Genomic DNA, 132,270 nt, shown 5'->3' on the forward strand with positions numbered 1-132,270 from the left:
TTTTGCAAAGTAAAACTTGAGTCTATCCATTGTACAGTCAGACTTGACAATGCAGAGTCAGGCCATGAAAACGAACAGACGTCGGCGCTCCACATATCGGTTGTTAAGCTTAACATAGGAATGCTTTACAAACATTCAGAGATGAACTTAAACACTTAATTTACTTAATTTTTAACCCTTTAAGACCTACCATAGAACCACGTCCGCCAGGGCTTATAGCATATTTTTATGTTGTAGAGCCATTTTTTGGAGCATTTCAAGTTGCTATACATCAATACAAGCATTATAGCCCAAATTTTAATAATATGTCTGCATTAAGTGCATAGTAATTACATAAATTGCAAAAAAGTGCAATAAACTACAAAATAATTGAAAATCGTTTTTGATTTTTTAACGAAATTTAAGAGGCTTATCCCTCAAAACTGTAAATACAAAAAAGTTGCACAAACTAGTTTCCCACCAAAGGAAAATTATTTTAAGTGTCTTCATAGTTTTATTTTTGAGATACACCAATTTTCATATACTGCAGGAAAAACGAAAAAATATATTATAGTGCAAATTTTCAAAATAACAGCATATGCATCAAAATAAAATATTTCCAGCAGTGCAATATGAGTCCTAAGCATCCCAGAAACGACGCAGAAAGTCATAAAGTCAAACATAACTTTTAAAAACACAAGTATAGGCTCATAAGGCCACGATGGTAAAAAACTACATTTCCGCAAAATGACGTCACTTCCGGTTTCGGGCAGGTCATGCGGTCATGTGATAGTTCACGCTGATCGACGTAGGAAGTGTTACGAACAGCTGATTGGATCGGCAAAGCGTGTTTCTGGAATATTATGTTTTTGTTCCTGCAAGTGCTTTTTATGCAGTTTTTGCAAAGCTTTATGTGGAAGGAAGCTGATGGCATCAGATGTAAGTACAACTCCTCCGGTTTCATATGCAAAAAAAATTATTGCGCTAGCTTATGTGGTTGCAGTGCTACCGGGATTTAAAAATAGTTATGCAAAATGGAGCGTGTCCGCTCCGACCAGCTTTAAAGGGTTAAACAATGGATAATTCGTATATAAACAAATTTATGCTTTTCTCCTCAACAGAGGGCGTTCCCTGATTGAACAACAGCGCCGTAAAATAAGAAGAATGGCGCCTAATTACAGAGTTAGTAATACAGACTTTGTAACATGTCACGTGAAGATTCATCAGCCAGATGAAGTGTTTACTGACAATTGACAGTGATAGCAGACATCATCATCACTATTCCAATCAATCCTCTCCACACAGACAGGCATTAAACACACTCGACTATCACTAAATCAAATTTAACACACATTTGTAATGACGCTAATTCTGTTTACAATAGGGTTCATTCACTCGGTCAGCAGGTGGCAGTATCCTCGTACACTGGGGAGTACTTTGCACATGCGCAGTAAGGATCGGTGAGTCCTGATCCATAACTATCTTTTTATTTTTCATTTTTGTCTACATTATATTGAAATGATTGATTATTGCAAACATTTTAAGAGATACTTATTATTCTTAACATCTTAACAGATACTCTGACCTGTAACTATCGTAAAACGCTTCGACCGGAAGTAGACACCTTTCGCGCATGCCGGGTACCAATCGGGTTTCTGGTACGGATCGGGTAGTGACAGCCACATCCTTAAAATTCAGGGAAATGAAGGACGCATTTGAGGGCTGCATTTCGAGCAGCTTTTGAATTGGGACAGCCTTTGTTGCGTCGCTGTGACGTAATTAGCCTTAAAATGCAGCTTTTGAGGCTGCAGACCCTGAATTGGGATACAGCCTCTGTCTCATCATTTCCCTGTTTTGCGGTAAAACTATATTAAAACATTGTAAAATATTGATAAGAAACACAGCTAAATGTGGGGGTATAAATCAGTGGGTAAACCCTGTTATTTGTTACGTTTTATGAAGTAGAAGGACTGGAAAAATGTCGAAGCCTAGCCAGCCGCGGGCGCCATTTTGGTTTTATTTTGCACTTGTTTCAGGACGTTTAGCTGAATAAGCTCCCTGTTGTATCCTGATATTGTGAATATGAATGTTAATATGCTGTTGGCAGTGAAGAATGACTGTTTACTGGTTCTAAAAAGTGATTTTGAGAATGTTAAAGCTAAAGCTAAGCCTGCCCTGCCAGCATACACATGCCTCTTTCATGTATTTGTGAGCTACTAAGCTAAACTGGTTTAAGACCAAGCACTGGTATGGTGGTTAAAACAATCAGAATACATAGGTATTTGGGTTAAAAGTTAAATACAGGTAAAAATGTATTTGAACATGCATTTGTTGCAAAATGGTGCCAGAGATGTGATGATGCTTTCTGACCTTTAATTTACACTTTCATTCTTTAATCACACAGAACTGCAAATTTAAGAGGCTCGCTATTTTATTCAGACACCACAACAGAAACACAACATAACTAAAACCAGTCGTGATTCTGCTCATCAGCTCCACAAAACTTTGAAACTTTAACAATGATGTCACACATTTTACTGCACATGTAATCTGATTACTAATGATTCAGTGTGTGTAGAGTTCACATTTGTACATGAGGCTGATTCAGGATTCACATTATTGTAGTCAGAGCTCTCCTCTGTGCCATCATGTCTGCCTGTTGTGATGATGGATTATTGTAGTTAATAACATGGAGACTGTCTTCCTCTAAAATTACACAAGTTACAAAAACATTCGACCAATTATTACATTTCATGTTTCTTGTACTCACTCCTCTTATCAAGACCTTCAAGCTGAAATCCAGATGTGACGTTGTTGTATTCATCTGCTGAAATAATGAAGTTTGATCAGTCAGAATAAATATTTACATTTCTTACAGCTCTGCTATTATCAAAGTTTATACTGTTTGTACCACTTCCAGTGTTTCCAGAGCCTCTGATTGATTCATAGACTGAAAGATCACCTACAAGTCATTGAAAATAAGAAAGAAAAAAAAATATTTATTTTTGTTTTTGTTTAATAAGGGATGTTTTTTTTTCTAAAGAGAAAGAAAAAAGTAATAATTTCTGGTCTCACCATGAAGAAGAGAGGAGTAAACCTGAGATTCATTCTGGTTGGATGTTTGTTGTGAAGCAGAGCTTTGATTGGTGCTCTGAGACTGAGTGAGACTGAAACAAATAATGAAAATTTAATGAGGAATAATTCAAAGTTAGCTTCATTTGAAGTTATATAAATGAAAATAAACTGCTGCACCAACCTGTTACAACAGGGTTCTGTAAAAAGCACAAAGATTATTACATCAGTTTGTTTAAAAGTGTCACAGCATCAAAATAAATTATTTTTCCTTTAAAAAGTCAAACAGAAAGTCTCTCACCCTTTATCTGTTTATAGCAACACATCAGCAGCAGCACGGCAATAATTCCACTAACAAGTCCGACGATGAACGGAACGATAAATGAACTTCTTTCACATCCAAAACCTGAAACTAGAAAATGTCAGATTTTGGATCTGAAATCTTAATATAACGAAACAAAAACTGATGTTTACATTGAGATTTTCTGTTTCCTGTCAGAAACTGTCAGCATGACTCTGCTCTGTGGTTTCATGTTGTGACTCCTGTTCTGCACTACTTGCAGTCTTACTTGTAGAATTGTTACAGAACTAATTGTGAATTTATGTTGATTTGGAGATTTGCTGAAAATGATTGTTTCACATTCATAATCCCACCTAGTCTCCTCTCCTTGGATCACATTCCTGACACTGATTCTCTAGACTCCACATTTTACATGACTATTTATGTTCAACCATTTCCAATATGAACATTATTACAATGCCAAAGAGGTTACCATGAGATATAATGCTGTTTGACCTTCATAGTAACCCTCAATCATCAATCTATTCAACATTGCTGAATCTAAACTAACCAGTTGTGTTAATCTGAACTTCTTGGCTGTCCTCTGTGTAGTAAACTGGGTTTCCTCTTCCTCCTCTGCACATGTAGAGTCCTTCCTGTGAGACATTGATTTGTCCATTTGATGGGGAGACAACATCCACTGTGGTATCATCTCTGTACCTGTACTGGAACTGTTTGTATGTTATTTCTCCAGGCCTATAGGGGGCGCAGGTTTGCACAGTTTGCTATGTTGAGCCAATTAGTCACTAAAAGAAGTGTGATAGGAAGTGTTTGCTCATGAGTGAAGCAAGACATGGTGTGTTTTCCTCCGATCCAAAGCCATCCACTCCGTTAAATCCCTTTGAGTGGCAATATGAGTAAGTTTCTTAATTGTGTTTACCTTTAAGAGAGGGTATATGACATTATTGAAGTGATTTGGAAACTTTTGATGTGTTTTATATGTCCACTTAAGTTCAACCCAAGCTAATGTTTATGTGACATTTCTGTATTCTGTATCATTTCAGTTTCACACTTTTTTGCATTAAATCCTGTCCAAATACAACACGTGCCTGTTCCTTGGAGGAAGTGATGCAAGAGAGAGTTTAGCTGGCTGTGAATCTCAATATAGGACACTGGGTCACATTGGGTGCAACAGTACAGTACCAGTAATATTTCCATCCAGATGATGATGATGGGCTCACAGAGCAGGTCAGGGTCACACTGCCCCCTACTGGAACAGCTGTGTTATCAGCTCTCAGTTTGGCCTTTGGTTTATCTGCAATTCAGTTTAGAAAAAGAACAAACAAATAAATTATTGAATATAAATAATTTAAAAAACTAGATGGAAATGGTGAACATGACCAAATCTTGATGACAAGATAAAATAAACTTTAAACTCGTTTTTATCAACACTGTAAAACTTTTATATTTTCTTTGCAGTATTTAAAAAGTAATTTGTCATGGTCTGGTGACTCCGTGTTTATGAACAAATGAATGAAGCCCATATTTGTCACTTCCAGTTGCCTGCAGTGAAAATGGACCCTTCCCACCTTACATATATTATACAAACATCACATTACAGGTCAGAATAGGTAGCATTTAAGAAAGGCAATGAAAATATACAACATCGGGGACAGGAGGAGAAAAAAAGGACTCGACTCAGACTGCGTTCCACTAGGAGAGCAGTTTGTGTGTGTCTGTGTCAGTTACACGCATATGTCAAGAATCAAGAATCAAGAAAGCCTTTATTTGTCACATGCAAGTTGCCCTGCAGTGAAATGGACAGCATTATGGAAAAACACTGAAATGTACAACACAATGGGCAAGTCGAGAGAGGGAGAGAGTGCGACCACCTTCGTAAAGAGCCAGAGAACAAGAAAAAAAACTGTGTGCGTGTGTGTGTGTGTGTGCATATGTGTGCATGGGTGCGTGTGTGTGTGTGCATGTGTGTGTGTGTGCATGTGTGTGTATCTCATGTTCAGCTGAGAGAAAGTGTCACTATGCCCGGTTAAGCTCAGCAGTCTCCAGTGGACCCAGGTGGCCTTGAAGGAGGGACAAAGAGTTCCAACAACGGTATTGTACGGAGCCCCGCAGGGGACATGGGAGGAAAAAAAATTAAGACGGACTTTTGCGAGAAATGTAGTCAAAGTTTTATAACCTTTTATAACCTTTGACTACACTTCCTGTAGTTTTGAAGGAGGCCCTGCTGAGGAGAGATGAGATTATGCGAATGATCCTGTTACAGAGGTTAAGCACAGTAAAAGTGCTAAAATGGTTCAAATCTTGGTTGCTGTATTCAAAGACACTGTTTCTTTTAAAGCTGTGCATGTAGAAGCCCAATCACATAAAGTTGCTGAACTGAATTGATTTTTATTTAAACAGTGTTGGAGAATAAACTCAGCAGGCAAAGCAACAGTTGACTCATCTCCTCGTTGACACAACACAGTTTGCAGCAACAGTGTGAGGCCAGACCGGCTACACACAGTGAAATCAAATGGCTTCTTTCTTTGGCTTTGATCCCCCAAATTTCATAAACTGTGTCCTGGTGGTTTTAATGTAATTGCACTGAAAGACAAACAGACTGAAGAACTGCTGGTATCACTGCTGTGATTGTGCTTTCTGCTCTCAGTGTGAATCTGACTCTGACTGGCACCAAACACAAGGTTATAATCTCACACAGGCAATCTGTCTTAGCTCAAAACTACACAACAGACGTACCTGATTTATTATTTTTTTTCTTAAAAGTTTCCTCTCTTTACATTCCCTTTTAAATAAATCATTGTAGAGTCACAGTGCACTCAGTTGTGAGTCTGTTTGCACAGTGAGTCTCTTGGAGGGTCTGAATTGTTTTTTGATGTCTTAAAACAGGAAACTTCAGTTTGATTCATAGACCAGCTTACATGAAACTGTCAATCTGAAGGCATCACTCCATCCTGTTAAGAGATAGTCACTGCTACCCCGACATCTGTAGTCTCCACTGTGGGACACTGAAATTCTGCTGATCCTGTATTCACTGGATGTTGGAGGGCTGTTTGTGTTGGGTGCTGTCCATTCATATTTCCACACCTTTCCTTCACCTCCCTGAATCTCACATCTGAGAGTGATTGTCTCACCAGTGAATATCTGAGACCAGCTGTGCTGCAGCGTCACATCAGTCCTGTTGGAAACTTTCCACAGCAAAATTCCTCAGTTAGGACACAAAAGGAATGAATAAACATTTTATAACCCCTGTGGCTGAAACTCCTCCTGCTGGCTGATCTAAGAAAAGGCTGATTAACCAGAGTGAGAAGTTTGCAGTTTGAAATCCTAACAGAATAAAATCAGATGCAGAAATCTGGAACAAATGTTTTATGTTCATGTTTCTGTTCAGATCAATAATTTTAAAACAGCTGAAGTCATTTCAAATATTTGGGCAGCAGAGGAGCAAGAGTGGCTTCATAAAAAGCTTCTTCTTGGCTTTGCTGCTACAGCTCTCCTCACTGACCTGTAAGACAAGCACAAAAAGACAAAGTGATTTCCAACATGTAAAGATATTATGAGCTGAAGACATTTAATAATGTGAAGAATAAATTAGCCTGCATGGCAGCAGAATTACTGAGAGAGCTTCCTGATGTGACTTCAGAATAAACTGCTGCATCAGCTGCAGGACTTGATTTTCCTGTGAATGAAGAGAAGATCATTGAAAACAATAATGTCATTAACCAGGAGGAAACTGGATGTCTGCAATAATGCAAAGATAGAACTAGATTTTATTAACCAAGTAATTAGTACGCATGAAGACCTAAATACAAATATTAATATAAACAGATTTACATTGTAAGAGCAGATAAACATGTTGAACAATATTCAGTGGAGATGATGGCAGACTTTGCTCACCTTTGTTTTTCTTGGCTTTTTCTTTTTTGGGCTGTTTGACCTCAGCATACATCAGCCTGTCCTCTAAAAGAGACGTCAGAGCTCAGGACACATTTGTTCAGCACAGATATGATACAAACATGTTGGATACATATGAACTTTAAACTTTTTACAACTACAGGGAAAGAAATCTAAGTAAAAATCATTTGTTGCCTGTGACACTTCAGCTTTGCATGTGTGTGTTTTGTGATTGAGGTCTGGGTCAGAATCTGTGGATGCTGTGATTCAGTAAAGCTGAAACACTGATTAGTAAGTGAATAACTAAACTCCATGTTGACCTATAATTACCTGCAAAATAATGATGTGATGACACGTTCAAGTACAAACACTGAATGAGACTGTTGTGACTGTACCTGCAGCTCCTGTCTTCACATTAGTGTAAACAGCACTCTGCTCTGGTTTATGATGCTTCCCTGTGAAGATGATCGAATTCACAAAGAAATTTAATTAATACATTTTTAAACATTTCAAAAACTTTCCAGGCTTTTCTTCTACATTCTATATGTTTTGTGTACTCACACTTATTTCCAAAGTTTTCCAGTTCAATATTAGAGTAAATGACATCTGGGGGTTTATCTGCACCTGAAATGTTCATATTTTAGTTACACAATTGTAAACCAATGACATGGTGCCAGTTTCCTTAAAGTAAAAGGCTGTTTCATCTCTAGCTGCTCTGTGCTTTTCACATGATGTCCTGCACCAGTGTTTCAGTGGCTCACATATGAAAAACAACATGACAGATTTTTCAAAGATAAATGAAAAAACAGAAAAACCTTTTACAGAGTTTCATTAGTTGTGTTTAAGTCAACAACAGGACTATCAGATATTTTCAGAGCATGAACCCATCATGGTGTTACTGTTTGTGTTGTTCTGATATGAAACAATAACATTTGTGGATTCTTTCAGTCGAGTTAAAGATACAATCAGGTTGTAAAATCCTGTTTGTTTCTGATCTTTTGTGCATGTAGTCAGTTGGTTATTTGGATGAAACTGAACCTAAGAAATGTTCCTGTTAATGGAGACTGAATGAAGAGTCAATATTAATAATGATAATAAAGATCGGTTTAAGTGCTGACCACTTACTCGAGGTCTCAGTGTCAGTCATTTCCTGTTTTATTTTCCCCTGTATCTTGTGTCATTCTGTTAACATGTTTTCCATTAGTAACTAAAACACAGTTTTCAGGGTTTTCCATCAGATCCAGTAGTACTATTTTAGTATTTACTCAGCCGGAGTTCCAAGTGATCCGAGGTGATCCCAAAATGTTACATCAATAGCGTACATGCCGATTGACTGGTCAGTGGCATCACTTGATGAGTTACGAGAGCGTCTTGTTGATAAAAAAAAAAAGCCATTTTTGAAACCCGGCAACCCAGAAATGGCTACACAAGCAACACCGTGGCCCCGAGTCTATAGAAAGATGACCGAGCAGCAGGTATATCATCGCCGTGATGTTCACCTTTGTTGAATCATTTGTGACAAATACTAATTAAGTCATGGGGTGCTCGACCACGTCACTATGACGATGACCACGCACATTAGGTGGTACTTGAGCGTGATGGAAAACCAGTCGATCTGAGTAATTACTAATGGAAAAGAGGCTTTAGTTAGTTAGTTCACACCTGTTACTCATCATCTCATTATCATGTGTTTTATAAACTGCCTCAGTTTTCCTTTGCTTTGTCACATCTTTCCTCATAGTTTGTTTTCCTAAGAATTGTAGAAATGTGGTTTCCAACTTTTATTTAAATTTGGATTTGTACTGAGTTTAATTTCTACAATAAAGTCATCATTTAGTTTAGTAACCCTGAAAGATTCCTAATGTAATATGAATAATAATAAAAACAGAAAAGAGGCTCTTACACTTGGACTGTCTGCAGCGATACAACAAGAGCAGGAGAATAATAATGAGAGAGACTCCACAAACCAGTCCAACAATCAACCACACAGGAGATGAAGAGCTGTCAGCTCCTGACACAGTTACTGTGACACAAAACAGAAATTAATTATTAATAAATTATAATCTTATAAACAAATGCATTTATAAAATAGAGCCAAGTGACTTTGAGACTTAAATCAGACAATCTAACGTTCCTTCTCAGTCATTGGTTTAGAAAACTCCATCAGATGTTTTGATCCTGCTCACCTTTAACTGACATCCAGCTCTGTGCTGACTCTCTTCCTGAGTACTGACACTTGTAGAAACCTTCATCAGACTTTGACACTGCAGAGATCTTCAGCTCCCCTCGGGGATCATTTTGAATAAGTTTGTCATTGTGATAGAAAAACACATTGGAAAGTATTTTTTGTGTTCTCAAACTGCAGCTCAGACTAACAGAAGCTCCCTCAGTCACAGGATGAACATGACTCACCAGGATAGGACCATTACCATCATCTGTGACACAATCACACACAATTGTTTCAGTCACATCAGCTGGTGCACACTTTTAGAAAAAGCTGACAAACAATAATAAGAACAGATTGTACAAATGTTCATCATGAAGATCTGATCTTGTGTATTTAAAAACTGCTGTATGTGTTTTATTTTTCCCACATGAAATGACTTCACATACAGCAAAGCTGGAACAAATGTTCATGTGACGTTTAAATCATCCAAATCCAAGTAGTAAATGTATAATAACATACTCTGTACAGTGATGTTGACTGCACTGCTGAACTCTCCTGATCCAGACTCACACCAGTACACTGCAGTATCTGACTCTGATGTGTTGATGTCACATGTGGATCCAGTCATTCTCCTACAGTCAGAGTACAGTCGGCCGTCCTCAGAGAACTTCCTCACTCTCCACTCAGTGAAGTTTCCCTCACAGGTCAGTGAGACAGAGTCAGAGGTGAAGTGTTGCACTCTGTCAGGACTCACTGTGAGAGACGCTGCTGAATGAACATCTGGAAACAACATGCAGTGAAGAGACAAAGCTCACAGATGTTAGGATCAACATATCACAGTGGAAATATTCTTTTACTTTAATGTTTAAAGGTCAGTGCTAAAAGACGCAGTGTTCGTATAATTTTCACCTTCAATGCTACCCCCCCCCCCCAAAAAAAAAACCCATCAATTTACATTTTTTTGCTGTTGCATTACTTGAAAAAAGATAAACAGAATCAAACTGACCTGCAGACCAGACAAACTTTGGTTGACTGTGATCAGTGTGATACTCTGGGTCTCCTCTTCCAGCTCTGCACACATATCCTGCTGTGTGTGTCTGTCCATGAATGATGTAGGAGTCCTGTGCAGTCCCACTGCCATCAGGTAGCAGCTCATAACTGGAGGATTTCTCTGATAGATCAGGAACAGCTTTATACCAGTAGAAGCTCCATCCTGCAGACGGATGTTCAACCTCACAGTTCAGAGTTACTGAGGCTCCAGGACTCAGCCATGATGGAGACACAGTGAGGACAGGACGGGGTTCATCTGTTCAACAAAGATTTTCTCTCAATCTTTCGTCTCTTAACTCTGAATTCAATGTCACTAAAATGTTGACTCACAAATATTTATGATGAACTTTAAGAGTGAGACTATCTAAACATGTCAAATATCTCAACATGTACTAATAAAAACATATTTTTACAAACTGTTTCTATTTCCAGGTTAAATGAACTATGACTCTACTTACTGTCAGAAACTGTCAGTGTGACTGAATCACTCCACTCTGTTGTTTCATGCTGTGAACTTTTCATTCTGCCCTTACAGCGATAGTTTCCACTGTTGGATGATGAAGCAGATCTAATCCTGTATTCATTTTGATTTGGAGCTTTTATCCTGCTGTTTGTTTCCCACTCATAATCCCACTCAGTGTCTCCTCCATGGATCTCACATCTGACAGTGATTGTCTCTCCTCTGTATATCTCAGACCAGTTTGGATACAGAGTCACAACAGGCCTGTTTGAGGCTGTTACTGTTCAAGAAAGTACAATAAAAACACATGAATGTCAAAAATGTTAATGCCTTTTGTTCTTCATCTTCCTCCTTAATCAGGAATTTATCTGACTTCATGTTAAACTGACCAGTTTTCCCAATCCTGACTGACTGGCTGTCCTCTGTGTAGTAAACTGGGTTTCCTCTTCCTCCTCTGCACCTGTAGAGTCCTTCCTGTGAGACACTGATTTGTCCATTTGAGTGGAAAACTGCATCTTGTGTGGTCAGGGCTTCAGAGGATTTCTCATCTCTGTACCAGTAGTATTTCCATCCAGATGATGATGATGGGTTCACAGAGCAGGTCAGGGTCACACTGCCCCCTACTGGAACAGCTGTGTTATCAGCTCTCAGTTTGGCCTTTGGTTTATCTGCAGTTCAGTTTAGACAAAGAACAAAAGTCAATGACTGAATCAAACCAGTTGAAATAACTTGGTGGAAATATGGAAATAATAAATATCACATAACTTTAATGGTGAAGCTGCAACAAACTGTACAACTATCACACAAATACAACACTAATCTTTCATATTTAATTTGCTGCATTTCTAAGTTAAAAACACACATGAGGAACAATCAGTGGATTTAATGTTTCTTAGTGGATGTGGTGGAGCAGCTGAGACAGATTCAGCATTTGTTCTGCATTTCATCTTTCATGTATTAGAGCTGCACAGCAGAGAAGTTACTCTCATATGTTTTGTTCTCTTCACTGTGAATAAAAAGCTGCTGTTCAGGTTTTTGTTGTTGGAATAAAAACTAAACATTTTACTGACCAACATGAAAGACAGTTATAAAGCTGTAAGAAAGAAGAAGTGCTTTTTCCTTATTTAGATACTCTGGATGAAAGATCTTACATGACACAGTCAGTGTGATGATATCACTCCACTCTGAGAAGAAATAGTCCCTTCTGCCCCGGCAGCTGTATCCTCCACTGTCAGACTCAGTAGCTCTGATGATTCTGTATTCATTGGATGTTGGAGGTGTGTTTAACTTGGCTGCTCTCCATTCATACGTCCACTGAGCTCCTTCACCTCCCTGAATCTCACATCTGACAGTGACTGTCTCACCGCTGTATATCTGAGTCCAGGATGGCTGCAGGGTCACAGTGGGCTTACTGGGAACTGTTCACAGAAAAATATCCAGTTAGAGACAAATAGAAACATAAAAATTCTGCTGTTTAAAACATGAGAGTAACGTGAGTGAAAAAAATAAACCTCCAACAGGCTACAGGGTTAAACCACACCTCGGGCCAGTCTGACCACAGATAACTGTTTTGATTCTGGCACAAATCCCACTTGGCAAAATAGCTACAAACAGCAAAAAGACAGTGAAAACCAGGCCAGAGGCAGGACGGCTTCATCAGGATGCACTGAGATATTTTCAAACACCCTGACCTGTAGCTGGTTTTTGATAGCATACTGTGCTACATGAAGAACTGTATAGCACAGCTGCACAGTAGCACAGAGGAAATAGCTCCACAGGGTTATACAGGTCACCCAGAGGATAGTCGGCCATCCTTTGCCCTCACTTGAAGAACTGCACAGCTCCCGCAGTCTCAGGAACACGAAGAAAATCCTTCAGGATCCATCTCACCCAGGTCATGCACTGTTTGAACGTCTACCTTCAGGCAGACATTTCAGAGCCATAAAGACAAGAACTAACAAACTAAGGAACAGCTTTGATCCCTCAGCCATCACCATGCTGAACACTGAACAATCAGATCCAACACAACTCTCATATACAGTGTTTACATTGTTACAGCACAGTCTCATGTTTACACCTGCAGGTACGGCTGGTATTTACATCAACACTGTAACACAGAAACATTTGTTTTGTTGTTTGTTATTAAAACAAAATCTGAAACTTTTCACTGCAAGATCTCATTTTTCTTTGGAATTTGAACTTTTGTAGCTAAAACACATTTTTTAAAGGTCTGAATCGTTTTGTTGATGTTTTTTGGAGAGCACATTCTCTGTGAGGGTGAGTCCTTAATCTCACAATTTTGGACTTAAATCAAAAACAAAGTTAAATAAATGTTTCTATTTTCCCACCTCTCCAAGTAATCTTAATGAACAGAAAACTCATCTAAGGGTTAACAAACTCACAGCTATATGACCTCTTAGTCTGGTAGAAATAAAATAATTAAACTCACGAGTTTCTGTAACTGTGACGTCACTGCTGTCCTCTGTGTAGTAAACTGGATCTCCTCTCCCTCCTCTGCAGTGGTACAGACCTCCTTGTGAGACACTAATAACTCTGTTTGCTTCATTTCCTCTCATGAGCTGAGCTTCAGAAGAGACTGAATCACGTCTGAACCAGTCAAACTTCCAGCCAGCAGAGCCCTCCACAGAGCAGCTCAGTGTCACACTGCCCCCTGCTGGTATGACTGAACTTTGTGCTGTCAGTGTGGCTCTGGGTTTACTTGCTGTTGAAGAAACAAAAAATAAAACATTAAATCATTACCAAGAATACTCTTGTCACAGTACTGATCAAACTTTAAACATTCGCTGAGTAATTAATCTAAAAACATAAACAGAAATTGGTAATCCTTCATGTAGTCATGGGAGTAGAGAACTGGATCACAGTAGTCCCAGTCCTGGGAATTGTTAGTCCACTTGCTGAGACAATGATCCTGCTGCCTGCAGACAGCTGGATCATTGTTGGAGTTTTCCTGTTAAGACAGATGTAAACATGAAAACATGAAATGTCAGCATGAATCATGGTCCAACTCACATGAAACTGTCAGTCTGAAGGCATCACTCCATCCTGTTAAGAGATAGTCACTGCTACCCCGACATCTGTAGTCGCCACTGTGGGACACTGAAACTCTGCTGATCCTGTATTCACTGGATGTTGGAGGGCTGTTTGTGTTGGGTGCTGTCCATTCATATTTCCACACCTTTCCTTCACCTCCCTGAATCTCACATCTGAGAGTGATTGTCTCACCAGTGAATATCTGAGACCAGCTGTGCTGCAGTTTCACAGCAGCCCAAACTGTTCAACAAACAAATAAACAGAAACAAATCATGTGGGAGCAAAAATACATTTAAATATATTAAGTCTTACTTTAATTTAAACATGAATTTGTTGCATTTCAGAAAAAAACCCATAAACATTCACCTTGTTTCTGAATTGTAACTGCAGCACTGTCCTCTGTGGAGAAAACTGGATCTCCTCTCCCTCCTCTGCAGTAATAGATGCCTCCTTCTGAAATACTGATCGTGTGCTCTGATGTTCCAGCTCCTATTTTCTGATCTCCAGAAAACTCTGAATCACGTCTGAACCAGTCAAACTTCCAGCCAGCAGAGCCCTCCACAGAGCAGTTCAGTGTCACACTGCCCCCTGCTGGTATGACTGAACGTTGTGCTGTCAGTGTGGCTCTGGGTTTACTTGCTGTTGATGTTACAGGAAAGACAAACAGACTGTCAGTTGCTTCAGGAAAAACTTTATTATATAACAAATAAAGATTTCAACATAAAAACTCAATAGTAATTTAAAAAAAATCCAATTTATTTTTATTAATTTATAATTTATGTATTTTTTTAATTCAGTAAGTGCTTAATAGGTCACAACCCTGGATGATGGGTTAAGAAGATGGATGGAGTTCAATAATAGATCTCAGGTTTCTCAGTGTGATCATCACACTTGATGCAAACAGGAACCAACAGTACAAGAAAAAAAGTGTCTTCAAAGCAAATTTGATGAGAATCAACAACTGGCAGCAGCACACATGAGGACAGCACAGGTATCTCAGCTAACTGTTAGCCAGCTAGAGAGCCAGGAGCTAACACTGGATGTATATAACATGATGGTAACTTTATCAGAGTGAATCAAGAATCAGGTGAGACTGTTTTTATGCTCTGTCACCAAACTGTACTCCTAAATGCAGAGACAGGTGAACTATACACTGTTAGCTGATCTGAGGCCAGTTGATTGTGGTCGCTCTTATTATCAGATTTTTTGTTAATCTGTTTTTTATTTAAATGTTTGTTTTAAGGATCATGATCACATAAATATATATGCATAAAGATGCATAACCAGTGCACAGTCAGCAGCATTTATCAGTCATAATTTACACAGATGTTTTTCATACTGTATGCTATCCCCGACCCCAACCAGGGCTGTGATGTGATAACAGAACTCTTCTCTGTTGATGATCAGCCTTTTCTTTTTTCAGCATCTGTATTTTCCATCGTCAGACAGCAGCTCTGCTCATTCTGTATTTATTGATCATGTTTGATCCACAACTTCAAATAAATTATAAAAACAAAATAATTGTGTATAATTCTGAGCTGCAGTGGTGGAAACCAGGGCCGCGCAGAGAGGTTTAAAGGGGCGGGTGCTCAAAGTTAAAAAGGGGCACATTGAACCAGGCTGAATAACAACAACACACACTCATCAAGAATCTAATATGGGAAGGGCAGGGGATTGTTGATCTGAGACTGTAGACATTAAAAAGTCCATAGGAGAGATGGTAGCTGATTAAACAAGTATCATGAGATAATAACAAAATGCAAAGATTGGTGACAGCGCTTGGAACCATAAGGACACAAAAAACTTTGAGAAATAATTTAGGCTCTGCCTGTGAATCACTCTTTGCTTCTCTTCTTCCTTCCATCCCATCTTTTCATATATCACTCTCCACTTGCTGTCTATGTGAGAACAAGGCACAACTTGCTATTGCAATAAACTATAATCTAATTATCCACACCTAACAACTCTTGCACTTAATCTATAATAAAATGATGACAGAAAAATGTTATAGCCCTGCCTTTAGTAGCCTCACACAGCTCCTACTGTTTCCTCCTCATGTCCTTACCAGGCATGTCTGGACAATGTTATATCATGAGTAATATTTTTTTTTAAAAATCCATCTAAATAAAACACACACATGCACGCACACACAGTGACATTTTAGACCTTCTTCAGAATACTGTATATACTAAGGGCATCATGGTGCTGATCCAGAATCCTTACATTATTATTTATTACTAGAGCTACAATAATAAAGCAATGAGGAGGGGGAAGTAATAAATATGAAATAATGTATTTATGATGATTCCATTTGTTTCACTATCCACTCTGTGCAGGGCAAAGCTTATTACATTTTTAAACTGTAGAGATACAATCATTTTACTGCTGTAAAATCCAAATTTTGTCTTATTTAAAATATAAATCTAATATAATCTGCTTCTTAATGTATGTTCTTTAAAATACAGCTTGCGTTTTTTAATATATTATAATTATAATAATTATTATGTGGACATGCATATTAGATCGTTTTTTAGTGAAATATAATCCCTCCAGAAAGGCAGGAAAAGCCCGGAAACTTACTTTAAAACTAAATATGTTTCTAAATACTTTAGAACTAAATATGTTATAAATACTTTAAAACTAAATATGTTCCCTAAAACGGTGACAGAGCTACAGACCCATGACAGCCTTACACAGGTAGCCAGCAGCTATGACCAGCACTACTTGTGCAGTTAATAAAAGGACAGGTAATGTTTGTCGCGCTGTTGCACACACAGCACGCTCGTTTGTTTCAGTTCGTCAGTTGCAACAAGACATCTTACCAACGTGTACATAATAAGCTAATACTCCTGTGTGCTACACACTACAGTGTACGCTGTACACCTACTTACTGGTTTTGTCGCATCAGTCTGTGTCTCTGAGTTAACTTGTGTTTCTCCTACAGCTCCGGACCGCTAAAAATGCGCGTGCTCTTTGTGAGCTCGTTCCCGGCTCGTAACCAGCGCGTTCTGCCGTCAAGGGCGATCATTGGTTAAATGTGATCATGTGACTGATGCAAGCCAGATCCTTTTATTTAGCAAAACTGTGATCAATAGTTAAATATTATTGTTGAGGGGCACAGACAAGACTCCGCACGCACGCACACACACATAAAAAAAATAAAATAAAAGAATTTTTATTTAAAAAAAAGTTGCCTCAACAAAAGGGCACTTTGGGCACCCATCAGGAAAGGGGCGGGTGCTCAAGCCCCTCTAGCCCCCCCCCTGCACGTACCTGGTGGAAACTACACATGTGCAAGTACTGAAGAAACTGAGATCATCACATCTGTGTTTAATGTTTGTTACGATTTTCTCTGATTTTGTTACTAAACTAAAACAAAGAACAATATGACTCAATGAAATGTGTCCAACTTACATGATACAGTCAGTGTGATGATGTCACTGCAGACTGAAAGACTCATGGTGCAGCAGCTGTATCCTCCACTGTCAGCCTCAGTAGCTCTGCTGATTATGTATTCAGATGCTGATGGTCTGATTAATGTGCCATCTCTCCATACAAACAGCGACTGACTTCCTTCACATCTGACAGTGACTGTCTCACTGCTGTATATCTGAGGCCAGGATGGTTCGAGGATCACGGTGGGCTTATTGGGAACTGTTCACATAAACACATCAAGTTAGAGATTGATGGAAGCATAAAGTCATTTTGAAGCTGAACTGATTTTATTGCTGCTGTTAAGAGTCAAAAGATTTACTGCATCCTGGTGACATTTGGACTTGACAATAATAAGATGTGTTTTTATGAAACAAATTAAAGCAGTTAATTAATATTCTGAGTAAAACCACAGAGTGACTGCACAGACCTGCAGGATTTAACTCACTCACTGTTTATAAACCCATTTAGTATCTTAAATAAAACGATGCACAAACAGAGAAACAGGATGTGATTTAAAATGGTGCATGAAATACAAAATATCAGATTAATATTATACATATTATATCAATGTGAAGAAATGAAAGAAACATTTCTCACCTTCAACATTAACGTAGAAGAGAGAACCGAGCACTAAAGTAAAGATTAAACATCATCAGGATCAAACTGACAGAAAATCAAACTCAAAATGAACAAAAGTGTTTTTTAAAGATTAATTTTCACATGACACAGTTACTGCTCATCAAAATATTTCTGTGCATAAAACACTATTAATATATGAACTTGTACACAACAATGAGTCAAGTGCAACAAGCAGCGATGTATCCAACACGATACTCCAGACTAAACTGAACCAAGGAACCAGCCAACATTTGTCTGTAACTTTCATAAACATCACAAATATGCTTTGTTCAAACTCTCACATAAACACTTCAAACCAGTGATACACTCTAATTCTCACACATGAGAAACACTTTCATTAATCAGTGCCATTCAAACAATGTCACAAATGTACTTACACAATAACCCCGTCATGCAGAGCAAAGAGTGCCCCATCCTCACATCCAGCCCTGCTGCACTCTGATCCTCAGCTGATCTCAAACACTTTGACTTTACATCAATAATAAAAAGAGAAGCTGCATTTAATACAGATAAGACCAGAGTGTTTCTTCTGACTGTGGCCTCTCTGTGCTTCCTTTCCTTTTATACAAACCTCAAACAGCTCCTGTAGCTTTGACCACAGCAGTTGTGTGACGTGTTCACATTTCCTGTCCACTGCAAACATGCAGGCTTGCTTCTTGTGTTTGCTTCTTACCTTCTGTTGTTTCAGGTCAGGTGACATATTTACCAGCTCATAGTCATGTTTTATTATTATTTATTTTTATTCTTTTATGTGATTTGTGCAGTGTCCTGTGTGGTCATCATAAAGCTGCGATATTTTATCTCGAGTCATCTTATCAGCAAATGTTTCTGAACATCCACAGACTTTTATTGTGCGATACATGAATGCTGTCTTCCCAAAATGTATTGTTTTCAGTTTCTGGCCACCACACTCACTCACTCTCCAGGATTATGCACAGACAATGATCTCCAAATATTTATTTGGTTTCATCTGCTTCCAATATCATATCAAATATCACTCATACGAAGGTGCCAGTGTTCACATTTTGAACAGACAAGTATGGTTTGAAAGAGGAGTGAAAAAGGCCGTCTATGTCTACTGTGAATGACCATCATTAACCAGAGGTGGTGCCTTATGGCGTCAGCTGTCAGCCAACTACAATCCTGTTTTGAGATCTCTTCCCAGGCACATCAACCCCCACTAGTATCTTTCTTCAAGTGACCTCAATACATCACATGATGGGGTGAGGCAACCTCTCACAGCATTCTCACCCAAAATCTCCAGTGATAATTTCTGAATAAGCCAGAAGTTTTTTTGTTTTTTTAGTGGAACTAAACTCACATTTACCGCTTGGAAAGTCTGAGCAGACACACAGACTGTGAGTTAACAATCCAAGATGGCAGCACTGAACCTAAAACGACAGTCAAACTGTAAACGTTTATTTGTACTGCCACTCTTTTGTATTTTTGAATCACTAAATAAGCCAAACACAGAGCACTGATTAGCTTTGATTCATGAATGTGTTTTTTAAGTCCAAAAACTTATAGGTCTATAATGACCCACACCTTTTTTCACAGCTTGGCTCATGTGATGACTCACGTCATTAATTGTGAGTCTTTGACCAACTTAAAGTAAAACCCTCACTGTGAAGGTTCTCAGTCATCCAGGTCATCGTAGTCAAAGGAGCTTGCAGAGAAAAGCGTCTGGACTTCTTTAAGTTGCTTGAAGACGTTTCACCTCTCATCCGAGAAGCTTCTTCAGTTCTAAGGTCAAATGGTGGAGAGTCCCAGATATAAACCTAGTGGGAGTATCCCCCCACAGAGGGACAAAAGGACCCCCTGATGATCCTCTAATCGCCTGAGCCAAGGGTTCCATGACAGATACAATAAATTATAAATGGATTATATCTCCCTCTATTGGCCACCAGCTGTAAACACAGTCCAGTGATTGTACTTGGAAGCTGTGTTCAGAGTCTGACATGAGAAATATGGCAGAGGAACTATATCGGTATGTCCACACTGACACTTACCCTTATTTACCATGGGCCCACCAGCGGAGAATGCGGTTTAGAAAAGAAGAGAAGCTGAGATTTACAGGGATATTTGGTGTATTACGGTACAATCACAATAGTGTAAGCATAGTTTGATTTCCAAAAATGATAACACTTCGCCCAGTCATGAAGAATTTTCTTAATACTGTTTGTTTAAAGAAAATTTTAACATATTTAAACGATGCCTTCTCTGTGCGATTAATGAATGGTGAAATAAAAAATGTGATATAGGCTTTTAGGCAAGAAGTGCAAAACAAAAAATAACTTAAAAACCTCTGGAATTAAAAGAAAATGGTACAGAAAGAAGGCCTTGTCTGTATAAGAAAAATTACCAGTACTGCGATGGTACGAGGGAAATTTCTTTTGCAGTTCGTCTGAAAAGCTGCACTTGTGCTTTGGCATCTTTTAAAGATCATCTGTTCCAACTGTGAGGCAGAACAACCACTCACAAAGCAGCAGCTCGGCGTGTGACATCACACATATGACCCATATGTGTGATGTCACACCTGTAGGCCTATAGAAAAACCCGGACATTTTCATCAGTCTCGAAAATCCCCTCGGACAGAACGTGAAAAGAGGATATGTCCGGGGGAAAGAGGACGGTTGGTTACCCTAGATCACACGCTATCGCTGTCTTAACACAGAAAAGTCAACTCCGGCTGGTTTTACCAGGGTGACTCGCACTACTGTATCTCTCGACCAGTTGGGCTCGAGAGAAACGGTTACTGAAAGATGAGAAGAAAAACATTACGAAACTTAACGGTGCATCATTAGAAAGCACGGTCCAATCACAGGTAACTAATGATGATGACACGTGGAGCACTTGGCTCTCCACAATAGAGAGAGATCTGCAATATAAAAAGAAGGATATACAAAAAAATGAGTGGGCTAGGCTCAAATACTTTTTTGTACTAGTATAGTTCATATTTAAAGTTGATGTTGTATTACATTTCATTTATGTTAAATCTGTTTCCACTTCACTATAAATCTGAAAAAACAGAGTCTGTTTTTTCCCCACTATTGTTCCACTGTCATACGGATACAATAAAGTATAACGACTGCCAGGTATTGAAAGCTGAGGATTTTCTGGGGGAAAAAAGGGCAAAAGCTGTCCCTTACAGTATGATTTCTGACACTTTTACAGCCAAGATTATGACACCTGGTAAAGGGTCTTTTAAAGGACCTTTGAACAATGATATCTGCTGTTTTCTGTCTGTACCGTTCAGCACTGTATTTTTGTCTGATATTTTTCTAAATGAGAGTTTTCATCAGTTGTCACAGTGTGGTATTTTTCCTAGTACAGGTAGATCATATAAAATGATCCACACAGAGAACAAGCGCAGTGCTACAGGGGCACACCTGACACTTTTGTATCCCTTCAACTAAGGAAATACTTTATATTTATATTTGACAATATCAGCATGTAGCTGTCAAGAGAACAACACTGTGCTGTTATTGTCTGCATTTCTTGTTGCCTGTTTGCTAAAACAAGTCATTTACTTTTTCTCTTCAACCACAGGCTGCTTTTCCTCTTTTCTGGGGGCTCAGGCAGAAATCACGAGTCATTTTCAGCAGATTAATAAATAGGATATAGCAGACAGTTAGAAAAGACATTTTTATCCACATATAAGCATCACGGGTCACTCAGAAGAACAAAGACGTTTTGTCGTGATATTATTTGATTATTTTTAAAAGCACCACAATTATTTTACACACATCAAACTGTAAACAGCATAAAAGACACAAACATCACCTACAGAAAACAATTTGATCACACACAAAATGTTCTCTGTCATGGCCTCAGTGATGACATGAATAACATTGTAAAATCTGAACATTGACAATAAGTTTTTGTGTTCTTATAAATCAGCAGTATAATGAATCATAAGACAGTGTAATATTTCATTCCTGTTTTTTCTCAGAACAAATAATCAACTAATTTTATTACATGTACATGGGGATTTTCACAGTTCAGCATCAATCATCAAAATCTGCTGGGGCAGTCCCAACAGCACACAGAGGTCAACAACCTTTGTCTTCTCAAAACTAGGCGCCTGCTAATGTCTCTCTATCTGCTGTCTCCCTTTCTCGTGTCCTTGCTGCCCATTTCTTCGCACACTGTGTTCTCCTTTCTGTCGCCTCTGCTTCTCACATACACCTCTGACTTATTCTCCCAATTCTGTGTGTCTGCTCTATGTGTGAGTGTTTAGCAGCTTGACCTATGGCCTACTTAAATGAATAACGGATATAATGCTTTACTATCGTTAATACAACTAAATCCCTAATACTAAAATAATCTATTCTTACACTTTAAAGATAACATGTAAAATTCAGCAGGAAGTGAGTGAACATCTTATAGAAATAAAACAAAGAGACTGAAACAAACTCACAGAACCAAATCATGAAATTGTGTCTTGATGGAAACAATGTCCCACACCATCCACCCTCCACTTATTACAACAGAAATAAACACAATAGGATTTTAATACAAAGATGAACCATATAATCAGTCTTCCAGTGTTGATATTAAACCAAGAGCATGTCATTGTTTACACTGACGTTGTTGACGTTGTTCGTGAGTCTTGAGTTTTGTTGAAATAATCTTTTTATGGACCTGAAACAAAATCAGAACAAATACGAGTTTGAAAGTGAAAAACAAAGAAATAATGTTGCCAAAGATGTGATGATGCTTTCTGACACGTTCATGTTTTAATCACACAGAACTGATCTCATCTATTTTATTCAGACATCACAACAGCAGCAGAACACAACTAAAGCCAATCGTATAAAAAGTGATTCAGCTCATCAGCTCCACAAACTTTAGCAATGATGTCACACATTTAACTGCACATGTAATCTGATTACTAATGATTCAGTGTGTGTAGAGTTCACATTTGTACCTGAGGCTGATTCAGGATTCACATTATTGTAGTCAGAGCTCTCCTCTGTGCCATCATGTCTGCCTGTTGTGATGATGGATTATTGTGTTTAATAACATGGAGACTGTCTTCCTCTAAAATGACACAAGTTACAAAAACATTCGACCAATTATTACATTTCATGTTTCTTGTACTCACTCCTTTTATCAAGACCTTCAAGCTGAAATCCAGATGTGACGTTGTTGTATTCATCTGCTGAAATAATGAAGTTTGATCAGTCAGATCAAATATTTACATTTCTTACAGCTCTGCTATTATCAAAGTTTATACTGTTTGTACCACTTCCAGTGTTTCCAGAGCCTCTGATTGATTCATATACTGAAAGATCACCTACAAGTCATTGAAAATAAGAAAGAAGGAAGAAAAATATTATTTCTTTTTGTTTTTGTCACTGTTTGCTGGAAAACTGAGTGTTGAAAACTGTATTAAAGAGAAAAGTAATAATTTCTGGTCTCACCATGAAGAAGAGAGGAGTAAACCTGAGTTTCATTCTGGTTGGATGTTTGTTGTGAAGCAGAGCTTTGATTGGTGCTCTGAGACTGAGTGAGACTGTAACAAATAATGAAAATTTAATGAGGAATAATTCAAAGTTAGTTTCATTTAAAGTTATATAAATAAAACTAAACTGCTGCACCAACCTGTTACAACAGGGTTCTGTAAAAAGCACAAAGATTATTACATCAGTTTGTTTAAAAGTGTCACAGCATCAAAATAAATTATTTTTCCTTTAAAAAGTCAAACAGAAAGTCTCTCACCCTTTATCTGTTTATAGCAACACATCAGCAGCAGCACGACAATAATTCCACTAACAAGTCCGATGATGAACGGAACGATAAATGAACTTCTTTCAAATCCAAAACCTGAAACTAGAAAATGTCAGATTTTGGATCTGAAATCTTAATATAAAGAAACAAAAACTGATGTTTACATTGAGATTTTCTGTTTCCTGTCAGAAACTGTCAGCATGAGTCTGCTCTGTGGTTTCATGTTGTGACTCCTGTTCTACACTACTTGCAGTGTTACTTGTAGAATTGTTACAGAACTAATTGTGAATTTATGTTGATTTGGAGATTTGCTGAAAATGATTGTTTCACATTCACAATCCCACCTAGTCTCCCCTCCTTGGATCACATTCCTGACACTGATTCTCTAGACTCCACATTTTACATGACTATTCATATGTAACCATTTCCAATAAGAACATTTTTACAATGCCAAAGAGGTTACCATGAGATATAATGCTGTTTATCTTCATAGTAATCCGCAATCAACAATCTATTCAACATTGTTGCTGAATACTAACTCACCAGTTGTGTTAATGTGAACTTCTTGGCTGTCCTCTGTGTAGTAAACTGGGTTTCCTCTTCCTCCTCTGCACCTGTAGAGTCCTTCCTGTGAGACACTGATTTGTCCATTTGAGTGGAAAACTGCATCTTGTGTGGTCAGGGCTTCAGAGGATTTCTCATCTCTGTACCAGTAGTATTTCCATCCAGATGATGATGATGGGCTCACAGAGCAGGTCAGGGTCACACTGCCCCCTACTGGAACAGCTGTGTTATCAGCTCTCAGTTTGGCCTTTGGTTTATCTGCAGTTCAGTTTAGACAAAGAACAAAAGTCAATGACTGAATCAAACCAGTTTCAATAACTTGGTGGAAATATGTAAATAATAAATATCACATAACTTTAATGGTGAAGCTGCAACAAACTGTACAACTATCACACAAACACAACACTAATCTTTCATATTTAACTGGCTGCATTTCTAAGTTAAAAACACACATGAGGAACAATCAGTGGATTTAATGTTTCTTAGTGGATGTGGTGGAGCAGCTGAGACAGATTCAGCATTTGTTCTGCATTTCATCTTTCATGTATTAGAGCTGCACAGCAGAGAAGTTACTTTCATATGTTTTGTTCTCTTCACTGTGAATAAAAAGCTGCTGTTCAGGTTTTTGTTGTTGGAATAAAAACTAAACATTTTACTGACCAACATGAAAGACAGTTATAAAGCTGTAAGAAAGAAGAAGTGCTTTTTCCTTATTTAGATACTCTGGATGAAAGATCTTACATGATACAGTCAGTGTGATGATATCACTCCACTCTGAGAAGAAATAGTCCCTCCTGCCCCGGCAGCTGTATCCTCCACTGTCAGACTCAGTAGCTCTGATGATTCTGTATTCATTGGATGTTGGAGGTGTGTTTAACTTGGCTGCTCTCCATTCATACGTCCACTGAGCTCCTTCACCTCCCTGAATCTCACATCTGACAGTGACTGTCTCACCGCTGTATATCTGAGTCCAGGATGGCTGCAGGGTCACAGTGGGCTTACTGGGAACTGTTCACAGACAAATATCCAGTTAGAGACAAATAGAAACATAAAAATTCTGATGTTTTAAACATGAGAGTAAAGTGAGTGAAAAACAGCTGATTCACAGACAGAAACTGTTTAGAAGAATAAACATCAACACATATTTACATAAGTTATGATGCCATGTTACAACTTCACTTTTAGCATGTAATAAATTTTTCAAGCATGTATGTTGTTTAGTTATTATTGTTTTTATATGTTTTTGTCAGCTCAAATGAGTCTGATTTGCTTTCATGAACTGACTTTGAGGTTATCAAGCAAATCAATAAGTTAAAAAATAAAATAAAATACAAAACTCTAGACTGCAAAAGCTTTTTTTCCTTCTTGAATTCAGACACAAGACACTGCCAAGTAGAGAGAAAGCAGTAGAATCTACTAATAAATAAACAACTTAAAGTTCATATTTGTTTGTTTTCTGCTCTTCCGGTGACATGAATGATTTTTTCAGGTCTAGATGGATGCTTGAATACATATGATAATGGTAAATGTGTTGTTTTCTAGTTATAATTAGTTATACTGTTTATTTCCTCATTTGAGAAATTAATTACTGGGTGTTCACTGGACAGGGGGACAATCAGTGTGTTTCTTTCTGGCTTTAGAATAAAATACTAAACTGACAAGTCTCCACAACTGTGACGTCACTGCTGTCCTCTGTGTAGTAAACTGGATCTCCTCTCCCTCCTCTGCAGTGGTACAGACCTCCTTGTGAGACACTAATAACTCTGTTTGCTTCATTTCCTCTCATGAGCTGAGCTTTAGAAGAGACTGAATCACGTCTGAACCAGTCAAACTTCCAGCCAGCAGAGCCCTCCACAGAGCAGCTCAGTGTCACACTGCCCCCTGCTGGTATGACTGAACTTTGTGCTGTCAGTGTGGCTCTGGGTTTACTTGCTGCTGATGTTACAAGAAAAGTAGAACAGATTGTCCATTCAGGAATATTAATAATAATATAAATAAATAAAGACTGTTCAGATTAACTAAACTTTCAACTGAACTTTGGACTTTAAAGGATTCAGTGAGTGTAATATATGTAAATAGTAATCACATTAATTACATCCTGGTGACAATATGAGCTGCAATAAATGAAAAAATAAATAAATAAATACAAGCAAATAAATTCATAAATGTATAAAACCTGTTGATGTTTTGATATTTAGAAAATAACAGCCGAGTAACTGCAAAACAGCTTTAAATGTAAGACTATTTGTGAGTTCATATTTTATCGTTTACATTTGGGTTGAGTGATATGTAACAATTTTCCAAGCAACATTCATCAGTCCAGTAAGTAACAATAGGCGATAAATACACACAGGTGACTTTTTGATGGGCTGAGCAATTAATCATGCACGGACTGATTTGTGCATTTAGAACACAGAAGAAGTCTAAACATAGAGGAACTAGTTGGCAAAAAAATACAAAGTGGCTGCTGCATTTGGGCACACTGACGAGAGTGCATTTGCTTGCAGCTGGAAGAAGATGCTGTTAAAACAGCCCTGTTATTTTTTTCTCCTGTTGACTGCTTCTCTTAGCTTTAACCAACATTATTAGCAAACTTACTCATGGGCAGATAAATAAATCGCTCTTGTAAAAACGACCAGTGTCAGCCTCAGCCTGTCGTCGATGGTCGATAAATACTCGCCCAACCTTAGTTTACATGAATGATCTTTTTTGTTGCGTACTCATTTATCTGTCGTTTCATAACAACTCTGTTAAACTCTCAAAATACAAAGTCTCAGTGTTGTAAAATATGTCAACAAATGTATTTTCCAACAGTCAAAACCAAACTGAAAAACAAAACAATTTCTTTCATAAAAAAATGAACCTGAATGATCTTTTTTCTTTGCTCCACCTGCTCACTGTGAAATGTGGTTTGATAGCTTTAATAAAACAAAGGGTAAAGGGTCTTGCAACTTTCAGGTTACTGATTTTACAAAAAATTTAATAAACAACAACAAACAATTGGCCAAAAACACCAAATATAAAATAGTAAGCTGCCTGGAAACAGCTGGATCATTGTTAGAGTTTTTAGAGGATCTTAATTGAAATTAATTAAGATAATTGTTTCCTGATGTCCTGTTTAAACAGACGTATAAATAAAAACAGGAAACTTCAGTTTGAATTGTAGATAAACTTACATGAAACTGTCAGTCTGAAGGCATCACTCCATCCTGTTAAGAGATAGTCACTGCTACCCCGACATCTGTAGTCTCCACTGTGGGACACTGAAACTCTGCTGATCCTGTATTCACTGGATGTTGGAGGGCTGTTTGTGTTGGGTGCTGTCCATTCATATTTCCACACCTTTCCTTCACCTCCCTGAATCTCACATCTGAGAGTGATTGTCTCACCAGTGAATATCTGAGACCAGCTGTGCTGCAGTTTCACAGCAGCCCAAACTTTCCCTAACAAACAAATAAATACAAATATTAAACTGAAAAAAAATCAACAAGGAATAAAAACAAAATCATATTTATAATGTGTTACTTTCATATAATCATTAATTTGTGTTATCTCACAACAAAATTTCACCCTCACCTTTTTCCTGAATTGTAACTGCAGCACTGTCCTCTGTGGAGAAAACTGGATCTCCTCTCCCTCCTCTGCAGTAATAGATGCCTCCTTCTGAAATACTGATCGTGTGCTCTGATGTTCCAGCTCCTATTTTCTGAGCTCCAGAAAACTGTGAATCACGTCTGAACCAGTCAAACTTCCAGCCAGCAGAGCCCTCCACAGAGCAGCTCAGTGTCACACTGCCCCCTGCTGGTATGACTGAACTTTGTGCTGTCAGTGTGGCCCTGGGTTTATCTGCAGATATGAAAAAGAAGAGAACAAAATGCACACCTGATACAATATAAATGTATAAAAGGTTAAAAAAAAATCCTGTTTTTTAAATTGCCCCCCAATAAAATCTACAAATGTCTTGATTATTTTTTTCTACAGTTTAAGTCACTTTAAATTTTTCTGATTTCTGTCTCAACATGGTGACAGAGCTGCAGTAATTCAGGTTGTAGATCTCTAAATAAGCACAGTATGAATGTTTGTTCAATCTCAGGCCTGACTAATTCACACTGAATGTAAACTAATGCAGTTCACTGTTGAAGGAAACACACACACACACACACACACACACACACACACACACACACACACACACACACACACACATTTAGACAACAGAAACATCGTCTCCTTAAATTATATGAATCTTTTGATGTTTCTTTTTTTCATTATTTAAATTAAGTTTCATCCACAGTTATTCTTGTTATACAGTAAAACATGCACATGCTGTAATGACATATTGTCTGAGTATTTTGGTTGTAGTGTGTACTGTGAACAAAGTTAGGTAAAATGTAAGGATCTTTGTTAAAGTTCCAACACATAAGAAATACAATACTTTCAATGAAACATTTATTAAACACACATTTTTTATAATTCAGATGAGTATTTTAACAGGAATCATCACAGTATTAATCACTGAGGACTTACCTAATACAGTTATAAAGACAGTATTACTGTTCTTTGTATAACGTGACCCCTTCCAATTACCAGAGCACTGATATTCACCACTGTGGCCTGTCGAGCTAATTTTTAATGTGTAGTCTTTGTTCTCCGTGTAGGGGACATACTCTCGACCATCCTTGTTGATTGCACAATACCAGTCAGTGTCTTTTCCTTCATTCATGTCACACTTGAAGGTAACAAACTCTCCAATGAAATAACTGGACCAGTTGGGTTCAATAGTTAGCACAGCATCTAGAATCCAACACAAACAGACAATCAGACAACAGACAATCTGAAACACTTTATGCTCAAGGCAGAATGTTGATTGATTATTAATACTTTATTTATGTAGAGTCATACAGGTTGAGAATAATCGTTGCTAAATAAAAAGGAAGAAATAGAAAAAGTGAAAACTGTTCAGTCACCTTGAGCGTGTCCACTGCAGACGAGCGTACAGAGCACTACAATAAAGACAGAAACTTCAGACATTATCAAACTAAAGACACTCAAATCATGTGAGTGTTTTGTTGATGTTAGATTTGAAATGTAACATAAATAAAACACTGTTGGTAATGATGTGTCTCATTTCTTGATCAATGGTGAGTTAATGACCTTCTTAAGGAACAATCCCACCAGGGTTTAAAGTGCAGTCGCTTTCTTACCAAGCGCCTTAAAACACTTGGAGATTTACATCTACTATGATCTGAGTCAGTGCACTAAAATAGAATCCAGTCTACAAACAAACATGGTGATAACAAAACATTAGTGTCCTAAAAACGGTACAGTCCATCCTCTTTGGGCAACAGGTGAACGACTGGCTTCCAACAGAGAAATGATCTCCCCAGTATTTCCTTTATGTATTTGACAATCTCAAAAAGTGATGTCATTGACAAATTGCAATGGGTCACTTCTCTCAACAAGAATTTCTCTAGAAGGTGATATATAATATAAGGTGGAAATAATTCACGTTTCTTCAACAGCAAACACCATTAAGCTGAAGTTAAACCTGCCTACTGGGAGGTTTTAAAAACAATCTCTATTTATGGCTGGACGAGCTCTAATCTTCCTTTAGGAAGCAAGTTTCATTTAGTAAGGAGTAGGATCAGTGTAGTACTCTTTTATACCTTGACTAAGGAGGCAGTTTACTGTTAGTCTGCATTAAAAATTGTTTAAATCTAGCACTGGCTTTAATCACTGCCGTTATATGTTTAATCAGTGTCTACTATGATTGGTTACATTTTATATTAGGATGTCAAAAGCATCAAACTATCACTGATGGAGAAACAAACCTTTCTTAGATAAACTAAACCAGCTCCACTCTGATCTGAGTCAGTGCACTAAAATCTAATCCAGTCTACAAACAACCATGTTGGTAACAAACATGAGAGTCCTCTGATCACATGACTTGCAATGGTACAAATGACTGATGCTCTGTTCTTCTTACTAAAACGTGTTTATGGATCAGTATGAATCAAACAATAGAAGTCAGTGATGAACTCACAGAATAGGCCCAGCTCACAGAGCAAAGTGGCTCCCATCCTCACATCCAGCAGTGACACGTCTGAAAACTTCTACAACTTTCTGTAAAGAGAGAGAGTGAAGCAGCAGCACAGCAGATACCAAAGATCTGAGAAGGAAACAAAGAGGTTTTAAAACTTCTCTCTGCTTCCTTCTTTTTACACAGAAATAACAACTTAACAAGGTCTGACCATGTCTGCCAGATTTTTATGAAAAGGCCTTTAACACACAGACTAAACTGACCAATAACAGACAGACAGTAAGTTTCATTACACATATGTGAGCTGACTGAGGGTTAAAGAGGAAATGAGGAGAACACAAGTCCAAGACTTGTTTTAAGTGTGAAAAACATTTATTTTATTTAAATATTGTTAACATAAAATAATAATACTAATAATTCTCAGAAAATATTTTCAGTGAGAACAGCTGCAGTAAAAACAGATGATAATAACTCATTTGGAAGGTTAAATATTTGGATACAGCACAGCCACAAACACAGCAGTTATATGAATGTTGTAAGTGGTGAAACAGGAAGAATGTAGTTTTAACATTTGTGCTTTAAACCATGTTTAGTTTAGTTTAGTTTAGTTTAGTTTAGTTTAGTTTAGTTTAGTTTAGTTTAGTTTAGTTTAGTTTCCTGATCTATGTCTGTTTTTAGATTTAACACTGCAGCAAAGTTTTACAGAGAATAGTCACAAGAGAAAATAACCAGTGAGCAGCAGTTCACTGGGTGAAAATAACTCAATGTTAGAGGAGAATGGCCAGACCACTCATTGCAACCGAGATATGCAGAACAGTGTCTTTGAATGCACAACATGAAGTAAATGTCATATAGCAGCAGATGACCACACCAGCTGCCATGCCTGTCAGCTAAGAACAGGAAACTGAGGCTATAATTCAAAACCAAAACCTGACAACATGAGTTTGTAAAAACATTGTCTGATCTGATGAGTCTCAGTTTTTGCTGCAACATTCAGATGGTAGGGTCAGAATTTGGCATAACATCATGAAAACATGGATCCATTGTATCAGAAATTAGGCTGACTGATACTAAGTGTCTTTTACAGAGAACAGATGCAAGAGTGTCTGATCATGCAAATCAAATTTATTTCACTTTCATCTGCAAATAAAGTTATGTCCATGTTTCCTTTTTTAGGCTGTGGGACTGTAACCTTTAAAGTTTAAATTGATCCAGTTTAAAGTTTCAGAGCCTCAGAAATCAACAGCTGCACTGAGAGCGCACTCAACAATAAAACAATTAATGGGAATAAAAATGTTTGATTCATCGCTCTGTGCTCTACATCTTCAGGTTAATGAGTTTCTACAGCATTCATATCTTATGTTTGATATCATTTACAGATTTTTAACCACTATTTAACAATATCTCTGCAGCAGGTGGCACTATGTGTCCCTCCAAACTATCAAAGCGCAGCTGATTCACAGAAGCAGGATTCAGCTTCGAGAGCAGAGTCCTGCAAATGTGTCGACTGTGTAGACTTTTCATTGGGAGGGACTTTCACCCACCCAACACATGCTTCGTGCATCCTCTAAGGTCCTGACTGCACGCTGTTTGAAGTTGATGATGTCAGCGTCTTAAACAGGAGCTTTGCTGACCTCTGACCTTTCCTACTAAAGTGTTGAACATTATGATCATTCAGCTGTTAGTGAGGGGAGGAGCTGCGTGCCTGTCTGTCTGCAGCAGTGCTGTCAAATTATGCCTCAGCTGGAGGAAGCCAAGACAAGACTACTGATATCAACATTGATATGTTGATATCAATGTTGAATGAGCAGAATGAGCAGAATGAGCATCTTCATTCTGTTTTAGTAATGATTACTAAGGAAGTGTCAATTTTGGACAACCCTACTCTACACACGTACAATGATAAAACTACTCTGATATGTTCTGTCTCTGAAGTTTCACTGCAGATATTTGCATTTCTAAAATGCAAACATCTGCAGTGATCTTTACTCTTCTTAACATTAAAAAGTAAAAATAAAAATCTAATTATTTATTGAGTAAAGAGAAAAATAACGTCTCACCATCAGCATTAACGTAGAAAAGATTGCTGAGTAATGAAGTAAAGATTAAACAGCATCAGGCTCAAACTGAGAGAAAATCAAACAAAACAAACAAACTTAGAGCATTGTTTTAAAAGATTCTTATTCATATAACAGTTGCTGCTCAGCAAAATATTTCTGTGAAAACAAAATTTTATTTGGTAACAATTTTATTTGAAACATGAAAAACTGTTTTAAAATGATAGTTATAAAAATAACTATTGTTTACAAAAAATATTTATAAAAGTTATTACACAAAATGTACTTACACAATAACCCCGTCATGCAGAGCAAAGAGTGCCCCATCCTCACATCCAGCCCTGCTGCACTCTGATCCTCAGCTGATCTCAAACACTTTGACTTTACATCAATAATAAAAAGAGAAGCTGCATTTAATACAGATAAGAGCAGAGTGTTTCTTCTGACTGTGGCCTCTCTGTGCTTCCTTTCCTTTTATACAAACCTCAAACAGCTCCTGTAGCTTTGACCACAGCAGTTGTGTGACGTGTTCACATTTCCTGTCCACTGCAAACATGCAGGCTTGCTTCTTGTGTTTTATTCCTATCTTCTGTTGTTTCAGGTCAGGGGACATATTTATGTTTTATTCTCAGAGACTTTTATATGATTTGTGCAGTGTCGTGTCATGACTAGGGATGGGTATCGTTTAGGTTTTATCCGATACCAGTACCAAACCGGTACTTTTGAAACGGTGCCGGTGCTTAAACGGTGCTCAAACCGGTGCTTAAAGAATGGAAAAACACAAACTTTGTCCAAAAACCTCTCATGTTTAGCTAGTTTTTGTCACGATCTGGTACAGGGATTCAACGCAGAGCGGTAAGGTATCTCCAAGGTGTGGTTTATTTACAGTGCAGTGCAATATATGTACAGTGAAGGGATCCAAAAACTCCGGGGGGAATCACAGGGTAACTCGCTCACGTCTTCTCCGCTCACACTCACACACTTTCCCGTAGCAGGGAGGTCACAGGTCCGGGGGGGGGGGGAGATCTGAAGCAGACGAGAAGGCAGGTCACCAACAAATCACAAGTCACGGATATGAAGCACAAGAGCTGTGAGAACACTAACGTTAGGGGTACAATCATCCAGCGACGAGAGGATCTGTGTTCCAGCCTCAAATAGTGCTCCCGGTGATGATGGGTGAGTGTTGTCAGGTGTGTGTGTGGGCCAAGGGCGGGAGCCCACAGTGAGCTCCGCCCAGGCAGAGAGGGAGAAAACAGCAACAGCAATTGTGGCCTTGTGGGGCCGACCGGGCAGGCACGGTTTTGACAGTTTTTTTGCAAAAAGATAACAATGTTAGCCTTTTCTGCAGCTATGGGGCATATATGGTATCACTCTTGGCTGGAAGCAGTGCTTAAACAATGGAAAAAACACAAACTTTGTCCAAAAACCTCTCATGTTTAGGTGTTTCCCACTTTTTCTTTGGTCATTTTAGCCTTTTTGGCCAGGGTGAAGGGAGTATCTGTCACGGTTCTGGGTCCGTTGGACCCAGTATTTTGAGTTTCTTATGTTTTGGTTTATTTTGCATTATGGATTAGTTATTCTCTGGTGATACTGTTTTGATTACAATTATATTCTGATTCTTTAGTTATCTGATGATGATGTTGATGATGATTATTTCTGGTTTAGGTTTTGTTATCTTGCCCTTATGTTTGGTTTAGGTTGCCTGTGCTTAGTCTTCTCTGCCCGTATGTCCCTCTGTTTGTCCATGACGTCATTATGCCTGTTTACGAGTCTGTCTCTGTCTGGCGTGTGCTTCCTGTTTTATTTTGTAGGTCTGTGCCCTTTGTCAGTGCGTTCAGCTTTGTGCTCTCCCTGTCTCGTCAGTGTAATCAACGTCAGCCGTGTCTCCCAGCTGTTTCCTCTTTGCTCCGTTCACCTCTTGTATTTAGTGTCTGTGTCTTCCCCTACTCGGTGTCGCATCGTTAACGTCTGTTTACCCTCGCTTCCTCCGTGTGCTCCGTTTGCCAGCCAGCCTTCCTGCCTACTCATTCCGTTCTTCCAGTTTAGTTAGTGTTTTTCTGTTCTGCTTCTTACCAGCAATAAAGCTGTGTGTTTTGAATTACTTCCGCCTCAGTGAGTCCTGCATTTTGGGTCCTCTCTTCCTGCCGGCCCACACTCAGACATGACAGTATCTGCCATCAAACAAGAAGACAGCCGCATGTAACTACGACGGCGTTTGCTAGTTCACCTTACATGCATTAATGTAATAACGTGGTTAGCCTACTCAACGTAAATTACACACGAACAACATTAAGCTACTCACGCAGAGAAGAACTGCTGCTGCTGCATCATCATCCTCATCATTTCTGCTACACTGGCAGGGCTAGGGCCCAGGACTCTCCTCTTCGGGTTCTTGCGGGATGTTACTAACTCCGGTCCGATGACAGGCATCACACCCATAGTAGGTACGGTGCATTTCTCGGCTTTAAAAAAAAAATGCTATGCGTCGCCAGGTGTTTCATCAGAATCGCGGTGTTACCTCCTTTGCACAGTATCACCTTAAAGCACTTGTTGCAGGCTGCTGAGTTTGCATCTTTGGCTGTGAAGTACAGCCAGACTTTTGACCGCTTCGCCTTGGGCATTTCTAATCTGTAGTTCTGCTCTAAAAGAACGTGTGTACCTGGGCCCGCCTACTATCCTACTGTTGGGGTGGCAGAGCAGGTCAGTCGGTGGTTCGATCCCAGGCTGCCTCCTGGCTGCATGCCAAATATCCTTGGGCAAGATACTAACCCCATGTTTGCCTACTGGTGGTGGTCAGAGGGCCCGGTGGCGCCAGTGTCCGGCAGCCTCGCCTCTGTCAGTGCGCCCCAGGGCAGCTGTGGCTACAATGTAGCTTGCCGTCACCAGTGTGTGAATGGGTGAATGACTGAATGTAGTGTAAAGCGCTTTGGGGTCCTTAGGGACTGAGTAAAGCGCTATACAAATGCAGGCCATTTACCATTTACTATCCTTGGAAAGGTAAAATGATTGGCTAGAATCTGAAGTGTATCACATCTCAGGAAAAAAAAGCACCGAAATGTGCGCTGCTTTTCGGCCTGTTTATGTCAGAAACGGTGCCATGATAACACCGGATACCGGTACCTATCTTGAACCTTGAATTGGTCACATGATAGGGTGAGGCAAGGTCTCTCCTGAAATCTCTGGTTAGAATTCCTGAATAAGTCGAAGTAAGTTGCCATTCACAATTTTTTTTTTTTTTTTTTTTTTTTTTTTTTTTGTGGAACGCTTCCTCAACTCAGATCTCCCACTCTGAAAGTCTGAGCAGACCAGCGTACTCTGAGTTAACGATCCAAGATGGCGGCACTGAACATAAACAGGAGTAAAACTGTTATGGTTCAAGGTCGTTTGACCCAGCAGTTTGAGTTTTTTGTGTTTTTGTGATTTCTTTGTGTTGTGATCTTTTAGTTTTCTATTAGTTAGTATTGAGGTTAGACCTGGTTTTGCATCCAAGTTTAGTCATATTTCTGATCGATGTTTTCTTGTCGCTGTGTCATTCCCTGTTTCCTGTCTGAGTCATGAACTCTGTGTTTGTTCCTTAGTCATGTCCGTGTCTCGTCTCCTTGTTCCCTTGCCACGTTCCCCTCGTACTTCCATGTCGCCTCTGTCAGTCTTGTATGTCCACGTGTGTTGTGTCCAGTCATGTCACTGTTTTCACCTCCCATTTCTGCTTCTATGTCCCCATGTCTGTTTCTTCCCTGGTTCAGGTGTCTTTTTCCGTTTTTTCTGTTTTATTTTGACAGTATCACGTCCTGTGTTTGGTTTGTCTTCCTCGTGCGTCATTATGTTTATTGCAGTTGTGTTTCCCGTGTGTTCCACTTCCTTCGTCAGCCTCTTGTGTATTTTTGGCGTGAGTTTTCATTCGTTCGTTGGCAGGTCATCTTTTCACCATGTGCCATGTTTCTGTTCAGTCAAGTCTCAGGTATTCATGTCCATGTTAGCCACATTCAGGTTTCATGTTCACTGTGTCTAGTGTTAGTTTTCCCCAGTTTAGTTTACTGTTAACATCGTCCTAGTTTCTGTTTGCTTTTGTTTATATTGTTGATCCAGCCTAAAGTAAACGGTTTGTTTTTTGTTAAGTTCATTCCTGTCTCAACCGTCTGCTTTTGGGCTCGCGCCACTCTCCAGTCATCTGGCCACGACAAAGTCTGTACTGCCACTGTGGTGTATTTTTGACTCACTAAAAACGCCGTGATTAGGTTTGAGCACCAATTAGTCAAAAAAACAAGTATTATGCTGCACTACTATTCATACCTGCGTGGCTCTAATTTACCAAGAACCAAAACAAATCCTGTTTCCTAGCTTTTTTTCTAACTCGGGAGTGACGTCATTCCCAATTTCCAACATCCGAGTTCAGAGGTGTCTGGAATGCAGCATAATGACCCAAACCTTTATTCACACCTTCGCTCATGTGATGACACATATGATTAGTATTGGGTCTACGAGCCTTTTTAAGAGACAACTCCCACTAAGGTTAAAATACTCTGGAGTCTCCACTGTTTGCCTCTAGAAGTGAAGAAGCCTCTTAGATGAGAGGTGACACGTCTTAAAGAAACTTAAAGAAGTTTAGTCACTTTCTTTCCAAACTCCTTAGATCACCATGAGATGGATGACTGAGAACCTACACAGACATTAAACATTAAGAAGGTTGCAGGTTTGAATCCACCAGCTGAGGATTTTTGTGTGGAGTTTGCATGTTCTCCTTGTCTGGGTTCTCTCCAGGTACTCTGGCTTCCTCACACAGTCAAAAGTCATATATTATTATGTTAACTAGTGATTCAGGTGATTGCAACTAGGTATAGATGCGAACATGAATGGTGGTCTGTCTCTCCATAACCTGTCTAAGTGGAACTCATCTTTCACACTATAAAAGTTATTATAGGCTCCGCCCACATTAGTCCAAAAAGACAACAGAGCAGTGAAAGCTTTAAAGTGTGGTAACTTTGCGATTGGCTAGTCCCCTCCATATAAGCATGCAGTGTACCTCAGTTTATCACTCAAAAAACAAGACAGTGGCCATTGTCAATATACAGTCTATAAAATCAATCTAAGTTAAAGCCTGCAAACACAGCCTCCATCCTTAATCCTGTCAAACACATTCTTACAAAGGTTATAATTAAGGTTTGGTGCAGTATCATCTGTCGTGGTCTGGGTGGTTTTCCACAGCATCGGCTCCTCCCCACTGGGTGGAGTCTTTGTTGTTCCTCACCTGATGGCAATCATACCAGCAGTATTTATGACCGGCGCACTCAACTGGTTTTCGCCAGATTATCTGCCAACTTTAGTCAGTTCTCGGCCTCATGTCCATTCCTTGGTGACTCCTCGTGTGTATTAACCGTATCTCCTCTGTTTTTCTCGTCAGCCTCTGAAACCCACCTACCAAGTTCTCCTGGATACCAGTTTGCTGCCGCCGGTAATCCCTCTCCGTTTTGGAACTGCCATTCTCTCCTGCCTGCCTCCCTGCATTGCATGCAGCACCCACCTGGACCTCTCCTGCTTCCCCCCCTCCACACAACCCCCACCTGCAAGCTTGTAAGACAGCTCAGTGTACTATCCTTAGATTCACTCGCAACCCTCTGTGGGATTCCCCTGACTGCTCTCTCCTCTGTTTCAGTGCCCTGGCCTGCCACAGTTTCCCCTGCCCAGTACCTACACCCAGTTATCCCTGCCATCTAGTTATCATCACAGTATTTTCTCTCGCCTCAGACATCTAGTTTATGTTCATTGATTCTAGTCTGCAATTTCTGTTAGCCTCTGAGCTTTGTAAAATAAAGTCTCTTTTCGTTACACCACACCTCTGGCCTCCGGTTTTTGATCTGCACTTGAGTCCATCCCATTTCCACGGGCCACTGCGCTATGACATCATCTACACATACAAACATGTTGACATCCGGGTGTTTTAGATTGTTTAACAGCAGGCGTGTTTCTTCTTCCCATCACTTTTCTGTTTGAAAGGTAAAATACATTAACATATAATTTCATGTTTTTAGCTTATTTGCAGCTTATACATTTTTGTGTTATACTGTGAGGAACTGGCCTGTTTGGAAGTTGCAGTAAGAAGAAAAACATGTCTGTATATGATGTTGTGGACAGAGAGAGTGATGGATGATTTTATTTATCTCAGAGATAAATGAACATTTACAGCACGTCCATGCAGAGACTCTGAAAGATGTGAGCGTGAGAAACAAGCTTTTCACCGTTTCTCTTGATGCCCACATGCTTTATTTATTCTTTAGTCCAGCATGTGTCATCACCACAATAAAGCTACTTTTAACCTGTTTTCACACATTGTCATACCTGCACATTTCCACTTTGCTGTGTTGACTTTAAAGAAAATAAACCGCAGGCTTCATTTCCTCTTATGAGGTATCTGACTTGCAGAGGATAAAAATAAACCTGTTGGAGAAAAGACATAACCAACAACTATCTCTTACACATGTAGGCATCAAAGTCTGTTCAGAGGAAGAAAGACGTTATTCTGTATTGTCTTATTTACAGTTTGATCTTTTAGTTTTACTGCTTATTGCTTCTTAAATAAAACAGATCACTATATTAATTTAAAAAAAGATTTGCATTTATCAAAATAGTCTACAGTTTTCTCCACTCTGTACGAGTGCAATGTATGGTGTCCAAACAACCAAGTTAACCAGCAGAGTATGAGGGGGAAGCAGAGGGGCGGGGATCAGGAAGGTCAGGTGGTTATCAGGAGGATAGGAAAGAGCAAAAGGGTTGGGTATAATTTCTGGATTTCCATCATAAAAAAAATGTCCACCAGAAAAAGTCTCAACACGATGTAAGACAATGTCACACCAACAGGGGGCAGTATAATCTGAACTTTAAAGCCATGTCTGCTGATTCAGAGCTTGAAAACAACGTTTAAATAAAGGAGATGAAAGAAAATAAAATTAGTAAAATACACAAAAGGTAAGATTGTGTTAAAGCTGCATGTTGGCCATGACTTGTTATGGACCTGAAACAAAAAACAGAACACATACAACTGAAAAACTGACAAAGACTAAAAGGTGCTGAAGATGTGGGGCTGCTGTCTGATGAGATATGTGTTGCAATAACCTGTCAAAACACGGATCAGTACAAATGATTAAACTTGTGATGGTGCTTTGTACAGTTTATTTAACATGTTGTGTCACAACGTTAGAAATTATGAATCACTTTCAGCCAATAATCAATAAGAAACGTTTCACCCTTTCTGTAGCCACACAACAACAGAAGGAGGATAATTAGCATGAATCCATGTTGTTCATGTTGTTTCTGACTCATTCGATGTCACAGCTGCTCACTGATTCTGTTCTGTTGCTGCTGCTCTCCCTGCTTCAGGTTTTACATGTTTGCATGTCATCAGCTGATCTCAGAACAGCAACATGACACTAAATATTAATGGTGTGTGAGTCCACTCCCATGTGTTTCATTTATAAATTTCCTCCAAATTAACTGTGGGAACAATAAATTATAAATGGATTAATGTCTCCCTCTATTGGCCACTGCTTGTAATTACAATCCAGTGATTGTACTTGGAAGCTGTGACAAGCTGGGATAAGGAGCTATATCTGTATATCCACACTGACACTTAAAGCCTGTCACAGGACCTACCTTGAACACTGATGTCGCTCTGATGTGGATAATAGATTACTTCAAATGTTCTGTTAGCAAGATAAGATAAGATAAGATAAGATAAGATAAGATAAGATAAGATAAGATAAGATAAGATAAGATAAGATAAGATAAGATAAGATAAGATAAGATAAGATAAGATAAGATAAGATAAGATAACCTTTATTAGTCCCACATGTGGGAAATTTGTTTTGTCACAGCAGAGAGTGGACAGTGCAAAGTTAATTAGCAAAAATTAGAGAATACTGGAAAACAATAAGAATAATATACTGTACACAACTGTACAGAATAGAATAGAATGAAATAATGTAAAATATACAATAGGATAAAAATAGAATACAAATGCTATATACAACTGAGTAAAAATATAACTTTGTCAGAAAACAGTAATGCACTTAGTCTTATTGCACATGTGTGTGTTTGATCAGCTGCAAAAGTCTTTGTTGTGGAGTCTGACAGCAGTGGGGAGGAAAGACCTGCGAAATCTCTCCATCCCACACCGTGGGTGCTGCAGCCTGCCACTGAAGGAGCTGCTCAGTGCTGTCAGAGTCTCCTGCATGGGGAGGTAGCAATGAATTGAAAATAGAATAACTAGGCTTTCTGATGTGGAGAATAGAATAGAATAGACAATGCAGAGCATATTCAGGTAATGCCACCAGGCGGCACCCTGGTAACTGTTATTGATACATTTACATACACATGTATAGTAACTTGCATCTTGACAGTTACAGGATAGAAATACAGATACTCAGAGTTGCACTGATGACCTCTTTGTTTTCTCTTTCAGACAAAAAGAAAATAGAAGAAAGAAAAACAGTCACCAGTGTAGTTATAGTTGTTCACCGACTTTATAGGACAAGGTCATGATTGCTAGTGAAGAGAGAAAACCATCTACAGCACATACTGAGGTGTTAGAGCATATGACCAGCAGTGTTTATCACCATCATGCTGACTTCAGGGGAAAACACTGAGCTAGCTCAACCCAGCTGGTTTAGTTTACCTGACTGAGCAGGAGCCTGACCTGTACCTCCACCTTACTGTGACTAAATGTTTGTGTTTGTGTCATATTTTTAAATTCTTGTGCGATCAGTTAATGATCAAAAGGGAGCGTAATGGAAAGGTTTAATCCTTCTACTTCTTTCAGTCATGCTGACCATGGTTGATGCAGAGCTTTAGTTCTCTGTGATGTTCTGTCTCCATCTTTCATATGAGATTCATCACATGTACAAGTTATCTTTTCCTTTAACTGCATCCTGTGACAGCAGCACACAGAGAGCTTCTCTCTGTAAATGTTCTACTTCAGTCCTCTGTGTCAGATACATGCAGACTGCTGTCATGCTCTGAACTGTTAGTGACCGCTTTGCAAATAATACTCACATCTGTTTATTTCAGGTTTCCATGACAACACCATTACAAACTGTTTAAGTGGTTGTTTTGTTACTTTGTGAATAATCTCATACAGGAAACAAAAATCAAAGATAAAATGTTCAAATGTGAAAAGATTTTATTTCTCCTTCAAACTACAAAAGCACAGAATGATCAGAAACAAAAATATACATATATGCACGTTTAATAAGAAATAATTCTTATTTATATAATGTACGAGATCTTTAGACAAACACAGTTAAAGTATTTGTTGGTGCCCATATCAGTATTTACCTGTGAAACACTGCAAACACTGACTTTAAGTTGTGCTGTCAGATACTGAAGATCACATATTTCACACTTTGTTCTCACTGCTGTTGGAACATGTTAGATACATTCAAGGTTTATTACAAAATCTTTATACAAATAACTGAATATAAAGAGCACGAATACACCTGCATTTGTTTTATGCTATAAGAGAGCAATATGTCTGATATTATGATGTAATATTGTAACTGTACATAAAGCTGAGCATGTCTGATATTTGGGCAGCAGAGGAGCAAGAGTGGCTTCATAAAAAGCTTCTTCTTGGCTTTGCTGCTACAGCTCTCCTCACTGACCTGTAAGACAAGCACAAAAAGACAAAGTGATTTCCAACATGTAAAGATATTATGAGCTGAAGACATTTAATAATGTGAAGAATAAATCAGCCTGCATGGCAGCAGAATTACTGAGAGAGCTTCCTGATGTGACTTCAGAATAAACTGCTGCATCAGCTGCAGGACTTGATGTTCCTGTGAATGAAGAGAAGATCATTGAAAACAATAATATCATTAACCAGGAGGAAACTGGATGTGTCCACTAATGTAAAGATAGAACTAGATTTTATTAACCAAGTAATTAGTACGCATGAAGACCTAAATAAAAATATTAATATAAACAGATTTACATTTTAAGAGCAGATAAACATGTTGAACAATATTCAGTGGAGATGATGGCAGACTTTGCTCACCTTTGTTTTTCTTGGCTTTTTCTTTTTTGGGCTGTTTGACCTCAGCATACATCAGACTGTCCTCTAAAAGAGACGTCAGAGCTCAGCACACATTTGTTCAGCACAGATATGATACAAACATGTTGGATACACATGAATTTAAACTTTTTACAACTACAGTGAAAGAAATCTAAGTAAAAATCATTTGTTGCCTGTGACACTTCAGCTTTGCATGTGTGTGTTTTGTGATTGAGGTCTGGGTCAGAATCTGTGGATGCTGTGATTCAGTAAAGCTGAAACACTGATTAGTAAGTGAATAACTAAACTCCATGTTGACCTATAATTACCTGCAATATAATGATGTGATGACACATTCAAGTACAAACACTGAATGAGACTGTTGTGACTGTACCTGCAGCTCCTGTCTTCACATTAGTGTAAACAGCACTCTGCTCTGGTTTGTGATGCTTCCCTGTTAAGATGATCGAATCCACAAAGAAATTTAATTAATACATTTTTAAACATTTCAAAAACTTTCCAGGCTTTTCTTCTACATTGTATATGTTTTGTGTACTCACACTTATTTCCAAAGTTTTCCAGTTCAATATTAGAGTAAATGACATCTGGAGGTTTATCTGCACCTGAAATGTTCATATTTTAGTTACACAATTGTAAACCAATGACATGGTGCCAGTTTCCTTAAATGAAAAGACTGTTTCATCTCTAGCTGCTCTGTGCTTTTCACATGATGTACTGCACCAGTGTTTCAGTGGCTCACACATGAAAACCAACATGACAGATTTTTCAAAGATAAATGAAAAAACAGAAAAACCTTTTACAGAGTTTCATTAGTTGTGTTTAAATCAACAACAGGACTATCAGATATTTTCAGAGCATGAACCCATCATGGTGTTACTGTTTGTGTTGTTCTGATATGAAACAACAACATTTGTGGATTCTTTCAGTCGAGTTAAAGATACAATCAGGTTGTAAAATCCTGTTTGTTTCTGATCTTTTGTGCATGTAGTCAGTTGGTTATTTGGATGAAACTGAACCTAAGAAATGTTCCTGTCAATGGAGACTGAATGAAGAGTCAATATTAATAATGATAATAAAGATCGGTTTAAGTGCTGACCACTTACTCGAGGTCTCAGTGTCAGTCATTTCCTGTTTTATTCTCCCCTGTATCTTGTGTCATTCTGTTAACATGTTTTCCATTAGTAACTAAAACACAGTTTTCAGGGTTTTCCATCAGATCCAGTAGTACCATTTTAGTATTTACTTAGCCGGAGTTCCAAGTGATCCGAGGTGATCCCAAAATGTGACGTCAATAGCGTACATGCCACCGATTGACTGGTCAGTGGCATCACTCGATGAGTTACGAGAGCGTCTTGTTGATAAAAAACAAAGAAGCCATTTTTGAAACCCGGCAACCCAGAAATGGCTACACAAGCAACACCGTGGCCCCGAGTCTATAGAAAGCCACAGACCGAGCAGCAGGTATATCATTACCGCGATGTTCACCTTTGTTGAATCATTTGTGACAAATACTAATTAAGTCATGGGGTGCTCGACCACGTCACTATGACGATGACCACACACGTTAGGTGGTACTTGAGCGTGATGGAAAACCAGTCGATCTGAGTAATTACTAATGGAAAAGAGGCTTTAGTTAGTTAGTTCACACCTGTTACTCATCATCTCATTATCATGTGTTTTATAAACTGCCTCAGTTTTCCTTTGCTTTGTCACATCCTTCCTCATAGTTTGTTTTTCTAAGAATTGTAGAAATGTGGTTTCCAACTTTTATTTAAATTTGGATTTGTACTGAGTTTAATTTCTACAATAAAGTCGTCATTTAGTTTAGTAACCCTGAAAGATTCCTAATGTAATATGAATAATAATAAAAACAGAAAAGAGGCTCTTACACTTGGACTGTCTGCAGCGATGCAACAAGAGCAGGAGAATAATAATGAGAGAGACTCCACAAACCAGTCCAACCATCAACCACACAGGAGACGAAGAGCTGTCAGCTCCTGACACAGTTACTGTAACAGCAAATAGCAATTAATTATTAATAAATTATAATCTTATAAATAAATGCATTTATAAAGTAGAGCAGAGTGACTTTGAGACTTAAATCAGACAATCTAACGTTCCTTCTCAGTCATTGGTTTATAAAAATCCATCACATGTTTTGATCCTGCTCACCTTTAACTGACATCCAGCTCTGTGCTGACTCTCTTCCTGAGTACTGACACTTGTAGAAACCTTCATCAGACTTTGACACTGCAGAGATCTTCAGCTCCCCTCGGGGATCATTTTCAATAAGTTTGTCATTGTGATAGAAAAACACATTGGAAAGTATTTTTTGTGTTCTCAAACTGCAGCTCAGACTAACAGAAGCTCCCTCAGTCACAGGATGAACAGGACTCACCAGGATAGGACCATTACCATCATCTGTGACACAATCACACACAATTGTTTCAGTCACATCAGCTGGTGCACACTTTGAGAAAAAGCTGACGAACAATAATAAGAACAGATTGTACAAATGTTCATCATGAAGATCTGATCTTGTACACTTAAAGACTACGGTAAAAATACTTTATGCCACAAAGAAAATAATGGGAGAAATACACATTTGATGTCTAACTCATTAAAATCCAAGAAGTAAATGTATAATAACATACTCTGTACAGTGATGTTGACTGCATTGCTGAACTCTCCTGATCCAGACTCACACCAGTACACTGCAGTATCTGACTTTGATGTGTTGATGTCACATGTGGATCCAGTCATTCTCCTACAGTCAGAGAGTCGGCCGTCCTCAGAGAACTTCCTCACTCTCCACTCAGTGAAGTTTCCCTCACAGGTCAGTGAGACAGAGTCAGAGGTGAAGTGTTGCACTCTGTCAGGACTCACTGTGAGAGACGCTGCTGAATGAACATCTGGAAACGACATGCAGTTAAGAGACAAAGCTCACAGATGTTAGGATTCAAAATATCACTGTGAACATCTACGTGACAGTCATGCAGCCAGATTTACAGACTTTCAAATTATCAACAAGATTAAAATTCCTCAAACTGACCTGCAGACCAGACAAACTTTGGTTGACTGTGATCAGTGTGATACTCTGGGTCTCCTCTTCCAGCTCTGCACACATATCCTGCTGTGTGTGTCTGTCCATGAATGATGTAGGAGTCCTGTGCAGTCCCACTGCCATCAGGTAGCAGCTCATAACTGGAGGATTTCTCTGATAGATCAGGAACAGCTTTATACCAGTAGAAGCTCCATCCTGCAGACGGATGTTCAACCTCACAGTTCAGAGTTACTGAGGCTCCAGGACTCAGCCATGATGGAGACACAGTGAGGACAGGACGGGGTTCATCTGTTCAACAAAGATTTTCTCTCAATCTTTCGTCTCTTAACTCTGAATTCAATGTCACTAAAATGTTGGCTCACAAATATTTATGATGAACTTTAAGAGTGAGACTATCTAAACATGTCAAATATCTCAACATGTACTAATAAAAACACATTTTTACAAACTGTTTCTATTTCCAGGTTAAATGAACTATGACTCTACTTACTGCCAGAAACTGTCAGTGTGACTGAATCACTCCACTCTGTTGTTTCATGCTGTGAACTTTTCATTCTGCCCTTACAGCGATAGTTTCCACTGTTGGATGATGAAGCAGATCTAATCCTGTATTCATTTTGATTTGGAGCTTTTATCATGCTGTTTGTTTCCCACTCATAATCCCACTCAGTGTCTCCTCCATGGATCTCACATCTGACAGTGATCGTCTCTCCTCTGTGTATCTCAGACCAGTTTGGATACAGAGTCACAACAGGCCTGTTTGAGGCTGTTACTGTTCAAGAAAGTACAATAAAAACACATGAATGTCAAAAATGTTAATGCCTTTTGTTCTTCATCTTCCTCCTTAATCTCTTCATCTTCCTCCTTAATCAGGAATTTATCTGACTTCATGTTAAACTGACCAGTTTTCCCAATCCTGACTGACTGGCTGTCCTCTGTGTAGTAAACTGGGTTTCCTCTTCCTCCTCTGCACCTGTAGAGTCCTTCCTGTGAGACACTGATTTGTCCATTTGAGTGGAAAACTGCATCTTGTGTGGTCAGGGCTTCAGAGGATTTCTCATCTCTGTACCAGTAGTATTTCCATCCAGATGATGATGATGGGTTCACAGAGCAGGTCAGGGTCACACTGCCCCCTACTGGAACAGCTGTGTTATCAGCTCTCAGTTTGGCCTTTGGTTTATCTGCAGTTCAGTTTAGAAAAAGAACAAAAGTCAATGACTGAATCAAACCAGTTGAAATAACTTGGTGGAAATATGGAAATAATAAATATGACATAACTTTAATGGTGAAGCTGCAACAAACTGTACAACTATCACACAAACACAACACTAATCTTTCATATTTAATTTGCTGCATTTCTAAGTTAAAAACACACATGAGGAACAATCAGTGGATTTAATGTTTCTTAGTGGATGTGGTGGAGCAGCTGAGACAGATCCAGCATTTGTTCTGCATTTCATCTTTCATGTATTAGAGCTGCACAGCAGAGAAGTTACTCTCATATGTTTTGTTCTCTTCACTGTGAATAAAAAGCTGCTGTTCAGGTTTTTGTTGTTGGAATAAAAACTAAACATTTTACTGACCAACATGAAAGACAGTTATAAAGCTGTAAGAAAGAAGAAGTGCTTTTTCCTTATTTAGATACTCTGGATGAAAGATCTTACATGATACAGTCAGTGTGATGATATCACTCCACTCTGAGAAGAAATAGTCCCTCCTGCCCCGGCAGCTGTATCCTCCACTGTCAGACTCAGTAGCTCTGATGATTCTGTATTCATTGGATGTTGGAGGTGTGTTTAACTTGGCTGCTCTCCATTCATACGTCCACTGAGCTCCTTCACCTCCCTGAATCTCACATCTGACAGTGACTGTCTCACCGCTGTATATCTGAGTCCAGGATGGCTGCAGGGTCACAGTGGGCTTACTGGGAACTGTTCACAGACAAATATCCAGTTAGACACAAATAGAAACATAAAAATTCTGCTGTTTAAAACATGAGAGTAACGTGAGTGAAAAAAATAAACCTCCAACAGGCTACAGGGTTAAACCACACCTCGGGCCAGTCTGACCACTGATAACTGTTTTCATCACGGCCACATCCCACTTTGTAAAATAGCTACAAACAGCACAAAGACAGTGAAAACCAGGCCACAGGCAGGACTGCTTCATCAGGATGTGCTGAGATATTTTCAAACACCCTGACCTGTAGCTGGTTTTTGATAGCATACTGTGCTACATGAAGAACTGTATAGCACAGCTGCACAGTAGCACAGAGGAAATAGCTCCACAGGGTTATACAGGTCACCCAGAGGATAGTCGGCCATCCTTTGCCCTCACTTGAAGACCTGCACAGCTCCCGCAGTCTCAGGAACACGAAGAAAATCCTTCAGGATCCATCTCACCCAGGTCATGCACTGTGTGAACGTCTACCTTCAGGCAGACATTTCAGAGCCATAAAGACAAGAACTAACAAACTAAGGAACAGCTTTGATCCCTCAGCCATCACCATGCTGAACACTGAACAATCAGATCCAACACAACTCTCATATACAGTGTTTACATTGTTACAGCACAGTCTCATGTTTACACCTGCAGGTACGGCTGGTGTTTACATCAACACTGTAACACAGAAACATTTGTTTTGTTGTTTGGTATTAAAACAAAATCTGAAACTTTTCACTCCAAGGTCTCATTTTTCTTATTTATTTTCTTATTTAAGGGTTAATAAACTCACAGCTATATGACCTCTAGAAATAAAATAATTAAACTCACGAGTTTCTCTAACTGTGATGTCACTGCTGTCCTCTGTGTAGTAAACTGGATCTCCTCTCCCTCCTCTGCAGTGGTACAGACCTCCTTGTGAGACACTAATAACTCTGTTTGCTTCATTTCCTCTCATGAGCTGAGCTTTAGAAGAGACTGAATCACGTCTGAACCAGTCAAACTTCCAGCCAGCAGAGCCCTCCACAGAGCAGCTCAGTGTCACACTGCCCCCTGCTGGTATGACTGAACTTTGTGCTGTCAGTGTGGCTCTGGGTTTACTTGCTGTTGAAGAAACAAAAAGTAAAACATTAAATCATTACCAAGAATACTCTTGTCACAGTACTGATCAAACTTTAAACATTCGCTGAATAATTAATCTAAAAACATAAACAGAAATTGCTAATCCTTCATGTAGTCATGGGAGTAGAGAACTGGATCACAGTAGTCCCAGTCCTGGGAATTGTTAGTCCACTTGCTTATTAATCCTGTTTATTGGTTCTTGCACTCTCGCTACGATCAGCTGATTCCAGTTTGTATCAAAGGAGGAAAATGGTGGTTCAGAAATTACTTTTATTGTTCCTGCACAAAGGATGGGAACGATGGTAAAGTGGAGACTGCTGCAGGACAGAAACAACTGCATTAACGTGATCAACTGTTAACACAACTTCAGCTCTTCAAAGTACCTGCACAGACAGTACGCTAACACTAAGCTAGCCAATAACCCAGAGTGATGAATTTCAACAGGTAAGAAACTGATGAGCAGTCAGGCTGCAGCTCCGTTTCTACCTGTTCATGCCTCTACAGTAGAATCACCATGACGACCGATTTAAAGTCTCTTTGTGCTGATTTTGTGTAAGAACTTTTTTGCTTTACTATTTTTGAGAAATGATCCCAACACTGATTCCAACAAAGAGGGGAAATACCTCCAACATGCACAAACATTTGACCTCACAGCCTCTAATCTGCATGAATGTCTTTGATATTCTGCTTAGAGATGGTGGCGACTCTCAAAGTGGAGCCAATGAGAATCAATCAATTCTTATCAATTCCCATCCCTACCTGCATGTGACACATTAGACTGTTTAACAAACTAAAGATTTCACTGATTTATCATTCTCTTATCAAACTGTCATCTCTGTACATTCCTCTTTACATTGCTGATATTTTAAGAGCCTCCATGGTGTCTCTCCTTTCTGTTTGCACAGTGAGAAAAACTGTTGTCCTGAGCTGCCTGCAGACAGCTGGATCATTGTTGGAGTTTTCCTGTTAAGATAGATGTAAACATTAAAATGTGAAATGTCAGCATGAATCATGGTCCAACTCACATGAAACTGTCAGTCTGAAGGCATCACTCCATCCTGTTAAGAGATAGTCACTGCTACCCCGACATCTGTAGTCTCCACTGTGGGACACTGAAACTCTGCTGATCCTGTATTCACTGGATGTTGGAGGGCTGTTTGTGTTGGGTGCTGTCCATTCATATTTCCACACCTTTCCTTCACCTCCCTGAATCTCACATCTGAGAGTGATTGTCTCACCAGTGAATATCTGAGACCAGCTGTGCTGCAGTTTCACAGCAGCCATAACTTTCCCTAACAAACAAATAAATACAAATATTAAACTGAAAAAATCATAAATCATATTTATAAATTGTTACTTGAGTTTAATCATGATGTTTCGTTTTATTTCACAACAAAATTTCACCCTCACCTTGTTTCTGAATTGTAACTGCAGCACTGTCCTCTGTGGAGAAAACTGGATCTCCTCTCCCTCCTCTGCAGTAATAGATGCCTCCTTCTGAAATACTGATCGTGTGCTCTGATGTTCCAGCTCCTATTTTCTGAGCTCCAGAAAACTCTGAATCACATCTGAACCAGTCAAACTTCCAGCCAGCAGAGCCCTCCACAGAGCAGCTCAGTGTCACACTGCCCCCTGCTGGTATGACTGAACTTTGTGCTGTCAGTGTGGCTCTGGGTTTACTTGCTGTTGTGTTTACAGGGAAAAGTTTATCAGATTGTCACTTGCTTCAGGAAGAACTTTGTTATAGTAATGATCACACTTTACACATTCACTCAGTCATTTAGCTTCTAGCACCAAACAAAAAATATTTGCCTGCATGTGACACATTAGACCAGGGGTCGGCAACATGCGCCTTTTTAGTCCTTATAGTGCGGCTCCGCGTGGTTTGGGAAAATAAATTAGAAGTATTTAGCTGAAGTGTATTTTATTTATGTTAGCTCTTTTTTAACTTGTAGTTCTAAATTGGAAGATTATTGTGATCTTGAAATATAAAAATACAATTATATTCTATTATTTTTTCATCGCTCAAAATAAGCGTCATACCTGCTGAAACGACATGCATTTATCGAGACTTTCAACCCCAGGTAGGCCAATTATGGATCTTTGGATCCACATTATGTCAGCAGCTGTTCTCCTCCGTGAACTATGTTAAAAACAAACACCGCTCACCCCTCACAGATGACATCTTACAGTCCTGCGTAAAGATGAAAGTGACTTCATACAGCCCTGATTTGCAGACGCTGTGCACAGAGGTTCAGGAGCAGAAGTCCCATTGTAAACATATCACGGCAGACCCAACGATGTTTCCATGAACACACTTTACAGCTTCTCTTTATTGACCACTTTTCACACACGGTTGCTGTACGCATACAGCCGGCTGTAGCTTTTCAGCTCACAGCCCGACACACACCAACAACAGCATAGAGAGCACAGACGTTAAGACGGCGAGGCATGATTGCGGGTGCCGCTCAGGTGCGTCCGCCTCCCCTGCAGCAGCGCTTCAGACCACACCCCGCCACACACATTGACCAGGTAAAATACATATTTAGGCAGAATTTTGCAAATACCTATTTTTCATCTTTTAGCAGCATAGTGCTTTTTTTCCAATTATTTTTTAAAAGTCAGGTCAAGGCTCCAAAAGCCCAAAGGTGATATAAGGCTGGAGGCTCAAAACAGTTTTTGTTTGCTACACGGATCATTTTAGTTCAGCTGGGTGTCTTTCCTTTTGTTATATTTCTTTAAGAGTTCAAAATGTGTTCATTACATAAATAACATGTAAGTTTCTCTGTAGCACTTCATGGATTTCATAAGCAACACACCTTAGTTGTTCACACAAAGCATAAAGGTAAAAAACAATATATACAGTGTTATCTTCATTTTAGATGTCAACAAGTATTTGCGGCTCCCAGTGTTTTCTTTTGCGTGGAAATTGCGTCCAAATGGCTCTTTGGGTGTAAAAGGTTGCTGACCCTGCATTAGACTGAGTGTCTTCATACAAAACTGCACTAAATTTCTGTACTTTTAGGTGACAGAAGGAGACATGTGGCCTGGTCAAAACACAGAGAGCTGCACTCTAAAAGATCTTTAAATATAGTAAACATACCTTGTGTGCCACAGACTGCTCCCAAACACGAGGGGACAAGTAATGCCTCTAAAACACTTAAGTTGGCTTTATTAAACGTTAGATCTTTAGCTGGGAAAACATTTTTAATTAATGATTTAATCACTGAGCACAGCCTTGATTTTATGTTTTTAACTGAAACTTGGTTGGACCAAAGTAACAGTGGAGCTGTTCTCATCGAGACGACCCCTCCTAACTACAGTTTTATCAGTGAGGTCAGGGCGAGCAGGAGAGGAGGAGGGGTTGCTGTCTTATTTAATGAATCATTTCAATGTAAGCAGCTATCTCCTGGAAGTTTTCAGTCTTTTGAATATGTGGCTTTACAGCTGAAGGCCCCATCCAAAGTTGTGTTTCTTAATGTTTACAGGCCTCCCAAATACTGCACAGACTTTTTTAATGACCTCAGTGAACTGCTGTCTGTGATCTGTGTTGATTTCGACTGTGTAATTATTGTTGGGGATTTTAACATCCATGTGGACAACCCTCAGGACAAAGGGACTAAAGACCTGAGTAACACTCTGGGCAACTTTGGGCTGACTCAGCATGTAACAGAGGCCACACATAACAGAGGACACACTCTTGACCTACTGATCTCCAAAGGCCTGAGCATTTCAAACATTACTGTGTCTGATGTGGGCTTATCTGATCATTACTGTGTTTTCTTTGAAAGTAAAATCTCAGCCCACACAAATATATCAACAGCAGTGATCACAAAACGGTGTATAACTGAAGACAGTAGTGAGATCTTTAACCAGGTCTTCCCATTAACCCCTGACCTGTCCAAAGGTTCAGTCAATGAGCTCGTCAATAGCTTTAATGCAAAAATGTTAAATGTAATGGATACCATTGCCCCCATTAAGGTGAAGGTTATCTCTGGAAGGAAAAAGTCTCCATGGAGAAACTCCACACTAGTGAAAAATGAAAAAAGAGAGTGTAGGAAAGCTGAGCGCAGATGGAGAAAAACAAACCTCCAGGTTCACTATGACATCTATAAAGAGAAACTTCACAATTATAATTTACAACTGAGGAGTGCAAGAAGGTCCTACTTCTCTGACATCATCACTAAAAACAGTCATAATGCTCGGGTCTTATTTTCTACAGTTGACAGGCTAACAAACCCTCCTGTGCCAGTGGCAGCTGAACTTCATTCAACCATGGCCTGCAATGACTTTGCCAAATTCTTCACAGACAAAATCCAAAAGATTAGACAAGCAGTTGGTACATCAACAGCAGATCCAGGATATGTACTGTGTCCACCAAAAAGCTGTTTAAACACCATCAAACAGTTTCACCCGATTAACAGCAAAGACCTGGAGGACATCTTAGGTCAACTGAACTCCTCCTCTTGCTGTTTAGATGTCCTGCCAACACGTTTTTTCAAAAAGGTCTCAAAGACTTTAGAGTCAGACCTGTTACAGATCGTCAACTTTTCCTTAATGTCAGGTATGTTTCCAGAACCACTAAAAACTGCTGTAATCAAACCTATACTGAAAAAGGACAATCTTGACAAGACACAAATGAAAAACTACAGGCCGATCTCAAATCTCCCATTTTTAAGTAAGATCATTGAAAAAGCAGTTTCTCAACAGCTCAATTACTTCTTAAAACAGAATAACTGCTACGATGCCTTCCAGTCAGGTTTTAGACAGAACCACAGCACTGAAACCGCTCTGACAAAAGTGTTTAATGACATATGTCTGAATACAGACAGTGGAAAAATGTCAGTTCTAGTTTTACTGGATCTCAGTGCAGCATTTGATACAGTTGACCACAACATATTACTCAAACGACTGGAGAACTGGGCAGGTCTTTCAGGAACTGTACTAAACTGGTTCAAAACATACTTAGAAAACAGGAAATACTTTGTATCAATAGGTAACTTCACATCCGAGCAGACAAGTATCACATGTGGAGTTCCCCAAGGTTCCATCTTGGGACCCCCTCTGTTTAACATTTACATGCTCCCACTGGCAAAGATTATAAAGAACAACAAAATAAACTACCACAGCTATGCAGATGACACACAAATATATATCACAATGTCACCAGGAGACCGAGGCCCTGTACAGGCTCTTGGTAAATGCATTGAGGAAATTAATGACTGGTTGTGCCACAATTTTCTCCAGCTAAACAAAAACAAAACTGAAGTAATAGTCTTTGGCGCCAAAGAAAAACGATTACAGGTCACCAGAGAACTTCAATCTATACATCTAAAAACCACAAACCAGGCGAGAAATTTGGGTGTAGTGATGGATGCAGACCTAAACTTAGAAAAACACATTAAGACAATAACAAAATCAGCTTACTATCACCTCAAGAATATTTCAAGGATAAAAGATCTGATGTCCCAACAGGACCTGGAAAAACTAGTCCATGCGTTCATCTTTAGTAGGCTTGATTACTGTAACAGCATCTTTACAGGTCTACCTAAAAAATCAGTCAGACAACTACAGCTCATTCAGAACTCTGCTGCTCGAGTCCTCACTAAGACCAAAAAAGTGGACCACATCAGTCCAGCTCTGAGGTCTTTACACTGGCTGCCTGTCCATCAGAGGATAGACTTTAAAGTTCTGATGCTGGCCTATAAAGCTCTGAATGGTTTAGGACCAAAATACATCAATGACCTCCTGACCCAGTATGAACCATCCAGATCCCTCAGGTCATCTGGATCCGGTCTTTTATCAGTTCCCAGAGTCAGAACCAGACATGGAGAAGCTGCATTCAGCTTTTATGCTCCTTATATCTAGAACAAACTCCCAGAAAGCCTCAGATCAGCTGAAACACTCAGTTTATTTAAATCCAGGTTGAAGACTCACCTATTCTCAGCTGCATTTGAATAAAGCACCAAATCCACACTTTTAAGCTTAAATTTCAAAACTTACACTAACTACTGATCTTATCTATTTCTGATTTTATCTGTTTTGATTTTATATACGTTTTGTTTGTTTGTTAAGCTTAAATTTCAAAACTGATTTTATCTACTGTTCTGATTTTATCTGTTTTGATTTTATATACTGTTTTGTTTGTTTGTTTGTTTGTTAAGTGGGTTTAGAGCTCTGGGTAGCTCCCCAGCTGGGTCTAGACTGGGTCTAGAGAGTATTTTAAATTCAGGGAATTTAAAATAGAAAGTAGCTCGTCCACAGTAGGACTGGTAGCTCCCCTTACGATAAGGGTTCAGATCGCGCGAACAGGTGTGGGATTAGAGCTCTGGGTAGCTCCCCAACTGGGTCTAGACTGGGTCTAGATAGTATTTTAAATTCAGGGAATTTAAAATAGAAAGTAGCTCGTCCACAGTAGGACTGGTAGCTCCCCTTACGATAAGGGTTCAGATCGCGCGAACAGGTGTGAAATGTGTGTGTTTAGTTAGTTTGTTTGTTTGCTTGTTTTAATCAATTTTAAATCATGCTTTTTATTTGTTTTTGTTTCTAATGTCTCTGTAAAGCACTTTGAATCACCTTGTTGTTGAATTGTGCTATACAAATAAATTTGCCTTGCCTTGCCTTGCCTACAGCTTCACTATTCAAAGACGAATGCTACACAAACAAATTACTTTTAGATGTTTTGTGTGCTCTCTGCATTTTCCTTTAATAACAGTCAAAAGTGACACTAAACTGAATGGTGTCTGTTATTGTGAGAGCACCGTGACCATCAGTCATCACTGACATGGTTCAAGTTTAGGTAGTTTTCTGTAATCCTATAATTTAATTTCCAATGATGTAAACAACTGATCGACATAGAAAAACTAAAAAATCAGAGAGGCTGACAGACTCCAATAAAGCCTCCAATAAAATGAGACCACATGGGAGTCTGTTGAGTTTTATTCAACTAAAAAAAAAGATGGAGTCCAAATGTCAGTTTTGGAGGATCTCGTTTAGCGCTGCCTCTTGTCTAACATCTGACTGATTACCGTGCACAGTAAGTCAGGACAGATCGATATTAGAAAATCGCTGCTATGAACTGATGGTACTATGGACGTGGGGCAGCCAGGTATCCCAGCATGAATTTCAACTCACAAGCAGCAATGTTAGTGCTCTACACTGTAAGTAAAGTTTTAAAATACCTTGTTTTTCTGTCTCCAAGTATGGAATTTTTTGGACTGTAAGGCACACTTAAAATTCTTTAATTTTCTCAAAAATCGACAGTGCACTTTATAATCCGGTGCGCTTTATTTATGAATTGTAGTTGTGCTTACTGACCTCGAACCGGTTTTATGTGGTACGTGGTGCTCATCAGTCAAAAAATGTTTTAGTACAACTTTGGTAAAAGCTACACCGCTTGATGGATTGTCGGAGCATCACGGCTACCACAGTCAGAATCCTCAGTAATCTGGATTAAAACTCAGCTTCAGGTACCAAATTCAAAAGAACACATGTGGCATCACTGAGAGTTAAAAATGGTCTAAATTCTTTCATCCTTAATAAAATGATCAGTGTTGATGCTTTGCTTGCTGTTGCTGGCCAGCTAGCTTTGCTAATTGTTAGCGGAAGGAATGTTCTGAGCTCACGATGCTACAAAGTATCCAGTCAGACAGTTAAACATGCTGTTCGTGGACACTGAAGACTGCAGCCTGTCCACAAATGGTTAAATGATCAGTTTTGAAATATAAACAAAAACTGTCTGTTATCATGTTTGAAAGTCTACTAGAATAAAAAATAATTAACATCTGATTTGTGATTTTATTTAATAGGCAGATGACTCATTTTCCCAATTAAAGGTTAGATTAACACAATAAGTAATTTGAAATAATCTGGATGAAAGATCTTACATGATACAGTCAGTGTGATGATATCACTCCACTCTGAGAAGAAATAGTCCCTCCTGCCCCGGCAGCTGTATCCTCCACTGTCAGACTCAGTAGCTCTGATGATTCTGTATTCATTGGATGTTGGAGGTGTGTTTGACTTGGCTGCTCTCCATTCATACGTCCACTGAGCTCCTTCACCTCCCTGAATCTCACATCTGACAGTGACTGTCTCACCGCTGTATATCTGAGTCAAGGATGGCTGCAGGGTCACAGTGGGCTTACTGGGAACTGTTCACAGAAAAATATCCAGTTAGACACAAATAGAAACATGAAGTCATTTTGAAGCCTGACTTTCTTTTTGCTGTTGTTCAGAGGAGAAAGATTTACTGCATCCTGGTGACATTTTGGCTGTAACTGAAGTTGGATTTAAAAATCAGTGTTTACGTTTATTTACCGTGTGGTACACGTGTGTGGTGGCCCACCGGTGTATCTGACTCACACAGCCTGTTTTCCACACACTCCACATTTATAAAGTGATCTACAAATCCTAACATTACAGCTAACAGCTGCATTTTCCCTTTGAAGAACCACTTACAGCTACAGAGACAGGGAGTGAAGGTGGACAGTATATCCTTGTTTTTATGGCAACAAATTTACCTTGAAAGTGGTGCAACTGTGTATAATATGATTCACAAGCAGAAAGTAAGATTTACAGATGTGTGCAGTGATTTGTGTGCAACTTTTCAGGTCTCCAGTTCACACAAACTATTGTACAAATGTGTCGACACAAACCTGAGTAACTGCTGATCATTGAGGCACAAATTTTAACGTCCAGATTGTTTTTCAGATTTCTTTCTTTAAAATTCATCGTCCATAATTCAGAGATGATAATAAATATACTTAATACAATACAAGATGTCTTAATAAGAAGAAGAGCTTTTTTACCTTTTAAGAACTTTTTAAAGAGGAGAAAAACAGCACAGGCCTGTGCAGGCCTACTTTAAATAAAGCATCATTCTGCAGGTCTGTTTGAGTTCAGAATAAGTAAATAAAATGTAGCTGTGGTCCAATAATTGTAAAATAAGAAGAATAATCATGAAAACTATTTGTATATAATTATGTCTTCAGTCCGTTTCAATGAGCGATCATCTTCTGTTGTTTTCATGCAGCCACGGGCAGCCCTGAGTATAAAATACATCAGCTCAGGGTCGAAAACATAAATATATTTATTGCACAATAACAGCATATCTGGTGATAATACACAGCTCACAACACCTTAAATACATGTGGACGAATCACCTGACACGCACAGATCACGTCTCGTGCCCACGTGGGGTTTTGAGTCTAATTTAACTGCCAGCTTCACACAGATCCACAAATGTGAGCTGCTTTCAAGTCCCGGTGTGAAACAAATGTGTACAAATCATTGCTTGTTGATCATGTCGTGCACATTTGTAACACCTTCAAGAGATATTTGTTTCCTTGTGGAAAGCAGACTTTGTCGTGTTGACGTGAGTGTCAGAACGGCAGGTTTATCTCCAGATCCACGGCTCTGACCCACGGAGACCTCTGGCTGATGCTCAGTGTTCTGAGTTTGGCTCGTAGCTGCTAACTAGCTTTCTGCTCTGGGTCAACTTATGGCAAAGTGCAGAGATGGAGAGAGGCGTGGGAAGGTTACAGCAGCACACTTTCTTCCTCTGGAGGCGGTGAACACAGTGAACAGCTGGATACTAACATGTGGCTCACAGCTGGGCCTGTCAGACTCTCTCTGGCTGCAGTAGCTGCTGCTATAAACACACTTTTCTTTTTCTCACTCTGTAAACTTCCTCCTGCAGATGTTACTCTCACTCGCTGCTTCGCACATACGCAGAGAGAGGCGGTCCCTGTCTTCACCACAACATTCAACTAGGGGTGCAACGATACTCGTATCGATATTGAACCGTTCGATACAGTGCTTTCGGTTCGGTACGCATATGTATCGAACAATACAAAATTTTTAATTTATTTTATCAACTTTCCTTCTGACGATGCTGTCTGTGTTGAGCTTAGCTTCTGTCTTGCTAGCTTGCGCTGCGCTCAGTGGATCTGCGCTCGACAGTGCAGCCTAGGCGGAGCAGTCGAACGCAGATTCACTGAGCGTAGGGCAAGCTAGCGAGACAGAAGTTAAGTGCTCGTTGCAACATGGCAAATTGAACCTCCCCCACCCTCATTCAGATGTGGCGTTTGGAACTATTTTGGTTTTCATGTGACGTATGACCCTGAAGGTAAGCGCGTCATGGACAAAAGTAAAACAGTATGTTGGATATGCCACGCAATGCTCAATTACATGGGTGGGAACTACTGCGTTAGCGCAGTTTGCTTGTTAACATGTTGGCCATCCAGGCCCACGCACGGGGCGATCCGCAGTGGCTCGTTAACGGAGATTTGCCGTGTTGTGGCGTTAACGTCATTTCAACGAGATTAACGCTGACAGCACTAGTGGGAACACAACGAATATGACTGCACATTTACTCCGACATCATCCTAGTGCAAAGACAAGTGGAAGCAGACAAAAACAACAAGCACGTATGCTACAAACTTTACCCGAGTCATTTAGACAGCCGTTAGCACATGATTCTCCTTATGGGGACCTGATATGTTTAATATGCTGCTGAGAATATAGCCCAGAAGAAGCGTATAGTATAGCTTTTATTTTGGAAAGAGCCATGTCTCTGTAATAAACTCTCTTTTCCAAAGATGAGTGATTCCTCAATCAGATATATATATATATTTTTTTTGATTACTTTGTTGTTTCAGCAACATTAAATTTTAAATCTGTACTTCTGAGTTAAAATATATATTTATAATTTTAATAAATGACAAATTAAAAAGGCATGAACATTTTTTTGTATCGAAAAAATATCAAACCGTGAAACCAAAGTATCGAACCGAACCGTGAATTTTGTGTATCGTTGCACCCCTACATTCAACCTGTGGCACGGAATACACGGAATACATGACCCATCAGGCCACTTTCTTAAAGCAAGGTTGGACTTTTATTTTTATTTTTCATTTTTTCACCCAAAGCTTGTTTTTATGGCTCTGTGGCTTAATACACAGTCTTTCATGTCCACTTAAAGTCAGTTTAATGTGAGGAAGCATTTAGAAAGAGAGGCCAAAAATATTTAACACAAATATTAAACACAATTTAAAGACTAACAGCAGCTAATGAGCAATAAATATGCAGTTTTTCTAGTCTTTTCTGGAGTTGATGCCACAAATTTTATTTCTACATTTCTATGAACGTGGCACAGGGAGTTGGGCGGCGCATCTCTAACTGGAAGGTTGCCGGTTCGATCCCTGGGCTCTCTGTCCTGGTTGTTGTGTCCCTGGGCAAGACACTTTACCCTACCGCATAGGGGCCGATGGCAAGATATGACAGCCTCACTTCTGTCAGTCTGCCCCAGGGCAGCTGTGGCTACGACTGTAGCTTTCCTCCACCAGTGTGTGAGAGTGAATGAATATTGGAATTTTAAAGCGCTTTGGGTTCCTTGAAAAGCGCTATATAAATGCAATCTATTATTATTATTATTATGAAACACATGGGAAACTTAAATAACAGAAAGTTTAAAACTCACAAGTCTCCACAACTGTTACGTCACTGCTGTCCTCTGTGTAGTAAACTGGATCTCCTCTCCCTCCTCTGCAGTGGTACAGACCTCCTTGTGAGACACTAATAACTCTGTTGGCTTCATTTCCTCTCATGAGCTGAGCTTTAGAAGAGACTGAATCACGTCTGAACCAGTCAAACTTCCAGCCAGCAGAGCCCTCCACAGAGCAGCTCAGTGTCACACTGCCCCCTGCTGGTATGATTGAACTTTGTGCTGTCAGTGTGGCTCTGGGTTTACTTGCTGTTGAAGAAACAAAACCATTGAAAAAATTAAATCATCATAAGAATACATTTCTTACAGCACTAATCACACTTTAAACATTCACAGAGTAATTTATCTACAAACACAAAAATTAATTAGTTTCCCTGCATGTGACACATTAGACTGTTTAACAAACTAAAGATTTCACTAATTTATCATTCTCTTATCAAACTGTCATCTCTGTACATTCCTCTTTAAATTGCTGATATTTTAAGAGCCTCCATGGTGTCTCTCCTTTCTGTTTGCACAGTGAGAAAAACTGTTGTCCTGAGCTGCCTGCAGACAGCTGGATCATTGTTGGAGTTTTCCTGTTAAGACAGATGTAAACATGAAAACATTAAATGTCAGCATGAATCATGGTCCAACTCACATGAAACTGTCAGTCTGAAGGCATCACTCCATCCTGTTAAGAGATAGTCACTGCTACCCCGACATCTGTAGTCTGCACTGTGGGACACTGAAACTCTGCTGATCCTGTATTCACTGGATGTTGGAGGGCTGTTTGTGTTGGGTGCTGTCCATTCATATTTCCACACCTTTCCTTCACCTCCCTGAATCTCACATCTGAGAGTGATTGTCTCACCAGTGAATATCTGAGACCAGCTGTGCTGCAGTTTCACAGCAGCCAGAACTGTTCAACAAACAAATAAACAGAAACAAATCATGTGGGAGCAAAAATACATTTAAATATATTAAGTCTTACTTTAATTTAAACATGAATTTGTTGCATTTCAGAAAAACCTATAAACATTCACCTTGTTTCTGAATTGTAACTGCATCACTGTCCTCTGTGGAGAAAACTGGATCTCCTCTCCCTCCTCTGCAGTAATAGATGCCTCCTTCTGAAATACTGATCGTGTGCTCTGATGTTCCAGCTCCTATTTTCTGAGCTCCAGAAAACTCTGAATCACGTCTGAACCAGTCAAACTTCCAGCCAGCAGAGCCCTCCACAGAGCAGCTCAGTGTCACACTGCCCCCTGCTGGTATGACTGAACTTTGTGCTGTCAGTGTGGCTCTGGGTTTACTTGCTGTTGATGTTACAGGAAAGACAAACATCAGACTGTCAGTTACTTCAGGAAAAACTTTGTTATATAACAAATAAAGATTTCAACATAAAAACTCAATAGTAAAAAAAATCCAATTTATTTTTATTAATTTACAATTTATGTATTTTTTTAATTCAGTAAGTGCTTAATAGGTCACAACCCTGGATGATGGGTTAAGAAGATGGATGGAGTTCAATAATAGATCTCAGGTTTCTCAGGTAGGTCGGTCCCTGATCTCAGTGTGATCATCACACTTGTTACAAACAGGCACCAACAGCACAAGAAAAAAAGTGTCTTCAAAGCAAATTTGATGAGAATCAACAACTGGCAGCAGCACACATGAGGACAGCACAGGTATCTCAGCTAACTGTTAGCCAGCTAGAGAGCCAGGAGCTAACACTGGATGTATATAACATGATGAAAACTTTATCAGAGTGAATCAAGAATCAGGTGAGACTGTTTTTATGCTCTGTCACCAAACTGTACTCCTAAATGCAGAGACAGGTGAACTATACACTGTTAGCTGATCTGAGGCCAGTTGATTGTGGTCGCTCTTATTATCAGATTTTTTGTTAATCTGTTTTTTATTTAAATGTTTGTTTTAAGGATCATGATCACATAAATATATATGCATAAAGATGCACAACCAGTGCACAGTCAGCAGCATTTATCAGTCATAATTCACACAGATGTTTTTCATACTGTATGCTATCCCCGACCCCAACCAGGGCTGTGATGTGATAACAGAACTCTTCTCTGTTGATGATCAGCCTTTTCTTTTTTCAGCATCTGTATTTTCCATCGTCAGACAGCAGCTCTGCTCATTCTGTGTTTATTGATCATGTTTGATCCACAACTTCAAATAAATTATAAAAACAAAATAATTGTGTCATAATTCTGAGCTGCAGTGGTGGAAACTACACATGTGCAGGTACTGAAGAAACTGAGATCATCACATCTGTGTTTAATGTTTGTTACGATTTTCTCTGATTTTGTTACTAAACTAAAACAAAGAACAATATGACTCAATGAAATGTGTCCAACTTACATGATACAGTCAGTGTGATGATGTCACTGCAGACTGAAAGACTCATGGTGCAGCAGCTGTATCCTCCACTGTCAGACTCAGTAGCTCTGCTGATTCTGTATTCAGATGTTCGAGGTCTGATTACTGTGCCATCTCTCCATACAAACAGCGACTGACTTCCTTCACATCTGACAGTGACTGTCTCACTGCTGTATATCTGAGGCCAGGATGGTTCGAGGATCACGGTGGGCTTATTGAGAACTGTTCACATAAACACATCAAGTTAGAGATTGATGGAAGCATAAAGTCATTTTGAAGCTGAACTGATTTTTATTGCTGCTGTTAAGAGTCAAAAGATTTACTGCATCCTGGTGACATTTGGACTTGACAATAATAAGATGTGTTTTCATGAAACAAATTAAAGCAGTTAATTAATATTCTGAGTAAAACCACAGAGTGACTGCACAGACCTGCAAGATTTAACTCACTCACTGTTTATAAACCCATTTAGTATCTTAAATAAAACGATGCACAAACAGAGAAACAGAATGTGATTTAAAATGGTGCATGAAATACAAAATATCAGATTAATATTATACATATTATATAAATGTGAAGAAATGAAAGAAACATTTCTCACCTTCAGCATTAATGTAGAAGAGAGAACCGAGCACTAAAGTAAAGATTAAACATCATCAGGATCAAACTGACAGAAAATCAAACTCAAAATGAACAAAAGTCTTTTTTAAAGATTAATTTTCACATGAGGCAGTTACTGCTCATCAAAATATTTCTGTGCATAAAACACTATGAATATATGAACTTGTACACAGCAATGAGTCAAGTGCAACAAGCAGCGATGTATCCAGCACGATACTCCAGACTAAACTGAACCAAGGAACCAGCCAACATTTGTCTGTAACTTTCATAAACATCACAAATATGCTTTGTTCAAACTCTCACATAAACACTTCAAACCAGTGATACACTCTAATTCTCACACATGAGAAACACTTTCATTAATCAGTGCCATTCAAACAATGTCACAAATGTACTTACACAATAACCCCGTCATGCAGAGCAAAGAGTGCCCCATCCTCACATCCAGCCCTGCTGCACTCTGATCCTCAGCTGATCTCAAACACTTTGACTTTACATCAATAATAAAAAGAGAAGCTGCATTTAATACAGATAAGACCAGAGTGTTTCTTCTGACTGTGGCCTCTCTGTGCTTCCTTTCCTTTTATACAAACCTCAAACAGCTCCTGTAGCTTTGACCACAGCAGTTGTGTGACGTGTTCACATTTCCTGTCCACTGCAAACATGCAGGCTTGCTTCTTGTGTTTGCTTCTTACCTTCTGTTGTTTCAGGTCAGGTGACATATTTTACCAGCTCATAATTATGTTTTATTCTCAGAGACTTTTATGTGATTTGTGCAGTGTCCTGTCATGACATATGCAGCGTGGTGTTGGACCTCAACACTGAAGAAACCAAACAGCCACTCAATAAATGCACTAAATAACACAGATCTCTCTGTCCCTCGCTTTGCATCCTGTTATGTCATTTTTTCCAAACTCCTGTTTCTGCTTCCATGTCTGTTTCTTCCCTGGTCTGAGTCTCAGGTCTGTGTTTCTTAGTCTGCATATTTCCTGTTTTATTTTGACAATATCACGTTCTGTGTTTAGTTTTGCTTCCAGCTGTGTTTCCACTTCCCTCGTCACCCTCGTGTGGTGTGAGTTTTCATTCGTTCATTGGCAGGTCATCTTTTCACCGTGGGCCACATTTCTGTTCATCACGAGTCACATCTCAGGCATTCATGTCATTCATGTTGGTGACATTTAAGTTTCATGTTCACTGTCTCTAGTGTTAGTTCTCTCCAGTTTAATTTACTGTTAACATCGTCCTAGTTTCCTTTCGATCTTCATTTATATTGTTGGTCCAACCTAAAGTAAACGTCTCAGTTTTTGTTCATTCCTGTCTCAAACATCTGCTCTTACTCTTGCACCACACACCGGCCACCCAGCCGTGACAAAAAACTTTATACTGTTGTGTATTTTTAACTCCTTGAATGAGCCATGATTATGTTTGAGCACTGATTAGTCAAAACAACAAGCATCATACTGCACTACTATCATACCTGCATTGCTCTAACTTGCAAAGAACCAACACAAATCCTGTGTTTCCTGTCTTTTTCTGCAACGTACTAACTCGGGAGTGACGTCACACCCCATTTCATCTTTCTGCTACTGAAATCCCCATAACTGACCACTTCCTCCTCTCATTTAACCTCACTCTCTGCTGCTCTTCTACCAAGCCAACCCGTCTCATCTCGTTCCGCAACATCAAGAACATTGACATGGACATTCTAACTACCAGTTTGGACAATGTTCAGATTCCGGACTTCTATTCTACTCCTGATGATTTGTTGTTATATTATAATAATTGTCTACGCACTGTCCTTGATTCTCTGGCTCCTGTAAAAACCCACTCTGTTTCCTTCGCTCGCTCTGCTCCCTGGTTTACCTCTGACCTCCGAGCTCTGAAGGCCAAAGCTCGGCAGCTAGAGCGTAAATATAAGAAATCTGGTTTAACTGTTGATTCAGAAATCTATAAATACCACGTTCTTCAGTATAAAGACTCCATCAACAAGGCCAAACAAAGCTTCTACTCTGGTATTATCAGTTCTTATGAGGGTAATGCAAGGACTCTGTTTTCAGTTCTCAACAAACTAATTCAACCCCCCAATGCTTTACCACCGCACTTCTATTCCTCTGAAACCTGCAACTCCTTGATGCTGTTCTGGACTACGAAAATCAATAACATCCACCAGCAACTTAGATCAAATGTTATGTCTACGCCCTCTCCAGAACCTCTTCTCCTTTTTGAGCCATTTTCCACTTTTCATCTTCCTGATTTATCTGATATTTCCGAGTTAATATGTAAATCAAAGCCTGGCACATGTCATCTTGACCCCATGCCCACGGGGCTTGTGAAATCCTGCCTCTCTTCTTTACTCCCACTCATTTCTGCTATCATTCACTCTTCTCTCACCACCGGTATTGTTCCCTCCTTATTGAAGACTGCTCTAGTCACTCCTATACTGAAAAAACCTTCTTTAGATCCTAACAACTTTAACAACCTCCGTCCGATTTGCAATCTACCCTTCATCTCTAAGATACTCGAAAAAGTGGTTGCAGCTCAACTTCATTTACACCTGGTTAATAATAACATCTACGAGAGATTTCAATCTGTTTTTCGCTCATGTCACAGTACCGAAACTGCTCTACTTAAAGTCACTAACGATCTTCTAATCGGAGCTGACTCTGGTCTTCTCACCATCCTCGTCCTTTTAGATCTGAGCTCAGCCTTTGACACCATTTCTCACTCTGTCCTTCTAAGCAGACTTTCTTCTCTCGACATCTCTGACACACCCCTCGCCTGGTTTCAATCATATCTCCTCGACCGTTCCCAGTTTATTCAACTAAGATCATTCCGCTCTCGTCTATTCCCTGTCTCCTCTGGTGTACCCCAAGGCTCAGTTTTAGGCCCTCTTCTCTTTATAATATACATCCTCCCTCTAGGTACCATCTTCCGCAAATTTGATCTTCAGTTTCACTGTTTTGCTGATGACACCCAGTTATATCTCTCTTGCAAACCTGATTCCTCCCTCCCAACTTCTTCCCTTACAGAATGTCTATCCGAGTTAAAATCCTGGTTTAGCTCTAATTTTCCAAAGCTCAATGAGGATAAAACTGAGATCCTCCTTATTGGCACCAAATCCAACCTTTCGAAGGCAAACCATTTCTCACTCACCATCGATAACTCCACAGTTTTCCCCTCTCCTCAGGTTAAGGGCCTTGGTGTCATCCTAGACAGTTCACTTTCCTATAAATCTCACATCAATAATCTCACCCGTTCTGCCTACTTCCATCTACGTAACATTAACAGATTGCTTCCTTCTCTTTCCACCCAGTCTACATCCATTCTTGTACATAGTCTTGTTACCTCCCGTATTGACTATTACAATTCTCTTTTGCATGGTCTCCCCCGAAAATCCCTCCATAAGCTTCAACTGGTTCAGAACTCTGCTGCTCGCATTGTCACCAGAACCCCCTCCTACCAGCACATCACCCCTGTTCTTCAGGAACTTCACTGGCTCCCTGTGAAATTCCGGATAATTTTCAAACTTCTTCTGCTCACCTTCAAGGCCATTCATAACCTCGCTCCTTCTTACGTTTCTGACCTGTTAACCACCACTTGTTCTGCCCGTTCACTTCGTTCTTCTTCTTCTATCCAGCTTACTGTACCTTCCTTCCGCCTCACCACCATGGGAAGCAGAGCTTTCAGCTGCTCTGCTCCCAGGCTATGGAACTCTCTGCCCCCAAAAATACGAAATATTGGTTCTCTCCCCCAGTTTAAATCCCAACTCAAAACTCATCTGTTCAAATCTGCATATTCAGTGTGAATCCACTGTTTGTTCATTTTATCTTGTGCTTTTATTTTATTGTTCTTATTCTGCCATTGTTTTACTAAGTGTTTTATCCTATTGTAAAGTGTCCTTGGGTGACTTGAAAGGCGCTCATAAATAAAATTTATTATTATTATTATTATTATTTCCAACTTTCAAGTTCGGAGGTATCTGGAATGCAGCACAATGACCCACTTTTCACACCTTGTCTCATGTCAGGACACACATAATTAATAGTGGATTCATGACCCACTTAAGGGACAACTCCCACTATGGTTTTCTGTCTGGGTTCTCTCTGGGTACTCTGGCTTCCTCCCACAGTCCAAAGTCATATATTATTATGTTAACTGGTGATTCAGGTTGTTGCCTGCAGGTGTAAATGTGAACATGAATGGTTGTCTGTCTCTCTATAACCTGTCTAGGTTATCTTTCACACTATGACAGCTACCATAGGCTCCACCCACATTCAGTCCAAAAGGACAGAACAGTGAATTCTTTAAAGTGCGGTTGCGTTGTGATTGGCTAGTCCCTCCACATGAGCATGTAGTGTGTCTCAGTTTGTCACTCAGGCTGTAGTATTAATCATAGTAAAAGCATGAAAACTCAGCCACCATCCTTCATTCTTTCAAACACTTTCTTACAAAGGTTATGATTAAGGTTTGTTGCAGTATCATCTACACAAACTCACCAACATGTTCATGACCAAGTGTTTGATTGTTCAACAGCAGGTGTGTTTTTTTCATCCCACTACTTTTCTTTTAGAAAGATAAAATACATTAAAATGTAACTTCCTGTTTTTAGCTTATTTTCAGGTTATATGTAAAAGTTAAGTGCAGAAGTTTCAGTACTTATCAATATTTTAATATTGTAATTCTTCAAGATATGAAAACTAAAAATATCTAAAAACTTGTGGACTCTGTGATACTGCAGAGTCCAGCAGACAGTTTGGAGTCAAACACTGACGTCATCATCACAGGTGTAGGAACCATTTCTGTAACAGCAGCCAAACAGACACATTAGTATCAGTAGGTTTAGATGATTTACTGGCTCCTCTGCTGGTTACAAAGCAGTGATTATACTTTGGAGTTTTGTGTTATACTGTGAGGAACTGGCCTGTTTGGAAGTTGCAGTAAGAAGAAAACATGTCTGTATATGATGTTGTGGACAGAGAGAGTGATGGATGATTTTATTTATTTCAGAGATAAATGAACATTTACAGCACGTCCATGCAGAGACTCTTAAAGACATGAGCGTGAGAAACAAGCTTTTCACCGTTTCTCTTGATGCCCACATGCTTTATTTATCCTTTAGTCCAGCATGTGTCATCACCACAATAAAGCTACTTTTAACCTCGTTTCACACATTGTCATACCTGCACATTTCCACTGTGCTGTGTTGAGATTAAAGAAGACAAACGTTAGACTTCAGGCTGAAACCACAGGCTGCATTTCCTCTTTTCTTGGAGGCCCAGACAGAAATTTTGTGGTATCAGATTTTCAGCAGATAAAAATAAACCAACAACAGTCTTTTCCACTCATGCAGTCATCACAGTCTGCTCAGAAGAAAAAAGGGGGGTCAGAAAAGAATTAAAGGGTGACCGGAACCACTAGACTCACATGTCATATGTACTCTTGTCTACACGCTGAGGCATCTGTCAATTAATATTAATCTGAAACATCATCACCCTCCTTTTTTCTTCTTTGTGTGTGTGTTTGTATTCAGATTTTTGAAGTTGTGCCCTTAATCTTCATAACATCAAAATCAATAATCAAAAACACCAGCAAAGTGCATCATGATGAGACCCAGAATCAAAACATTACAGCAAAGCTGAATACACTAGTGTATATAACACCCAGCAGTGTGGTAAACTGTGCTGAGAGAGCATCTGCACCCCATAAGACCAAGAAGCCAAGAGCACCTCTGTCAGTGCGTTCACGTGGCTAGTGGGTCCTCTCTGTGGCTGACTGGCTGTTAACCCAGTGAGTGAGAGTTTCTCCCACTGCATTGGGCCGTATCCTTCTGCTGCACTAAAGGACCGTTTTGCAGCCATGTAGCTCTGCTCATGTCATGTGCAGCCTTCCCACATCACATAATTTCTGGGCATGACTGTGGAGTCCATCAGAGCCTCCATGTCCCTCACCCTGAATTGACAGCAGATCTTCGGGGTGTGCCTAGACCCATTTGGGCTTCACACGTGGGGTCAGCTCCTGAGGCTGAGGGCTCTACAGTCTACAGCTCTTATATCAGTCATTGGGCGTCTCTGACATAAATATGCTGGAGCTGCAAGCTGTCATCCTGGCACTCAACCAGTTTCTGTCGTGACTGTTAGGGTACCAAGTTATCATCAAGACAGAAAGCATGGTCACAGTAGCCTACATCAACAGGTAAGGGGGCCGAGGGTCTCCCCTCCTCTGCACGATAGGTATCAGACTGTGGCAGTGGGCTCACCCCGTTCTACTCACTGAAAGCAGTTTATGTGCCAGGACCATTGAACGTGACAGTGGACATTACAATATGTTGAGGGGGAGCCCGATCCAAGAGGAGTGGAGACTCCATCCAGAGGTGGTCCACCAGATCTGGAGTCACTTCAGAGGGGCAGAAGTTTTTTTCCCCCAGAGAATCGACACATTGTCATCTGTTCTTCTCCCTGCAGACAACTTGGTGCACTCCTCACCACAGGCTCTTCTCTGTGCCTTCCCTCCATACCCCTCCTCCAGTTATTCCTTCACCAGGTCCAGACCGAGGAGTTGATCCTGGTGACCCCTCTTTGGCCCTACATGCTAGTTTTCAGCTATCCTGCCACTCATGGCCAGGACACCCCCGGAGCTCCCTGTTCTGAGGGACCTCCTGTTCCAGGTGAGGGGGTCACTGTTCCATCTTTTCCCAGTAGGGCTCAGGGTGACAGCCTGTACCCTGAGAGGGAGAGGCTCCATGCCTGGCCTGATCTAAAAGTGAGAATGCTGCAGGAGTTTTGTGTGCTATCCACTAGGATTACCTACTGCTTCCTTCGGGGGCTGTTTGCCTCCTGGTGTGCGGCCCACCAGCTGGACCCCCACCAGACCACAGTTAACATGATTCTTTGTGAGCTGCACACTCTGTCGGTCCAAAGGCAATGATGAAGGTGACACAGGGGTTATCCTCCGGCCTAACCCTGGGTTGCTGCTGACGACCCCATCTGAATTTCACCTGTCCAAGTCAGTTGAGTTATGAATATTCCTCACAGGGGACCTGCACAAGGAGGCAGCTGGGAGCCAGGTTGCCCTGTGCCATCTCTGAGCTTTGGCACAGAACTTCTTGCTTATCCGGCCGTTCAGGAAGTCAGACCAGCCGTTTTTGAGCTTCCACTGTGGAATTCTGGTCAGACCCTTGTCTAAGTCTCGATTGTCCCACAGGGTTGTGGAGGCCATTCAGCAGGTGTATGCCTCTTCGGATGTTCCCCTCCCTTCCAGAGTGCGGACCCACTGTGTCACAATATTAAAAATTTTAATCACTTTCAGCCAATAATCAATATACATATATTTTTAAATTAAAATTATTAACCTATCACAGAGAGAGCTATGTGTGCATGCAGCTAAATTTGTCCACCACTACAAACAGTCACGTGTTAGAGAGCACAGCTCATGCAGTGAAAACCTTGTGTGCTGTCCATGGTGCTGAAATTATATCAGTTTAATGAATTTAATATGACTACTTATTAGTCGTGTGCAATACTGCAAGATTTGGTATCAATCTAATACCAAGTAAATACCAGGCCTATATCGCTGATACTGATACCAGTACCAATACTTTTTAATAATTACCATCATCAGTGTTGCTAATTCTGAATGAATGTTCATGACCTTTAAGACAGCCAGGTTGCTTCTTAGATGAAACTGCAGCAGTGCGTACAGGAAAGAAACAGAAAGTAAAGTATCGAGTTCATTACACTCGTAAGGAAAAAGAACGTGTTGGTTGACCAGGAGGACTGGGAGACTATGACAGATACAATAAATTATAAATGGATTATGTCTCCCTCTATTGGCCACCAGCTGTAAACACAGTCCAGTGATTGTACTTGGAAGCTGTGTTCAGAGTCTGACATTAGAAATATGGGAGAGGAACTATATCGGTATGTCCACACTGACACTTACCCTTATTTACCATGGGCCCACCAGCGGAGAATGCGGTTTAGAAAAGAAGAGAAGCTGAGATTTACAGGGATATTTGGTGTATTACGGTACAATCACAATAGTGTAAGCATAGTTTGATTTCCAAAAATGATAACACTTCGCCCAGTCATGAAGAATTTTCTTAATACTGTTTGTTTAAAGAAAATTTTAACATATTTAAATGATGCCTTCTCTGTGCGATTGGTGAAATAAAAAATGTGATATAGGCTTTTAGGCAAGAAGTGCAAAACAAAAAATAACTTAAAAACCTCTGGAATTAAAAAAATGGTACAGAAAGAAGGCCTTATCTGTATAAGAAAAATTACCTGTACCGCGATGGTACGAGGGAAATTTCTTTTGCAGTTCGTCTGAAAAGCTGCACTTGCGCTTTGGCATCTTTTAAAGATCATCTGTTTCAACTGTGAGGCAGAACAACCACTCACAAAGCAGCAGCTCGGTGTGTGACATCACACATATGACCCATATGTGTGATGTCACACCTGTAGGCCAATAGAAAAACCCGGACATTTTCATCAGTCTCGAAAATCCCCTCGGACAGAACGTGAAAAGAGGACATGTCCGGGGAAAAGAGGACGGTTGGTTACCCTAGATCACACGCTATCGCTGTCTTAACACAGAAAAGTCAACTCTGGCTGGTTTTACCAGGGTGACTCGCACTACTGTATCTCTCGACCAGTTGGGCTCGAGAGAAACGGTTACTGAAAGATGAGAAGAAAAACATTACGAAACTTTACGGTGCATCATTAGAATGCACGGTCCAATCACAGGTAGGTAATGATGACACGTGGAGCACTTGGCTCTCCAAAATAGAGAGAGATTTGTAATATAAAAAGAAGGATACACAAAAAATTGAGTGGGCTAGGCTCAAATACTTTTTTGTATTAGTGTAGTTCATATTTAAAGTTGATGTTGTATTACATTTCATTTATGTTAAATCTGTTTCCACTTAACTATAAATCTGAAAAAACAGAGTCTGTTTTTTCCCCACTGCTGTTCCACTGTCATACGAATACAATAAAGTATAACGACTGCCAGGTATTGAAAGCTGAGGATTTTCTGGGGAAAAAAGGGCAAAAGCTGTCACTTACAGTATGATTTCTGACACTTTTACAGCCAAGATTATGATACCTGGTAAAGGGTCTTTTAAAGGACCTTTGAACAATGATATCTGCTGTTGTTGTTGTTGTTTTCTGTCTGTACCGTTCGGCACTGTATTTTTGTCTGATATTTTTCTAAATGAGAGTTTTCATCAGTTGTCACAGTGTGGTATTTTTCCTAGTACAGGTAGATCATATAAAATGTGCAGTCCACACAGAGAACAAGTGCAGTGCTACAGGGGCACACCTGACACTTTTGTATCCCTTCAACTAAGGAAATACTTTATATTTATATCTGACAATATCAGCATGTAGCTGTCAAGAGAACAACACTGTGCTGTTATTGTCTGCATTTCTTGTTGCCTGTTTGCTAAAACAAGTCATTTACTTTTTCTCTTCAACCACAGGCTGCTTTTCTTATTTTCTGGGGGCTCAGGCGGAAATCATGAGTCATTTTCAGCAGATTAATAAATAGGATATAGCAGACAGTTAGAAAATACATTTTTATCCACATATAAGCATCACGGGTCACTCAGAAGAACAAAGATGTTTTGTCGTGATATTATTTGATTATTTTTAAAAGCACCACAATTATTTTACACACATCAAACTGTACACAGCATAAAAGACACAAACATCACCTACAGAAAACAATTTGATCACACACAAAATGTTCTCTGTCATGGCCTCAGTGATGACATGAATAACATTGTAAAATCTGAACATTGACAATAAGTTTTTGTTTTCTTATAAATCTGCACTATAATGCATCATAACACAGTGTAATATTTCATCTCTGTTTTTTCTCAGAACAAATAATCAACTAATTTTATTACATGTACATGGGGATTTTCACAGTTCAGCATCAATCATCAAAATCTGCTGGGGCAGTCCCAACAGCACACAGAGGTCAACAACCTTTGTCTTCTCAAAACTAGGCGCCTGCTAATGTCTCTCTATCTGCTGTCTCCCTTTCTCGTGTCCTTGCTGCCCATTTCTTCGCACACTGTGTTCTCCTTTCTGCCGCCTCTGCTTCTCACATACACCTCTGACTTATTCTCCCAATTCTGTGTGTCTGCTCTATGTGTGAGTGTTTAGCAGCTTGACCTATGGCCTACTTAAATGAATAAAGGATATAATGCTTTACTATCGTTAATACAACTAAATCCCTAATACTAAAATAATCTATTCTTACACTTTAAAGATAACATGTAAAATTCAGCAGGAAGTGAGTGAACATCTTATAGAAATAAAACAACGAGACTGAAACAAACTCACAGAACCAAATCATGAAATTGTGTCTTGACGGAAACAATGTCCCACACCATCCACCCTCCACTTATTACAACAGAAATAAACACAATAGGATTTTAATACAAAGATGAACCATATAATCAGTCTTCCAGTGTTGATATTAAACCAAGAGCATGTCATTGTTTACACTGACGTTGTTGACGTTGTTCGTGAGTCTTGAGTTTTGTTGAAATAATCTTTTTATGGACCTGAAACAAAATCAGAACAAATACGAGTTTGAAAGTGAAAAACAAAGAAATAATGTTGCCAAAGATGTGATGATGCTTTCTGACCTTTTACACGTTCATGTTTTAATCACACAGAACTGATCTCATCTATTTTATTCAGACATCACAACAGCAGCAGAACACAACTAAAGCCAATCGTATAAAAAGTGATTCAGCTCATCAGCTCCACAAACTTTAGCAATGATGTCACACATTTAACTGCACATGTAATCTGATTACTAATGATTCAGTGTGTGTAGAGTTCACATTTGTACCTGAGGCTGATTCAGGATTCACATTATTGTAGTCAGAGCTCTCCTCTGTGCCATCATGTCTGCCTGTTGTGATGATGGATTATTGTGTTTAATAACATGGAGACTGTCTTCCTCTAAAATGACACAAGTTACAAAAACATTCGACCAATTATTACATTTCATGTTTCTTGTACTCACTCCTTTTATCAAGACCTTCAAGCTGAAATCCAGATGTGACGTTGTTGTATTCATCTGCTGAAATATTAATGAAGTTTGATCAGTCAGAATAAATATTTACATTTCTTACAGCTCTGCTATTATCAAAGTTTATACTGTTTGTACCACTTCCAGTGTTTCCAGAGCCTCTGATTGATTCATAGACTGAAAGATCACCTACAAGTCATTGAAAATAAGAAAGAAGGAAGAAAAATATTATTTCTTTTTGTTTTTGTCACTGTTTGCTGGAAAACTGAGTGTTGAAAACTGTATTAAAGAGAAAAGTAATAATTTCTGGTCTCACCATGAAGAAGAGAGGAGTAAACCTGAGTTTCATTCTGGTTGGATGTTTGTTGTGAAGCAGAGCTTTGATTGGTGCTCTGAGACTGAGTGAGACTGAAACAAAAAAAATGTAAGTTTAATGAGGGATAATTCAAAGTTACCTTCATTTGAAGTTATATAAATGAAACTAAACTGCTGCACCAACCTGTTACAACAGGGTTCTGTAAAAAGCACAAAGATTATTACATCAGTTTGTTTAAAAGTGTCACAGCATTAAAATAAATATTTTTCTTGTAAATTTTCAAACAGAAAGTCTCTCACCCTTTATCTGTTTATAGCAACACATCAGCAGCAGCACGGCAATAATTCCACTAACAAGTCCGACGATGAACGGAACGATAAATGAACTTCTTTCACATCCAAAACCTGAAACTAGAAAATGTCAGATTTTGGATCTGAAATCTTAATATAAAGAAACAAAAACTGATGTTTACATTGAGATTTTACCATGAGATATAATGCTGTTTGACCTTCATAGTAATCCTCAATCATCAATCTATTCAACATTGTTGTTGAATCTAAACTCACCAGTTGTGTTAATCTGAACTTCTTGGCTGTCCTCTGTGTAGTAAACTGGGTTTCCTCTTCCTCCTCTGCACCTGTAGAGTCCTTCCTGTGAGACACTGATTTGTCCATTTGATGTGGGGACAACATCCACTGTGGTATTATCTCTGTACCAGTAGTATTTCCATCCAGATGATGATGATGGGTTCACAGAGCAGGTCAGGGTCACACTGCCCCCTACTGGAACAGTTGTGTTATCAGCTCTCAGTTTGGCCTTTGGTTTATCTGCAGTTCAGTTTAGAAAAAGAACAAAAGTCAATGACTGAATCAAACCAGTTGAAATAACTTGGTGGAAATATGGAAATAATAAATATCACATAACTTTAATGGTGAAGCTACAACAAACTGTACATCTATCACACAAATACAACACTAATCTTTCATATTTAATTTGCTGCATTTCTAAGTTAAAAACACACATGAGGAACAATCAGTGGATTTAATGTTTCTTAGTGGATGTGGTGGAGCAGATGAGACAGATTCAGCATTTGTTCTGCATTTCATCTTTCATGTATTAGAGCTGCACAGCAGAGAAGTTACTCTCATATGTTTTGTTCTCTTCACTGTGAATAAAAAGCTGCTGTTCAGGTTTTTGTTGTTGGAATAAAAACAAAACATTTTACTGACCAACATGAAAGACAGTTATAAAGCTGTAAGAAAGAAGAAGTGCTTTTTCCTTATTTAGATATTCTGGATGAAAGATCTTACATGATACAGTCAGTGTGATGATATCACTCCACTCTGAGAAGAAATAGTCCCTTCTGCCCCGGCAGCTGTATCCTCCACTGTCAGACTCAGTAGCTCTGATGATTCTGTATTCATTGGATGTTGGAGGTGTGTTTAACTTGGCTGCTCTCCATTCATACGTCCACTGAGCTCCTTCACCTCCCCGAATCTCACATCTGACAGTGACTGTCTCACCGCTGTATATCTGAGTCCAGGATGGCTGCAGGGTCACAGTGGGCTTACTGGGAACTGTTCACAGAAAAATATCCAGTTAGAGACAAATAGAAACATGAAGATAAAAATTCAAATTCTTCTATTTGTCAGGAGTTGTCTCTCATGTAACGGTTAATAAACTCACAGTTGTTGAATGAAATTGTTAGCACAGAATAAAAAAAAACATCTCTCAGTTTGGCAGAAATAAAATAATTAAACTCACGAGTTTCCACAACTGTGACGTCACTACTGTCCTCTGTGTAGTAAACTGGATCTCCTCTCCCTCCTCTGCAGTGGTACAGACCTCCTTGTGAGACACTAATAACTCCGTTTGCTTCATTTCCTCTCATGAGCTGAGCTTTAGAAGAGACTGAATCACGTCTGAACCAGTCAAACTTCCAGCCAGCAGAGCCCTCCACAGAGCAGCTCAGTGTCACACTGCCCCCTGCTGGTATGACTGAACTGTGTGCTGTCAGTGTGGCTCTGGGTTTACTTGCTGTTGAAGATACAGGAAAACATACATCATGTTATCATTTAGTTCAGGGAAAATAACAATAACAAAATTAATTAATTAATAACAAATTAAATATTCAAACTTCAAATACCAGTTCAGTTTAGAATGAACACCAAAGAGTAGTAGACAAATATAAACATGAAAACATGAAATGTCAGCATGAATCATGGTCCAACTCACATGAAACTGTCAGTGTGAAGGCATCACTCCATCCTGTTAAGAGATAGTCACTGCTACCCCGACATCTGTAGTCTCCACTGTGGGACACTGAAACTCTGCTGATCCTGTATTCACTGGATGTTGGAGGGCTGTTTGTGTTGGGTGCTGTCCATTTATATTTCCACACCTTTCCTTCACCTCCCTGAATCTCACATCTGAGAGTGATTGTCTCACCAGTGAATATCTGAGACCAGCTGTGCTGCAGTTTCACTGTGATCCTGTTACGAACTGAGAAAAACAAAGACATCACAGTTTCACAGCAGCCCAAACTGTTCAACAAACAAATAAAAAGAAACATTAAACAGAAACAAACCAAGTGGGAGCAAAAATAAATTTAAATATATTAAGTCTTACTTTAATTTAAACATGAATTTGTTTTACTTCACAACAAAACTTAGCCCTCACGTTGTTTCTGAATTGTAACTGCATTACTGTCCTCTGTGGAGAAAACTGGATCTCCTCTCCCTCCTCTGCAGTAATAGATGCCTCCTTCTGAAATACTGATTGTGTGCTCTGATGTTCCAGCTCCTATTTTCTGAGCTCCAGAAAACTCTGAATCACGTCTGAACCAGTCAAACTTCCAGCCAGCAGAGCCCTCCACAGAGCAGCTCAGTGTCACACTGCCCCCTGCTGGTATGACTGAACTTTGTGCTGTCAGTGTGGCTCTGGGTTTACTTGCTGTTGAGTTTACAAAACAGTAAAACATTAAAATCATTATTTTGTCTCAGGGTGAAACACTTTTCACATTTTAAACATTTTTTAAATTCATAAATTTGAATACTTGGTTATTAATAAATTCAGCTCATAAAGAGCAAGATCAAGATCAAAGAGCTGTTTCTGGTAGGCACATATCTGTAGTTATTAGTAAAACTGCTGATGCTCTGATCAAATGCTGATTATCAACTTTTTACACATGTGGTATCCTTGCTGAAGTAAAAGTACAAAAATCCATATTAAAATATACTATACTACTACTATTACTACTAAACTTTATAATTGTTGAGTCCTTAAATTGAACACCACAGCTGGAACCAATTTGCTGTAGCTAAATCATGACAAAATTTATTAACTGATTTATATTTTATCCAACCATTCTCTCCCTCTTACCATCTGCTTATATTATTTAAATCTAAATGGTGTTTACAGTAAATTATTTGTCTTTGTGTCATGCATTTTTATGAATAAATCAAGAAATCCATCAATTCAAAACCCCAGCAGCTGTCTATAGAAATTTGTGAGTGTCCACTAAAATGAATATAAAAGTGTTCTAACATCTCACCTGTTTGTTTTTATTAAGGCATACATGTACATTATTTTTATTAAAAGAGATTTTGCTACTGAGGTTAAACATGATATATAAGTCACTTAGATCACTTCTAAATGTCAATGTTTGGTTTATTTCCGTGTTTTATTTGTTCCTGAGTAAATCGGTTTGGCTGAGATTAAAGTTAAGCTTCATAACATATTATTAATCACAGTTAAATTAAGAGGGGACGGCAGTAAAAACTCCAGACCTCTGACATCATCAAGTACGCTGGTGTTCCAATTGTACAAATCGCAAGTCTGTTCTCCTGTGCATTCTCGGCGAGTCCGGACTTGCCGAGAATGCACAGGAGAACGCGAGTATGGACTCGCGTTTATTTCTCCTGCACTTTCCTGCTCATTGTGTCAGATGTTTAGTTACTCTTTGGGCTCGTTTAGCAGTAATGATACATATAATATATGTAGAAACTCTGGAAGCCACTGAATTGGAGACTCGGTTACACCCGTAGCTAGCCAGGCCCCTGTAGCCGGTGCAGCCGAGGTAGCGTAGGCCACGCTAGCTGTTCCCCGGCAGACCCCAAGCAGCTGGGTAAAGAGGACAGCTGGTAGATGGTGAGGAGGAAGCATAGTCTTAAACAGAAGCTCCAGGTACACCACCAACCTGTTCACCTGTCTAATTGTTTTTCCCCACTCGGCGACACACCCGCTGGGGATCAAACTCTGGTAATTGGCAATTCTGTTCTCAGACGTGAAGCTAGAGACGCCAGCAACCATAGTCAATTATCTTCCAGGGGCCAGAGCAGGCGACATTGAGGGAAATTTAAAACTGCTGGCTAAGGGTAAATGCAAATTCAGTAAAATCATAATTCACGTCAGCAGTAATGACACCCGGTTACACCAATCGGAGGTCACTCAAATCAATATTGAATTGGTGTGCAACTTTGCCAAAACAATGTCAGACTGTAACATTATCTGGTCCCCTCCCCAATCAGACCAGGAGTGACATGTTTAGCTGCATGCTCTCCTTAAATTGCTGTCTGTCTGAGTGGTGTCCAAAAAAAGATGGGCTTCATAGTTTTTCCTTCCCACTGTCGCCAAAGTGCTTGCCCATAGGAGGTCATATGATTGCTGGGTTTTTTCTCTGAATGTATTATTGTAGGCCTACCTTGCAATACTAAGCACCTTGAGGCGACTGTTTTTGTGATTTGGTGCTATATAAATAAAACTGAACTGAATTGAATTCAATTAAATAGAACATGGTATATAATGTTGAGGTGGAAACTAGGGAGCTAACGTCCTGCTAACTTCCAACTCCGTTAAATTTCATAAATTCTGTTTTCATGGATGGCTGGATGTTAAACTTAATTGTTACACCTGGTAGGGCAGCCACACTGATCATTTTATTAAAGATAAAAGAATGTAATCAGTTTGTAACTCTCAGTGATGCTGCAGTATTCTTTTGACTTTGGGACCTGAAGCTGAAGTTGGACCCGGAAACGACTAATTACGTCAGACTTAAAGACTGGATAAAAGAGTTGTTCTGTGCTACACATCAGTAATTTGCAGTCTTGGTTATCTGTTGATTTATCAAAAGTGACATTTGTCAGTGTGGCTCTAAATTTACCTGCTGCGTTTAGAGGAAAAAGAAAAACATTGTAATCATAATTTTGTCTCAGGACAAAATGATTATCAACCTTTAAAGTTTAACATCAAACAGAAATTAATGTTTACTGTATTTGACACATTAGACTGTTTAACAAACTAAAGATTTCACTGATTTATCATTCTCTTATCAAACTGTCATCTCTGTACATTCCTCTTTACATTGCTGATATTTTAAGAGCCTCCATGGTGTCTCTCCTTTCTGTTTGCACAGTGAGAAAAACTGTTGTCCTGAGCTGCCTGCAGACAGCTGGATCATTGTTGGAGTTTTCCTGTTAAGACAGATGTAAACATGAAAACATGAAATGTCAGCATGAATCATGGTCCAACTCACATGAAACTGTCAGTCTGAAGGCATCACTCCATCCTGTTAAGAGATAGTCACTGCTACCCCGACATCTGTAGTCTCCACTGTGGGACACTGAAACTCTGCTGATCCTGTATTCATTGGATGTTGGAGGGCTGTTTGTGTTGGGTGCTGTCCATTCATATTTCCACACCTTTCCTTCACTTCCCTGAATCTCACATCTGAGAGTGATTGTCTCACCAGTGAATATCTGAGACCAGCTGTGCTGCAGTTTCACTTCGATCCTGTTACGAACTAAGAAAGAAAAACATCACCATTTCCAGCAGCAACTTTTTAAATAATTATGTGAAAGAATGATTTGTTGTGCAGCAATCTTTAAAAAATAATTCAAATATTAATATTTGGATTAATTCAGTGTGCAGACTCTCAGCTGTTTAAGTACTTTAACATTCTGACAAGCTATTGGTGACTCTGTGATGGTCCCTCTGCAAGGTGATTGCAAATTGTAAAAGACAAATGGTTTCTACGGAAGAGGATTAGGGCCACCGGGAAAAAAAGAAAAGTGGGTACGTCTTTTTTTTTCTTCTTTTCCAGAATTCTGAGAAAAACTGAGTTTAATCTGAGAATTCTGACTTTTTTCTCAAAATTCTGAGATTAAAGTCAGAATTCTGAGATTAAAATCAGAATTCTGACTTTAATCTGGCTATTCTGACTTTTTTTCCTCAGAATTCTGACTTTGTTTCTCAGAATTCAGGAAAAGAAGAAAGAAAAACGACGTACCCACTTTTCATTTTTTTCCGGTGGCCCTAATCCTCTTCCGTAGGTTTCCATAACACTTATTATTATATATTATTTTATTAACTTAAGATCTGATGCAGGGATCTATAATGAATATGTTATTTTTATGTTTTATTGTATTTTATTGATTTATTTACTTTTCTGTTCAGATCAATACATGAATACATTGTTAATTCAATGATTACACTGGATGATATATGATTTAATGTTTTTTCAGTAACAAGAAAAGGTGTATAAATACTTTATGCAATCTTTCTACACATATAACAAATGTTTAAAAAATATACTGAACAAGAATAAGACAGAAAACTTAACTCCTCCATCTGTGCCTGTACAGACACAGTTTCAAACTGAGCTCTTCAAGACTTTGTTGTTTTATTCCAAATGAAATGTTTAAACTCACCAGTTTCCTGAACCGTGACTGAGTCACTTTCTATTACGGTGACATTTTTCCCTTCAGCTCTACAGGTGTAGTTTCCTCCTTCAAAGACAGAGATCACTCCGTCTGATTTATCAGTTATTATGGACTTCTTTTCAGATGAGGTTTGTCTGAACCATTCATATTTTAAGTCTGCAGATTCATTTACATCACAAGTCAGTGTCAAACTGCCCCCTGCTGGTAGGGTTCTGTTGACTGCTGTCAAAGTGGCCTTCCCTCCAAATTCTGCAAGTTAGAAATGCAACAAAATACAACATTATTTTCCTGTTTAATATAAAATGTGAATAACGTTATATCACTTTTTCAGTGTCAGTGATGGGAGGCATATCCATGAAGGGACAAACAGAACTCTAAAGGCCAGGCAACAGACCCTGTGTGGGTGCACCTTGTCTTGGTTCCCGTCTGGTGCACGACAGTGATTGACTTCCTGTAGTGAGCCTATACAGGCAGTTCCTGGAGGATGAAGGAATTGATTGCCACCCAATCGATGGAATCACATGATCTAAATTCAGTCGATCGAATGCTAGGTTGCATGTCAGACTATCAAGGAGCTCAGTAAGAGAACCTGCATTGGGACTGGAGTCCCACGGGATGTAAAGTAGTTATGTAAGTAAGTAAAATTTTATTTATATAGCACCTTACAAAACAAACATCACAAACTTCTTCACAAGGCATTTAAAAGAAAACAGACAAAAAAATTAACCAACGCAATTTCAAAAACGTGAGTTTTTAGTTGTTTTTAAAAAGAGACTACTTAGTCCACAGATCTTAAACTCAGAGGAAGAGTGTTCCACAGTCTGGGAGCCACTGTGGCAAAAGCTCTGTCTCCCTTAGTTCTCAGCCTTGTATGGTGTATAACAAGTAAGCCCTGATCACATGACCTCAGGGACCTGCTAGGGACATAGGTGTTACAGGCCTTCTATGCTTTCTGTTTTATACAGAAAAGTAGAAACAGGAGACGGAAGTTGCATTTGGTCTACAGGCTCTTCCTTGTCTGTTTTATTAAACAGAATTTCACACCATCTTTTTCTGTTCGTTTAGACAGACACATTCCTCTTGTAACAAAAATATCACATTCAATCAGATTCACAGGTTAAACCCATTGATTAACTTGTTTTTCTCACAAGTATACATCTACAAAATAATTGTCTTATATCAGCCTCCTTATTTACAATACACCTGTAACTAAGTTCTGCTGCTGTCAAGCTTCAACAATATTTCTGAGCAGTAATGCCAACACTGCAATTAACCTGCTTATCAGTCCCATTGTAAACTCTTTATGCCTTAACAGATTCAACCTTAAATTGCATTGGCAAACAATAAACAAACATTCCCCCTTTTGCCCACAAAGCAGTATACATTAGACTACTTACGTTTAACAACATGAGTAAGAAATGGGTTATGTTAAAATAATCTTTATCAACTTTAAACCTTCCAGTAACATCAGGATAAGAGAGGTGTGTCTCAGAGCTACATTTGTAACAAAATAAAACATATGTAATGAGACCAGCTACCTTTTTACACTACAGGTGGAATTGCAAATTCCATTACAAATGGGGGGAGAGTTTGCATCCTTTTAATCTAACTGTCAAAACACACTTTCTTCCAACATTTGTGGTCTTTAACCCTTTATGACCTACCATAGAACAAATCCGCCAGAGCTTATCTTTATATTTTACATGCTGTGGTGCCATTTTTTGGGAGCATTTCAAGTGTCTATACATCAATACAACCGTTATATCCCAAATTTTAATAATATGTATGCATTAAGTTCATAGTAACTAAATTGCAAAAAAGTACAATAAAGTACAAAAAAATTGAAAATCATTTTTGTTTGTTTTTTTTACATATATTTCTAGTTAACCCTTTAAGACCTACCATAGAAACAAGTCCGCCAGAGCTTATATTATATTTTTACATGCTGTAGTGTCATTTTTGGGAGCATTTCAAGTTGCTATACATCAATACAACCGTTATAGCCCAAATTTTAATAATATGTATTCATTAAGTGAATAGTAATTACATAAATTGCAAAAAAGTGCAATAAACTACAAAAAAATTGAAAATCGTTTTTGCTTTTTTAAATTATATTTCTAGTTAGAGAAATTTAAGAGGCTTATCCCTCAAAACTGTAAATACAAAAAAGTTGCACAAAATAGTTTCCTACCACAGGAATTTTTTTTTGAGTGTCTTCATAGTTTTATTTTTGAAATACACCAATTTTTATATACTGCAGGAAAAACGAAAATAAATATTATACTGCAAATTTGCAAAAAAGCAGCATATGCATCAAAATAAACTATTTCCAGCAGTGCAATATGAGTCCTAAGCATCCTAAGTCATAAAGTCAAAGATAACTTTTAAAAGCACCAGTATAGGCCCTGAGGCCCTGATGGTAAAAAAAAAAACTACATTTCCGTGAAAATGACGTCACTTCCGGTTTCGGGCAGGTAATGGCGGACATGCAAAAGTTCACGCTGACGTCTATTCCAACGTAGGAAGTGTTATGAACAGCTGATCGGATCGGCAAAGCGTGTTTCTGGAATATTATGTTTTTGTTGCTGCAAGTGCTCTTTATGCAGTTTTTGCAAAGCTATATGTGGAAGGAAACTGTGACCTAGGACAAGCTGATGGCATAAGATGTAAGTACAACTCCTCCGGTTTCATATGCAAAAAAAATTATTGTGCTAGCTTACGTGGTTGCAGTGCTACCGGGATTTAAAAATAGTTAGCAAAACAGAGCGCGTCCGCTCCGACCGGCTCTAAAGGGTTAAAGAAATTTAAGAGGTTTATCCCTCAAAACTTTAAATACAAAAAAGATGTACAAAATAGTTTCCAACCACAGGAAATTTATTTTGAGTGTCTTCATAGGTTTGTTTTTGAGATACACCAATTTCTGTATACCGCAGGAAAAATGCAAATTTGCAAAAAAACCCAGCATGTACATCAAAATAAACTATTTCCAGCAGTGCAGTTTTAGTTCTAAGCATCCCAGAAACTATTCAGAAAAGCATGAAGTCAAACATAACTTTTAAAAACACCAGTATAGGCTTATAAGGTCCCGAGGCTAAAAAAAACTACATTTTTTGCAAAAATGACATCACTTCCGGTTTCGGGCAGGTAATGGCCGACATGCGATAGTTCACACTGACATTTATTCCAACATAGGAAGTGTTATGAACAGCTGATCGGATCGGCAAAGCTGTTTTTGGAATATTATGTTTCTGTTGCTGCAAGTGCTTTTTATGCCATTTTTACAAAGCTATATGTGGATGGAAACCGTGACCTAGGACAAGCTGATGGCATAAGATGTAAGTACAACTCCTCTGGTTTCATATGCAAAAAAAATTATTGTGCTAGCTTACGTGGTTCCCGGTTCTACAGGGATTTAAAAATAGTTAGCAAAACAGAGCATGCCCACTCCGACCGGCTTTAAAGGGTTAAACTAAGTCAGAAAAAGGTTTCTTTCCTTTATATGCGCATCGCAGTTAGCTAACTCGAACTACTAACCTGTTTTATACAGAAAAGTAGAGACAGGAGGCCATGTCTCAATATGCACACTTGTGTGTTCTCGTGCACTTGTGATACTTCATCAGTCGCAGACCAAGTACTGTTTCAATTCAAAGTACTCATCAAGCCAAGTACGCTCAAAATTCACGGATGTGTCCTTGCTCCTCCCGTTTTATTGAGCATACATCAGTGGTGACTTGTGTGGACCTGGTGCAGCCAAATATCCCAGAATACATTTCATCCAAAACTCAAATGTGGCAATGGTGGAGGAGAGTGGCTAAAAAGTTTGAAATACTACTGTTTCTGGGAAACAAAATAAACTGGTCGGTCAGAGCTGTCAATATATTTTGAGTTTCACACGTCATATCCGCTGATGTAAAATTATTTAAACAGCTGAATTAAATCTAACATTAAGATATTTAAATTCAATACAAAACATTTTCACTGGGAGCAAAAACGACATGTTAATACATTGAGATTCTGAAGGCTGCTCCAAAAATGATCACATTATATTTTAAATATTTGTTCCATTATCTTCCAAACCCCAGCAGTTGTCTATTGTAATTTTTGAGTGTCTACTAAAATAAATATAAAAGTGTTCTAACATCTCAACTGTTTGTTTCTATTGAGGCAAACGTGTATACTATTTTTATTCATAGAGAGATTAAGCTTGTGTTTTAGTCATGTAGTGACTGTGCTTAACTGTATGAAGCCTAATAGACATTATGAAACAGATGATACATAAAAGCAAATTTTGCCAAAGTGCTTACGATACTTTTCTAAATTATGATGTTTTTCTTAACAAATGTACTACATCATGTTTAATTTTTTTCATGTTTGCACTCCCGTGCAAACTTACAAAGTCCGGACTAGCAAGAACGCGAGTATGGACTTGTGTTCTCTACTTGAGAATTGAGAAACAGCCTCCAATATGAGTTGCTTTTGGGCTGCAGGCTTTTCTTTGTCTGAGGTACGAGAGCGTTGCAATGGCCTATTGCACTCATAGCTACTTCCCCCTTGTGGCGATCCCATGCAATTACATCTTCATCACTTTAACTTAAAAGGGCAATACCGCAATGCCTTTTACATTACTAAATATTTACAACTGATTACTTGTAGGTATCACATAGGATTGTAGAAGTTCAATAATGTAAGCTAATGCTTGTCCAAGAAGAGCAGTCAGAACCTGAATCTTAAAATGGACTGAATTCAGTAGGGAGCCAATGCAGCTGTATTAGCAACAGTGTCACGTGTGATTACTTAGATCAGGGGTGTCAAACGTACGGCCCCCGGGCCGGATCAGGCCCACAAACGGGTTTAATCCGGCCCGTGAGATGATTTTGTAAAGTATAAAATTTGAGCAGCAATTTTTCAATAAAGAAACTGCTGTTCCAATTGTGTCCATTGGATGGCGCAATAGCAATTGTGAGCTACTTTGTTTTGCCCGCGAAATTTAAACCTGATGTGCTTTGGCACCCTCATTGCCCCAGTATGTCTCTGCAAAAAAAGAGAAAAGTGGATGCAGAGTGCAGAGTGTTCCAAGAAAAATGGTCATCCTCCTATTTATTCACGGAAGTGAATGGGAAAGCTGTATGTTTGGTAAGTTCCCAGCATGTTGCAGTGCTGAAAGAATATAACCTCCGTCACCACTATGTGAGTCTTCATGCCGACAAATATGACAACTTTCAAGGACAGCGGAGAAGAGAGAAGGTGAATGAACTGTTGGCGGGTCTGAAGAAACAGCAGTCTGTGTTTACTCACAGCCGAGACATCAGTGATGCTGCAGTGAAAGCTAGCTACCTCATTGCTAACGAAATTGCACTAGCTTCAAAACCATTTAGTGAGGGTGAATTTGTAAAAACATGTATGATGAAGGCATTGGAGATTGTGTGCCCTGAAAAGCGCCAGTCCTTTGCAAATATCAGCCTGACAAGAAACACAGTTGCCGACAGGATTTCTGACCTTTCAGCGGATTTGGACAGCCAGTTGAAGCAAAAAATAAAGTCATTTATTGTGTTTTCAGTTGCAATTGATGAAGGCACGGACATTACAGATGTTGCACAACTGGCAATTTTCATCCGCGGAGTTGATGACACATTGACCGTCACCGAGGAGTTCGTGGAGTTGGTACCAATGACAGATTCAATGACCGCAGCTGATATTTTCACCGCACTCGTCGTCGCACTGGACAGGGTCAGAGTGGACTGGTCCCGCGCTGTCAGCCTGGCTACAGATGGTGCGCCCTCAATGATCGGGAAGAAAGCAGGCGTTGTAAAAAAGTTCAGAGATAAAGTGCAATCTGCAAATGGAGGACGTGGTTTTTGGACTTTTCACTGTGTTTTGCACCAGGAGGCTTTGTGTTGGAAGTCACTGAAAATGGATAACGTCATGAAGGTGGTCATCCAAACTGTTAATTTCATCCGATCCAGAAGCCTCAATCACCGTCAGTTTGACAGTCTTCTCAGAGAGAAAGACCACATCTATGGCCTGCCATACCACACTGAGGTAAGATGGTTCAGCCGAGGTGCTGTGCTGAGCCGTTTCTTTGATTTACGAGAAGAAATTGAACAGTTTATGGAAGAAAAGGGGAAACCAGTGTTAGAATTTCATTCCGCAGAATGGATGCAGCACCTTGCATTTATGGTGGATGTTACAGAGCACCTGAACAAACAGCTGCAAGTTGTCACGCAGTAGGGGTGGGGGAAAAAATCGATACTGTGTAGTATCGTGATATTTTGTTTGCTAATAATGTATCGATACAGGGACAGCAGAAATCGATATTTTGTTACAAAAAAGGTGTTTGTGCTCTGACTTCAGAGCATGTTGATCAGCTCCTTTTTCTGAGCAAGAATCCTGACATTCCTTCACTGTCCAAATGTGTTTAACTTTTTTTTGGCAGCAATAAACATGACAGTTTACTTATTTTAATTTAAGACATGTTTTATTTTAATTAAGTTTAAAACTTTTTTTATTTAATGTAAAATTATATTTTGTTTTAATTTACTTTCAAATTCTTCAGTTGCTGAAGGGGCTGGATAGTTTTCATAAATTGCATAGTTCAGAAAGCTATAATTGTACCAGATGGTTGCATTCAGTTAAGTTGGACTAGACTGTAATACAAACCATTCAGTTTGTCAACAATAAAACTGACTGAAATGAGAGAAAGACTGAGTGTGAGACTTTGATATTAGATAAAATGAATACTGATAAAGTTTACCTTTATCTACAGAATCTGAATATCGCAGATATTTTAAAAAAATCGCAATAATATCGTATCGTGGTGTAGGAGCCATTCTTGGGTTAATACCTTATGTGGTCACTAGAGGTCACCTTTTTCTTTTTGATTATGTAATGTAACGGTATTTAAGGTAGACGCACGTAATCGGCGTCAGGTGTGTCATTGAGAAGGCAAACAGTTTGTGACCATTGCGCTGTTATGCTAAGTTGATACGGAATAAAGACCAAAAAGGACAAGATACATACTGCTGGATTTATTGGACTGTTTACTTAATTCATGCATACCAGTGACATCGCGTCACCCCCGTTAACGACCACCTCAGTGGCTTCAAGCATAGGCTTAGCCTCTACATTAGAGTCACAAACTGCTTTTCTTTGGGGAAAGGTTTGGGCCAACTTCGCCGCGGTGTTTTGGAGACTTGTCGCAAACAGGACAATTAAAGTCTGAGTGATTGATCGCCGCGGAGAGCTGAATGCCATTTGGAAAACTTACCGTGGAGGGTTCACGAGGAGCGGAGAGCTGGACTAGCGGTCTGTCAGCTGACGACGTGGAATGCTTGGCGATTGTTCCGTGGATGTTGGAGAGGACTCAGAATTCTTCATCGGAATCAGTACGGCGCCCAACGCAAGGTATGAGTAGCGCTACTAATAAATGGCCATTTATAAAAGTGTGCACACTTATTTAAGAAGGCGTAATTCCAATGCATTGGTGGTCAACCCAAATAAAACTGATTTATAAACAAACTTTCGCATGTGCGCACAAACCCTCAATACTTGATAAATATTTGAGTTTTGGAACATTTGAACTATGGACACAAATAAAGCTGCTGGCAGGCCCCCGGAGCCTGCTGCAGAATCAGCTGTGCAAAGTAGCAACGCCAGCAAGGCTGGGACACATCCAGAAAAGGAAAAACGAGTGGTGAAATTGACTGCTAAGGCACTTGCAGAGAGACTAGACAGACTGCAACGTGATAGAAAAGCTAAATTAAATAAAGCTAATAATTTAAAAGGGTCTCAATGGAAAAAAAATGAAACTTCTATGGTTCAAGCATCATTCAATGATTTTGTTGGTTTGTGTAATGAAGCAAAAACAATTCATGGTTCATTGATGTGTTTGTTACCAGATGATGAAAGGGAAAAGCATGAAACATGGTTTAAAGCAAAAACAATGCATTATGATGAGTTCACTTATGAAGTGAAAGAATGGTTGTCAGGTTGCGAACATTTACATTTAAAGGGTGATCATGGTGTTGATGATGGTGTTAAGCCAGAGGACAGTGTTTCAAATGTTGTTGGTAAATCTTCAGTCACTAAAAGCTCATCTAGTGATAAAGTGAGCACAACTTCTTCTGCCAAAATCAAAGCAAAAGCAGAAAAGGCAACATCTCGCTCGTATGGCAGTCTTAAAAGAGAAGCATGCTTTGGAGGAGCAAGAGCTAAAGCTAAGGAGGAAACGTGAACAGCTTGAGCTTGAAGCGTTGCTTTCTGCCTCTTCTGCAAAGTTAGCGGTTCTCCAAGCTGCTGAAGTTCAAAGTAAATCTAACATATCGTCCAATGCTATGAATTCATATTATGAAAGGGAAATCAAGAAAACAGCTGCTTCAGCCACAGTCAAGCCTAGTACACCAGTCAATGAAGATAAACCTGCAGTGCAATTAGTACAGACTGAAAGCAACATATCTGCAATGATCCTGCCAGGAACGGAAGTTGAAAGTGAGCCACAAGCTCAAACGGTCATCACAACGCATTTTCACAATGTGGATCCTCCATCGCCCAGGTCAATTCCTACAGCGGCAGAAGGATGGTCGGAGGACATTTGTACCATTTTACAAAGACAAAATGAAATAACTGCAACCCTTGTTCAGCATCAGCGTGCATCGTTATTACCATTCAGGAAAATACCTGTATTCGATGGTGATCCTCTTCAGTACATCTCTTTCATTAATGCGTTTGAACAAGGAGTGGAAGAAAAGGCCAATAAGAGGGACTGCTTGTATTATTTGGAGCAGTTTACAACAGGACAGCCGAGAGAGCTGGTACGCAGTTGTCAACATATGGCTGCAGGACAAGGCTATATACAAGCAAAGCAACTGTTCAAAGAACACTTTGGAAATGAATATAAAATTGCAACTGCTTACATTGACAAGGCATTATCTTGGCCTGCAATTAAAAATGAAGATGTGAAATCATTGCAAGCATATCCCCTTTTCTTACGTGGGAGTTGTAATGTCATGGAAACATTGCAACATATGCAGGAACTGGACATGCCAGTGAACATGAAAATCATTTTGTGTAAGTTGCCATATAAAATGAGAGAGAAATGGCGACCGTTTGCATATGATAAATTGGAAACCTCTAAACACAGAGCTCGGTTTCAAGATTTGGTTGCATTTATTGAAAGGCAGGTGAAAATTCTTTCGGATCCTTTGTTTGGGGACATTCAGAATGTAACGTCAACAATCCCTGTCTCAAAGGTTGACAACAGACTGAAGTCACAACCAAGCAAACAAATTAAAGGGAACAGCTTTGCTGCTACAGCCACACCCATGAACATGAATAAAACCTACAGCACGGAAAGGCTGATTACTACAACAAGCCATGACTTTACAGTAAAGCCATCTTGTGTCTGCTGTACGCAACGACACACACTGGAGGAGTGTCTGTCACGGTCCGCTGTGACAGACCGTGCGGTGGTGTGTATGGTGGACCCAGGTGCGAACACAGGTGAGCAGACGGGAGTGAACTTTAAACAAAAGCGAGCCTTTTATTGTGGCTGATGACAAGGTATACAAATACAGCAGGGATAGCGTGGCTAAACAGAAACCTAAACTGGGAATAACTAAGGTAAAGCTATGACTAAGAATGCAATAGACCGGGCATGGAAACATAGAGGGTGGAAACACAGACGACGCGACACAGACTACATGAAACACAGAGACTAAATACACAAGAGGGATGATCAGGGGAAGTGGCCACACATGGGAACACACCTGACACAGATAAACATAACAAGACATGGCAGGAGTAAACAACACTGACGGGAGACTGTCAAAGTAAAACAGGAAGTACACAGAGGTGCAAACAGGAGGAGAGAGAGAGAGCACGGGCATAGTGGGCTGGGGAAACATGGAAATGAAACACGAGGGGAGATGAGGGCTCACAGATACATAGAGGGGCACACAGGGGATAAGAGTCACAAGGGGAAGTCAAATAAGGAACGAAATACAAAAATACAAGGAACTGAGAATACTGGGCCCACATGGCCCAGGACAATGACATCACCCCCCCCCCCCCTAAAGGGCTGGCTCCCGACAGCCCAAACGCGAGAAACAAAACAAAAACAGAAAACAACCCACCCAGGGCGGGAGGCGGGGGACCAGGACGGAGGGACCAGAACGGGAAACAAAACAAACAACAGAAAACACAGGAGCACATGACCACAGTCCAAATACAGTTCAGGGGGCCGACCCAGAGCCCACAGGCACAAGAGTTCACGGGTCACACGGTCGGGGGGCCGACCAGGCGGGTGGCACAGGTGACAGAGCCGGTCCGGAGGCCGGCCGTGCGGAAGGCAGCGGCGGCGGCGAAGGAGACGACGGAGCAGTTCAGGGGGCCGACCGCGCGGAAGGCAGCGGCGGCTCCCAAGTGTCAGGCGTACCGGCCGAGGCTTGGAGGGCACAGGACCAGGCGACGCTGAAGCAGAGGCTGGCCCAAGCGTAGCAGAAGCAGAGGCTGGCCCAGGCGACGCTGAAGCACCGGCTGGACCAGGCGTAGCAGAAGCACAGGCTGGACCAGGCGTAGCAGAAGCACAGGCTGGACCAGGCGTAGCAGAAGCACAGGCGGAGGCTGGACCAGGCGTAGCAGAAGCACAGGCGGAGGCTGGACCAGGCGAGGACGAAGACTCGGATGAAGCTGGACCAGACGAAGCACAGGCTGAAGCAGGACCAGGCGACGACGAGGCGGCCGCAGGTGGCGGCTGGACAGGCTCCTCGGGCCCTCCAGCTGACGAGGCATGAGGCTGAACGGGCCCCTCGGACCCTCCAGCGGAGACAGGAGGCTGAACGGGCCCCTCGGACCCTCCAGCGGAGACAGGAGGCTGGATGGGCTCCTTGGGCCCTCCAGCTGACGAGGCATGAGGCTGAACGGGCCCCTCGGACCCTCCAGCGGAGACAGGAGGCTGAACGGGCCCCTCGGACCCTCCAGCGGAGACGGGTGGCTGGACGGGCCCCTCGGACCCTCCAGCGGAGATGGGTGGCTGGACGGGCCCCTCGGACCCTCCAGCTAACGTGACGTGAAGCGGTGGTGTCGCCGCAGGGTGCCGGATAGGCACACCTGGGAGTCCAACAGCAGATGCAGGACAAACAGTTATGTAGGCCCCTGGCTGGACTAGGAGCTGAGGAAACACAGGCTGCTGAGGCACAAACCCAGAGAGAGAGAAAACAGGTAGAAAACAGTCTATAGGGCTTAACATCTTGGCATGAAAAACCGTGAAGTGAACAGTGGTAGGGACCACCAGTTCAGAGCCAGCAATCATTAGGTTCCCAGAGTCTGCATCAGTCCAAGGTGGCTCGCAGGTTACTGGCCCAGTCTCAGTAATCCTAGGAGAGGCCAACATAAGCTGGTTGGACTTAACCGATGGTAGTGTGCGGCTCAGAGGAGCTGGTTCAACCATACGGAAAACAAGAATTGCCACTCGATCCACAAAAACAAGGCTTAGATCATCAGGAGCTAACTCCTGAAAAAACAGTAAATACACAGGTATGGACCTAACCAATGTCACCGTGGTAGCATGACTGTGGTGTGTTGGATGGATGTGTTTGTTGGAACCTGCACCCGCAGTGATCTGTGGCGTCAGAGTGATGACTATATTGAGTGGAGAGACAGATACAGGCAAAACGGTACGTAAACCATTAACTGAAGCAGGTGACACTTCAGGCTGAGAGTGAGTGGTTACAACATTGTTCGAGGCTAAAATCTTATCCAGTGATGAGTTCACAGAGACAGGAGAAAACGGTGTCACATTAACCCTGATCTCAGCCTCCATCTCCTGAGTGGAGGTACTGGTGCTGGAGCAAAACAGTTCAGAATCACCCTGTGTATGACCTTCAGGAAGACAGAATTCATATTGTGACGTTACACAGTCCAGGTTACCATGATCAGCATTTATGTTTTCATCTTGACAGGTTAGAGTGAGTTCATGATCGGCGTTCACCGTTTTCAGTTCATTAAACACAAGAGTAGCAGGGAAAACAGGATCACTAGTCATGTTACACTTTAATCCATGATTTGCCAACTCTGCAATATCCTTGCTTACTGTGGCTTCAGAGGGCCCCGGAGGTGAGAAAACACAGTTCTTGAGGTCAGGCTCAGAAACAGATAGCTCAGACTTGGATGGAACCTCAGACATGGTAAAAGACACAAAAGGAAACACCTTCACCTCACTACTCACACTATTATCCTGAGAATCAGTGGAAGTCTCTTTCAGTCTATGTGTAGATTTTGTGGTCCCTGCAGGATTGAGTGAAGCAGTCATGATCGGCTGAGAAGGACTGTCCCTAGCCTGTGGCTTGGTGAATAGCTCATTGCTAGCCATATCACCGGCTAAGTCTGTAGTTACTTCACATGCCGCCCGCTCAGAGGAAACTTGGCTTGACAGAACAGGTTCACTCACCTCCGAGCATCGGGTGATGCGGTGACAACGCGAACGCCGTTTTTTCTTGGCCGTGGGCCCCGTTAACGTGGAAAGTGGAGCCTCCTGCGGTGACGCAGAGGCTGAGGAGGCGAGTGTTGGCGGAGCGTCAGGCGGGAGCTCCTGGCAACTCCGGGGGCCCCCAAAGGCCAGGCGTGTCCCGCGGAAAATCTCACCGTAGTGAGGAGCGAGCCCTGGCTTCCCCCGTAGCTCCTCCTCCAGTTGCGCACATGTGGCGCTCTGCCGCTCCTCGAGGTCGAAATCCATTACCTCCACAGCCTCCCCGTGTCGCTCAGTGGAGGGCGAGACATGCCGTAGCGATGAGCGACGGCGACGTGAACGCCGCTTCCGTCTTGAAGTGGACGCGGATGGAACTTGGTTTTCTGTGGCGACTGGCTCCTCGTCTTCCGACCACATCCGCGCCAGAAAGGAAGCGGGAGAAGAGTAGTCCGATCGAGGCAGCGAGGACGGGCGGCCGGTCCGAGGCGGGGCGGCTGGCGGAAGCTCCTCCTCGGAGATAAGCCAGGGCTTCCAGCGTAGCTCATCCTCCCGATACGCTCGCAACACCTGCTGCCGCTCCTCCTCACCGAAGTCAACAGCCTCGGGCATCTCCGTGCAGGCAGGCGGTGGCGAAGATGCGGAAGCTGATGAAGTGTGAGCCAATGGTGTGTCCGTGGTGAGCCTCACCGTTCCGACTCTGACCGCCACTGGCTCATGAGGCGGCGGGGCAACGGCGCGATGGCACGGCTCTGGTGAAGGTGCACGCCCACCGGGCCGCTGCTGCTGCGGACGGAGTCGGAGAGCGGAGACGAGAAGGTCGCTGACGAGGGGGTGCAGCGTCTCCCATAACCAGGGGAACACAGACACGCACACCCCTACCTGGTGGGCGAACTCCTCCCGTTCCTCCTCACTGGAACAGTGCAGCCACTTGTCGCATAGCGACTCCACTGTCCGGACAATCTCCAGTCTTTGTGTCGCTGGGTCCGGCATGGTCGCGTCGTACTTTCACGGTCCGCTGTGACAGACCGTGCGGTGGTGTGTATGGTGGACCCAGGTGCGAACACAGGTGAGCAGATGGGAGTGAACTTTAAACAAAAGCGAGCCTTTTATTGTGGCTGATGACAAGGTATACAAATACAGCAGGGATAGCGTGGCTAAACAGAAACCTAAACTGGGAATAACTAAGGTAAAGCTATGACTAAGAATGCAATAGACCGGGCATGGAAACATAGAGGGTGGAAACACAGACGACGCGACACAGACTACATGAAACACAGAGACTAAATACACAAGAGGGATGATCAGGGGAAGTGGCCACACATGGGAACACAGCTGACACAGATAAACATAACAAGACATGGCAGGAGTAAACAACACTGACGGGAGACTGTCAAAGTAAAACAGGAAGTACACAGAGGTGCAAACAGGAGGAGAGAGAGAGCACGGGCATAGTGGGCTGGGGAAACATGGAAATGAAACACGAGGGGAGATGAGGGCTCACAGATACATAGAGGGGCACACAGGGGATAAGAGTCACAAGGGGAAGTCAAATAAGGAACGAAATACAAAAATACAAGGAACTGAGAATACTGGGCCCACATGGCCCAGGACCATGACAGTGTCAACAGTTTCAGCGGAAGAAGCACAGAGACAAAATGCTTTTTCTAAAGGAGAAAGGGCTGTGTTTTGGTTGCTTAGGTGCTGGGCACATAAGCAAGGACTGTGCTAAGCGTTTGATATGTAGAACGTGTGGTAAAGGTCATCCCACTGTCCTCCATATTGATAACAATGGCATAACCCCTGAATGCTATGGAGAGCCCTCCTCTTCAAAGAATGTAAAAACTTGTGGTCATACAGGGGCCGGAAGAGAAAGCAGTTTGCTTTCCATTCTGCCAGTTCAAATAAAGTCTGTTAAAGGTAGTCATGTCATACAGACATATGCTTTTTTAGATCCTGGCAGTTTAGCTAGCTTCTGTTCAGAGCACCTCATGCAAAAGCTAAATCTTGTGGGCAAAAGAACTCACTTCCTGTTACAAACGATGAGTCAAGAAAAGGTAGTCTCTGCCCACTCATTTACTGGTCTTGAAGTTTCTGGTTTAGGCAGCAATGCCTTCTATGAACTTCCAGAACTCCTAACACAGGAAAGGATGCCTGTCACCACGGATAACTTTGTAAAGGAAGAAGATCTGATCAGGTGGCCATATCTGTCAAAGGTTCAAATTCCCCACATAATGGCTAATGTGGACCTGTTGATTGGATGCAACGCTCCCAAGTTATTGGAACCATGGGAGGTCATTCATAGCCAGGGGAATGGCCCATATGCTATAAGAACAGCATTGGGTTGGGTCATAAATGGGCCCATGGAAGATGGTAAAAGCAACTTGGACAGCGACCACCCACCAACAGTTGTAAATAGGATATCCGTTTGTAAGCTGGAGGAAATGCTGAAAAGTCAATATAACTATGACTTTAATGAAAGGGTTACAGAGGAAAAGGGTTTGTCAAGGGAGGCTCTTGAATTGCTGAAACATACACAAATAGCGGATGCTTTGCGACACATTGGAATAAGATGGAGTTTTAATCCGCCTGGAGCATCACATCATGGTGGAATTTGGGAACGGATAATTCGTATGATCAGAAAGATTCTGAGATCCGTTCTTCAGCAACAACAGTTAGACGACGATGGATTAAATATGGTTCTATGTGAAATTGAAGCAATTTTAAATGACAGACCCATCACAAAGCTTTCTGATGATCCAAAAGACCTAGAGCCACTTACACCAAATCACATCCTCCTGATGAAAGGAAAACCATCTTTACCACCCGGACTATTTGACCCTCAGGATATGTATCTGAAGAGAAGATGGAAACAGGCTCAGTACATCTCAGATCTTTTTTGGAAACGATGGATACGCGAATACCTGCCTTTGTTACAGGAGAGACAAAAATGGAACCAAAAGAAGAAGAATCTAAAACCTGGAGATATAGTCATTATAATGGATTCTTCTGCACCACGTGGTTCCTGGCCACTTGGAAGAGTTCTGGAAGCCATTCGTGACAAAAAAGGACTTGTGCGATCTGCACGTTTAAAAACAAAGACTAATATTTTGGAAAGACCTGTAACTAAACTTTGCTTGTTACATGAGACTGTGATCTAAAAGTGTGTTACTTATGTTTATTTATGTGAATGTATAGGTCTAAAGTAGACGTATTAGTGGCTCCTTATTTTCTTTGTGATTAGAATTGCCATGTCTGATAGCCATTGCAATTAGGGGCCGGGGTGTAGGAGCCATTCTTGGGTTAATACCTTATGTGGTCACTAGAGGTCACCTTTTTCTTTTTGATTATGTAATGTAACGGTATTTAAGGTAGACGCACGTAATCGGCGTCAGGTGTGTCATTGAGAAGGCAAACAGTTTGTGACCGTTGCGCTGTTATGCTAAGTTGATACGGAATAAAGACCAAAAATGACAAGATACATACTGCTGGATTTATTGGACTGTTTACTTAATTCATGCATACCAGTGACATCGCGTCACCCCCGTTAACGACCACCTCAGTGGCTTCAAGCGTAGGCTTAGCCTCTACAGTGCGTTAAGTATTGTGATAATATCGTATCGTGAGATGTATGGTGATTCCCACCTCTATCACGCAGTATTATGACAGCATACGTTCTTTCAAGTTGAAGCTGTTATTGTGGGAGACGCAGCTCGCTGGTGGTGATGCAGCTCACTTCCAAAGTGTGGCAGATATGAAGCGGTTTAAAGATAAAATAACGGGACTGTTACTAGAGTTTGAGCAACGATTCCAGATATTTGGTGAACTGGAGAAAGACTTCAAAGTTTTTTGCTCGCCGTTCACCGTGAATCCCTTTGATCTGCCCGTCCGGATCCTGACAGATTGAAATAATAGACTTGCAGTGTGAATCGGATTTGAAGGGCAAATTTGCCGCAGCTGGCTTGAACACATTCTATCAGAATCTCTTGCCAGATTACCCCAACTTGACAGCCCTCGCTGCGAAACTGTTGTGCATGTTCGGAACCACGTATCTTTGTGAGCAAGTTTTCTCTGTAATGAGCATAAATAAAACAAAACTGCGCTCAAGGCTCATGCACAGGCACTTGAATCACATCCTGAAGTTAGCTGCCGCTCAGGATGTGAAGCCTGATATTGATGAGCTGGTGAAAGCTAAAAGATGCCAGGTATCAGGAGTCAAATAAACTATGCAACCCCACTGAAAGTGCTGCATGAGACACCCTGATGTAGTTCTGTGATATACTTCTGTGAATCACTGAGGCACTGTGTGCTTGTGTGTTCTTTGTCCTCAGAATTTTCAAATAACTTGAGCTGTTTTATGATTAATAGCTATGTTGTGCCTGTACTATTTTGAACATACTGTCCACAGACACTAGCTTTATTTTTATATTGATCGTATTACAGTTTTTCTCGATTGCTTAAACACTATAACCAGGCCTCTAAACTAAAATTTCAAAACCGTAACGCTATTGTTCAAAAAGCTCACCCATTTCCCTGAACTATAAACACTATTCCCTGCTTTGACACATGACTCAAATTTGGTGAACTGTTACTGCAAAACTCTACACACAAATCCCTACATTTTACAGTGCTTACACCATGTAGTCATTTAGAAAGCACTAGCATGCAATAATGTTAACTTAAGTCAGCATAGCTTGAGCTCAATTAGCACACAATTAACCAGGTGGAAACACTAGGAGTCAAAATTTAGCACACACTAATCAGAACCTGCGATGGATAGATAAAAGGGCCAAAGTCAGCTCATTCAGGTTTGAAACAATGGATCCAAAGAGATGCAAAGGAAGAGGACGTGGTGGAGAAAGAGGACGTGGTGAAGGAGGAGGACGTGGTGGAGGAGGAGGACGTGGTGAAAGAGGAGGAGGAGGTGGTCTAGGACAACAGGAAGGTGGTGGAGGAGGAGGGAGAGGTGGAGGAGGAGGAGGACGTGGTGAAGGAGGTGGAGGTGGAGAACGACGGCGACAAGGAAGGGGAAGAGCAAGGGCAAGAAGACAGTCAGTCTCGGATGAAATTCGAGCCACTTTAGTTGACCATGTCCTTGTCCATGGGATGACTATGAGGGAGGCTGGGCAACGAGTACAACCAAATTTGAGTCGCTTCACTGTTGCCTCCATCATCAGAACCTTCAGGGAGGATAACAGGTAGGTGTACTTGCAGTAAGACTGCTTTGTACAGTAACGTTTAAGTTACTGAACTTATGTGTCTTGAGTTTCAGTATGTTTCCATTATTTGCCTGTAAAATGAATGTGTGACAGTTACAGTAATGAGTGCTTCTATTTTTGTAGGACACAGAGACGACCACCTGGTGGAGGCAGGTTAAGGCTTTTGTCGGAGGAGCAAGAGAGGGAACTTGTAAACATGGTAATTGCAAATAATGTAATCCGCCTGCAAGAGATTCAAAGGAGAGTGATTGAGGATGATCATCTTTTTCGAGGCATAAATGCCATCAGCCTCTCCACAATTGACCGCATCCTCCGAAAGAATCCATTCCGGATGAAACAGGCATACCGAGTCCCTTTCGAACGAAACTCTGACAGAGTGAAAAACCAACGTGTGGAATATGTTCAGGTATGAGTTTTGATACTGTATAAAGTATTGTGTACCATCACAGCATGGCAGTTTATGCTGCCATTTCAGCACTCTTGAACTGTGGTTCAGGGTACCGATTGACTCTACTGTGTTATGTGTTTTGCAGAGAATCTTTGAGATTGAAGGACGGCCTGTTCCCCATGAAATAATCTTTGTGGATGAGGCAGGTTTTAACCTGACCAAAAGAAGGAAAAGGGGGAGGAACATAATTGGCCATCGGGCTATTGTAAATGTCCCTGGTCAGTGTGGGGGGAATGTCACTATGTGCGCAGCCATCTGCCAACGAGGGGTACTCCACCGCCATGCCGTACTAGGACCCTATAACACTATGCTTCTCCTTGCTTTTCTTGATGGTTTAAGACAACATATGTTCCAGCTGGACTACAGGGAACCAGCACAGCCAGAGCAGCCTCACTACGTTGTTGTGTGGGATAACGTCAGCTTCCATCGCGCTGCTCTGGTTCGTGACTGGTTTACCAATAACCCAAGGTTTTCTAATATCTTTCTGCCTGCATACTCTCCCTTTCTAAACCCAATAGAGGAGTTATTTTCGGCATGGCGGTGGAAAGTGTATGACCGAGAACCTTATGTCCGTGTTCACCTCCTTCAGGCCATGGAAGAGGCCTGCCTAGACATATCAGTAGATGCATGCCAGGGGTGGATCAGGCATGCAAGAGGATTTTACCCCCGCTGCCTGGCTGGGGCCAATATAGCCTGTGATGTGGATGAGATTCTCTGGCCTGACCCAGACCAAAGACAAGATGCTGAGGTGGGATAATGTTTCTGGTGTGTGTTGTACTGTATAGTACATGAATAACAATGTGCCACTGTACATACATTGGTTGCGTCTTTTGTGTTTATCATGTGACAAGGGTTTTGAAGGGGAGAACCATAAGCAACCTATTTGTTTTGGAACTATTGTTTTGAATTAATTGTACCAGTGTGCAAAACTCTGTTGTAGTGTGTGTGTTTTTGAGGGCTTGTGTTTGATGTCTGAGGGCAAAGTTTGGTTTTTCAGCAGGAGTGAATAGTTTTGGGTGTAGAGCTTCATTTTGACCTGGAAATAGGATGTTTGGGAAATTGAGTGAGATGTTATGGATTTGTGTTTACTGTTGTGAGGATATGAGGCGTAGTTTCAAGAAATGTGTTTTAGCAATCGAGAAAAACTGTAAAACAAAGAAAACAATCTGAAGTTGTTGTTTTTAAGTTATATATACAATGATTTGTATATAGAGGTGTAGCTATGTTGTGCTTTTGGACACACTGTCCTCAGCCTCCAGCTTTATGTTTATATACTTTTATCTTGATGTGAGACTGTTTCTAATTGATTATATTTGATTTATATATTTAACCTATTCTGTGGTTCTTGTACTTGTTTGGGGAACAGGATTTCATTATTTTTATCTACATTACTGCCTGCGAAGTGACACCCTGATATAGTTCTGTGATCTGTGAAACAGTTTTGTGAATCACTGAGGCACTGTGTTACCCCAAGCCTTCTGATAGACGATTTCACAAATGTTGCAAGGGGACCAAGAGCTTTCATTATCTTAGGTACAAATCTGTCAGGAGCACATAGATGGACTTCAGTTTTTCTTTCATTACGTTGAGGAAGTTGTCAGTCATCCAACCTTTAATAGAGTCTAAGCACTTATTCAGAATCTGCAGCTTGGAAACATCTTGGGGCCTAAAAGAAACGTATAACTGGATGTCATCTGCATAGCAGTGATAGCAAATGTCCTCAAAATATGCTGAAGAGGAAGTAGATATATTAGAAACAATAAAGGCCCCACAGAACCTTTTGGCACACCATAGTGGGACATTACCTGTACTTAGAAACCACCACAGAAAAGCATTGTTCAGACAAATGAGGAGAACCACTCTAAGGCAGATCCAGTTACACCGACCCAATATTTCAGCCTTTCAAACGAAATGTGGTGGTCAAATATATCAAAGACCGACGTGAGGTCCACCATCAGCAGAAGAGAACATTTTCCTGCATTGTTTTGCATCAAAATGTCACTGGAAACAGCATGAAGGGCCCTTTCAGTACAGTGAGCTCTACGAAAGCCAGACTGAAGTATGTCAAGAATGCTGTGTTTGTCCAAAACTGCTGTAAGCTGCTTAGCCACAACATTTTCGAAAATCTTAGCAATAAACGGCAATTTTGAGAACAGTCTGTAACTGCTAGAGAAGGGTCTAACTTTGGTTTTTTAAAGGGGGGTGTATGGCAACATTTTTAAAATAAGCAGGGACTTTGCCAGACACCAGTGGAGTGTTGATTATGGTGAGCACACAGGGACCAATAGAAAGCAAGACATTTTTGAATAAAGATGCAGGTAAAATGTTCAGTGAATAGAAGCATGCTTTCACTAATCTTACCAGCTCAGGTAGAGAAATAGGTGAAAAACGATCTAAAATAACAGGCCAGGACTTCCAGTCAGTGTGTGACCTGAGTAGATGCAGGAACGAACTGCTCTGGTGAATTTAACTCCACTTCAACCAGTTTCACCCCTCCAATTACCACCATTAAGTCGCTTACACTCGCAACTACTTTTCTTGTGTTTTGAACACTTTTTATGCTTTCCAATGGCTTTTAAGTGTGCAAAAAGCAAATAAAAAGGAGGACGCTCGCTTAACACTGAAGGCTATCACCACCCTGCTCCAGCAGCACCAAGATGAGTTAGCATCTGAATTTAAATCCTCATTTAACACCCTCGATTCAAAACTGGACCAAGTACGACAAGCCCTAGAGGAAAAGGTCGAGAGAGTTTCGTCCTTGGAGCTTGCAACTGAAGACCTGAGCCAACAAGTCGCTGACCTTGAAAGCACGTGTGCCGCTGTTCGTGAAGATAACAGCCAGCTAAAGAAATCAGTTACAGACCTGGAGAGCCGTAGTAGGCATCAGAACATCCACGTAACTCGTGAGTAACCACGTGAGTTATTGGGCAAAGAAATACTTCAACCTCCACTGGAGCTCAATAGAGCACACCGTATGGGCAGAAATCTGTGCCATCAGAAACTGAATTTGAATAAGTTCAATTTGAATTTGAATTGCTCAGATTGAATCTGAATTGTAACTTGAATAAATGCTTTTGAAAACTGAATTTGAATTAGTCTAATTTGAAATTGAATGTATGGTTTGAAAATGATCATCACTAAATTGAAATTGAATTTTATATTTTGAAAATGAATTGATTTGCTTTGAAACTGCATTTTATCCTTTAAAAATTCAGCTCTCGAATAATTTCAGTTTCACTTCTCAACATTCAGTTTCAGCTCTACAATTCAATTTCACTTCCAAAATTCAGTTTTTTGGAACTTACATCCGGTTCCGGTTCAAGCGCAGATTAATAGAACTACGTTTTACTAGCGGACCGAAAGTGTTACTGACGGGAATCTACAGCGTCTTGAGCTGAATTAAGACTTCAGAAGTCATTCGTCATGTCGAATGACCAGCGGATAAACTCTCAGGTTGGTAATAAATGTATTACATGTATAAGAACAAGCGTCATGTTAACAAATGATAGCCGTACAGTAACTGTTATGCTTATTGTAGCTGTTAGCTAAAAACGGTAATTTAGCGTAGTTTGCCCTGAATTCAGCTTTGACAAACAAACATGATCGACTGTTTCTAGTAGAATTCCAAAGTTGTCATCTTGTACCCTCTCAGAGTACCCCCTCTGTATGCTTGCAGAGACCCCTGCAGTAGGGAAACATGCAAAACGGTGCCCAAACCTTTGTATTTTAGCTTTATTTATGCCTTACACAGCATCCCAACTCTTTAGCTAACTTAATAACTTTAGCTAAAGTGAATAGTTAGTCTAATTCATTAGTGCAGCATTACTGGATCATCTCTGTTTGAAGTGATATAATGTGATATACAACTATCACTGAAACAGCAAACTTTGTAAATAAGCAAACAACACTTCTCATTCTCTAAACGTTTGGCCACAGCTGTAGATTACACTATCAGTGCTTGTTCACTCTTGACAATAATTACATTTCTAAATTTACTTTGTGCATTTACAGGTAAACAATATCTAATATTTTATCTAAATGACTGCTTTGTCTTTGAAAAGGGTGAAGAGCCTGAGGCCGGTGACAGTCCAGTTCTACTCTAAGTACATCCTTACAGTGGCTCACAGGACAAGGCCACATTCTTGTCCTGCCAGAAGAGAAGAGAAACTTCAGAGTCTTCATGCAGTTCAACCACACCTGTCATACTCCATATGACAGGGGTCTCAAACTCCAGTCCTCAAGGGTCAAAGTGTCATGCAACTTTTCCATGCCCTCGAGGACTGGAGTTTGAGACCCCTGCCGTATGGGGGGGTCTCACGTGTGGGACTAATAAAGGTTATCTTATCTTATCTTATCTTATGGTGTTCATGCTGTTTTCTACCACACAGTTACAGCATGTCTGACTACCTGTTCAGCATATGCAAAAATATATGATGAGTTTAAGCATGTGATGACTAAGGCCTTCCATTATGGTGTTTGTCACCACATGTCACAGACATCTGGATGATCATTTGGAATAAATAAAATACTAAAAACGTGTTACTTCATCTTTTATCTTTATTATTATTATTATTGTTCTTATTTTACACTTTTCATTGTTAGGCATTAGGTTTATTTGTAGTAGTCCTTTGCAACGTCTTTCCCTCTTCCATGTTACTGTGTCAGCTTGTCAGCATCTATTTGGGTTTGGAAGTGGAACAGAAAGTAAAGAAATCCAAAGTGCCATTAAAACCAGGAGAGGTTCTTATATTTCAGAAGAAGGGATTAATTCAAAAGAAATGACCTCAATGCCATTTTTTATTTAGGAACCCTAGAGAGCACTTTGCAAAATAACACATTCTTATAATTTCACCCTCAGATGAGCCAAGCTACAACTGTCAGGGAAGGTGATGTAGGTACAGAGCATATGAGAGTGGTTAAGTTAATGTCTCTTGTCTAGATGAAGGCACAAGAGGGATCAATGGCAAGGCGTAGAGATTCAGTATCTTCAGTCTTCAGTGGACACTCCATTTCTGGCACAAAACACCGTAAAAGATGGTCGATTTAGGAGGTGACCCGACAACTTCAGCCTGTCAAACATATTAATGGAGCAGTGTGTTTAAAAAAAAAAAAATTAATTAAGCATGCACTCAGTACCCTAAGAATTATTATGGTAGTTAAACACAGTGATAGTTGTATATCATATCATATCACTTCAAACAGAGGTGATCCAGTAATGCTGCACTAATGAATTAGACTAACTATTCACTTTAGCTAAAGTTATTAAGTTAGCTAAAGAGTTGGGATGCTGTGTAAGGCATAAATAAAGCTAAAATACAAAGGTTTGGGCACCGTTTTGCATGTTTCCCTACTGTAGGGGTCTCTGCAAGCATACAGAGGGGGTACTCTGAGAGGGTACAAGATGACAGCTTTGGAATTCTACTAGAAACAGTCGATCATGTTTGTTTGTCAAAGCTGAATTCAGGGCAAACTACGCTAAATTACCGTTTTTAGCTAACAGCTACAATAAGCATAACAGTTACTGTACGGCTATCATTTGTTAACATGACGCTTGTTCTTATACATGTAATACATTTATTACCAACCTGAGAGTTTATCCGCTGGTCATTCGACATGACGAATGACTTCTGAAGTCTTAATTCAGCTCAAGACGCTGTAGATTCCCGTCAGTAACACTTTCGGTCCGCTAGTAAAACGTAGTTCTATTAATCTGCGCTTGAACCGGAACCGGATGTAAGTTCCAAAAAACTGAATTTTGGAAGTGAAATTGAATTGTAGAGCTGAAACTGAATGTTGAGAAGTGAAACTGAAATTATTCGAGAGCTGAATTTTTAAAGGATAAAATGCAGTTTCAAAGCAAATCAATTCATTTTCAAAATATAAAATTCAATTTCAATTTAGTGATGATCATTTTCAAACCATACATTCAATTTCAAATTAGACTAATTCAAATTCAGTTTTCAAAAGCATTTATTCAAGTTACAATTCAGATTCAATCTGAGCAATTCAAATTCAAATTGAACTTATTCAAATTCAGTTTCTGATGGCACAGATTTCTGCCCATACGGTGTGCTCTATTGAGCTCCAGTGGAGGTTGAAGTATTTCTTTGCCCAATAACTCACGTGGTTACTCACGAGTTACGTGGATGTTCTGATGCCTACTACGGCTCTCCAGGTCTGTAACTGATTTCTTTAGCTGGCTGTTATCTTCACGAACAGCGGCACACGTGCTTTCAAGGTCAGCGACTTGTTGGCTCAGGTCTTCAGTTGCAAGCTCCAAGGACGAAACTCTCTCGACCTTTTCCTCTAGGGCTTGTCGTACTTGGTCCAGTTTTGAATCGAGGGTGTTAAATGAGGATTTAAATTCAGATGCTAACTCATCTTGGTGCTGCTGGAGCAGGGTGGTGATAGCCTTCAGTGTTAAGCGAGCGTCCTCCTTTTTATTTGCTTTTTGCACACTTAAAAGCCATTGGAAAGCATAAAAAGTATAACACCGTTCCCACCTCGCCCGGTGATCATCCACCTGCACCGATTCGAGATCAAGGACCTCATCATCCAAGAAGTTAGGAGGAGAGGGAAATTTGACTACCGAGGTGTGCCCATCTAAATTGTGGAGAACTACAATCTCGAAGTCCTCAGTCAGCGGGCGCAGTACAAGGACATTATGTCAGAGCTCTACGGGCGAGGCCTGAGGCCGGCTCTCCTCTTCCCAGCACGGCTTTGCCTAACACAGGCCAGCAGCGCCAGAAAGTTTTTCAGCTCCGTGGACGAGGCTCAACAGTACATTAAAAAACCTGAATACTGGTCAGTTTTTTAAAATCAGTATACTGAGTATCATTGTGATTATAAAAATAAATATACATTTGTATGTACTCAATCTCCACATCTTTAAAAAAAATGTATGTGCATTACATGTCTTGATTCATGCTCGATCATCCAGATATGTAAATCCCAAAAGTTTGATTCTGTTCATCTGGACACAGCGTTTTCAGTGGGAGCAACTTTTCGTCACTCATCCAATTGAATTCTTCAGTCATATGCACATCATAGATGCATAAATGATGACATTTTTTGTAATTCTATTTAAAAGTTGGCAAAACAGTTTGTACAACTGTGTGACAGTACAAAGTGTGCGAAAGATGATACTTGAGCTTGGCTTAGTCCATCTCCTAACAATTAATTACAAGCATTCAAAACCAAAGACTAGTCTGCTTCCTTGTTCTTTTGTCCTATCTGAGCAAATGTCAAGCATAGTGTTGGAGCTCACCTCTCCAGGATTATAGACAATTTGACATTAATCAAACAACTGCAAACAATTTATTAAATCTTACTTTATTGACCCTTTTCTTTTCTTTAAAAATTTCAGGATGCGTGGTTCAGCCCTGGCAGAACTCATAGGCCAGCAACTGGATTTCTGGAGGAATGTCTATGCAATGTCAGGAAAATGCTTTGTTCTAACAGGGAAATAAATTCAGCACCAAAGGAACCACAAGAAAATGTTCATCTTGCCTGGTACTAGAAGATAGATTTGTTTCTGCTTTTTTGCAGCAATCTAAAGGCCTGTTGATGGCTGCTTCGAAGCATTTTTTGTTTTTGATGCAAGTTACCCAAAGCCATGTGCCCAGGAATTACTTCACACTGTCATCATCCTGGAAATAGATGAATCCCAGGACATGAATCAAATACGATCAAATTAATGAGGTGTCCTTTAGCTATGATGGAAGTCTAAAATGTTGCTCACGAAGGTGCATGAAATGATCTGAGAGAGAGATTCCCTCTTGCCACTTTTCCAAAGTGTTGATACATGTTAAGTACTGAAAAAGTCATCAATTCATCAGTTTTTTAAAGTTAAGATTTTTTACACGTAATTTGTTCTAAAACAGAGCCAGGTTTACATAGCATGTCTTCATGTGTATTAACATGTACATGTGCTGTAACACACACACACACACACACACACACACACACACACACACACACACACACACTATCACAGTAACCTATTTGTCTCAGTTACTAGTATCTTTAGAAACATACTGCCTGATAATTTAAGTTCTTGGTTGTGTTCTGTTTCTGGGTTTTGGTTCAAGTGTGACAAAAAAGTATAAAAATGAAGAGTAATTTTGAGTGCTACAGAAGATAGAAGATAGAAGATCAATACTGTTACAGTTTTTTACAGACGCTAGGACACATTTCTCAATACTTAGGTCACTTTTGCAAAACTCTTCACACAATCCTCCTAACTGACCGTCAGCTTGGCAAAGCAGTTCATTTCACATTCAAAATGCACTACAACTACCAAAACACTTTATTCAGGTCTCAAATAAACTCATTCTTCCAGAACACTAGCAAAGGTTGACAGCCGACAAACACACTTTGTCACCCACAAAACAATGACCTAAAAAACACTAACAACATGTAGCATTACACAGTGTTTTCTTGTGTAAAACAAGGACACATCTCTCTTTATAATTTCAATATATGTTACTGGAATGAATCAGACATCATGCAGAATTCGTTAATATTTGTTTATGTATTTTTATTGTTTTTGCACTAAGTAATCCCAAAATACAAGAATTTGTATACACACCATCCACTGATACACATACAATAGTAATGCTAATCTACTCAGTCTCCTCCATTTGGCCACAGGTTCTCATCCACATCTCATCTTATGTCATCTAGGGCAATACACCTAGGAAAGAATCTTCTGGCTGCCAGAATTGAAGGAGTTGAAAAATTGAAGGAGTAACACCTGTGTAGATGTTCATCTACAATGAGAATAAGCTGTGGCTGGTTAAACTGCAATTTTAGATTTAAAATATGTTTCAATAAAATATTGCTGTTGGATTTTGCTGTCTTTTCAAGTTTTGCATTGTGTTATTGTTTTGGCCATAAGTTTAACAGTTTTGAAAACAGTATGTAAGCACATGCAAAATGTCCTGTCCGTACAAAGATTTTTGGCAGTTGTTGTGTCTGAGTGAGAAGATAATTCATGAAATTTGAGAGATGTAGTCATTGAATGCATTTTGTGCCAAAACAATGATAACTGGTCCTCAGTTTAGCCCACATAGACTTCTGTTGTGCTCACTGTGTGAGGAGTTTTGCAAACGTGACCTAAGTATTGAGAAATGTGTCCTAGCGTCTGTAAAAAACTGTAATATTCAATAAAGAGAAACAAAAGAAAAAAAACACATCTTACCTTCAGCATTTCCATAGAACAATGTTCTGAGCACTACAATCAAGATTGAAACATCATCAAAGTGACAGAAAATCATCTCATTATGAACTAAAACATTTATAAAAAGGTGAATTTTCAGATGACACAGCTCATGCTCATTCTCCATTTTCTTTGCTTTCTAGGCTTTAAACTGGTAGTGTAAAACAATTGAACACAATGTAGCATCAAATTCTTAGACAAAGTTGTTCCCCCACTCAAAAACTCTAATTTACACAAATGAAAAACAGTTTTTTATTTAATCAGTGCCATATAAACAGTTACAATTAGTTATGTACTTACAGAATAGCCCCAGTACACAGAGCAAAGAGCGCCTCATCCTCACATCCAGCTCTGCTGCACTCTGATCCACAGCTAAGCTTTAAGTGTTTCGGTTTTCAAAAATAATTAAGCAGAAGAAAGAGATGATGTACTTAAGACCGTCCTTCTTTCTTCCTTCCCTTTTACACTGAGCTCAAACATCTGCTGTAACTTCAACCGCAGCAGAGTTTGCGTTTCCTGTCTGTTCAGAATATACAAGCATGTTTCTTGTGTTGTTCCCTTTCTCTGTGTTATTAAAAAAAACTGTTCTCAGGCAACATTTTCATCCAGGTTATAGATTTACTTCTTTCTTTTTTTGAAACTCAGATTTTTGCCGTGACCCATGGATTGTTGTCATACTTATTTGTGGCTGAATGGCAGCATGCTATTTGAATCTGACAGTCCTGAGAGGGTTCATGCAAAACATGCTCTGGCCTAGCTGAAATGAACACACTTGGTTTGGTCTTATCTGACTAAAGAATGCTCCCATTACGCTGCAGAAAAAGATTTTGACTTTTTGCTCAACTCTTTTTTTTTTTTTTTTTTTTGGCATTATTACAATGAAAAGCATCCTTTCACTTCTGCATGCATCTGTAAATGTTTTCATCTTGTGGTTTAATTCTGGTTAGAAGGTGGTTGTGACCAGAGTATTTATGTGGCAGAACTGAACCACTGATTTTTTTCACTGACCAGAGAGCAAAGATATCACACATATATTGCTATAAATTGCATAGCTACAGCTTCTGTTATAAATTTGGTGGGAAAATACACCAAATAAAATGCAAAAACACAATACTCAATATGTTTGTGTTGAAAACTACATTTTGTCAACTGAATCTATTGAAGAGCAAAGAAGCCGATTGCCATGCTTCTGCGATATTCTACCATGTACCGTTTGTCCACATGTTCCTTGTTTGCACTTTCAAAATATTTTGTAGCACCAGGTTCTCGACTCTAAAGGAGACACCAAATATCAGGATTTATGTGTAACAACGTCTAGTTCCAGCACTATTATAGCTTTAGTGTAGTTGTTGTTTTAAACTTGAGTATGAACTTATACAAAATGCAGCAAGATATTTAAAAAAACAGTTTTGTTGATTAAAAAACATTATATCGGATTCATATCGGTATCGGCAGATATCCAAATTTGTGATATCGGTATCGGTATCGGACATAAAAAAGTGGTATCGTGCCATCTCTAATTATAACAATACATAATTTTTTTTTTTTTTTTTTAAATTGAGAGGCTGTAGAAACTTCTGCATACAAGGACAAGGCTGAAATCTGGCATAGAAATCACTGTATGAGTGTTTTAACAGGAGATTTTCCAGGTTAAAAGTAGAGACACTTCATATCAGATAGACTCAGTTTGCTTTTCACTGTGGTGTTCTTTTTTGTCCTTTTCAAACACAAATTCAAAATGATACTTCACTGACTTAAGTGCTGTTCTTGCTGGCATAATAATAGCTGAGGTATCTGACACAACCTGCAATCCAGCTGCCAGCAAGTAAAGGAGGGACGGAAACATACAGATTTTCCAAATACTGATTTTTGCTGTTGGTGATGTTTGGGTTTGTTTGTTGGCAACAATAGAAATGGGGAAATACATTTAAATGTAACCTGCTGTTTATGGTATATTATTTGTTTTTTATATACTGCCTATACAAGTTTCAATAGCTATTCAGCAGGGTGGCTTTGACATATAAAGGTTTGAAAATAAAAATAAAAACTTGAAACATGGGGAAATATTATTTATTTTTTTGTATTTATTTTAAACAGACTCATACAGGCTGTTTCAGTGTGAGTAATTTCAGTTTCACAACATGTCACTTTTTTTGTTGGATTTTTTCCACCTTCCATGTCTCAACACGACAGTGACCACAATTATTTTTCATTGCTTTTCACAGTATCTTGCATACTTAAATCAGAATCAGAATCAGAATACTTTATTGATCCCTGGGGGAAATTATTTTTTGTTACAGTGCTCCATTTTAAACCAACATTAAGACAAGACAGACAATACGCTAACTAAGAATAGTACAATATATACATATATATACATACATACATACATAAGTCACTTATAAATAAATATTTGGAAAAGAAACATGTGTAGTTGTAGCAGCAAACAGTGTGTTAAGTGGATGCGTTGTACAGGGAGATGGCCACAGGCAGGAATGATTTCCTGTGTCGTTCAGTGGTGCTTTTCGGTAATCTCAGTCTCTCACTGAACGAGCTCCTGTGACTGACCAACATGTCATGGAGTGGGTGGGAGGTGTTATCCAACATTGTCTTTATCTTGGACAGCATCCGCCTCTCCGACACCACCTTGAGGGAGTCCAGCTCCATCCCCACAACATTGCTGGCCTTACGGATCAGTTTATTAAGTCTGTTGGCATCCCCGATGTGTTTTCCTCCAAATTTCAGCTGGTACTTCTGCGGGCACTTCTGCGGGCCTGGCCAGCGAGCCGGCCGGCATCAGGGCGATCAGCTGATCTCTGGAGTAAACAGTCCGTGCGTGTAGGAGATGTGCCGCGGTCCCGTTCCATGATAAAAGTAACAGTTCCACGGCCACCAGAAGAACAAAAACTCTCTCAATCCACATGATTGAGTAAGAGATAGAAAACGGAGGAAAATACAAGTCAGAAAAAAAAAAGAATACGTAAGAAAAAAAGAGCTGAACTAAGAGAAAAGCAGGAGCGACTGTAACAGGCTGCACGCTGGTTGGCGCATGCGCACTTAACTTAACTTAAATGTAACAGTGATAATTATCAAAGAGAAATTTCCACTGTACTCTTTGCCTGAACTCCTTGTTTACTCTCTGCTATGTGCTGATACCATGAAAAAAGACATCTCATAAACAGAAGGCTTTTCGCTGAAACCGCATGCTTAGTTTCCCCATTTTGGGGAAATCATGAGGTTTTTCACTTGATAAAAATAAGGCAGAGGCAAAATAGAAAGTAACCAATAAAAGTCTTTTACACCCAATAGAGTAGCAAATAAGAACATTTATTTCATTCACAATATATAAAATGACTCTAAAAAGAGCTAAAAGATAAATCCTTCTCAAATAGAATAACAAAAGATGATAAAAATAAGACAGGACAATAAAAATAACTAAAGTAAAATGGACAGAGCAAGCTTGAAGTCCAGCAGTATCCTGTTTTCATGGCAACAAAAGTCATGGCAAACAACTCTGACTTTAAGTTGCGCTATATAAGAAACTAAATATATGATCACATATTTCAAAGTATTTATTTATTTATTTTGCAGCTTTTGGAACAGGATAAATTCAAAGTTTTATACAAAACCTTTAACAATGAATATTTTTTTTTAAAGTGTGTTTTAAAAATATATAATCTTCATAAAAATGAGAGCATAGATTTAAATTAAAAAATATCAGAGGAGCAAGAGTGGCTTCATAACAAGCTTCTTCTTGGCTTTGCTGCTACAGCTCTCCTCACTGACCTGTAAGACAAGCACAAAAAGACAAAGTGATTTCCAACATGTAAAGATATTATGAGCTGAAGACATTTAATAATGTGAAGAATAAATCAGCCTGCATGGCAGCAGAATTACTGAGAGAGCTTCCTGATGTGACTTCAGAATAAACTGCTGCATCAGCTGCAGGACTTGATGTTCCTGTGAATGAAGAGAAGATCATTGAAAACAATAATATCATTAACCAGGAGGAAACTGGATGTCTCCACTAATGTAAAGAGTAAGATAGATTTTATAATCCAAGTAGTGAATACTTGTGAATACCTAAATATAAACTATAAAATAAACAGATTTACATTTTAAGAGCAGATAAACATGATGAACAATATTCAGTGGAGATGATGGCAGACTTTGCTCACCTTTGTTTTTCTTGGCTTTTTCTTTTTTGGGCTGTTTGACCTCAGCATACATCAGACTGTCCTCTAAAAGAGACGTCAGAGCTCAGGACACATTTGTTCAGCACAGATATGATACAAACATGTTGGATACATATGAACTTTAAACTTTTTGCAACTACAGTGAAAGAAATCTAAGTAAAAATCATTTGTTGCCTGTGACACTTCAGCTTTGTGTGTGTTTTGTGATTGAGGTCTGGGTCAGAATCTGTGGATGCTGTGATTCAGTAAAGCTGAAACACTGATTAGTAAGTGAATAACTAAACTCCATGTTGACCTATAATTACCTGCAATATAATGATGTGATGACACATTCAAGTACAAACACTGAATGACACTGTTGTGACTGTACCTGCAGCTCCCGTCTTCACCTCAGAGTAAATAACACACTCCTTTGGTTTGTGATGCTTCCCTGTTAAGATGATCAGATTAATTCACAAAAGAAAATAATTAATACAATTTTTTCCCCCACACAATGTGTGCTTTGCATACTCCTCTTTTCAAAATCTTTAAGCTTAATGAGAGAATATGTGACATCTTGGGTTTCATCTGGAACTGCAATAAAAAAAAGAAAAGACAAAGAAAAAGTTAAATGTTTATAAACATATCACGAGATAGTCTTCTTAAATCTCACACCTTTTTCATATCTAGCTGTTGTGTGCTTTTCAAACTGGAGTACACCAATTTCACTGTATTCAACATAAAGATAACAGTAGTATTAGTATATGTGTGAATAATTAAAGTGTATGTAGTAAATAAACTCTCTAATACAGGATGAAAAGAAGAGGCTCTTACACTTGGACTGTCTGCAGCGATACAACAAGAGCAGGAGAATAATAATGAGAGAGACTCCACAAACCAGTCCAACAATCAACCACACAGGAGATGAAGAGCTGTCAGCTCCTGACACAGTTACTGTAACAACAAACAAAAATTAATTAATAAATTATAATCTTATGAATAAATACATTCATAAAATGGAGCCAAGTGACTTTGAGACTTAAATCAGACAATCTAACGTTCCTTCTCAGTCATTGGTTTATAAAACTCAATCGCATGTTTTGATCCTGCTCACCTTTAACTGACATCCAGCTCTGTGCTGACTCTCTTCCTGAGTACTGACACTTGTAGAAACCTTCATCAGACTTTGACACTGCAGAGATCTTCAGCTCCCCTCGGGGATCATTTTGAATAAGTTTGTCATTGTGATAGAAAAACACATTGGAAAGTATTTTTTGTGTTCTCAAACTGCAGCTCAGACTAACAGAAGCTCCCTCAGTCACAGGATGAACAGGACTCACCAGGATAGGACCATTACCATCATCTGTGACACAATCACACACAATTGTTTCAGTCACATCAGCTGGTGCACATTCTTAGAAAAAGCTGACAAACAATAATAAGAACAGATTGTACAAATGTTCATCATGAAGATCTGATCTTGTATCTATAAAAACTGCTGTATGTGTTTTATTTTTCTCCACATGAAATGACTTCACATACAGCAAAGCTGGGACAAATGTTCATGTCACGTCTAAATGATTAACATCCAAGTAGTAAATGTATAATAACATACTCTGTACAGTGATGTTGACTGCACTGCTGAACTCTCCTGATCCAGACTCACACCAGTACACTGCAGTATCTGACTTTGATGTGTTGATGTCACATGTGGATCCAGTCATTCTCCTACAGTCAGAGTACAGTCGGCCGTCCTCAGAGAACTTCCTCACTCTCCACTCAGTGAAGTTTCCCTCACAGGTCAGTGAGACAGAGTCAGAGGTGAAGTGTTGCACTCTGTCAGGACTCACTGTAAGAGACGCTGCTGAATGAACATCTGGAAACAACATGCAGTGAAGACACAAAGCTCACAGATGTTAGGATTCAAAATGTCAAATTAGTATTAGAAAAAAAATGATGAGTTGAATCTTGGTGGATTACAGTGATGACACAACTTATTAAACAGAAACAAACTGACCTGCAGACCAGACAAACTTTGGTTGACTGTGATCAGTGTGATACTCTGGGTCTCCTCTTCCAGCTCTGCACACATATCCTGCTGTGTGTGTCTGTCCATGAATGATGTAGGAGTCCTGTGCAGTCCCACTGCCATCAGGTAGCAGCTCATAACTGGAGGATTTCTCTGATAGATCAGGAACAGCTTTATACCAGTAGAAGCTCCATCCTGCAGACGGATGTTCAACCTCACAGTTCAGAGTTACTGAGGCTCCAGGACTCAGCCATGATGGAGACACAGTGAGGACAGATCCTGTTGGAAAGTAATGAATATTATTTCGTCAGGCTCACTCTCCATTTTTTCTCAATGCTTTTCTCAGTGTTTTTTTCCCCCAATACGTTTCCCTCTTTTATGTTCTGTTAATCTGTGATATTTATGTTTCATATTTGTATTCTTGTGAAAATTAATATATTTTACTTGACTAGAGAGCACTTTTAGTCAGTTCCCATGGACTCTACATTTTACATGACTGTTCATGTTCAACAATTTCCAATAAGAGCATTTTTACAATGCCAACGAGGTTACCGTGAAATATAATTTTGTTTTTCCTTCATAGTAATCCTCAGTCATCAATCTATTTAACATTGTTGGTGAATACAAACTCACCAGTTTTCCCAATCCTGACTGACTGGCTGTCCTCTGTGTAGTAAACTGGGTTTCCTCTTCCTCCTCTGCACCTGTAGAGTCCTTCCTGTGAGACACTGATTTGTCCATTTGAGTGGAAAACTGCATCTTGTGTGGTCAGGGCTTCAGAGGATTTCTCATCTCTGTACCAGTAGTATTTCCATCCAGATGATGATGATGGGTTCACAGAGCAGGTCAGGGTCACACTGCCCCCTACTGGTATGATTGAACTTTGTGCTGTCAGTTTGGCTTTGGCTTTACTTGCTGTTGAGGTGACAGGAAAAAGTACATCAGTACATCACAAAATACAAATGTTGCACAAACAAATTGCTTTTAGATATTTTGTGTCCTGTGTTGGATTTTTCCTGCCTTGTGAATAGCATCTGATGCAGACCCATGTATTTATTTATATATTTGTATAATAATAATAATAATAATAATAATAATAATAATAATAATAATAAGAAGAAGAAGAAGAAGAAGAAGAAGAAGAAGAAGAAGAAGAAGAAGAAGAAGAAGAAGAAGAAGAAGAAGAAAGTTACCATTAATAGTCAGAGTTCACAGATAGTAACTTTCACATTTAGCTCAAAAGTGCAGCTTTCCAAGTCTTAATGCAAATTTGCATCAGACAAACGTGTTAAAAGAAGGCCCTTTCCAGTCTGAATCTGTCATTCTTATCCATTTTAGATCGAACTGCTGTACAAATGCATTGTGATGCAGACCCAGTTTTCTGTTCCATTACAGAGCCTATAACACCTTCAGACAGATCTGGATCAGTGTCACAGTTATGTGGGTTGAGACACTGATATAGATGATTTTCAGTGAAAACATGTTCAGATTCTGAATAAATGTAAAAGCACTTAATAAGTACACAAAATGGCAAACTAATATTGAATTCTGATTTTCACGCTTTTAAAAACACAAACTACTGCAGATTAACTGGCTCCACTCTGAGGTTTGATTTTGTGAATGAGGAACTGAAACCCAGTGTTAGTCAGCTGGTTCAACTGGAGCAGAAGAGGATGAGTCAGGGAGAAACTCTGAGTTTGTTAAAGAAAACCTGTCAGAAGCCTGTTACCATGGTAACTTGGTAACCTAACTCAGAGTTAGGGTAAGTTAACTGTCTTTCTGGAACAGAAACCCAGGGTCTCACAGTTTACAGAGAATGTTGTTAGCACAGATCACATAATGATCCATTTCAGTTTAACAGAAAACTAAAAATTCAACTCAGACCACTCTAGAAACAGAACAAACAGATTCAGGTCTTTCAGTTTGTTACTTTTGGAAATTACCGGTTTCAGTAATGGTGACTTCATTGCTCTCTTCTGTGTAGTAAACTGGATCTCCTCTCCCTCCTCTGCAGCGGTACAGACCTCCTTGTGAGACACTAATAACTCTGTTTGTTTCACCTTCTCTTATGAGCTGGATTTCAGAGGAGACTGAATCACTTCTGAACCAATAAACATTCCAGCCAGCAGAGCCCTCCACAGAGCAGTTTAGTGTCACACTGCCCCCTGCTGGTATGATTGAACTTTGTGCTGTCAGTGTGGCTCTGGGTTTACTTGCTGTTGAGGTTACAGGAAAAGAGAAATATCAGATTTTCACTCGCTTCAGGAAGAACTTTGTTATAGAAATAATAATAACAACTTATTTTTAAAAGTGCCTTTCAAACACCTAACGACACTTAACAATAGAATAAAACACGTAAGAGAACAATGACAAAACGAAGAACAACTTAGAGAGAGAGAGAGATTCCCACAGCCTGGGAGCAGATCAACTGAAAGCTCTGGTTTCCATGGTGCTGAGATGGAAAGAAGGCACAACAAGTCGGATGTGAGCAGGCAGAAGAGGTGGTGCTTATCAGGTTAGAAAGTTATGGAGGAGCGAGGTTATGACGGGCCTTGAAGGTGAGCAGAAGAATTTTGTTTACTATTCGGAATTTCACAGGGAAGTGAAGTTTGTGAAGAACAGGAGTGATGGTAGGAGGGGGTACTGGTAATAATAATAATAATAATAATAATAATAATAATAATAATAATAATAATAATAATAATAATAATAATAATAATAATGCGGGCAGTGGACTTTTGAACCAGTTGAAGCATATGGAGGGAGTTTTGGGAGAGACCATGCAAGAGAGAATTACAATAGTCAATGTGGGAGGTAATGAGACTGTGGACAAGACTGGGTGGAAAGAGAAGGACATAATTGGTTAATGTTGCATAGATGGAAGTAGGCAGAATGAGTGAGATTATTGATGTGAGATTTATAGGATAATAAACTGTCTAGGATGACACCAAGGCTCTTAACCTGAGGTGAAGGGAAAATGTGGAGTCATCAATATTGAGTGAGAATAAGTGCGTCAGAGATGCCAAGAGAGGAAAGTCTGTTTAGAAGGATGGCGTGAGAGATAGTGTCGAAGGCTGAGCTCACATCCAAAAGGACAAGAATGTTGAGAAGACCATAGTCAGCTCTGAGTATTCTGAGAAAAGATCACACTTTACACATTCACTCAGTCATTTAGCTTCTAGCACCAAATAGAAAATATTTACTTGCATGTGACACATGTCTTCATGCAAAAACTACAGATGCCCTCTGATTTATTCTTCATCTATTCAAAGACAAATGTTACACAAACAAATTACTTTTAGATGTTTTGTGTCCTCTCTACATTTTCCTTTAATAACACTCAAAGGTAACATGACACTGAATGGTGTCTGTTATTCCTGTGGGGGCTGCATCATATTTGCACAGAGCCTACTCTCCCTTTGCCTTTGTCATATGGAAATGACAGTAACATCACATAAAATACAAAAACAGTATTTCACACACTGTTTGAAAACAGGGAGCTTCAGAACACTGTAGGTACTATTTCTGTTATTGGTAGAGCATGTGACCATCAGTGTTGCTGCTCTATCCAACAGGTGTACTACAAGCTGACATTGGTGGATTAGAAAGCAATGTTGATCTTTAAAGTCAGTTTTCTGTGTCATCAGATTAGTTAGACTTTCTATTATTCTAGGGTCTTTACCTTACTAACTGTTAACTGAACTGAATTGATTTAAGTGGTCTATGAATAGATGAAGAATAAATTAGAGGGGATCTGTAGTGTAGTTTTGTATGAAGACACTCAGTCTAATGTGCCAGAAGCACCAAATAAATCACTGAGTGAATGTGTAATAATTTCTATAACAAAATTCTTCTTACAGCAAATGTTCACATAAAAATATTCAGTTACAAATCCAAATAGAAGCATAAAAACTTTGTTGCTTATGTGTTTTATTTATTTCCCCACAACTAAAGAAAATACCGAAACAACACTGCACAGAAAAGTTAAATATGTAATATTTATGAACCTGTTCAAAAGGGAATTTAATTGGTTCTGGACGTTTAAAGTGTTCCAACATTTTAACATAATGAAAATTTGTATTTAATATTATTTGTTATCTGTCCATCTCATGTATAGTCTTTTTTCCCGACAATTTTGGCAACTGCACCAGATTTTAGTATTTTAAAATGTTATATAAACTGTATAAAAATGTGTTAAGAAATCATTTAGAGTGGTACAGGAGGTGTGAATCTGGAAAGCAATATCATGCATATTCTATAAATGCAAAGCAAAGAAAAATAAATTTCTCACCATCAGCATTTATGTAGAAGAGTGTACTGAGCACTAAAATAAAGATTGAAACATCAGAATCAAACTGTCAGAAAATCAAACAAGACAAGCAATAAAAACAACCATGTATCCAACATAATGCTCCAGATTAAACTGAGCAAAGGCACCAGCAACATTTTGCTTTAAGAATCATAAAATTAAACCGTTTTAACCAGTTATAGACTATAATGCTCACAGATTAGAAGCTTTTTTTTATTAACTAGTGCCATTCAAACGAAGCTAGAAATGTACTTACACAATAATAAGCCCGTTATGCAGTGCAAAGTGTATCCCATCTTCACATCTAGCCGTGCCCCACTTGGATCCTCGCCAATCTCAATCTGACTGTTTACTTAATATAAAATATATTTATTATAAATAAAAAATGCAGAATGATGAGAAGCTGCATTTAATACAGACAAGAGCAGAGCTCTCAGCTTCTTCTTCTGGCTGCTGCTTCTCTGTGCTTCCTTTTTTTATACAAACCTCACACAGCTTCTGTAGCTTTGACCACAGCAGCTGTGTGACGTGTTTGCATTTCCTGTCTATTGTAAGCATAAACATTTGTTTCTTTTTTTTTTTTTTTGCCTGTCCCGTTTGGCTCTTTTGCCATCAGAATTGTTGTCTAAAGGCAAAGAAAGATGCCCAACGGATTTACTTTACCAAATTGACCATCCCAGCCTTGCCATAATGGTCTATTTGATTCACCTTTTATTGTTTATTTTATTTTCACTTGCTGAATACGGGACAGACTTGACTGGGGGAAAGAAGGGGAGAAAGAAAGAGGGAAAGAGAAGCAGCTGAGAAGAGGGACGGGGGAGAAGGGCAAAAGACAAAAACCAACAGAATGGGCAGAAAAAAAGAAAGAAAAAAAATGCATATATCGATCACCTGGATCACCTGCTGAGAAGGAAAAAAGAAAACAAGCAGAAGAAAACGAGAGCAATAGAATAAACAACATCACAATGATTTATGGGAATATGACAGTAAATACTAAATGTTAAACATTATTGTGCAGCACATAAGATCAACAGAACACAGTGTGCTTTGAGGTAGGAGCCAAAAAGGGTGTAGTTTGTGGGTGTGATCACCCGTGTGTACACCTGTGAGCATGGACGCGCTTGTTTTTTTTGGTTTTTTTTTAAAAGGTTCCTTCATGTAATGATCTGCTAGAGGGTGTGGGGGGGCCACTGCCCCGTCCTCCAGGGCATGAAGCAGGTATGGAGGAGATGAAAACTCCAGACATCCAGAGGCCCCCAGAACACAAGAGACCAAGGAAGACCAACAGAGGGGCAGCCGCACCACTGTAGCTGAGGAGAGTCCCCGATGAGGGGTCGCTCAGCAGCCACGGAGCAGAAGCCAGAGGGGGTTGCAGTGACGCGCCCGTGAGCTCCGCCGGCAGCCAGCCGTGCCTGAGTGACAGAGCCCCAGGCCGAGAGGCCGGGGGCACCCCACCTCCGAAGTGGCCCGAGCGAGCCCCAGGCTCCAGGCCCCGATAAGCGGCCCCCAAGGAGTGAGCCGGTGTGTACCTGGACGCCATTTGTTTCTTGTGTTGTTATACTTCTCTATTTTTGTGTTGTCAGCTGACATATTTCTTGTCTGACCTGACACTTTTTTTTCCTAACACTGATAGATTAGTCTGAAGTTTTCTCTCTCTGTTTCAGAGCTGGATTGACCTCATATTTACATTGTCCTTGGGTTCATTTTATGAGTATGGTGTATTATTTATATACCACCTGATTTGCTGTTAGTCGTTCACAAAATGCTTCTTCTTTTTTCCATCTTTCTGAAATGTGTCAATCAAATATTTCAGTCATTTGGAATAACAATAACAATAGCACCTTTGCTAGACTGAGTTTCTACTTTGGAGCCTGTATTTTCAGAGAAATATGCAAATATGTATGCTTATATTGTGTTTCACTGTGAGCTCAGGTATTATCATACAGTACTATAGTGAGCAAAGCTCCCTTAACCTCAGCATAGATCTGTAAATCTTATCATGTTGTGGTTGAGCTCCTGTTTTAAATTTGTTTGTCACCCCAATCGCAGGAAATAACAATTTGTGTGGTTGAACTGAAACAGCAGACTTTCATATTTCACAAACTAAAGGCAACATTTAAATTCATAGTTCAATTTCTAATTTCTAGTTTAACTTATTGAAGGAACATATGGCATTAAGACATAAAATCTAAAGACAACCTGAAAATGACATGAAAAAAGTCCAAAAAACGTTACAATTGGCAGATGTTTACACACTTTTATATACATCGGCATGACTGTGATGGTAATTTTGTCCTTTTAATTGTTTATGTGAACTGTTCTTATTCCAGGGTGAAATTGTACAGCATATATCTTTCATGACTAAAAAACAGGAACTTGGTGCACATGTATGACTTCTTGATTAGAGACAATCCAAGATTCAGATATTTGCATCACAGTGGTAAACATGGCTCTGTCCCAGCTTTGTGGGTACATTTAATACGCTTTCTACATTTTATTTTGAACATATGGATTTATGAGATTTGCAAATTACAGCATTATGGTTTTTTTTTCAATTCTATTTTAACCAGTGTGCTGACATTTTAAGAACTGTGTTTGTATTTAGAAGCTAAGATTTGTACACTAACAGGAATGTGACACAACATGAATGTGAAAGCAGTTTTATGTTTACATAAAAGCAGTTCAATCAATCATCAATATTGTGAAAATAATTTTGACCATAATCATGCAACCCTAATAAATGAGAAGACAATTCATATAACATGTTTTTAATAAAACTACTTGCATGCGGGAATGGTTGGTTAGAGTTTCATGTGTACAGCAGTCGAGCTCTCTCTGATAACAGTTATCACTCTGAAGCAAGTTATCTGATTTTTTTTGCCTAGTGAAGAGATGGTACAGATAAGCTTGTAGGTATGTGGTAACTTACAGTTATACCACACAAAAATATTAGCACATTAGTTTATTTGGGTGATACTGAGTGTAATTATCATGGTTTCAAAACTTGTGAATCTGAAAGGACAATAATGTACAAGGGTCTATTTTCATGTTCATAAATTATTCAGCGATGCTTCTTGTTTTGATTTCATTAGTTCAGTTAATAATTTTTTTTAATAATAATGTAAACAATGAGAACAAAGCATAAAGAAATATTTTTTTTTTACTATTGGTAGAATACTATACCTATACCTTTATTTTTTTTAAAATAAAACAAATCATGATTGAGTTTAGATATTAGTTTCGATTAAATTATTTATGTTATTTACAGTTTTATTTCCTAATCATACTATTCAATCTCTTTTTTGGGACCTTTGTCCAAACTCAAATAAAAAACTAGTCTTTGTGGTTTCAGAGCTGCAGCATCATTGTCCTGTTTAAAAGTAGTTTAAAAGTAGAGACACTTCATGTCAGCCAGGCTCAGTTTACATTTCACAGTCAGTTGTTTTTGTCCTTTATAAATATAAATTCAGAAAAATCATTAATATTATTCAAGTACAGGCAAATCATATACAAATGTGCACAAAGAGCAAAGTCAAATTTCCACTCTGCTCTTGGCTTGCGTTCCTTGTTAACTCTCTGCTGTGTGCTGATAACATAAAGCATGACATCTGCTGAACGGAAGACTTTTGACTTGAACCACAAGCTGCATTTCCTCTTTCCTTGGTGGCCCGCCCAGAAATCTTTCAGTAGATAAAAACAAACCTGTGACAAAAAAACAAAACAAAACAAAACAAAACACAAAACAAAACACGTAAGTTCTACATGTAAGTCTTAAAGGCTACTCGGGCCAATATAGAATTTTTTTTATTCCTTCTTGGAATTTATTAGATTTTTTTTTGTTTGAAAAATGTTTTCAAAGTCTTACATCTGTCAGAAATTGTACAACATTCTCAATTTTCAAAGAAGTTTATTCAAAGACATCAACATATGTCAAAAACAATCTGCTGGGCTTCATTCAAGAGCTTTAAAGTTACCAAATCTTCTACTGAGGTTTTTGTTGAGTGTGCGAGTTGATATCAACAGCAAATTTCTCCATCATTCAAAATATGACCTCACATTTTAAAAACCCTGATTTTGTTCCAGATTTGTCTTTAACTCTTTCAAGTTTGAATCATGAAATTAATTGCCACAAAATTATTTTTTATTTTAAATGGAACATTTATTGAACCTTCTGATATATATTTTTAAAACGTAAACATTAATTTTTTATTTAAGTTTTATTTTATTTTATTTTTTTTTATTTTAACTTTTTTTGCAATTTATTGCTTAAAAGAGCATTACGACATTTATTGTGTTTACTGTTTACTGGATTTACATCTTGATTAGTTGGTGAAAGGATAACAAATAAGAATAAACATTAGAATTATAATCATCATTATCTGGTGGCTGATCATGAAGGAGAGAGGAGTAAATCTGAGAGTGGCTTTGGATCTCTCTTTTGTGTATAGCCGAGCTTTGATTAATGTGCAGAGACTGAGTGAGACCAAAACATGAAGGAAATACTGTCGGTTTAATAAAGAACATGTAAAGTGAGGTTTAATGTTCAAAAGGAGGGATGAGTGCTGCTGTACCAATGTGCTAAATAATGGATCAGTAAAGATAAAAAGGTTAATTTTATTCCATTGTTTTGTGCTCTGTTTATTAAACATGTTATGAAACAAGATCAAGTCTCATCCTCTCACTCTGTGTATCAACACAGCAGCAGAAAAAGAATAAATAATACAATTCTCCAAACGACTGATAGAAACTGCTTTCAGTTTGAAGCACAGTGCTGATCAGGCAGGCCACAAAGCTAACCTCAGGCTTTGTGTTGCGGATCTCGATGTCATCCCGCACCTGCAGATGGCGGACCTGAAACTCTCCTGCTGTACATATCCGAACGTGAAATCTTATGTGCTGTTTAACCTTGTTTGGCCTGCCAGCACCTATTTGTATTTTTACAAATAGCCACCCATCGCTGAGTTTGCACGCTAATTTTGTCTCAGATTATGTCATAGTGTTTGTCGCTGCTGTCTGTTGTGTTGCTGCTGCAGGTTTCCCATGAATGCATGTGGTTTTGTGTTGTCAAAACAGCAACACACCACTGAATGTCAATAGCTTGAGAGTGTCTAATCTAGGGCCTCCATCCTCAAATCAATTTATTTTGTATGCAGTTATTAACCCTTGTATGGTGTTTGGGTCTGTGAGACCCGTTTTCAGTTTTTTTCAAAAGAAAAATTAAACAATGAATTATTTTTTCAACCTGAAATTCATTGGCTTTGGCTTATTTTCTGTGAAGAACATAAATCCGAACTAATTTTCAATGACCTCATACTGTACCTCCCCCCACGCATTTACATTACATACAAGGTGTTCGGGTCCACTGGACCCAGGTCTAGTAAAAGTGTTGAAAGTGTAGGTCCTGTGTTCCCACACTCTGTCTTCCTCCTTTCTGGTGCTGCTGATAGTGTTTTCTTCCCCTCCTGCTGGCGCACAAAGTTGCAACATTGTTGAAAATTCAACTATCAACACCGTCTGCTCTTACATTCCCACACATTTTACCCTCTTTCTTGAGGGATCCAAATCTTTATTTTCATAATACTATAAATAAGACTTTGCCAGTGTGGTTCTTTATCACAACTGATCAAGATGGCAAAAGATTATCTGCTGCGAGGGCCATCCAATTGATTTTGGAAGAGAGAGGAGCTTCGGATGATGATGTTGACAAAGAGGTTTCAGAATATTTCACATTTCTGAAAATTCAGAGTCTGACAGTGACTTTGAAGAAGAGGATGAGGTTGAGCACCATTTAGTAACAAAACGAAGACGAGTACCCCATCAGCAGTCAGCTCCAGGACCAGAACAAGCCCACCAGACAGCAAGTGAAGAAATATGGATGTCAATAACTGGTGAAATTGAATGGTCTTCTTGCCCAAGAAATGAGCCACCCTGCAGAGCTGTTACTGTGATAAGCCAGGGCCAACATGGCTGACAGTTACTCATGTGCAGGACATCAAGTCTTCATTTGAGATTTTCATCCCAGATTCCATCCAGAAAATTATTCTGGATTGCAATAATCTAGAAGGAAGGTGTGTTTTTGGAGAGAAGTGGAAGGAGATGGACCAAATTCATCTAAGAACCCCAAAGGCCTACTTTGGGGTTCTTATCCTTGCAGGAGTTTTCAGGTCCAAAGGGGAATCCACAGAATCCCTGTGGGATGCAGAAACTGGCAAGAACCTTTCCGTGCATCAATGTCTCTGGAAAACTTCCACAAAATTTCCAGGATTATCCGTTTTGATAACAGAGACGACAGACTAGCTCGACGGCAGAGAGACAAGCTAGCTGCCATCAGGACAGTGTGGGATAAGTGTGTGCACCACCTCCCCCTGTTTTACAACCCTGGGCATAATGTCACAATTGATGAGCAGCTGATCCCATTTAGTTGTGAAACATATTGCTTCACATGTAAATGTGTTGTGTCTTTCCACTCACTCCACTTGATTATAACTGATTAATTTTTTATAACATTTTATGAAAAAAAAAAAAAAAAAAAAAAAAAACGAGAAGCACATTAATTCATAAATGTGATCTAACAAAGGTAAAGGGAAAAAATTAACCATGTTTGCTGTTCATATGGCTTGTAATTGGGATGAAGTAAACATCTGTTGAGTAATTTAACATAAAATTGTTTGATAGTGTTAATTTAGAAAGCCAAAACTCTAGCGGGTCCACCAGACCCGTGAACACTGGCTGAGTAACAAAAATATGAACACCACACAAGGGTTAAAATGCTGCCTTTAGACTGTGTAATTAAATATATCTGATCAGAAGATATAGCCATACAGCCAAAACATAGCCGGTTACATGCAGACTTAGAGGATGAACTGTACTGTGCAAGCCTTTACAGTATATTTATCCACATACTATTGAATCCACAGCACACATGACAGGCACAGTGGTTTTAAGAACACTGGGCAAAATCTGAAAATAGTTACAGAAGCATAATAGGATATGGTTTTATTTTAAACGTCTGAACAAGAAAAAAGCTGATATGTTTGCGGTGTACAGCTGAGTGTAGCTTGTAGCTGCTGACTTAAGTTTAAAAGGAAGGAAGCCCAGAAAGGGTGTAGTTCAAAGAAGACAAACTCTGAAGAAGAGCTTCAGTTATGAACCACACTGCCTCCTACTAACCATTCTTTGCATTACACCAGTGACAAAAAAATATCTCCATATTGCCTGTATGTATGTGTTCAGCCCCCTCTCAACAAAAATTGTTGTGCAAAAGCTTGTTTATACACTTAGATTCAATCATGAGCCCTCAGTTTCTCACAGACATTGAAAATATGTTTTACCTCCTCTAATACACTCGCCTTCATTTTATACTCGTGGCCACCTTTTAATGTCACAGATGGGTCGATACTTTCTCTTGATGAATCAAACTGCAGTGAAGAGGTACAAACAAACTCTGTACAGTGATGTTGGTGCTCACACAGTCCAATCATAACCATTCTGTAAGGATTCAGTGATACTCTGTCAAAATAATGCTTCACTTAATAGACTTATCACATGGTAACATGCCATGATGCAAATAATACATTCTGAAGTCAAAGTCTTTATCACTTACCATCAGAGGTGTGGGAAATATTTAACACCCAGCCAAGTAGATGAATTTATTATTCCTTAATCCACGCATCCATCCAGCCTCTTCCACTTATCCAGGGCTGGGTTGCAGGTGCAACAGCACAAGCAAGGATGCAAAGACCTTCCTCTCACCATCTTACAATGCTGTGATTGCAGCCATTCTCCGACTCTCTGTGAATGGTACTGATAGCCACTGATCAATGGTCTTTGATCAGTGATTGTTGATCAATGGTCATGTCAATTTGCATATTAACGATCAAGGAACTGACCTTAAAGCCCATTGTTAATTCAGTGGGCTGGTTTCAGTCATTATGCACATGTACTGTTTATAATTTAGGGAAACCTGGTGTCAGCTGAGACTGAAGACGCCACTTGGATGAATGACCAAATGTTTCTCCCACTGAAAACATTAGATCCAGATGAAAATAACATTCCTCTCCCCTGGCTACCACCTTGACTTTAGACAAGACTGCTAACTAGTATGATGTGTAAGCATGTTGCAAAACCCTCTGCACGCTACATGTCAATCTCAAAAATTCAATTCAGTCATAGAGCTGAATGAAGCTTCCGACTCTTTAATGAGTACATAGTAATGTGTATATAGAAATCATAAAAAACAAATGTATTTAATCATTTTAATCCTAACAAATCCCTCCTTTCAAACGTATTTTATGTGTGAATCAAAAGAACAGGCGCTTTGTTCAGCTTGCACAGCTTCCCATCCAGTGTGATACTCAGCCTTTCCAGCTTTCTGCGTTACCTCAAGTGGAGTCCTGTGCTCAAGTCGGTGCTAATTCAGCTGTCTGCCTCCTTTGGTCAGTTACTGGGTCATACAGACCGTCAGCCTGTCCCCTCAGGAGAACACACCAACCAAACAAAGGCACACAGCATTAGGGGCTCCAACTTATCTCTCGGCTCAGTCTTGAATCCTCCTCACCTGATTCATCACTGACCCCAACCAGCAAAGGGATCTGACAGGATGGTGTCGCATGTTCTTCCATTAGTGCATTAAACATGTATCATATGATAAAAACACTCCATCAGTTTGACTAAGAGAACTTCGACCGCTTACCCCTCACATTTATATTTGGTTTATATAAATGTGGCCTTCTGTAAGCGTGACTCAGAATCTGTTGTCTCCAGTCTGGCACTTGACAGCAACTCTGCCAGCGAGCATTTCCAATCCTCCTTTCTTCTTTGCTCTGAAACCTCGGGCAAGTTATTAAGAAACTCTTCAGTTGACACGGAATCTTCTCTAAACTCACTAAAATGCAGCTTTGAAAAATAATCTCCAGCTCTTTTCCATCCTCAGATTGAATACAGTGAATAAGGTGCTTTTGTCCATTTTTCGTCTCCGTACTGAAGAAGAACTTAGCGGGAGCATCTATTTCAGCAATAGTTTGAAAACAGACGTCAAGACAGGAATTGGCTTACCATCCCGATTATCTCCGTTATTTTCGTAGGTAGCCAATAGCCCCGTGATTATCAGCAGTTACCACGGCTGACTAGCCGCATCAGAGCCAGTTCTCTCAAAAACATTTTAAATCCAGCTACAGACACGTGACTGGGCAGACGTCACATGCAGTAAATTTGGGCCCATGTGCGGTTTGGCCTTGCAACTTCTGATTGGTTGCAGTGACCCGAATGGGCATCATTACTGTGATTCTATTGGCTCAAACAATTAAAAAGAGGTGTCAATCATTCACATTGGACAAAAGAAACCAAAGTTACAGCCCCTCAGAGGCCAATTAAACGCTCCATGCGCACAGCACAAAAGGCCCATTGCTATGTGAATGTGTGGTTCATTCTTCAAAAATATTCAAAAACATGCAGTTTTAGGCCTGTTAATAAAATTAAATCATTTCTGCTCTTTAATATCTAAAAAATTCAATATGGTGTCCAATGTGTGCCAAAATTGGACATCTTTGTACGACTGGATATTTATGTATTGACAGTGCTGTAATTTTTCACTGTTTCAGTTTAGAAACCTAAATCTTTGCACAGATGATGTTTACATGTTGGTTACTGAATTTCTGGAATAAAATCTCAACTGAAGCATAATTTAAAAGAGTTATATGCTAAAAAAAAATAAAGAAATAAATTAGGAGAGGAAAAAAGTCTACTTACTTTTTCTGTCTTCCAGTCTCAGTAACTTTGACACAGTAATATCTGTTACAATATTTACACCTCTGATTAATTTTCACAAGTGTTAGCTTTATTGTGATACCAAGATTGTATACTCAGGGTTTGTAATTGCAGAGAAATAGTCAATTAATTTTGGGCATTTCATTTTCGAGCAGGAAGCTCCGAAACCCCTTTGGGGCTTAACAGGCCAGACAAATCACAAAGGACCTTAAGAGACAGTGAGTTAAAGTGGACAGTATATCCTTAGTTTCTTAACATAAAATTCATTGTTGCAGGCAGGGACAGCGACAGTGATCCCCTTAAACAGATTTTTAGTTTGCTCATATTGCACCGAGTTATTGGTTCTGTTATTAGTTAACTAACATAAACTAATGTATTAGCAGCAAGCACCCAGTGATGTCACGTTCTGTACTGACACAAGATGGCGCAAGAGGAACTGAAATAAGGATACTAAATAAACATTCTGAAGCCCAAAGCTACATAAATGTTAGTCAATCGCCATGCAAATCTATCTAGTCCTCAGACACATTCTGCAGACATAATGTATCAGAAACAGCAGTGCTGAGATGATAATAATAACAATGATGACAATGATAATCTCCTTAGCCACAAATCTTAAAAATATAATACAACACAGTAGAAGTGCAGAATAAAATAAATGTTGCAATTCATCATAGCCTGCTACAGTTTCACAAAATACATATTTTGCATCTTTATACAAATGGGATAATGTTTGTTTGTTTGTTTGATTTTTCACTGATCACAGAATTTCTAACTCTAACTTATGAAGGATTATAAGTGTTTTGTTGGCCTGAGTTTCTACTTTAGACTCTGTACTTTATGTAAATTGTTTTTTTTTAATTAATTTGGTTTTTCTTTTAATTATTTATTAGAGGAATTAAGTTCAAATGTTTCCTTCAGGCTACATAAAAACATACATATCTATTTTACTTTTAGCTCAAATGTGTTTAAAATATACAATAGTGAAATGGCTCCTTTGACCTCTACATAGATCTGTTAATGTTCTCATTTTGTGATGGATTTTTATGTTTGACCCCAAACACAGGAAATGACTCATTGTGTGGTTGAACTGAAACTAAAGACTTTGTATGTAGAACTACTTGAATATACACTCAAGGACCGTACGTGCCATCAACAGCTTTTTCAACAGTGCTCAAAATCATCAGTGCTGAACCAGAACAATAGATTTTAAATATATTTTAGAAACTACAAAAAAGCATATATATCTATATATATATATATATATATATATATATATATATATATATATATATATATATATATATACCAGCTTTTTGTAAATTCCTTGGGTAAAATCTTGGTGTCACCTTTTACTGCTGTTACAGTAATGGAATAATATTCGAATGAAAGCAAAGCAATAAATCAGATACTGCTTCATTGTATAAAACACTTTAAGAGTGAACTGGACCAAAGCTGGCCTATAAGTGGCCAGCAGAGGGAGTGTCTGCTTCCCCTATAATCAGAGGAAGCCCAGACAGCAGGACATTGACTTTCTATCTGTTTTCACACTGTGTCATGCATACTTAAATGTGCCGGTGAAAATTATTACTATTATTTCAATATAGGCAGATCATATGAGCATTTGTCAAACACAAACAGAACAAAGTCAAATTCTTCTCACTGTACTCTTGTCATCATTCCTTGTTAACTCTCTTCTGTGAGCTGATAACAGAAAACAAGACATCTGCTACACAGAAGACTTCAGGCTGAAACCACAGGCTGCATTTCCTCTTTACTAGGTGGCCCAAACAGACATCGTGAGGCCTTACAGTGATAAAAATAAGCCCGTGGGAGAATAGTCAGTAACCACCAACAGTATTTTACACACATGTAGGCTGCTTAAAAGAACAAATACTTAATTCTGTAATGCCATCATTGCAGTTTGATGTTGTGTTATTCTTGCTTAAAGTTGCTTCATGGTGAAAATGTATCACTGTATTTCATTGCAGATTTGAATAGAATATAATTGTCAAGAATGTTTTGCATCTATCAACAATGCAATATAGGTCCCTCTACCATCTGGCCTTTTCACTCTTGCTGCAATCCTAGCCTAGCTTCAACAACTCTTTTCCATTTCTTTATGGTGGCTCATCAATCGTATCTTTGTGGAGGTATCAGAGCTATGCACTTCACCCTTTTCTTCTCCATTCTTCATACATCCCCTCACTCTCTAAGATTGTCTAAACTATCATTTTCCCCGATTTGGTCGATCTAAATTTTTTATTAATATGGGTCAAATGTGACCTGGAACAACCTCAATATATCTAAATTTTAACAGGTCAAAAATCGGTCAAATTTGAACTTAACAATATGTTAAAAGCTACAAAGCACAGAGAGTTTATGTTAAAAAAAACAAAACAAAAAAACACATACGCATATGATCTTACTCTTACTTACTTTAAACAGCTCTCTAAACTGTACATTTTTTCTTCTTTTGCTTTGTACTGATGTCAGCTCATGCAGCAATTTACTTGATATGGTTATGGTCATCAAATAGCCATCTGTGTCCCCAACCCCCTCACAGTGTGTGGGTGTGGGTGATGCGCCGTTCACTTTGTGGTGGTTTTTTAAGGTTTGCTGTGACACTAAACACAGGAAATGACCCTTTAGATGGTTGATCTTAAGCAAAGCAAAATCCTCTAAAAACATGTGTTTATTTATTTATTTATTTTCACCAGTAACTCTAAGTGAGCTCAGTTTGACAATAGGATTTTGCACAGACATGAGATTCGAGTTGTGCCTATGCCTCCTCCCCCCTGCAATAACAGACCAGCAGATGTCTGTGCCTGGAGATAAGATTTTTGTTGCATATAATTAACATAAAAGTAAATAATAATAATATATATATATATATATATCTATACACATATAAACATACATATATTTTGTATTGTATGTTTCGGAGTTATAGCTCCTGTTGCTCCTATTGCTGCTGAGACTACTTTCGACTTTATATTCCACATCTACTCCAGTTGCTCCTTCATGCCGGGGTATTTCTCTGTTTTCTCGTGCTCCTTCTTCCTACTGTTGCTGTCTGCTGGGTAGCCACATCTACCACAACTGCAGTCTACTGTTCCTTGTCTACCACCACAAAACTCCCCCATAAAGTGCACTGATGATTCAGTTCACTTATTAGCCTATTAGCTGTGACAAATAACAAACACACACTCATATAATATCAAATTAATTGCATGTTTACTCCTACAGAACTGTTCATATTTGGTCATTATCCATGAATATGTGACTAGCACTGTAAAAGAGGTTGTAGGATATAATATAATATAATATAATATAATATAATATAATACAATATAATACAATATAATACAATATAATATAATATAATATAATATAATCTTAGTCTATCATGATAAGTAAATGAAG

At 39.5% G+C, this 132,270-nt stretch overlaps 5 protein-coding genes and 2 long non-coding RNA genes across 8 annotated transcripts; 1 reads left to right on the forward strand and 6 right to left on the reverse strand.

Annotated features, from left to right (window-relative positions):
* Positions 1-4,105: 4,105 nt before the first annotated feature.
* Positions 4,106-4,427, forward strand: LOC146579891 (uncharacterized). Its single transcript, XR_014890881.1, has 2 exons — positions 4,106-4,248; positions 4,396-4,427. It is a non-coding gene; the product is annotated as an uncharacterized LOC146579891 (long non-coding RNA).
* Positions 4,428-6,903: 2,476 nt separating this feature from the next.
* On the reverse strand, positions 6,904-30,422 carry LOC146579892 (Fc receptor-like protein 5). Its single transcript, XM_085265708.1, has 16 exons — positions 30,386-30,422; positions 29,310-29,345; positions 28,870-29,136; positions 26,002-26,274; positions 25,084-25,350; positions 24,504-24,600; positions 11,310-11,521; positions 10,919-11,194; positions 10,417-10,716; positions 9,930-10,190; positions 9,430-9,678; positions 9,147-9,266; positions 7,805-7,867; positions 7,639-7,698; positions 7,247-7,309; positions 6,904-7,028 (listed from the first exon to the last, which is right to left on the reverse strand). The coding sequence occupies exons 1-16, from the start codon at positions 30,420-30,422 to the stop codon at positions 6,904-6,906; spliced, it is 2,706 nt and encodes a 901-aa protein (XP_085121834.1).
* An 11,659-nt stretch (positions 30,423-42,081) lies between these two features.
* LOC146579893 (basement membrane-specific heparan sulfate proteoglycan core protein-like) lies at positions 42,082-78,814 on the reverse strand. The gene is made up of 22 exons (XM_085268022.1): positions 78,760-78,814; positions 77,183-77,455; positions 76,735-77,005; positions 76,264-76,536; positions 75,814-76,073; positions 61,158-61,430; positions 60,773-61,033; positions 60,109-60,243; positions 56,513-56,779; positions 48,336-48,608; positions 47,230-47,494; positions 46,466-46,749; positions 46,057-46,329; positions 45,552-45,851; positions 45,154-45,411; positions 44,672-44,920; positions 44,389-44,496; positions 43,039-43,101; positions 42,873-42,932; positions 42,482-42,544; positions 42,201-42,263; positions 42,082-42,089 (listed from the first exon to the last, which is right to left on the reverse strand). Exons 1-22 carry the CDS (start codon positions 78,812-78,814, stop codon positions 42,082-42,084), a joined length of 4,335 nt encoding a protein of 1,444 aa, XP_085124148.1.
* LOC146579894 (uncharacterized) lies at positions 72,722-75,229 on the reverse strand. Of its 2 annotated transcripts, none has more exons than XM_085265838.1 (8): positions 75,070-75,229; positions 74,803-74,907; positions 74,687-74,702; positions 74,504-74,595; positions 74,326-74,376; positions 74,182-74,235; positions 74,005-74,067; positions 72,722-73,711 (listed from the first exon to the last, which is right to left on the reverse strand). In XM_085265838.1, exons 2-8 carry the CDS (start codon positions 74,825-74,827, stop codon positions 73,704-73,706), a joined length of 309 nt encoding a protein of 102 aa, XP_085121964.1. In that variant the 5' UTR covers positions 74,828-74,907; positions 75,070-75,229; the 3' UTR covers positions 72,722-73,703. The 2 variants fall into 2 exon arrangements, with proteins under 2 accessions (XP_085121964.1, XP_085121973.1); XM_085265847.1 differs by having other exon boundaries at positions 74,803-74,913; positions 75,070-75,206.
* A 1,459-nt stretch (positions 78,815-80,273) lies between the features above and the next one.
* On the reverse strand, positions 80,274-108,933 carry LOC146579895 (uncharacterized). The gene is made up of 4 exons (XR_014890875.1): positions 108,867-108,933; positions 108,549-108,581; positions 81,211-81,471; positions 80,274-80,303 (listed from the first exon to the last, which is right to left on the reverse strand). It is a non-coding gene; the product is annotated as an uncharacterized LOC146579895 (long non-coding RNA).
* A 2,225-nt stretch (positions 108,934-111,158) lies between these two features.
* On the reverse strand, positions 111,159-114,465 carry LOC146579896 (uncharacterized). Its single transcript, XM_085265913.1, has 8 exons — positions 114,357-114,465; positions 113,856-114,104; positions 113,576-113,683; positions 113,273-113,335; positions 113,133-113,192; positions 112,745-112,807; positions 112,464-112,526; positions 111,159-112,352 (listed from the first exon to the last, which is right to left on the reverse strand). Exons 1-8 carry the CDS (start codon positions 114,463-114,465, stop codon positions 112,345-112,347), a joined length of 723 nt encoding a protein of 240 aa, XP_085122039.1. The 3' UTR covers positions 111,159-112,344.
* A 906-nt stretch (positions 114,466-115,371) lies between these two features.
* Positions 115,372-119,501, reverse strand: LOC146579897 (uncharacterized). Its single transcript, XM_085268023.1, has 4 exons — positions 119,336-119,501; positions 119,062-119,094; positions 116,714-116,986; positions 115,372-115,685 (listed from the first exon to the last, which is right to left on the reverse strand). Exons 1-4 carry the CDS (start codon positions 119,373-119,375, stop codon positions 115,372-115,374), a joined length of 660 nt encoding a protein of 219 aa, XP_085124149.1. The 5' UTR covers positions 119,376-119,501.
* Positions 119,502-132,270: the final 12,769 nt, after the last annotated feature.

The sequence above is a fragment of the Mchenga conophoros genome, linkage group LG3, assembly GCF_057382185.1.
Source record: "Mchenga conophoros isolate Kocher_MC1m ecotype Shallow Benthic linkage group LG3, M_conophoros_male_GT1.1, whole genome shotgun sequence".
Classification (NCBI taxonomy): domain Eukaryota; kingdom Metazoa; phylum Chordata; class Actinopteri; order Cichliformes; family Cichlidae; genus Mchenga; species Mchenga conophoros.

What these genes read in the sequence shown, in the direction of transcription:
- LOC146579892 (XM_085265708.1), bottom strand. Translation starts at nt 30,422, where the DNA reads ATGGGAGCCACTTTGCTCTGTGAGCTGGGCCTATTCT. An exon ending in AGTCAGGATTGGGAAAACTG is followed by an intron (nt 11,195 to 11,309) that starts GTCAGTTTAACA and finishes GAACAGTAACAG; the next exon opens with CCTCAAACAGGCCTGTTGTG. An exon ending in GGAAAACTTTGGAAATAAGT is followed by an intron (nt 7,699 to 7,804) that starts GTGAGTACACAA and finishes TCATCTTCACAG; the next exon opens with GGAAGCATCATAAACCAGAG.
- LOC146579894 (XM_085265838.1), bottom strand. Translation starts at nt 74,827, where the DNA reads ATGTGTTGCTATAAACAGATAAAGG. An exon ending in TTACTCCTCTCTTCTTCATG is followed by an intron (nt 74,377 to 74,503) that starts GTGAGACCAGAA and finishes AATGACTTGTAG; the next exon opens with GTGATCTTTCAGTCTATGAA. An exon ending in CTCTGGAAACACTGGAAGTG is followed by an intron (nt 74,236 to 74,325) that starts GTACAAACAGTA and finishes ATATTTCAGCAG; the next exon opens with ATGAATACAACAACGTCACA.
- LOC146579893 (XM_085268022.1), bottom strand. Translation starts at nt 78,814, where the DNA reads ATGGTTGCTGGCGTCTCTAGCTTCACGTCTGAGAACAGAATTGCCAAT. An exon ending in GAGCTGGATGTCAGTTAAAG is followed by an intron (nt 44,497 to 44,671) that starts GTGAGCAGGATC and finishes TAACTGTGTCAG; the next exon opens with GAGCTGACAGCTCTTCGTCT. An exon ending in TCGCTGCAGACAGTCCAAGT is followed by an intron (nt 43,102 to 44,388) that starts GTAAGAGCCTCT and finishes TGAACATTTCAG; the next exon opens with GTGCAGATAAACCTCCAGAT.
- LOC146579896 (XM_085265913.1), bottom strand. Translation starts at nt 114,465, where the DNA reads ATGACTGGATCCACATGTGACATCAACACATCAAAGTCAGATACTGCA. An exon ending in TAAAGATTTTGAAAAGAGGA is followed by an intron (nt 113,193 to 113,272) that starts GTATGCAAAGCA and finishes TCATCTTAACAG; the next exon opens with GGAAGCATCACAAACCAAAG. An exon ending in GGTGAAGACGGGAGCTGCAG is followed by an intron (nt 112,808 to 113,132) that starts GTACAGTCACAA and finishes CGTCTCTTTTAG; the next exon opens with AGGACAGTCTGATGTATGCT.
- LOC146579897 (XM_085268023.1), bottom strand. Translation starts at nt 119,375, where the DNA reads ATGGGATACACTTTGCACTGCATAACGGGCTTATTATTGT. An exon ending in CTTCTACATAAATGCTGATG is followed by an intron (nt 116,987 to 119,061) that starts GTGAGAAATTTA and finishes TAACCTCAACAG; the next exon opens with CAAGTAAACCCAGAGCCACA. An exon ending in AGTCACCATTACTGAAACCG is followed by an intron (nt 115,686 to 116,713) that starts GTAATTTCCAAA and finishes TCACCTCAACAG; the next exon opens with CAAGTAAAGCCAAAGCCAAA.